General features: G+C 52.2%; 2 protein-coding genes across 6 annotated transcripts; one reads left to right on the top strand and one right to left on the bottom strand.

Moving 5' to 3' along the window:
* The first annotated feature begins 11719 nt into the window (after nucleotides 1–11719).
* Nucleotides 11720–19594, top strand: SELENOM (selenoprotein M). Its single transcript, XM_053279130.1, has 5 exons — nucleotides 11720–12046; nucleotides 14093–14128; nucleotides 16916–16950; nucleotides 17652–17730; nucleotides 18220–19594. The coding sequence occupies exons 1-5, from the start codon at nucleotides 11930–11932 to the stop codon at nucleotides 18415–18417; spliced, it is 465 nt and encodes a 154-aa protein (XP_053135105.1). The 5' UTR covers nucleotides 11720–11929; the 3' UTR covers nucleotides 18418–19594.
* Nucleotides 19595–20828: 1234 nt separating this feature from the next.
* Nucleotides 20829–107303, bottom strand: SMTN (smoothelin). Of its 5 annotated transcripts, XM_053280150.1 has the most exons (23): nucleotides 107045–107292; nucleotides 105446–105925; nucleotides 98554–98735; nucleotides 74281–74441; nucleotides 71683–71782; nucleotides 68786–68864; nucleotides 67601–67704; nucleotides 64247–64331; nucleotides 62575–62930; nucleotides 62290–62344; nucleotides 58157–58252; nucleotides 54818–55423; nucleotides 51446–51540; nucleotides 37792–37950; nucleotides 36911–36986; nucleotides 36013–36165; nucleotides 34719–34781; nucleotides 33459–33522; nucleotides 32680–32850; nucleotides 31372–31495; nucleotides 31123–31274; nucleotides 28019–28178; nucleotides 23042–23180 (listed from the first exon to the last, which is right to left on the bottom strand). In XM_053280150.1, the coding sequence occupies exons 3-22, from the start codon at nucleotides 98602–98604 to the stop codon at nucleotides 28034–28036; spliced, it is 2895 nt and encodes a 964-aa protein (XP_053136125.1). In that variant the 5' UTR covers nucleotides 98605–98735; nucleotides 105446–105925; nucleotides 107045–107292; the 3' UTR covers nucleotides 23042–23180; nucleotides 28019–28033. The 5 variants fall into 5 exon arrangements, with proteins under 5 accessions (XP_053136123.1, XP_053136121.1, XP_053136126.1 ...); XM_053280148.1 differs by lacking the exon at nucleotides 28019–28178 and having other exon boundaries at nucleotides 20829–23180; nucleotides 58157–58249; nucleotides 107045–107303; XM_053280146.1 differs by lacking the exon at nucleotides 28019–28178 and having other exon boundaries at nucleotides 20829–23180; nucleotides 107045–107300.
* Nucleotides 107304–118487: the final 11184 nt, after the last annotated feature.

Here is a 118487-nt window from a genome sequence, read left to right as displayed (position 1 = left end):
ATGGAAAGCAAGGATGAAGAGGGAGGGAATATACACAATTATTTCAATTACAGCAGCCATGGACATGGTGCAGTACAAAGAATGAGAAGATGGGTCTCTGCCTCGAGGGGTTTACAGTAGATCCGGATCTGGTGTGACGGTAGCAAAGGATGCCACCAAGCAAGTATAACTGCCCACACAAAATGAGTAACAATTAACATTTTAAAATAAATAAATACTAAGGGATGAAATGGTGGTCTCACAACAGATGTGTGTGTACTTGGACAATTAGTGCCAGTTAGGAACTTACTCCCAGGAAAATGGGCAATTCCTCCAGACTGGAGGAAAGAGGAACAATTCAGTGAGATTTTCAGGAAGTGCTTTATTCAGCAGCAGAGTCCAGAGAACAAGGGACACTTGATTTCTTTGTAGCCAAGCTCCATGGTAGTTTCGAGAGAAGTATGTGGTAGGGAAATGAAGCCGAAATTCAGGAAACCAGAAGCAAGCTAGATATTGACACAGGGAGGGAAGTGAAGCCAGGTGGAGAATCTATTCTATATTCTGAAGAGTTTGTGCAAAATGAAGTCATGTTTCCTGTTCATCTATGGATAACAATGTTTTGCATACACAGTCCCGCCCCTGAAATTAGATGAATGCACTACTTTTTATGCTGGGGGAAAAGGTTTGATTTATTTTAGCAGAGATGCTGGGTATAATGATCGTATTTTAATTGTTATTGTTCTCAACAGATTTGTAACGCTCAGTAATCGGCTCAATAATTCACCGACAACATCATGCCCAAGAGAAGCCAGACATCTTTCTCTGATTCCCATTCATTATGTATGATCATTATTCAAGAAAAAGAATCATGTTTGAAGTTGAAATCCTACAAATTGAAAGCTGTTCTTTGACTTCCCTTTTGCAAATACATCAATTTTTAAAAATCGATGACATATATTGCATTTCTTGAACTTTCCTCGAAGTGTAATCTAATAGATTTTTACCCCCTGCTAACAGTCAAAGAGGCACCCTTGCTTTGATTCTTTTGTTTGTTTGTTTGTTTGTTTGTTTGTTTGTTTATAATATTTCTATACTGCCCATAACTTGCATCTCTGGGCGGTTTACATATGCCTGCTGCAGATTATAATGGCTTGATATTCTGAAAAATGGGGGGGAAGGGAAATCTGCAGGAATCGCTTCAGTCAGAGATGTCAACATAGGAACATAGGACCTTCTACTGAATCAGACCCTCGGTCCATCTAGCTCAGTATTGTCCACACAGACTGGCAGCAGCTTCTCCAAGGTTGCAGGCAGGAGTCTCTCTCTCAGCCCTGTCTTGGAGCTGCTGCCAGGGAAGGAACTTGGAACCTTCTGCTCTTCCCAGAGCGGCTCCATCCCCTAATAAGGGGAATCTCTTCCAGTGCTCACACATGGAGTCTCCCATTCAAATGCAAACCAGAGCAGACCCTGCTTAGCAAAAGGGGACCCTGTAACTACTCCTGGCCTATGGAATGCGCTCCCAGCAGATATCCGCAGTTTGGGCTTGGCCTTTAAGAGAGCCCTAAAAACTTATTAGTTTGGCCAGGCCTTCCCAGGTTTTTAACTGTGTTTTTAAAAAGTATTTTAATTGGTTTAAAATGGTTTTGAATGTTTTTGAAATTGTTTTTTCTATTGTTTTGAGCACTGTGTTTTAAATGGTGTGTGTTTTTATGTCTTTTTAAATTTGTTGTGCACTGCCCAGAGCCTTTGGATGGGGTGGTTTATAAATTAATTAATTAATTAATTAATTAATTAAAATAAAATAAAATAAAATAAAATAAAAATAAATGTGTGCTTATTACCACAGGACCAGCTCTCCTCCCTTCAACTCCCTCTGTGTTTAATAATGCAACTGAACAGACTTACTTCTTTGTGTGCTCTAAGGTTTGCAACCTTTAGGGGGAAAATATCTAGACTAGAGATGTTACTGCTTTGAGTCATTCTGTCTCCCATATCCATGTTCTAAATAATAATCATACTACTAGCAAAGTTTCCACTGGGCATACTCAGGCATGGCTAGAATTTCCTGCCCTCTGGTGGAGCCTTGGTAGTAGTGCAGCCAGATGGCTGATCCCAGAGACAGCAACCGAAGAAAACGGATTATAGGATAACATTGAAGCCTGTTCTACCTACATACGTCACCGAAGGAGGTGGCTGGATCCTGAGGTTGTTGAGTCGAATGGGTCACTTCAGGCAGGGGGATGTCCTTTTCTTTAATGTACCCCCCCACACACACACACACACATTAAAAGGAGGAGAGCCAGTCTTGGGGTAGTAAGCATGGATTTGCTAAGCAGGCTCTGCCTTGGTTTGCATTTGGATGGGAGATATGCGAGTGCTGTAAGATATTCCCCTTAGGGCAGAGATGTCGAACTGTGGCCCTTCTGCAGATGTTGGCCTACAACTCCCATCATCCCTGGTTATTGGCCACTGTGGCTGGGGATTATGGGAGTTGTAGTCCAAAAACAGCTGGAGGGCCACAGTTTGACATCTCTGCCTTAGGGGATGGGGCCATAGCAATAGAGCATCTACATGCTTGCATGCAGAAGGTTCCAGGTCCAATCCTTGGCAAGCATATCTGGGTCAAGCTGGGAGAGACTCCTGCCTAAGACCCTGGAGAGTATTATTTATTTCTTTATTATTTTAATTCATTTAACCCATATGTATACCGCCTGAATGTAAAAGTTATTGTAAAACCTAATGAAAATTTAAAATGCAAAAAAAGAAGATAAAAAGGAAATGAATGTAATTGAATGTAAAAGTTATTGTAAAATCTAATGAAAATTTAAAATGCAAAAAAAGAAGATAAAAAGGAAATGAATGTAATTGAATGTAAAAGTTATTGTAAAACCTAATGAAAATTTAAAATGCAAAAAAAGAAGATAAAAAAGGAAATGAATGTAATTGAATGTAAAAGTTATTGTAAAATCTAATGAAAATTTAAAATGCAAAAAAAAAAGAGAAGATTTTAAAAAAAACCATATATATACCGCCCAAAACGCAAGTTCTCTGGGCGGTTTACCACAAAACGATAAAAACAACAGATCAAGAGATTAAAACGTGACAACCATTAAAATTTAAGACGTGAAAACAATTTTTAAAACACCATTAAAACAATATCGAAATAAAAGCCTGGGTGAACAAATGCATCGTGACTGGCTTTTTAAAAGTTGTCCGAGATGGGGAGGCTCTTCTTTCAGCAAGAAGGGCGTTCCAAAGCCTCGGGACGGCAGCAGAGAAGGCCCGTCCCCGAGTAGCCACCAGACGAGCCAGTGGCAACTGCAGACGGACCTCTCCTGATGATCTCAATGGGCGGTGGAGTTCATAGCGAAGAAGGAAGGCGTTCTCTTAAACAGAGAAGGCATGTGCAGAAAGCTTTTCATTCACATCTGGGTGTGGGGTGGAGAGCAAACTCTTTAAAAGGAAGGAGGCATTTAATACTGACAGCTCTGGGGCAGGCAGGGGGCAGTGGAAGAATGACGGAAGGTCGGGTAAGACCTGCCTTCCTGCCTTCCAAGCGCCCCACTGAAACCGTGAACGATTCGGCCGAGGCAGCTCGAAGCGTTTCGTCGCTTCGAAGTCGAGCCAAGAATCGCTTTGTGCACATCCCTGCTGGCGGGCCCCTGCCAGTCCGTGTAGACAATACTGTGTCAGATACACCAAGGGTCTGACTCAGTATAAGGCAGCTTCCTGTGTTCCCATCTATGGGGCCAGGTTTGGCCATCAGAAGAAGTCTGCAGCCCTTCTTTCCTCTTCCTGAAGGCTTGCGTCTCATTAATGACAGGGGCCCAATCCCTTTCCCAAGACTCTTGGAAACTTTTCGGAGGGTCTTCATACAACTAAAAGGGATACCACTAGCCTGACTTTCACAATCCCCCCCCCCACACACACACACCTGCCGCACCGACACAAACGAAACGACCAAAAACAGCTACCTGCCACTTTTACCTAATTAGTGGTTTCTTTTCTGCACTGACACGCACAGTACTTTCCCACCCCCACGCCCACCCCCTTCCAGGCTTTGATCACTGTTCTGGAACAGCCTGGATTTGTTATTATTAGGCCGTAGGTATCTATCGTTGAAGGAAGGCTCCATTCCTATTCCTTCTCTCGGCAATTTGGCCCTGCGGTTTGCTGGTTTTCATGTTGGTATTGTTGAAATTGCACTAGAACATAGGGAGCTGCCTTCTACTGAGTCAGACCCTTGGTCCATCGTGCTCAGTATGGTCTTCACAGACTGGCAGCGGCTTCTCCAAGGTTGCAGGAAGGAGTCTCTCCCAGCCGTTCCTCGAGATGCTGCCAGGGAGGGAACCTGGGACCTTCTGTATGCAAGTCCCTACGGTGGACTAGCGTCAGGGCATTGGTGGCTTCCAATTCCCAATGGCCCTGGAATGCATTGGATTTCCAAATAGCCATGCTGCAAAGCAGATGAGCTCTCTGCTTTTGGGGAGTGCTTTCTTGGTTCTAGAAGGGAGGTCTGAGCTTTCCCCCAAAACTTTTTGGGCGTGCCTTGTGGTCCCTCCCAGGGCCTCCCCTCGCCAGGAATTGTCCCCTTTGCTAAGCGGGCTCTGCTCTGGTTTGCATTTGAATGGGAGACTACATGTGTCAACACTGTAAGATGTTCCTTGTAGGGGACGGGGCCACTCTGGGAAAAGCACCTATATGCTTGCACGCAGAAGGTTCCAAGTTCCCTCCCTGGCAGCATCTCCAGATAGGGCTGAGAGAGACTCCTGCCTGCAACCTTGGAGAAGTTGCTGCCAGTCTGTGCAGACAATACTGAGTGAGATGGACCAATGGTCTGACTCAGTATACGGCAGCTTCCTATGTCCCTATCCTATGTAGCAGTCAGCAGTACATTAATAGACAGGCATCTCCTCCCTGAATTTGAATTGTTCTCTTTTAAATCTATCCTCCTGGCCATCTCCGGGAGCACCACATCCCATGAACTGATTTGGCTGAAGAAGGACCTGTCTTTGTTCCATCCTGAATTTACCGCCCTGCCTGAACCTACTTAAACTTTTCTCCTAAATTAACTGTCCATCAGTTTCATTGGATGGCCCCAAGTTCCTAGTAGCAGTCCCCATCTGCTTTCTCCCCATAAGCAGGCTTGTAGCCAGCCTCAAAGTCTTGGTGGAGAATTTCAAAAGTCGGGTGGTGGGGGGTGTTATATGGTCTTTGAAAAACAATTTGCAGCCAGGGGCAATTTTTTTTGGGGGGGGGGTCAATTATAGCTCATTACACCCTGTAGTTATGACCCTGCCCCCATAAGTAAACAGAGGAAGTTGTCTTTTACTGAATCAGGCCCTTGGTCCATCCAGCTCAATACTGTCTGCTCTGACCGGCAGCAGCAACCCTCCAAGGTTTCAGGCAGGAGTCTTTCCTAACCCCACCTGGAGATGCTGAGGATTGAACAGGACCTTCTGCATGAAAGTGGGTGTTCACTAAGCTACCATCCCTCTCCACTAACGGAACTGCCTTTTACACTCAATTCATCCTGCTCAGTGTTTCTAACACTGACTGGCAGCAGCAATTCAGGGACTTTTACGCACAGCAGGTTTTAAGGTGAGGCTTTCCTGCAACCTCAAAGTTTCCCCCCCCAAACGCCACCAATAGTGAATTTTTTTTAATCCCAGATTAAATCGGGCGACACTCTTAACGCGCAGTGAAAATCCCAAATTGTGTGTGAACTGCTCCCCGAAAACTCGCAGGGACTTCGGGGTAAATCTAGCCAATATGTGAACGCACCCACTCCATTCTGGAGGAAATGCGAATTAAAGGGCTTCAAAAGCCCCGTGTGAATTCATTCATTCATTCATTCATTCAATTTTTATACCGCCCTTCCAAAATGGCTCAGGGCAGTTTACATTAAAACAAAACAATTATAATCAACGTAACAGTTAAAAACAGAGATTATAAAAACCCCATAAAACAATAACAGTTAAGCATTCAAAACAGTTTAAAAACCAGTTTACAACATGAAAACTGTTTGCAACCATTTAAAAACCCTGGAAGGCCAGGCCAAACAGAGAGGTCTTAAGGGCTCTCCTGAAGAACAGTAATGATCTCGAATTACGGATTTCTGCCGGGAGTGCCTTCCACAGCCCAGGAGCAGCTACAGAGAAGGCCCCGCCTCTGAGACGCCACCGGACGAACTGGTGGTAACTGGAGACGGACCTCCTCAGATGACCTTAACGTGCGGTGGGGATCGTGCAGAAGAAGGCGCTCTCTGAAGTAACCTGGACCTAAGCCAGGTTATTTAACTGCCAGGGAGTGAACTGTGGACTTGCCCCAAATAATCTGTTGAATTTGCAAATCTCTTAGTATGGTGTCGTGGTTAGTGTGTTGGACTAGTTCAAATCCTCATTCAGCCATGAAACTCCCTGGGTGACTCTCTGGGCCAGTCCTGTATCCCTCAGCCTAACTTACCTCGCAGAGTTGTTGTCGACCCCGACTCGAGGGCACACCTTTAATTTACCCCAAGACCAGCTCTCCTCCATAATATGGGTCTGCACTGGAGTTGAGCACACAATGAGATCAGGTGCTGGGGATGCAGGAAGCCTGCTTCTACCAAATCAGAGAGCTGGTCCATCTAGCTGAGCATCGTCTTCCCAGACTGGCAGCGGCATCATTCTCCATGCAGAAAAAGCTCCTGCTGTTTGCTCCCAGCATTCCCTCCAGATTCCCAGCATGGTGCAGGAGTGAGCCGTGACTCCAAGGGAGAGCGCCCCCTATTGAGACACCCTCGCAGCACACCCATCTCAGCACACCACTCTGCACAGCCTCCGGGTGGCCATTCTCCCTGACTCACGACTCCCTTCTGGCTTTTACATTCACCCACATGTGTCATGACTCACCCATTCTCTGCTTCAACAAGCCAGGAGTCCTCGCGCGTTTATTCTTATCCGCGTTGTTATTATTAGAAGTTTGGCATTCTTCCTCGGAGAAGGCCAACCAAGCAAGCCTTCATTCTTGGTAGAGAAACGCAGGCACAAGCTTGCCAACTGCTGGTGGCAAACATATTGGTGGTTGGGGCGAGGCCATGAGGGAAACTGAGGCAGGCAGCGAGTGGGACGAATCGGGAGGGTTTGGGGGCTGAGCCAGGGTCGGATGGGAGGTCAGGTGGTGGAACTTGGGCCAGCCAAAGGTAGCACAAGGAAGGCATCTGGATAAGAAAGGGCAAAGCCGGGACAGATCCTTGCAACTCAGAGAGAAGATGGAACTGCTTGCCACAAGATGTGGCGGTGGTCACTAGCTTAGATGGCCTTAAAAAGGGATGATGATGATGATGATGATGATGATGATGATGATGATGATTTAATTGATTTCTATTTGATTAGACAAATTAATGGAAGAAAAGGTGGTAAGGTAAAATATACCACTGAGTCAGCGTCGACTCCTAGCAACCACAGAGCCCTGTGGTTGTCTTTGGTAAAATACAGGAGGGGTTGACCATTGCCTCCTCCTGTGCAGTATGAGATGATGCCTTTCAGCATCTTCCTATATTGCTGCTGCCCGATAGAGGGATCTGGAAAATAGACCAGTGGCGATTCGAACCGGCAACCTCTGGCTTGCTAGGCAAGTCATTTCCCCACTGGTGGCTGTGAGGTGGCTGTGAGGAGGTGGTATGCACATTAATTAGATAAATTGATCAATAGCCCCTAGTCACGATGGCGATATAGAACTTCCATGTGCAGAGGCAGAATGACTCTCAATACAGTCGTCCCTTGCCAACTGCGAGGGTCCCTTCTGGCAAAACCCCGCAGTCTGCAAATTCGCGGTTGGCAAGGCATTAAAGTCTACGGGAAACGGGTTCGGGGAACCGTGACAGCAAAAATGCCCCCAAATAAAGGAAAATGATTTTAAAAATTAAAAAAAAAAAACCCGCAATCCCACCCACCCCCATCCAAGAGCCACCAGAAGAATGAGCAGGTTGAACCTCTGGAATTTGTTTGACACCCCCCCCACCAAAGGCACTTTAAATCATGAGGAGTGGGCAAGGGTCAACAAGAGGAATGAGTGGATTGAACCTCTGAACTCCCCCAAATCACACACAAAAACCACCCTTCACCAACCACAGATACTTGGGTTGTGGTTGGCATGACCAGATACAATTCCCCAGTCATGGCTGGGGAAACTGCGGTTTCGAAACTGCGGTTGAGGAAACCGCGGTTGGCGAAGGAGAGGAGAGGAGAGCTGGTCTTGTGGTCGCAAGCATGACTTGTCCCCATAGCTAAGCAGGGTCTGCCCTGGTTGCATCTGAATGGGAGACTTGATGTGTGAGCACTGCAAGAGAATCCCCTCAGGGGATGGAGCCGCTCTGGGAAGAGCAGAAGGTTCCCAGTTCCCTCCCTGGCAGCATCTCCAAGACAGGGCTGAGAGAGATTCCTTCCTGCAACCTTGGAGAAGCCGCTGCCAGTCTGTGAAGACAATACTGAGCTAGATGGACCAAGGGTCGGACTCAGTATATGGCAGTTTCCTATGTTCTTGTGTGTTCATAGATGATGACAAAATGTGTTATTGCCTAGCCTTCTACACAATTTCTACTTTGGGGCCAAAGACCAGGGCCTCCCCCCCCACATCCTCTTTAGTCTGTCCCGGGTGGTGTGGTCACTAGGCAGAGCATGATGATGCTTAATTGGGGGGGGGGGGAGCGGGCACTCCAAAGTCCCTTAGATCCAGTCTCCCAAATTACCTAGGTGCACCTCTGAACGGAGCCTCCATATACAGATGCCACGATGGGGCCAGTGTTCCCTGGAAGAGGGATCCCCAGATGTTGTAGACTACAACTCTCAGCATCCCCAGCTGTAATGGCCTTGGGTGGGGGATTATGGGAGTTGTAGTCAACACCATCTGGGAATCCCTCTTACAGAGAACACGGGCAAAGGGCAGATTGTGACTCCAGCTCAGGTGTTTTAATGACAGGTAAGAGGCCAGCTTCTGCCTCTTGGACAGGTAACGGACCAGCACTCCCTCTTCTACCAAGAAGATAAGGATTGAAGAATAGAACAATATCGGACCTCTGAAAAGTATAAGCATGCGTATGTATTCAGTACTTGGTTTGGGCCCCTTTTGCAGCAATTACTGCCTCAGAGCGGCGTGGCATGGATGCTATCAGCCTGTGGCACTGATGAGGTGTTATGGAAGACCAGGATGCTTCATTAGCGGCCTTCAGCTCTTCTGCATTGTTTGGTCTCGTGTCTCTCATCCTTCTCTCGGCAATGCCCCATAGATTCTCTATGGGGTCAGGTCAGGCGAGTTTGCTGGCCAATCAAGCACAGTACACTGTATACTTTTCAGAGGTCCGATATTGTTCTATTCTACAATCCTTGTCTTCTTGGTTCCATGTAATATTCTAATTTTCTGGGATTGTGGATTTGGGGTTTTCATGAGCTGTACGCCACGATCATCACAATTATAACAAATTAAGGCTTGACTTATCTCGCTTTGCATGTAATGCGTCTGTCTCATATATCAGTTTCACCTTTTAATTTGCATTACTGAAATTAATGGACTTTTGCACGATATTATAATTTTCCGAGTTTCACCTGTATTCTAAACACAACGTGAGAAGCACCTGCATGGCTTTTGAAGTCAATATTATGGAAAGAACAACTCCTGGGAGGAACCAGTTCCCGCTCCAGCAGCCAGTGGAGAATAACTACCCCCTTAGGCTGTTTACCTGTAGCAATTGCTGCACCAGTAAGGTCCGGGATTCGATCCATCAGGGACCTGCTGCTTTGGAGAGGACCCCTGGCAAAAGGAAACAACAAGGTGTCATTATGTGCACAGGTGTGTCCTGTTAGCACAACCAGCTGTGCCTGGCGTTTCCCCAAAGGCAGGGTGAGGGTCTACCTGGGGGAGAGCATCAGAAGAGGGAAATCCCAGAGCGGGTTGCTTTTTAGCCTGGGGCAACAAACACACCCAAGAATCATCGGGCACTTCAGGCTTTCAGATTTAGTGTGGCAGGAAAATAGAAATCGGGGGGGGGGGGAATTCTGGGCTGGCCTAGACGTTGGATGCGGGACGGCCCACCTCCTTGCATTTTAGCTGTTGGTTTCTGACCGGTATTTTCATGCAGTTTTCCCACCAAAGGCCTCCAAGGGAAATTGAAAACATGAGGCTTTCGATTCTGAAATCCATCAGTCTGTGTATTTCTCTACTCCCGCCATAGCCCTAAGAAAAGATATTTTGATTCAAACATTAGCAGAATGCAACAACAACAACAACATATTTATATACAACAAAAAAGTTTCCAAAGCGGTTTACATAGAGAAATAAATAAACAAGAAGGCTCCCTGGACACCAGCAACAGTCACTGGAGGGATGCTGTGCTGGGGACGGAGAGGGCCAGTTGCTCCCCCCCTGCTCAATAAAGAGAATCGCCACGTTAAAAAGGTGCCTCTTTGCCCAGTTAGCATTGTGCAGGTCAGGAAGAATGCCGCCCAGCAAAACTTCCCAAAAAAGTATATATATGCTCTAAGTCAGGGAGATTCCCAGCCTGTGGAACTCCAGATGTTGGGGGATGTCCCCCAAGCTGGGGATGATGGGAGTTGTAGTCCCATCTTCTTATGTTCTTATTTGGAATTTTTTTGCCATGGGATGTGGTGATGGCCACTAGCCACAAGGGGCTTAGACAAATTCATGGTCTATCAATGGCTATTAGCCTGATGACTATAGGACACCTCCAGCCTCAGAGGCAAGTTGCCTTTAAATACCAGTTGCAGGGGAGCAACAGCAAGAGAGAGGGCATGCCCTCACCTCTTGCCTGTGGGCTTCTCGGGGGGCATCTGGTGGACCACTATGTGAAACAGGATGCTATACTAGATGGGCCTTGGGCCTGATCCAGCAGGGCTGTGCTGATGTTCTAGTTCATCAACATCACCAGCTGGTTTGATTGATTAAGTGCCGTCAGGTTTGTGTCGACTCTTAGCGACCACATAGATAGATTCCAGGATGATCTATCTTCAGCTTGGCCTTTAAGAACATAGGAAGCTGCCGTATACTGAGTCAGACCCTTGGTCCATCTAGCTCAGTATTGTCTACACAGACTGGCAGCGGCTTCTCCAAAGTTACAGGCAGGAGTCTCTCTCAGCCCTATCTTGGAGATGCTGCCAGGGAGGGGACTTGGAACCTCAGATGCTCTTTTAGGTTTCTCAGTGGTGCCTTCATTGCTGTTGTGATCGAGTCCATCCAAGTTGCTACTGGTCCTCTTCTTCTCTTTCCTTCCACTTTTCCCTGCATGACGGACTTCTCAAGGGAGCTGGACCTTCTTTGCATAATGTATCCAAAGTATGATAGTTTGAACCTGGTCATTTGCGCCTCGAGTGAAAAGTATGGATAGGTTTGCAAACCCCCAAATGCAAATTTTTAACAGTTTGATGGTTTTTAATAGTTTTGACGTTGTTTTAAACTTTGAATTCTCGTCATGTTTGAACCTTTTCATTTGCTGTTCTTATTGTGTTGTCGTAAACCGCCCAGAGACTTGCGCTTGGGGCGGTATATAAATATGTTAAGTAAGTAAGTAAATCGCCCCAGATGTTGTCGCCTGGCCTCCGAAGGAAGGTGCCCCCGCCCCTTCTGCAAACACTCCAGAGGACGGAGGGTGGAGCTGGGGGGGGGTCCCTCAGGAGCTGGGGGCCGGGTTCTTTGAACCCATCCGCTCAGTTTACAGCACCCCCCTCCTCCTCGCCCCGCCCCGCAACTGCCTCGGAGGATTCCGCCCGGTCCGCCCCGTCGGGGGAAGAGAGGGAGGGCTGCGGGCTGGGCGAGGCGGCGCCGTCTCGGCTTCCTCGGAGCTCCGCCTGCCCTGACGTGGCAGCAGCGGCGGCTCCAGAGAGCAGAAGCGCCCCGCCGTCGGTCTTCAGCCCAGCCGCCCCCCACTGCAGAAGCTGCCGGCCTGGGCCGTGCCTCGATGATGTTGCTGCTGCTGCTGCTGCTGCTGCCGTTGCTGTCCGGCTGGGCGCCGCCGCTGCGCGCCTTCGAGCTAGACCGGAGCCGCCTGGAGGGGCTGGCGCGGGGCAAAGTGGAGGTGAGGCCAGCGCGAGCGCCCTCGAGCATGTGCAGAGTGCAAGGGCCAGGGGAGGGGGAACGCCTTGTGTTGCTCTGTGGGGGGGGCAGGTTTAGATGTGCCTTGTAGACGTGGTGGTAGCCACGAGCTGAGGCAGTGTTTAAAAAGAATTGGACCAAAGCTGAGGTCCAGTGGGTCCGTCAGGCGTGACGAATTCTGATGGCAAAATGGGGACTCCGTGTACAGAAGCAGTCTATCGGAAGATGACATTCGGTGGGAGGAAGAACCACTCCCGAAAGCTGTTGCTTCCGAGCTCTGCTGGTGGAGCTTCTAGAATAGGGTAGACAACCTTGGCATCTCAGCTGTTGTTGAACTACAATACCCATCATCCACTGCCATAATAAAGTGTGGCTGGGGCTCATGGGAGTTGTAGTTCAACGACAGCTAGCGTGCTAAGGTGGCCCACCCCTGTTCTAGAACAGTAAAACTAGCCAAGCTGAGATTCTCCAGGGTGTTTCCCACACAGCAGGCTTTACTGTGAGTTTGAAGTTGCCCGCCCCCCAAAAAAAACATATACAAAAAGTGGGTTTTTACACCCTGGATATAATCAGGCGGCACTCTAACGCATAATGAAAAACCCGAATCGTGCGAGTAGTGTTCCCCGAGAGTTCGCAGGGACTTCGGGGTAAATCTGGCCGATATGTGAACACACTGCTCCATTCTGGAGGAGATGCGAGCTAAAAGTCCTGTGTGGAAAACGCCCTCGTCAGCCTGATGGGAGTTGTGATCCAGCATCTGACGGGCCTCAGCGTGGCCAGCCCAGTTCTAGAAGTATCTGGTAGGCAGTTACTGGAAACAAAAAGCGGATCTCGATCGGCTTTTGGACTAATTGAACTGCTTTGAGAATCTTTTAAATTGAAAGTCAGTTCTCTCACCAAGACTTCCTTATTACGCAAAGATAAAATAACATCCGCCAGATGTCACAAGTTAACGAAGCCGGTTTCAATGTCAATACACCATCCTCAGTTGTATTGACATTGGCAAATTTTGTTTTAACTTGTAACGTCGGGTGGATGTTATTTTATCTTTGTATCATAAAGAAGTCTTGGTGGAAGAATTGCTTAGAGTTAATATGTGCACAGCATTGCCAACTTATCAAATGCAAAGGTCATTTTGCATAGGTTACACTTACAGAAATGTTATTTCCAGAAGTTCAATATGCCATAGAATTGTTGTATTAATGTGCTTATGTATGTATGAAATAACAACCGACTAGGAGCTGTGTTCCGTCACTGACCGGGCAAAATCATTTTGTGTAGATGATGCTTATAGGAAAGTTCCAGAAATGCAATATGTGTCATAGATTTTTTTAAAAATCAGTGTTCTTGCAAAAGGGAAGTCAAAGAATAGTTTTAAATTTGTAGGATCTCGACTCCAAACGTTACTCATTTTATTGAATAATTATACCCATGTACAATTATTCAGCTCCTTGGAGGAAGAGTGGGATATAAGGATATAAATGTTAGATGTAGATGTGAATCTGAGAGGCCTTCTGCTTCTCAGGGACGTGATGGCACTTGTGAATTTTTGATCTGATTACTGAGTCTTAAATCTGTTGCACAGTCACCATTAAAATATGATAATTATTTTCAGCATCTCTGCTTTTTTTAAAAAAATTAAAAATTCAATCTTTCACCCAGCATATTCTGGGATAAAACCCAAGCGCATTCAGCTCATTTCAGTGGCAGGATTGTGTATGCAACATTTAGTATCCGTAGGCCACCGGGAAGTAGGATATTCAGAATTTCCTCCAAAGAGACTTTGCCTGGTCAGAGACGGGCCTCACCTCCTAATATGCAATATTTCGGACTGTCTCAAACACAACGCAAATGGTTATAAAGCCGTTTCCCGGCCTGCAGGTAGCACCCAGTGTGTTTCGGGCAGGTTCCCCACGGCTGGGACATTGAGAGAGAGGTTCTGTCAGGATACCCACTGAGACACTTTTGCATTGCCTGGTCTGGATCTTGTGCATGGGACTCCCTGATTCTGTTCTCTGCTCTCTTCTAGTCCTGCGGAGGATGACGGCTGAACCGTCTGAAAGAGGTACGCGTTGCTTGGACTCTGGTGTCTCTCTCTCTTCCACAAACTGCAATTGCCAGGGAGAGGGAGATGGGGAGGGGTGATAGCTTCACAAGCTGAGGGTCATAAGAACCTAAGAACAGCCCAGTAGGATCAGGCCCAAGAAGGCCCATCTAGTCCAGCATCCTGTCTCAAACAGTGGCCGACCAGATGTCTCTGGGAAGCCCCACAGGCAAGAGGTGAGGGCAGGCCCTCTCTCCTGCAGTTACTCCCCTGCAACTGGGATTGAGAGGAATCTTTATTTTATCTTATATTTATTTTATTTTTGCATTTCTATCCTGCTCTTCCTCCGAGGAGCCCAGAGCTGTGTACAGGGTTGTGTTTATCCTCACAACGACCCTGTGAGGTAGGTTAGGCCGAGAGAGACGTGACTGGCCCAGAGTCACCCCGTGAGTTTCATGGCTGGATGGGGATTTGAACTCGGGTCTTCCCGGTCCTAGTCCAGCACTCTAACCACTATGCTATCCTGGCTTCCTATGTCCCTAGAGTAGACAATATTGAGATGTGTGCAGGGCTCAGGAAATCCACTAGTCTACTAGTCCGTGATGAGTGAAAAATGATGCCCAACGAGTAGTGTATCAACCTAGCCCAAGGAACCATTTGAAGAGTAAAATATTTTGTGTGACCGGTGAACTGAGCCATTGTTCCTTGAACCCTGGGCATGTGGGCTCAGCAGCATCCAGTTCAAATCTTGCCGCCACCAGCAGTTTGCTAGGAGGCATTCTGAATCGCCCCACCATTTCCCCATCTCCGCTAACCATATGGAGACCCGTGTCCCATGTATTCTCTCAAACAGGGATTCCCAGAGGTTGCTGACTCAAGTTCTATCGTGCCCAGCTGCAGTGGCCTTTGGCTGAGGACGATGGGAGTTGTAGTCAACCATATCTGGGAATCCCTGTTACAAGGAACAGTGATGGGGAGGATATTTATTTTTATATGGTTGCGGCTAAAATAGTGTAGATGGCCCTCCAGCAAGTTTTCCAGGCCGGTTTCCAAAAACCAAATCCTGGGACAATCGAAAAGGCAGCAGCCAAAGTAAGTAATAAAACGGCTGCTAATCAAAAACAAGTATGGCCATTTCGAAGGTCCTGGGAGCATCACAAGACCTTGACTGGGAGATGAAAAGACATCGGGGTGGGCACCAGGTGCACCTAACTAGGGCAAATGTCCAGTAGGGGCTACCTCTCAGGGTCGTTGAGGCAATTACCAAGATAAAGTAAAAGGTAAAGGTGTGCCGGCGAGTCGGTGTCGACTCGTGGTGAGTCGATGTCGAATCGTGGTGCCCACAGAGCCCTGTGGTTATCTTTGGTAGAATACAGGAGGGGTTTTCCATTTCCTCCTCCTGCCCAGTATGAGATGATGCCTTTCAGCATCTTCCTCTATCGCTGCTGCCCGATAGAGGGGTTCCCCATAGTCTGGGAAACATACCAACAAGATACTCTGTGCACTCGGGAATTGCTAAATATTGTTAATTCGGAGTTGGCATGGCCTAGCCTCATTCCTTCACGCTCGAGAACCTAGAACAGATGGCGAGGGCGGAGAGCAACGCTCCTTTTTTGCGCATAGGACTTAATTTGAACCAGAGGCCCAGAATCTCCAGCCTCAAATCCTGGTAGAGTTCTCAGCATTTGTTATCCTTATGTCTCTGTCCTGCCTTTATGAATACCCTTCTCCCAAGAGAGGAACAACTAAGAACAGAATCATGCCATTCATCTCGGCAATGTGTTGTGATTATGAAATGCCTCTTTTAAAGCCCCCTAATGGCACAGTGGGGAAGAAACTTGCCTAGAGAGCCAGAGGTTGCTGGTTTGAATCCCCGCTTGTATGTTTCCCAGACTATGGGAAACACTTATATTGGGCAGCAGCCATATAGGAAGATGCTGAAAGGCATCATATCATATTGTGCGGGAGGAGGCCATGGTCAACCCCTCCTGTATTCTACCAAAGTCAACCACAGGGCTCTGTGGTCTCCAGGCGTCGACACCGACTCGGAGATTTACCTTTATCTTTAGTTCTTTATACATGCACATGGTATTTTACAGGGTTAACACAAGGGCCTTGATCTGGTGGGCCACAGTGGGAAACAAGAGGCTGGACCAGAGAGGCCTTGGGTCCTAATCGGCAGCTGCTTGCAAACTCTTGCGAGAGCTGCCAAACATGGGATTAGCGACGGATACGCCTAGGAGAAATAAATCTATAGATATGCATGCAACTAACCCATAACTGTTTTAATATCATCTCACAATCGGCACAAATATATAAAAAGGTATATCACAACCTATTCATGAACTCTTCTTGCCACACCTCCTGGTTAAAATATCAATCTTTCCATCCTGGCAACTGATCCACAAGGCTTAAATGCGATATAGTCTCAACTGTAGTAAATCACAGCAGTGAAACTAGAGAGGTCCTTAAAGTGACATACATACCAGTTAAAGAACATGTAGCAATTCTGGGATAACTGGTTGACCATTGCCATTACTTGACATTAATATGCATGTGACTGCATATGTGATTGTATTAAAACTTTTATGGATTAGGTGTGTGTGTGTGTGTGTGTGTGTGTGTGTGTGTGTGTGTGTGTGTGTGTGTGTGTTGCAGTCTAGACTGTAAGCTGCTCGGGGCAGAGAACTTTCCTCTTTTTGCTTACAAACTCTCCAAGTCTGCTGCTGGTATCATAATAAGCCAAACTAAACCACGGAGGCTCCAGGTGCTACATCTAATCTTTGCCTCTTGTTCCTTTTCTTGCAGGTGAAGGCCTTTATCACGGTGGATCTCCCTCTATAGTATCCTTCTTCTCATATTTCATGCTTGCCACCTAATGGCACAGCAGGGAAATGAATTGACTAGCAAGCCAGAGGTTGCCAGTTCGAATCCCCGCTGGTATGTTTCCCAGACTATGGGAAACCCCTCTATCGGGCAGAAGCGATGTAGGAAGATGCAGAAAGGCACAATCTCATACTGCGCAGGAGGAGGCAATGGCAACCCCCTCCTGTATTCTACCAAAGACAACCACAGGGCTCTGTGGGCACCACGAGTCGACACCAACTCGACGGCACAACTTAAATGGTTCTGGATTTTGCCCTAAAAGAAGGCTGCACAACAGCTCCTATGGGCAGCGGTGGTTGGGGATGCTGGGAGTTGTAGTCCCCAAAGGGCTGGAGGGCCAAAGTGGTACAGTCCTGCCCTAGAAGCTCTGACTTGAGAAATCACGTATCAGCTTTAGGATAGATTTGTGACATCTTACAGATCAGGGCTCCCTCAACACCCACCACAGGGGCTGTAGCTCTGCATGCAGAATGTCCCAGGTTCAATGTTAGGATCTCCAGGTAGGGCTGGGAAAGACCCTTGCCTGAAGTCTTGGGAGCACAGCTGCCGATCAGTGCAGGCAATCCTGAGCTTGACAAACCAAAGGTCTGACTCAGTTGACAGCAACTTCACATGTATTTTTGTCCTCCCGGCCAGCCTCCTTAACAATCTTTCTTAGCCACAACCTCGAAATGAAACACCTCCCTGGAGCTGACCCTGAACTTGTGTTGCTGAATTACAAGTATGAAGAGCTGCAGGTGAGACTCAACTCTGGGGTGGGAGCTGGGGCATCTGAAACCTCAAGGTCGATAATGTATCATGGGGATTTCTAGTTTCGAGAGATGTCTGGAAAATAACCAGCAAAAGAGACGGGCGAGCCGAGCTTGCAGCAACGACATAGCATTGCCCTCTTTGCTAAGCAGGGTTTGCCTTGGTTTGCATTTGGATGGGAGACTACCCGTGGACGCCGTCTGCGGCAAGATATTCCCCTTCGGGGATGGGCTCATCACACAGTGACCGAGCATCCACTTGCAGGCAGAAGGTCCCAGGTTCAATCCCTGGCAGCATCTCCAGGTCGGGCTGGGAAAGTCGCCTGCCTGGAACCTTGGAGAGGTTGCTGCCAATCAGTGTTGGCGATACTAAGTTAGATGAACCGCTGGCCTGGCTGTAGAAGGCAGCTTCATGTCAGCCTGGTCATACATGAGAGCCGGAGGTCACTCTTTGTTGTGTCTGGGTTTGTTTTGTAGAGGATTCCACTGAGCGACATGACCCGGGACGAGATCAATCAGCTGCTGCGGGACCTGGGATTCTACCAGAAGGAGAAGCCCGATTCACCAGTGCCTGAGGAGTTCCAGCACGCCCCCGCCCAGCCCTCTCCGGGCTCCGAAGAAGCCAAGAGAGACCAGGAGGCAGAGACCAAGGGGGCTGCGGGGAGTGAACTGTAGCTCTGTGGCCCCCTAAAACTCTCCGGAGGAAGAGTGTGTTGGAGCATGTGCAGAGTGCAGCAGGATCTGGTGGGTTATATGCAGGCGGATGCCCCAAGAGCGCAGAATAGCCAAAGAGCATGGCATTCGCTGCAGCATCCATCGCACTTTTATTCTTTATTTTTAGAAGTACGTTGCAGACCGCCATGCTAGCAAAAGGGTACGTGAAAGTCTGTGGCTGATACTTGTTGAAAAAGGAAGTCGGCTGGGGAAGGAGAGCCGGTCTTGTGGCAGCGAGCACGAATTGTCCCCTTTGCTAAGCAGGGCCCACATTGGTTTGAATTTGGATGGGTGACGACATGTGAGCACTGTCTGCTGTAAGATGGTCTGTAAGCTCCGTGGAAGAGCATCTAGGCTCATTCTCTGGCATCTCCCAAGTAGGGCTGGGAGAGACTCCTGCCTGTAACCTTGGAGAAGCTGCTGCCAGTCAGTGTAGACAATACTGAGCTAAATGGACCAAGGGTCTGACTCAGCAAGGCAGAGCCTGATGTTCCTAATGAGAATGGTAGCCGGCGAAGCTCTTTCAACCCTCACATTACCAGGACAAGCAGAGGATGCAAAACCATGCATGCCAATTCAGAAAAATCATGCATGCTGTAGACAGGCTGTGAAATCCAGCTCCTCCCCTTCCAGAATTGTAGATTTTTTAAAAGTAACAAGAATACACAGCCCCCCCCCCAATTGTGCAGATTGTCCATCTGGAAACAGCTCCCTCTCTCTCTCTCTCTGGGCTTGGGGTGGGTAGCCCCACTCCCCCTAGATCCCAGCCAGTCCTAGACCAGCAAAGCCCCAGACTCTCCTTCTCTCCTCCTCTGGCCAACGAAGCATCACGAGATCCGTTTTGCAGCTCGGCGGGGAAAACCTCCCGGCAGCCACTCCGGTTTTCTTGGGTTCAAAGCACCCGAGGCGTAGCACCCTTCCAGTCTGTGCCTGTGGGTTGTCCCGATTTTTCTCCCACAGCTGGGCCCGACCTGCATGGGACAGAATGAAGCCCTCTGCCGAAAGCGCTTGCTGCCGAGGGTGGATGGTCAGTGTCCCGTCAGGCTCGGGTGCAAGGCATGCTGGGAGAAACGTCCAGGTCCCCCAAGCCTCATCGGGTGTGTGTGTGTGAAAACAGTAAAGGCTCTTTTAATCCCTGTGCCTGTGTGTGTGTCATCTTTCTATGATGCCAAGAGGCCGGCCTCACTACGGAGCAGGGCTGCACAATTGGACTACAATGCCCAGCATCCCCCTCCACAATGGCTTTTTAATACTCCACAGAAAGGAGAGCCACCTAATGGCACAGCGGGAAATGAGTTGACTAGCAAGCCAGACACTGACAGTTCGAATCCCCGCTGATACCTATATTGGGCAGCAGTGATCTAGGAAGATGCTGAAAGGCATCATCATCTCATACTGCGCAGGAGGAGGCAATGGTCAACCCCTCCTGTATTCTGCCAGAGACAATCACAGGGTTCTGTGTTTGCCAGGCGTCAGCACTGACTTGACAGCACACTTTTACCTTTTTTTAATAAAAGGGACCACTCTGTACATGTAGAAAAACAGTACAGAAGGGTTCAGCCCAATGTCTTACTTGATACGCAGTTTGTCTACATGCAGGCCTACACCACTATGGCCCTCCAGTTGTTGTTTTTTTTACTACTATATCATCCCCAGCATGGGCCAAAAGTCAGGGATTATGAGCAGGGGTGGAGAAGCGTTGGCTCTGTTTATCAGCAAGAAAAAATATTTGACTCATCAGACTATATTGGTACATTGTTTATCAGGACTTTTTTTTTCACTCGTCGGACATCATTTTTCACTCGTCACAGACTAGCAGACTAGTGGATTTCTGCAGCCCTGATTATGAGAGTTGCAGTCCCAACACCTGCAGGAGGGCCGAGGTTGTCGTCTCAACTCCCACCTGTAGTGATGCCATAAGCACAGCCCTACTGGATCAGGCCCAAGACCTATCTAGTCCAGCATCCTGTTTCCCACAGTGGCCCACCAGAGGCCTCTGGAGACCCCACAAGCAGGAGGTGAAGGCATGCCCCCTCTCCTGCTGTTGCTCCCGCCACTGGTATTTAGCGGCATCTTGTGTCCCATCAGGCTTGGGAGCATGACATGTCATCCAGGAACCATTTTATCTGGCTGCGCTATTTTTATCCTGCCCAGGGTGCCATCTGTGTCTTTTTTCCCCACCTCACAACAACCCTGTGAGGTTGTCTAGGCACAGAGAGCGAGAGATTGATTACTCCAAGGCCACCCAGTTAGAGATTTGAACTCAGGTCTCCAGTGGCCTGACACTCTAACCACTATGCTACGCTGGCTTTAGGAGCTGACTGTTGATGGATGCAAAGGAAAGATCTCTCCCGGAGAAGGCAGAAACAAGCGACAGAAAACTGTCCAAACTTTATTGTCTCAGTGCGGATACAGACATTCTTGTGCTGGTGTACGGATGGTTACAATCTGGTGTTTGGCTGGGTGGTGCACCCCAGGGCTGACAGCAGTGCAGGAGAAGGAACCCCCCCCTCCTGTTCCCCCAAGAGTCCAGTTGCTGCCAGCCAGAGCTGGCTTCTCCACCTATCCCGTATCTTCACCTCTGGAGGGTTGGCGTGACGGTCCAGCGAGTGCCCGGCGAGCAAAGAACCGAGGAAGACAGAAATGCTGTAGGATCCCCAGCGAAGACAGATGTACTCTAGGGGGTCTGGGGTGGAAGGATGGCGCTAGTGCGGATTCTGCAGAGAACTCACAGGAACAACATGCAGTGACAAGCCCTCCGCAGCCAAGCAAAGGGGGTACATGGCCCATCCTTTCTTCTCAACCCTTCTGGTCTTGAAAAACCAGAACCAAAATTGTTCCATACTCGCTAAAGGCTGTGCACTTGACTAGGAAGCGAGCCCATTTGAACCGAAACACAACCCTCATATCTCCTGCCCATCCTCAGCTGTTTTTGGACTGCAGTGCCCCTCGACTATTGGCCAGTGTGGCAGGGGATGATGGGAGTTGTAATCCAAGAGCACTCGAGGGATACAGTTCTGCAGCCCTGGCCAAGGGAGAAGTCTCAAAGACCTGCCCGCTACTCCCAGATGTCATCCTTTGATTACTAGTGTTTCTGCAAACAGGAGAGCTGGTCTGGCGGTAGCAAGCCGGAATGGGCCCCTCTGCTAAGCAGGGTCTTCTTTGGTGTGCATCTGGATGGGTGACTACCCATGAGCCCTGCAAGACATTCCCCTTAGGGAAGAGCATCTGCTTTGCATGCTGAAGGTCCCAGGTTCACAGGCTGGCAGCATCTCCAGGTCGGGTCGGGAAAGACCCCCGAGCCTGAAACCTTAGCAGCAGCCTATGTTCCTAGCACACCTGAGATCATGTCTATGAAGGGCTTTGAGAATGCAAGGAAATGTAATTCTCGAAATATAATCCTCACCGCTCCCACACTCCTGAAATTAATTTAGCGCCAAACAGGGTGGGGTGTGCGGTGACAAAAAGGGGGTTCCACACCACGTTCTCTAGGTGTATGGGCAATTTCGCTCCCCTTTAGGAGGGGTGGGTGGGCTCCAGCCACATTCGAAACCCTCACCAATGGATTGGTGAGTGAAGAGTGCCTTTGAGCGTGTGCAGAGTGGCCTCTCCCTTGCACTGGGGCCATGACCGGAGGATTCCGGCCAGATGGGAAGTGGGAGGGACAGGACTCCTGATCTGAGTTAAGGTGCGGCAACTACGGCATCGATGCCGGGGGTGGGTGGGCAAACCTGGCCCTCCAGCCGTTGCTGAACTACAACTCCCATCAGGAACAACTCCCAATAAAATGGCGGCTGGGAATGGTGGGAGCTGTCATTCGACAACCCCCGGAGGGCCAAATTTGCAAGGGCAATTTGCAAAACGGGCCTCCCCTTTTCGACACGAACGGAGCAGACCTGGAAAGACAACTCCGGCCAGGGGTCCTCCCCTCTTTCCCCCAATGTTGCTGGACTACAACATGCTTCACACACCCCAGGCCACGGCAACAGGGGGTGATGGGAGCTGTAGTCCGGCGCCATGTAGCGAACCAAAGGCTGGGGACGCTTGCACGAGACCAGCGACCCGAGTGGTCAGCCTTGCCCAAAGCTTCACACAGGCCCAATAAACAAGGAGTCGGCGGGCCTCGCTGAGGGGTGGTGGAGGGCCGCCGCTGACCCCCCCGGCCTTGCAAGGAAGAACTCTGCCAAAAGCCAAAAGCACAAAGCCAGACAGTCCGCCGTAGCACCCGCAGGGGGTCTTCCGTGGGGGGCGTCGTGCAGGCTGCCGAAAAAGATACTTTGACAAAGGAATAACTTATTACAGGAAACCACAACAACGATCACATCAAAAGCCTGTGCGGGGGGCGCCTCCTCCGTTGAGCTGACTTGGATTGCCGAGTGCTCAGCCCGCTGTGGGGGGGAGCTGTGCTCCTGGTCCCCACCCCACATCGTTGTAGGAACAAGAGGTGCAGGCGGGTCCTTTCTCCCTTGCCTGCAGCCCCACACGGGGCCGAGAGAGGCGGGATGTTTGCAGGGGGCGGTGAGGGAGGGGTTTCTCCCCGGAGACGCGCCGGCGGGGGGGGCGGGGTGGGGGGCTAGAAATGCTGCTGCCGCATCCGGAGCTCGTGGCGCCGCAGGTGGTTGTAGAGAGACTGCACGTAGGTGAAGACGCACTTGGCGTCGGGACGCTTCCCCATGATCATCATGTCCTCCACGTCCACCAAGGGCATGCAGTCTACGAGCACCCTGGAAAAGAAGGGGAGAGTCAGGAGTCAGGGAGGAGAAGGAAGGGGGCAGGGGACGGCGGGCAGGGGACGGCGGGGAGGAGACGGCGGGAAGGAGACGGCCCTCTTGCCCGGGTTCTGTTTCTTCAGGAGAACTTCATTGCATTTGAATATGCCGCTGCAAGGAACCAAACCATGGGCTTGCGATTGGGGCAGGATACAAATATGTTAAATAATTATCATAGAAATAAATAACAACTCTCAGACAGCCCCGAGTCTGTACTTTTGCCGTAATCTTGCAGCTGGCTCGGGGCAGTGTTCCCTGTGGTGGGGAGTCCCAGATGCCGTTGACTACAACTCCCATCATCCCCAGTCAAACCCCCAGCATCCCCTTTGCATCGGGGGTTGGTAGGCATTGTAGTCTTTTGGGTCATGTTTTGTCTCTCTTTTATGTCGTCGTATGTCATGCTATTTATTATTTTACTTAACATATTTATATACCGCCCAAAACGCAAGTCTCCGGGCAGTTTACAATAAAAACGACAAATAAAAAAGGTTAACACATTACAATTTAAAATTTAAAACCTTAAAACTATTAAAAGCCACCAAACTATTAAAACCAGTGCTCACAACCATGAAAGTATTACTTTCACTGTATGTAGCAGGGATTCCCTGATGATGTTGACTACAACCCCCATCATCCCCAGTGCCACTGCAGCTAGGGATGATGGGAGTTGTAGTGGACAACCCCAAGGAATCCCTCTTGGGCAGGGGTTCTAGTCTGCATCTTCTCCAGGTGGGTCCCGTCCGGGTGACGGGTGGGCAGGGGCTTGGATGAACCCCGACCCAGTTTCGGGCCCCCCTACAGATCTTGCTTGAGTAAGCCACAGTTCTGCCTATCGTACATGCGCCAAGCAGGGTGGCCAGTACCATCAGCGAGGAGAAAAGCTCAGCGTGATTTCTGTGTCTGCCCCCCCTAGAGAGGGAAAAGAAGGAGGTCGCACTGCAAGACACTTTTCTTTGCCCTAACCACCGAGCCGGCCGCAACCACATTTGCAATGGTGCTTTAGAAGCTCTGAAAAGTTTTAAAGACATGAAAACTACTGTACAGACGAATTGATGTTGTTAGAGGCAGAGAACTCAAACTTGGCAGGAACATCTTCCAAAGATTACTCCAGGGAGAGAGTCCAACAGTTGGTTAGGAACATAGCGAGCTGCCATCTACTGAGTCAGACCCTTGGTCTATCTAGCTCAGTATTGTCTACCCAGACTGGCAGCAGCTTCTCCAAGGTTGCAGGCAGGGATCTCTCTCTCAGCCCTATCTTGGAGATGCCGCCAGGGAGGGAACTTGGAACCTCGATGCTCTTCCCAGAGCGGCTTCATCCCCTGAGATGAATATCTCGCAGTGCTCACACATCAAGTCTCCCATTCACATGCAACCAGGGCAGACCCTGCTTAGCTAAGGGGACAAGTCATGCTGACTACCACAAGACCAGCTCTCTTCCATTGTTGCCCTAACCCTGACCCGAGCCCTTTCTTTCCTCTGTGCAAAAATGACTGCAATTTCCCCCGAGCCAGCTGGAGGTAAGGATAAAAGGGGGGGGGGCGAGGACACAGAGAAAGCTGTCAGTGCAGTAATGCCATCACCTCTTTTTCCATCTCGGGGGCGGGGCTGCCAAAAATCCGCATGAGCTCTCATCCCCTGAGATGGTAAAGGTAAAGTTGTGCCCTCGAATCGGTTTTGACTCGTGGCGACCACAGAAAAGCCCTGTGGTTGTCTTTGGTAGAATACAGGAGGGGTTGGCCATTGCCTCTCCCCTCACAGGATGAGATGATGCCTTTCAGCATCTTCCTAGATCGCAGCTGCACGAAACAGGTGTTTCTCATAGTCTGGGAAGCATACCAGTGGGGATTCGAACCGGCCACCTCTGGCTTGCTAGTCGAGCCATTTCCCCGCTGAGAGGTGGCTCACATCCTGAGATGGTACTGAAGACCTAAATTTGTGCACAGGAGTGCTGTAAGGAAAGCCGGCTTAGGGACTGCAAAGCCCTCTGTGGAGGGACCAAAAATGTGCAGGCGATACACTGGAAGAGCAGTGCCGCCGTCTGCCACTAGGGGCTGCTGCGGTGCTTGCGAAGAAGGGGCTCTGCCCTCTGCTCCACCCCAATGCTTCTGCAACTGGCCAGTGGCCAGTTCCTGGGGCCCAAGGGAGGGCTGTGGCAACCACCCAACGGCCTGCAGTGGCCACTGTGGACTTCTGGGCAAGGCTCGCCTCTTGCAATTATCAGGCTGGGCCTTTCCACTTCAGCTGGGGGAACGGAGCCCTCTCCAACGACGCTTCGCTAGATAGCAAGACCATTTGCAGAGAGCAGAGATCAGGCAGCCACCAGCAGGGGGAATTCCCCGGGGGGGGGGTGTGTGTCCAGCAGGCAGGCAGGAGCCCAGGGCTAAGAGCACATCAAAGGGTCCCGGGTTCAGGCTGCACCATCTTCAGGAAGGGCTGGGAAACAGCTGTCTGGTATCCCGAAAAGCTGCTGCCAGCCTGGGTTTCTGCAGGACATTTGGGGGGGGGGAGAGCCAGCAATCCAATACCACCCCACCCTGGGAGTATGCCCCATTGAATCCAATGGGAACCAGCTCAATCCGGAGGGGGGTGGTCTGCCCCGCTCCGGACACCCACGGCTGCCACTCAGCGTAGTGAGCGAGATGGACCAACGACCTGGACTCAGTAGTCCCCCAACATCGGTGGTCCTACATCTTTGCGAGGCCTGTTGCGGCAGGGGATGCTAGGGCTTCTAATCTAGCCACATCTGGGGACCCCGCCCTACAGCAAAGCCCCCCCAAGTCTCCCTTCACCCCCGCGCCCTTGACCAATCAGGATCCAGACCCCGTCAACCCAAGCAGGCTTCGCCTCGTTTCCCAGCCCCGTCCCACCCCCCATCCCATGAGCGTCGGGCAAAGTCTGTGCAGAGAGGGGGCCAAGAGGTCACAGGCAGGCTGGACGGACTCCCCCTTTGCAGGGAGCCGGGGGGGGGGTGGAAAAACCTGGGCGAGCCCCAGGAGCCAAGCGCTCGGTCCTTATAAAGCCATTGTTTAGCCCGCTCAGCAGGGCTGCGTACCCAGCGTCCCAGGAGGACGAGGCCCCGGGGAGGCAGCGCGGCTCTTCAGACACGCCGGGACATTAACAAGCGCAGCCTGAGTCACGTTTTCCAGGCCCTCGGCTCCTCCGGGACTTATATGGCCAGAGCACATCAACAGAAAAATGTGGAGAAGGGAGAAGACGGCAAGGGGCCCTCCGTCACCTGGGCCGGCTGCCTCTTTCTCCAGCGCCGCCCGATGAACGAGAGGACGCTGCGGATGCGGGCCTTTGCCGGCACTGGTCGCCAGCCGCGACCCCCAGATCGCTTTCGTGAAAAACGGCTCCTCTCCCCCTCCGGGAGCCTGCCAGGCCAGCCCACTTGGAAGCCCCACAAACGGGGAGGGGGCATTGCGACAGTCTTCCGAGGGCACAAAATGGGGTGAAATCTTGGTGGGGAGGCTTGGCTTACGGGTGACAGTTTCTCCTGATGCCGCTGTACGACACTGTCCCTCCAGCTGATTTTTGGACGACAACTCCCATCATCCACAGCAGCCAAAAGTCAGGGATGATGGGAGCTGTAGTCCGGCATCTGCCGGAGGGCCGATCCCCCTCCCCACCCCCTTGCATCTTGGGAGTGACAATATGTCAGTCTCCAAGGGGGCATCCGAGGAGCAAGAAACGGCCTCCTCCTCTGGACCCCCACCCCTGAAAGATCAGTGGGGGCATATCAGAAAGGAGGAGGTCTCTGGTCCCACAACCTCCCCCACATTCAAGTTGGGAAACGATCAAGTGGGAGCATCTGCCTCCACCCGAGCAAATGTGGCATTTCGGTTTGAGAAACTAAGAGAGCGCCTGCAAACAGGGTTTCTCAAACGTGAGTTCCCAGGTGATGCTGGATTGCAAATCCCTGCAAAATTGGTCCCCACCTCCCCCAATCTACATATCAAACCAACATCAAACCAAGATGCCAAATTGAAACAGAGTTTACCGTTGTGGACCCAAGTAATAGAAACAAGAGGACCTGTATTGGGGATGTATATACACTTTGTGCTCATCAAACAAGATCTATTAGTGGATTTGGTTTGCTCACAGTCATCTATATTATATTTTGTCGCTTTTGTGCCTGTTCTGTTAAAGATTCGCTGAACTGTATACAACGACGGATATTTGTATAAGGCGGATATTTATATCCCGTTTTTCAACAAAAGTTTCCAAAGTGGTTTACATGGATATAAATAAACAAATGAAACGGCTCCCTGTCCCCAAAGGGATCACCTAAAAAAGAAACGTAAGACAGACCCAAGCAACAGCCACTGGAGGGGTGCTGTGCTGGAGACGGATAGGGCCAGTTGCTCTCCCCGGCTCAATAAGGAGAATCACCACTTTTAAGAGGTGCCTCTTTGCTCAGTTTAACACTAGATCTAATCAGCATCTAATTTGTTTGATGTGGACTACAGCTCCAATCATCCTCTCCAGCCACTGTGCCTGGGGGGTAATGGGAGTTGTAGTCCAACACCATCTGGAGAGTTAAGCTTGAGAGACACTGCCTAAAAACCTGTGGCAACGGGATGCAGGTGTACTCAGCAACCGTTGCAAGAGGCCAGAGCAGGGCTGAACCTTGAGAGACTAGAACGCCTCCAGGCAGCTCTCGGGGGAAATCGGAGATGCCGTGGACCCACAGACAAGCTGCGACGGGCCCGTGGGCCTGAAAACCAGAGCACGAATCACATGAGGACACACACACAGATATAAAAAGGAAACAAGAAGGAGAGGATTCTCACCGTAGCTCCGTCAAGTTAGGACTTTTTGGTCTTAACCAGACCCTTTTGGACCAGGCATCGATAAAATTCCTGGATGTATGTGTACACACATTTCCAATCCGGCTCCCTCATCCGGACCATGTCCTCTACGTCCAGCAACTGTGGGCACTCCGCGTGCTTCCTGAGGGGAGGGGGGGTCGTGGGGGAAGCCAGTGATCACAGCCCAGACAGTACGGGGGGGGGTCACAGGGGCGGGGAGGGAGAGAGAAAGAGACAGACAGAGAGAGACGGAAGGAAAAAACAAAAAAGAGATCACATAAATCCAATTCACGTTCCCTGTGCGAGACCCCAACGCATGCTCGGGGGTGTGTGTGTGTGTGCCAGTCACGGGCTCTCCGGCGTGCAATGCAAACGGGGGAGGTGGGGGGGTGGGGGTCGCCATATGTGCTGGGGGCTCATTCCTGACACAATGCGACTGGCAGGTGGGTGGCAGGGGAGAGAAGCCGGGGCGCGAGAAACCGAGGTCGGACAGCAAGGACAGACAGACGGACGGACAGGAAAGGAGAAGGGCAGGGCGGGCTTGGGTGGCGGGGTGTTCCCGCGGCAATTCCAGGGCAGAGAGGCCCCGCTATATGCCTGCATATAGAGCTGAGCCTCGGGGCTCAGGATCGGGTGCCCCCAAGCTTGGAATTGCACCACGGCACAGCCAGGGAAGCGCAAGGAGACACAGGAGGGAGGCGTCAAAAGCAGCGCAGGAGGGCACCTGGAGTCCGGGCCGCGGAAGGAGGGAGGGTCGGTCGCTCGCATGGTCCGTGCACCGGCTCCCCCGGGAAAGGAAGAGGCAAGCTAAGAGGCAGGCGGGAGTCGCCGCACGTGGCCGGCGGGCTAGAGAAACGGCACGCTCTTCCCCGGCCTGCTTGCCGCAGCCAGCCTCTTGCCTGACCCTCGCAGCGGGCACACGCGGTGGGGGGCTCTATCTGGCGTAGAGGAGAGACAAGCCACCCCGTCAGCCTGGGATGCGCCGGAGAAGCAGCAGGCAGCCAATGGCACTCTCGCAATGAGTTTGAGAGGGGTATTCCCCAAGGAAGAGACAGATCCCGAGGGCAGGGGGTTTCCCGCCTGCGGTCCTCCCGATGTCGCGGAACTACAACTCCCATCATCCCCAGCCACTATTGTGGAAGGGGGCGATGGGTGTCGTAGTTCAGCAGCATCCGGAGGACCACAGGTGGGGGACCCCGTCCCTAGATGGCTCACCGGCTCTGCGTCTCCCGGCAGCAGGACCCCGACAGATCTGGGAAAGAGGGGTACGGCACACACCCAATGCCCGGTCGTCTGCCGTCAGGGGAGAGTGCAGGGCTGGGCAGGCGGCAGAGTCCCATTTGTATGGGCACGAGGAGCTCACGGGGACGGAGGTCTCTCTTGGGGTTGCCAGGTCCCCCGGAATTTAGGGGAGCCCCTGGATTTTGGCTCCTCCACCCGGCCGCTAAATTCTACCCGGATTTACCCGGATTTCAAATGCGCTGCCCGGATTGCCCCGATTTTACTCTGGGTCCGATCACATGGGAGGGCAGAGAAGGAGGGGAAAGTGTACCAATCTGCTAAAGAAAGCCATTAAATGCAGATTAGTTGCTGCATATTTTGCATAATATGCAAATTAGGCCACCCAGATTTCGGGAGCTTGGATATGGCAACTCTAGTCTCTGTAAAGCCCATTTCGGTGTCCTCCGCGCACATTCCTCCCGGCACCCTAAAGCTGGAAGTCAGGAAGGGCCATCTGGACCCACCCCAGGTACTCTGCGCTTGCAGGATTGGACCCGTCAGTGTTATGTGGGTAAGCCAGGCCGGCTTTCCTGGGGGCAGGCGTCTACGGGACCATCTGAGGAGTGCCAAATCGGACAGGGCCACGGATCTGGGGGGCGGGGGAGAGCCGCCCACCGCTGCCCAAGAAGGGTGCATTGCCCGTCTCCGGCAAGGAGGGGATGGCGGGGCCCAGAGCCAAGGGGAGGAAGGAAGCATCCGAGGAGAGGAAAAGAGAGAGACAGATTCAACTCCCAGCCCTTCTGCTGGGTCTGCTCCTGGCACGGCACTTTCAGCCCAAGAAGCCACAGCAGTGCTTAGGCCCCAGGGCAGATGCAGCCCCTCTCTGCCCCCAAGCAGGACGAGCCCCCAGCCACCCACCCCCACCCGTGCTTGCAGAGTGCTGCAGCCGCTCAGATCGCCATGGAGGAAGCCTGGGCTGCACAACCGGCTGCTCCTGGACTACAACTCCCATCATCTCCAGTGGCCAAGAGTCAGGGATGATGGGAGCTGTAGTCCAACGTCTTCCGGAGGGCTGAGGTTGTGCAGGAGGTGGTAAAACAGTTGCTCCCTCCCCTTCCTCCTCTCCCGCCGGAAGGCTCTCTATGGGGCAAGAACGGCCACAGACCTAGAAATGTCTCTTTATGTCTCCGAACTCTCCTGGGGCAAATCCTGGCCCCCCCAGAAGGATGGCTGCTTAGAAGAACAATCACAGAATCCTTCCTCAGGGCTGTGTGCCAGCCGTGAGGGATGATGGGAGATGTAGGCAGACATCAGCAGGAGCTGGGCCAAAGTTGTGCAGCCCCGACTGAGAGCAAGGGCGCTTGACTCTGGACCCCTGCTGGATACAACACCCATCAACCCCCACTACACACCACTGTGGTGGTGGTGGATGCTGGGAGTTGTAGTCCAAGAACCGGCGGAGAAGGGGGGACAAGGTTAAGAACCCTTCCTCTAGAGATTCTACAACTCCCATCAACCCCAGCTACATGCCACTGTGGCAGTGGGTGATGGGAGTTGCAGTCCAACAAGAGGCCGAGAAGGAGGTCAAGGTTAAGAAGCCCTGCTCTAGAGATCCTACAACTCCCACCAACCCCTCGCCACTACAACTCCCATCAACCCCCGCTACACGCCACCATCTTGGCCGTGGATGATGGGAGTTGTAGTCCAACAGCATAGGTGGAGCAGGGGGTCAAGGTTAAGAGCTCCTGCTCCAGAGGTCTCCCTCCCTTTGATTTTCCGGTTAACTCCTTGCCACCGCCTGGCTAGGCACGGAGGGTGTCCGGAATCCAAGGGAGTCCTTCGACCGGGCGATTCAGGGTACGTACTCGGCCGCCGAGAAGGCCATCTCAAAGTTGCGCCGCCGGTCCTGCGGCGAGAGCTGCGCGTAGTCAAAGGCCTCGGGGAAGAAGTTGTGGACGAGGGCGCAGAAGGCCATGCCGTCGCTCCAGCTGGAGGAGAAGTTCTGGATGTCGACGTGCTGCCAGGCAGAGCCAGAGGAGAAAGCTGTCAGCCTGGAGAGAGGAGACCGGCGGTTTCGGGGGGGGGGGGGGGCGCGGGGTGTTTCACGCGCTCACCTCATATCCCCGGGTCTTGGCGCGGCACCAGTCCAAGAGCATCTGCTTGATGCTGCTGGCGTTGGGGACCCCAAAGCTGGAGGAGCGCTGGACGGCCACGCGGGACAGCGCCGGGTTTGCTGGGCTGCAGAGAGGACAGGCAGCTCCGTCAGGGGCCCGCTGAGGAGGCTGTTTCCAATTCAGGGGCCCGCCAAGGGAATCGGCCAGGCCCCTGGCAGCCCTCGGAACCTTTTATTCAGTTAATATTAATTAATAATAGTACTAAACGATAATAACAGTGATAATGGAGACGTGGGTTTGGGGCAGTATAGAAATATGTAAAATAAAATAAATAAAATAAGTGTGCTATTTTTTAAAAGAAAACATAAGAGCCCTGCTGGATCAGGCCCAAGGAGGCCGATCTAGTCCAGCATCCTGTTTCACACAGTGGCCCACCAGATACCACTGGAAGCCCACAGGCAAGAGGTGAGGACATGCAGCCCTCTCTCCTGCTGTTGCTCCCCTGCAACTGCGATTGAGAGGCATCCTGCCTCTGAGGCTGGAGATGGCCCACAGCCACCAGACTAGTAGCCACTGAGAGAGGCTGTCCTCCATGAATCTGTTTAAGCTCCTTTTAAAGCCATCCAAGCTGGCGGCCGTCACCACATCCCTTGGCAGATAATTCCATAAGTTAATGATGCACTACATGAAAAAGTCCTTTCTTTGGTGGGTCCTAAATTTCCCAGCCATCCGTTTAAGGGGTTACCCCTTGCTCTAGTTCTGCGAGAGAGGGAAAAGAATCTCTCCCTGTCCACTCTTTCCACCCCATGCATGATTTCATAGACCTCTCTCATGTCTCCCCGCAGTCGTCTTTTTTCTAAACTAAAGAGCCCCAGATGCTGCAGCCTTGCCTCATAAGGAAGGTGCTCCAGGCCCCTGATCATCTGGGTTGCCCTTTTCTGCACCTTTGCCAGTTCTATAATAGGCAAAATGTGTTTACCCATATTTTCATTCTGGAAGGAAATAAATACACATATTGTTTTTCCACTTGCAAGAAAAAGAAAGACAAAGAGTTCAGCATCCTGGGTGAGTAAGTAAAGCCGCTGTCAAAGGGTGATACCCAACAAAACCCAAACTTGAAGGGTTCTCAGATGACGGTCCCAAGATGCTGTTGGACTACAACTCCCATAATCCCCACAAGGCAGCTGGGGATGATAGGAGTTGTAGTCCAACACCATCTGGGGGCCCCAATTTGAGAACTCCTGACCCATTACCACCCCAGTCCTTTCCTGGGGCTGTGTTGAGCGCCCCCCGCATCCGGCCCCTCACCTCCCGCTCTCCTTCTCCAGCTTCTCAATCATGGCCTTGCGGGCCTGCGATGCCGACGTCTTGGGCAGGCTCTGGGCCTTCATCAGCTCCTTCTTCTTCTCCGCCTGGCGCCTCTCCAGGGCAGCCAAATTGCTGGCGCGCCCAGCACTCTCGTCCTCCCGCTCAAAGATGCTGCGTTGTGGGGGGAACAAAACAACGTGAGGAAGGGAAGTCTGAAAAACGGAGGCAGAAGGCAGTGCAGACCCTGGCCAAAAGGACAACCGGGCCTCCAATAAGGATCCAAGAGGTGTTCCATCCTCACACCTCCACTCCGGGATACATCCCACACAGAAATGGTATGAACACACACAGCTGCTTGCAGCTGAGTCAGACCACTGGTCCATCACGCTCAGCATTGCCAGCACAGACTGGCAGCAGCTCTTCCGTGTCCCACAGAAGGGTCTTTCCCAACCCTGCCTGGAGGTCCCGCCTGGGACCTTCTGCCTGCAAAGCAGGTTCTCTGCCACTGAGCGACGGCCCTTCATATATACAAAAATACCCAAATCACACTTGGAAAAAGAAAATTCTCCACTGGGGAGGAACCACCAAGAGCCAGAGGCCGCCTGACCATGACGTGGTGGGTCTCAGGGGCCATTAAGGGTGAGGGCAGAGTGGGAGATAAAGAGACTCACCCACTGAGGGGAGCGGGGAAATTGGCCAGGACGTTCACTGGCCCAAGAGCCCTCGATTGCAACGGAAGAGAGGGGCTCAAAAGCATGGGAGCGGGAGCAAGCACGCACCTGCCCACTTTCTTGGAAGACGATGAGCTGAAGGACGACTTGGTCTGGACAAAGGTGTTGCCATCTGCAAGGAGAGAGAGCAAAAAGCGGGGAGTGGTTGGTTTGGGAGAGACGGGGGGGACCTCAGTCACCAGGGAGATGGCAAAACCTGCCTGCGATTTATTGCACCCCTCGGGCCAGAATGCAGAAGTCAGCATGAGGAGCTGACGTGGGAAGGATCACCAGGAGGCGACGGGTGATCCTTGGCTGGAGGGAGACTTCATGGGTGCCCTCTAACCCAAAAATCCTAAAAGGCAAATGGCTGACAGCAAACTCGGCAGCAGTCACCCAATCCTTAGACAGAGGAATGTAGGAAGCTGCCATATACTGAGTCAGACCACTGGTCTGTCTAGCTCACTACTGTCTACCCAGACTGGCAACAACTTCTCCAAGGATGCAGGCAGGAGTCTCTCTTAGCTCCATCTGGAGATGCTGCCAGGGAGGGAACTGGGAACCTAGATGCTCTTCCCAGAGCGGCTCCATCCCTTAAGACGAATAGCTTACAGTGCTCAAACATCTAGTCTCCCATTCAAATGCAAACCAGGATGGACCTTGCTTAGCAAGGGGGACAATTCACACTAGCTTCCACAAGACCAGCTCTCCTGCTCTATTCTCCAAGCTCCACATCTGAATTTTCTGCTTTCATTTAGAAGGGAAAACTCAGTCCTCGGCTAATGTACACGTGGAAATATAAGGCATCCGGTGCAGATAGTCCTCTGCCCAGTTTCTCAGGAAAGACACAAGTTTATCTGTCTTCCAACACTCTGGCTGACGGGTGCAAAAGGGCTTGGGACCAGGGCCGATAAAACGGTGAAATGCAATACATCAGGGGTTTTCAAGCTTGGGTCTCCAGATGTGTTGGACTACAACTGCCATCATCCCCTGCCACAATGGCTGAAGGCTGGGGATTATGAGAGTTGTAGTCCAACAACATCTGGGGACCCAAGCTTGAGAACCCCTACAATGCACACCCAAGAAACATGGTGCCTGATGTTTAATGCCTTGCTCATTTGTTCACCCTTTTTTTTTTAATTTAGCAAATTTGCATACTGACCCAGACTCACGTCTTTGCCCCCATTTAGTCACGGGCAATCTGAATATGCCCTCCCCCACCTACCAGAGCACCCTTAGTCTTGTCTCAAACACACACACACACACACACACACACACACACACACACACACACCATGACGACACGGGAAAGGGACAATAGGCCCTTACTTTCCGATCTCTTCATGAAGCTCGACTCAACAGTCGTTGTCCGGGAAGTTTTGCTGCCGTCATCTGGAACAGATGAAATGGTTTTAAAGCATTTTCAATCGGTTTTTTATGGCTCTGGACTGTTTTCAAATTGTTTTTATATTGTTTTAAGCAGTGTGTTTTAAATGGTGTTTTGTGCTGATGTTTGTTTTTAAAATTTGTTGTGTGCACCGCCCAGAGACTTTGGATGGGGCGGTCTAGAAATGTAATAAATAAATAACAAATAGACAGAAGAAGGGCAGAGGGTGGAGAAGGCAGGGAGAGAGATTTGGGGAGGCCCTTGTGAGGAGGACCAAAAAATGAAATAAAAATCCAGCCCACATTAGCTAATACCAGAAAGAAGCATGCTTAGAAGAAAATCTGCCCCAAGCAAGCTTGCCTGGAAGTATCCAGCATCTCTGGGTAAAGAGCCAGGTAGTGATGAAGAGAAGAGAAAGAGCGACACCATGCTTAACAGCTGACGGCAAGTTGGAATGGAAGTGGCCACTGGTAGCCCGGATCCCAAGAAAAGGTGGCAACGTGGATAAAAGTAAGCAGTCAACAAGCAGGAGAGAGAGATTGGGGGGGGGAGCGAAAGGAGCCCACTTGCAGCCCCCAAGGAAGCATCCAGAGCATCAAGATCAGGACACAGAGGTGGCAGAAAGAAAAGAGCAGCTGAAGGAAAACTGGACAGATTTCCGGTGCCGTGGAAGGAAAAGTTGAGCCCACCATCTCGTACAGGGGGTTGGGGATCACCTCATCCTGATTCACAGAGAATGCAGCATCCTATGGGTCCTCCAGATCGGGCCCCCAGACAGTGTTGGACTACAAACCCCATCACCCCCCACCACAAGGCGGTGGACGATGGGAGTTGTAGTCCAGGACTCCAGTTAGAGAACCTTTGCCTTAAGGCCCGCGGGGAGGAAGAAGCTGGAAAATACGTCCCGGTGAGGCGAGAAGGCCTAGCTGAAGGAGGAGAGGGAACTCCTGGAGTACAGAAAAGAATGGGCAAGGTGATTCCCGATGCAATGAGGTGTGAGAAGAAGAAGAAGAAGAAGAAGAAGAAGAAGAAGAAGAAGAAGAAGAAGAAGAAGAAGAAGAAGAAGAAGAAGTCTTTCCAGGGCAGGAAAGGGGGCGTCTTCCCACAAGCCGAGAAGCAGAGTGAGAGCCATGACCCAGCAGAGGTTGTCTGCCCCCAGAAACCATGCAATCAGTGGGGGGCAGAGAGGCTGAGAGAGGTGTGGCCCCCAAAGCAGCCCCAGGTCCAGCTCCTTACTGGACTGAACAAGACGCTGGGTCTTGGTGATGCTGCTGACAGCCGAGCCGTCAGCCGAGGAGGCGCTCTGCCGGGCGGTGGTCTCCATGGTCCGGCTGGCCCCCTTGGGCTTCGCCTCTTGCAGCCGCTGGTCTCGCTCCTTATCCCGCCGTTCTGAAAAGGGCACATGCCGCCGGGGGTCAGAGCAAGGAGGGGGGACGCGGGCGTGGCCTGGGACCTCGGGCACCCCCGCTTCCGCCCGGCCTGCGATGGAGGCGGAGCCAACCTGCCAGGGGCGTGGCATGAACGGAGACGCTCCGAGAAGCCTGAAAAGGGCCCGACAGAACTGGAGGAAAGATTACAACTGGAGTCTTTGCTGTTTTTCAAGCGGGGGCCACTTGGGCAAAAAAAAAAAAACACCTTCCATGGGTCAGCCCACGAAACTGATAGGCAGGAAGTTGAGAACCGACAAAAGGAAGGACCTTTTCACACGGTGCATGATTAAACTATGGAATTCTCCGCCACAGGACGCAGTGACGGCCATCAGCTTAGATGGCTTTAAGCGGAGCTTAGAGAAATTCACGGAGGACAGGGCGATCCATGGCTACTAGTCCTGATGGTTATAGGTTGCCTCCAGGCTCAGAGGCAAGATGCCGCTGAATCCCAGTTCCAGGGGAGCACATGCCCTCCCCTCTTGCCTGTGGGGCTTCCCCGAGGCATCTGGTGGGCCACTGTGCGAAACAGGATGCTGGACGAGAGGGGCTTCCCTGGGCCTGATCCAGCAGGGCTGTTCTTATGTCGTCCGTTTCCTTATCTCAGAATGTGGTATCTTTAAGAACCCAATTCTACCCCCTGCCCCCCCGATCAAGGGTCACGCCCTCCCCGACCACGCCCTGCCCTCCTCTCCCCAGGCGCGTACCTCGCTTCCGCTGGCGCAGTTCCCGCATGGCTGCCCGGATCAACCGCCGTTCCTCAAAGTCCGTCGTCTGGTCCAACTGCAGAGGGAGAGGTCTTGGGCGTTAGGAGGTGACCCCACCGGGCCCACACTTTTTCTCTCGCCACAAGAACTCTCCGCCACACACAAAGCAATCTCGGTCTCTTCCAAAGACAGAGAGCGGCTCCCCTGAACAGAATTCATTGAAACGTCTGCAAGGGGGGCAGGCCCCACCAGTGACAGAGCAAAACAAAGCCCCCACAGGATTGGATCCCGTCCAACCCCTCCGTGCTGGCGGGACCCCAATTTTCAAATGCTTGCTTGCTTGTTTGTTTAAAAGATTTATATCCCACCATTCTTCAAAACAGGGATTTATGGAGGCTCGCAGCAAAATCAATAAACTGACACAATTAAAAAAGCACAAATGATAAAAACACAGCCTAAAAGGAAACAGTTAAAAGAGAAATGGGCAAAAAGTCAAGGCCTGATGGAACTGAAAAGGAAAAAGGCTTTCAACTTTCGTTTAAAACGAAACCAGGGCTTTGATTCACAGAGCTGGGGGCCACCACGGAGGAGGCTCACCCATTCATCCCCGCATTGCAGTGGACCAGGGCGGCTCAACTTCGGCCCTCCTGCAGATATTAGCCTATAACTCCCATCATCCCTGGCCATGGGCCGCTGTGGCTGGGGTTATGGGAGTTGTAGTCCAAAAACAGCTGGAGGGCCGACGTTGGGCAGCCCTATATAGTGGACACACCCAGCCCTCTGACCCCCACCCCTTCTGCCGGGCAACAAAGCACGTGCTGGGACCATTACCCGTTCGGCACGTGTCTCCGTGCACGGAAGGCGCCCCCGCGGCCACCTACCATCTTGTCCAGCACCTCCTCTTCCTCCACTTTGCTCAGCTCCTCCGCGCTCAGCCGGCCTCGCTGCTGCAATTCCTGGGTCAGGAGCTTCTCCTTCTCTGTGCCGTTGGACAGCTCCGGCTCTTCCACCCGAGGCTGGGCTGGCAGCTCCGTGTCCATCTGAAACGAGACGGGAGTCAGACGGGAGTCGGGGCCAGCCAGTTCTGCGGTCCTCAGCCGTCTGCGGGAGCCCGCAGGGTTCTTTCCGCAGCCAGAGGTAGTGGCACAGGCAGATCTAGCCTTAGGCAGGAGAGCTGGAGGATTTGGGGGTGCCATGAGTCTCATTCACACATTTGGATCAACACTCGTCCAATGAGGGTACACAGGCACGGTCCTTCGTACATTATGCTGAACACAACAGGTACGCCTCCTCTCGGTGCCTGGCATTTCAGGGGGCCTGCAACCAGGTTCACGCTTACAGTGAAGACACATACAGCCATCCACATAAGCACCTGTACAGGTGGACAGAAATCTGTTCACTTGTACAACAGAATGTCTGGACAGAGCCCAGCTCCTCTTGTTTTTCCTTCACCACGAGAGGTCCTATTTGGATTGTCAGGCTACGACAACAAATATTTATATGCCGCTTTTCATCAAAAGTTTCCAAAGCGGTTTACATAAAGAAATTAATGGGTCCCTCTCCCCAAAGGGCTCACAATCTAAAAAAGAAACGTAAGATAGACACCAACAACAGGCACTGGAGGGATGCTGTGCTGGGGACGGATAGGGCCAGTTGCTCTCCCCCTGCTCAATAAAGAGAATCACCACGTTAAAAAGGGGCCTCTTTGCCCAGTTAGCAGGGGATAACTGGGGGTTGACTTTGACCTAGCGCCCAAATGTGTGGGGGCCATTTGGGGGCCGCTTCCTTTAGCTCAGGGCTGGCCTTTCCCCCAGTATGAATCTTACTGCACAACTCCTCTGGGAGCATAGGATTTACCTATGCCAGAGGCCCCCAACTAGCAGTACTCCAGATGTTGCTGTACTACAACTCCCATCATCCCCAGTAGCTGGGGACGATGGGAGTTGTAGTTCAGCAACATCTGGAGCACTAGGCGTTGCCCCTTTCAAGCACATTCATGCTGTTTGCTATTTTTATGGTCTTCCTTGTAATGGAGGCTTTTCCGTCCCAGGTGGCCATGTCAACTGAAATGCAAGTAAAACGTCTTCATACCCAAGAGGGCTAGAAACTTGACTTAAAAAAAAAAAAATGACAAGAAAGCTGAGACTTTCCGGGATTTAAATTGTGTGCTGGGTATCATGTCCTGCACACGATGCTTCCCTAGCGGCAGACTGCAACATGCAAATATCCTGACAAACTGTGTCAGGGGATTTCAAGAGGGGGATTAAAGGGGCTTATTTAAAAGCGGCTTGCCCAGAAGGGTCAGGGCGGACGTGGCAGCTCTGGGGAGGGCCCTGGGGCAGGACGGTGCCAGGTCCCTGTCAGCACGACCCCCACGCAATGCAAAGCAGGATCCTAGCTGGCCTAAAAAAAACTCCACAAAGGTGCGGGTTGTTTCGGGGTGGTAAGGTGAAGCGGGTAGGAAAGGGCACCCACCATCTTTCCCAAGTAAATAGGAGCTGAAAGATGCCGCTTGCCCTGGGAAGGCGGATTAGACAGACGGCCGTTGCGTTCGTCATCAGACCAAAGCAAAACAAGAAGAGAAGGCAATAAAAACCATACCCACACGCCCAAGAGAGACATAAAATCATGGCCGTAGGAGCGTATTAGGTGTCCCAAGCCAGGGATGGTCCTATGAACTTGAGCAGCTGCCTGGTCCTGTGTCAGACCCCGGCCCATCTAGTTCAGGACTGCCTACTCGGGCCGGCAGCAGCACCCCAGTGTTTCAAGCAGGAGACTTTCCCAGCCTTTCTGGAGATGCTGCCAGGGACTGAACACCACTGAGCTTTGGATGATTCTGACACACAGATGGCGCCACTTTCTACAGTCAAGCCAGTGGTCCAGCTAGCTCCATGTTGCCAACACTCTAAGGTTCCAGGCAGGAGTCTTTCCCAGCCCTACCTGTGACTGGACCTGGGGCCTTCTATGTGCAAAGCAGACGCTCTACCACTGAGCTCCGTATGTTCTTGATATGAAGCTGCCAAACTGAGTCCGACCACTGATGCACCAAGCTCAAGATTGTATGCACTGGCTGGCAGCAGCTTCCCTGGTTTCTGGTTTGGGCTCCACCGGGAAATGCCAGTGGTTCTCCTCCCACCTTGCTTCCACACAACTGGAAATTGGGAGCACACCCAGTTCCCAAACTCGGGAAGAACAGTTTTTGATTGTGTGAATGATCTCCCTAATACAGAGAACCCTGGTAAGGAGGGAAGGGGGCGGAAATGAAGTTGGGCCAAAGCAGTCAATCCTGAAGATTGTGCCTAAAGAATTACCTGCCTTCAGAGGAGGCTATGTGTCACACCTCTGCACGAGTCCATGCTTGGAGCCTGCCTTCTTCCAACTGGATCACAGATTCATGCAGAGTTGGCCATTGTGACGGCGGCTGATGGGAGTTGTGGTCCGCCAACATTGGAGGACCCGCGCTTAGGAACCCTTGCTCTGGGGCACCAATCCCCAGCTGGTGGGTTGTGACCCTCAACTGGGTCACACTGTACCCTATGGTGCATCCCTTTGCAACAGGACTACCGTTTCCTTTCGGATGAATTCTGCAAGCTGGAATTCTGAAATTACTTTATATCTATATATACATATCTATCTATATATATAATTCTCTAAGATGGACCTGTTGCTAATCTCATGCGTGGCAACTCTCATGAGAGTTTGCGAGCGAGCTGTCGGGAGAGGCAGAGGAAAGTGGCAGCGAACAGAAGGGGGAAAGAAAACAGTGGCATGGGGAGAAAACAGTGGCAGCCAAGGGGGAAGAAAATGGCGATGGCGGGGAGGAGAAAGCGGCGGCGGTGAGTGGGGGAGAGAAAACGGCAGCAGCGGGGAGATAATGGCGGAGGCAGTGGGGGAAGAAAATGGCGGCAGCGGGAAAGAAATTGGTGGCGGCGGGGTTGAGAAAGGGGGAAGAGCTGAGAGGGAGGGGGAAAGAGGAGGAAGAACTAGAGGTGCAGATGCTCTGCACCCCGGCCAGCTAGTTGACATGAATTCCTGTACATGAAGGAGGGACCCTGAATCCTTTCCCCTGCCCAAAGCACAGCAAACTTGGGGGAAGCAGATTTCTCTCTCTCTCTCTCTCTCTCTCTCTCACTCACTCCCGTCCTCCACAAATAAGCCCGAGGATTCTCCCGCTGTTCACTGGAGACCCTCTAGACACAGACTGACAGCCCAGTTCTGGCCACATACAGTGGAAAACTCAAAGCGGCTTCCCCGAGGCTGGTAGGGGGTTAAAGACTGGCCTGGAAAGGGGTGAAGTCCAGGGTGGCAGTCGGCCAGCAGCAGTACAGCATGCATGCAGGGGGCAACAGGAAAGGTTTGATTTATGTCCCTTCCCTGGGACAGTTCCTGGAACAGACTGCCCCTGTTGATCCTGCCGCCTAGGGCTGGCCTGTCCACGAGGCAGACCCAGGCAGTCGCCTAGGGCCCCAATTCTTTTGTGTGTGGGGGGGGGGTACATAAAGAGGGCCAGAATACAACCCCGGCAATTATTCTCTCTCTCCCTTCTTTGTAAAATGCGTACTGTTTTATTGTAAATGTTTGCTGGTCAAGGTCCGAATAAACTTCTCTCTCTCTCCCTCTCCCTGAAGTATGGCCCAGAAATGTAAGAATGTACAATGGAATCCTGCACCCTGCTCACAGGAACATAAGAAGCTGCTATATACCGAGTCGGACTACTGGTCAATTTAGCTTAGTATTGCCTACACAGGCTGGCAGCGGCTTCTCCGGGGCCCCCCCAAAGACACAGCCTCCTTTGCTCAGCAGCCCCCTGAGAAACGGCTCGTCTGCGAAGCAAAGCTCCCTCCCTTGATGATGAATCGCCTGCCTCGGCGCTCATTTCCCCAAAGAAAGGGGCTCGGGCTGGATTCCCAAAGGAACAGCTGCATCTTTCCCTCTCGGCCGGGTTAGAGATTTGCCCCCAGGAGAGACTGGGAAGGGGGGACTCTCTCCCACCGGATCCTCAAACCAGCGCGGGCCCGTCACCTGCTGGTCATCCGCCCGCGTTGCTCATTCGAGCTCACAAAGGAGCAGCCTGCACGGCCACGTTAATGCTGGGGCTCTGCACTTCTGGGCTGGGGGGGCGCCGAAATCTAACGCCCCCTAGAGTGCCAAATCCCCTAGGCCTGGCCCTCCTGCTCCTATTTAACACTCCCTTGTCAGAGCCCCAAAGCACCCTGAAAATCCAACCCAGGGTGCCGTTGCCATGCAGGCGTGCAAATCCTCGGATGTCTCCCTCTCTCAGCTCAGCTGCTGGGCGAGGAGGGGGCCTCCCCAACAAATCGGGCTGGGAGGGGACGCTCTTGCCCGTTGCAGGCGCCGGGCTCGGGGCCAGGAGAGAGGACCCTGGGCTGTGCTCCTGGTGGCGGCCTCCCAGCCGGGAGGAAGATCCCGGAGGAGGAGCCTGGCTGGCACAGGTGAGGGCACACCTGTTGCCCTGGCAGGCGGTTCTAATCCCCACACAGAGAAGCAGCTAATCCCCGGGTGGGCGCAGCACAACGCAGCCCGAAGCGGCCGGCCCTGCTCCCAGCCCCTTCCCGTTTGGACGCTGGTGTGCAGAATTTAGTTTCTCGTCAAGGAAGCAATCCAGTGTTTCTCTTTTCAACCAAGAGGCACCAGTGCCCTTGCTGCCTCCCTTGCAAGGATGCCTTGTTGCTGAGCATGTGCAGAGTGCCTCTGACAGTAAGCAGCCGTGGCTTGTCGCCACACGCTGACGATCAGGGCTGCCCCACTTGGGGCCTCCACGCTATTGTGGGACTACAACCTCCATCATTCCCGGCTACAGTGACCAAGAGTCAGGGATGATGGGAGATGTCAGCCAACATCTGCCGGAGGGCCCGAGTGGGGCTGCCCTGATCGTCAGCATGGGGTGACAGGCTGCGGTGGCGTCCCATCAGAGGCACTCTGCAAATGCTCAGAGGTCCCTTCCTTCCTTCTATAACCTCATGTCAATATCTGTGCCTCGGCAGAAGGGGCCAGGGAAGCAACGGTAGTTGGCAGTGGGGCGGATGCAGGAATTGAAAACTACAACCAAAAAAATCGGGGACACACAGACACAGACACACCCGCAACTCACACTACTTTCTTGACCTGCAAACCCATCCCAAATGCTGCATCTTGCTTTGCCTTGTTTCTTCCTCAGTTTGGTTGGGGGTGTGTTTTTTTGCCAATGGTATGGATTTTGTTTTGTTTTTGGCAACAACACAGGTGAGAGAGGAAGGGAAACACACAGGCACAGAGTCAGTGGCCGGTTACAGGCAGGAAATAATCTTGGGGGCGGCTGGCCAAACGAACACACAATGGGGCTCTGTGGAGCACTGAAACCAGGCATCCACAAATCCACTTGCCTGCTCGCCAGTGGCAAGTGCCCGCCGCCCTCTGGCGAGCAAGACGCCCAGCACCACCCACATCTGCTCCCCAGAGGTTATCTTTCCACTGCCGTTTTTGAGAAGGCAAGAAGCGGCAGGAATCCTTCCTGAGTAGGCGGAGAGGGCTCTGCCTGTTTCTTACCGCCCTCCTCTCCCAGTGCAAATGACAGAAGACCCACTTCTCTCCTCTGCCTGTGGGCCAGAAAAGGATCCGAGGGGAAAGGGGAGATTGGTGGCAGCCACAAATCATGGCCGGCTAGCGAGTGGCACCTAAATTTGGTGATCCTTGCCTGAAACCCCGGCCAGAGTACCTTTAAAGTTCTGCCTAGCCTCACTCCCAACGCACAGAGGACCAGAATAACGTTGCGCACTGAGTGAAACCAGCCACTGTTTCTCAGAGCATCATACTTCAGATCAGGAACCCCATTCTCAGTGACACGGTATTAGGCCGGGCCGGGCCAGGCCATGAGTATTACACAAAAGCACACATCACATAGAGCATGCAGTTCCGGGTGAGAATTCAACATCCCAACAAGCTCAGGGTTCACCAAGCTTCTAGTCCTTATGGGGAAGGCTCATGGGTAGAGCATGTGGTAGGCAACACTGAGCTAGACAGACCAAGGGTTGGACTCAGCAAAAAGCAGCTTCCAGGGCTCCAAAGTGTGGGGAGAATGCTGGCGGAAGTGCGAACGCTACAAGGGGGTTCAAGGGACTTCCAGGCGTCAGAGAGCAGAGCACTCTAAAGCCGCTCCTGAACTCTAGACAAGCAGCACAATAAAGATGCAAGACAAGCAAATATATGCAGATCTGCGTCATTTATACAGCTCTTTGAAACGTCTACAGGAATCAGGTTCCTCCTCCTCCGTGACTCATGCGGCTCCCTTTGCTCCTCCTTCCCTCTGTCCAGATTGTAAGCTCCTCGGGGCAGACTCCGTCTCTTCCCGCGATGCCACCAGGCAGAATTTGGCTGTCCTTGGCGCAGAATGGGGAGGGCTCTGGTGCCAAATTCAGGGTTTTTTTTCCCCTAAGCGCAGACATCACAGGGGCAGGCATCCAGTTCCTCTCCTCGCCCCCTATGCCCAACTGGCACTGGCTAGCCACGCAGACCCCCTTCTGCAGCGGAAGAGGAAGGGGGCCGTGCCCGCCGTTGCTAGTCAAGAGGCAGCCAGATGAGGCACGGGCCGCGGGCATCCTGCCCCGCGCGCCACACTCCCTAGCCCTTCCCTGCCAGAACTGCGGGACTCACAGAGCTGCCACTCCGGGAGAGGTGAACTTCCGAGTGCCTCCGGGTGCTGGAGAAGGTGGGCGGGTGGGCCATGGGTTCCCCGGGCTCCTCGGTGCCCGCAAAGTGGGCGCAGGGGTCCTCCGACTCCAGCAAGAGGGTGCTGGGGTCCTTCTTCTCGCCCAGGCCGAGGTGGAGCCATTCCACCTGCCGGCTGAGCCGCGCCTGCTCGGCCCGCAGGGCGGCGTTCTGCTCCCGCAGCTCGCCGAGGGCGTCGGCCAGCGGGCGGACCAGGCGGAGGGCCTCCTCCACCCGCTGCTCCACGGCCAGGCGCCAGGCCTGCAGCTCCTGGCGGATCTCCCGCAGCGGCAGCGGCTCCTCCAAAAAAGCCAACGCCTGCGCGTCGTCCAGGTTCGGGGTGGGGACCCCCGGCATGGCGCCGAAGCGAGGGAGGCCGAAGCGGCGGTCTGAAACGCGAACCGGACTCTCCCGAGAGGGAGGACACATACGAAAAGGGAGCCCACCCCTTTCTCTGCTGCCTCCTGGGCACGAAAGCGCCTTTATAGCGGTGGCAAGAGACCCCCAGCGGAGGAGAGGGGTGGAGTCTTTGTTTTGCCACTCGGTTATTTTTGTCACAGAGGAGGCGGCGAGCAAAAGGCTTTAGATCGGCACTCGGTCCCGGTGACAGACAACAACAAAGTGATGGAGCAGGGCCAGGTGGATGGGCTGGAGTGGGGAGGGGGGTGGAGGATGCTGGCCCGGCCTAGGGGGCTGCCCTCTGTCAGCATTGGTGCCGTGGCCAGGGGGAAAGGCGCCCCCTGGGGGCTACGCAGAGCCTCAGCCCTTTGGAAAGGCTGTGGACATCGTGGCAGGAATCCAGATTAAGTTACTCAATAGTATTGCTCAGGAAGCTGTTGTCGACCGAGTCAGACCCTCGCTCCAGGTTGCTCAGTACTGCATCCACTGATTGGCAGCAGCTCAGAGTTTCGGGCAAGAGTCTCTCCCAGTACATAGACAGGAGGGGATTTCATGAGTGGGAACTACAAGGAGGCAAACTGAGGTGAGACATGAGGAGGAATTTCCTGATCGAGGGCTCTTTGACGGTGGAACAGTCTGCCTCGAGCAGAGGTGGGTTCAGCTTCCCTGGAGATCTCCAAGCAGAGGCCGGACAGCCATCTCTCAGGGAGGCCCTAATAGTCTGCTGCACTGAGCGGGGGGTGGGGGGGTGGACTAGATGACCTCTGAGGTACCTCCCAATTCTATAACTCTAAGGGGCTCCCCGGCCAGCAGTCCTAAGCAGCCACACACCTTCCAAGGAGGCCTATGCAAAGCTGCGCCAAGCCCAAAAGACCAAGGCTGTAAATTTTGGGCAGGGGAGGGGGCCAGTTGCAGCCACCTAGAAGAACTTGGCCCAGGGCTGGAGTTGGCTTGGCAGGTCACAAGAAGCACCAGCTTGCTCTCAACCCAGGTACTGAGCTCTACCCTCCCGGGCCTGGCCCAGCGGGACTCCGGATGGAGAGGCAGGTGAGCCACTGTTCTGTCTCCGGGCACACGGCCCAAAGAGGGGGTCCCCCAATGTGGACACCTGCCAGGCTCTCAGACTTCCCTTTGATAGGCATTGTTCACGCACATGCACTCATGTGCAATGACCTGACGGGTGGGGGAGAATGGGGAGGAGGAGAGGAAGGAGAGGGTGTAAAGTTTGGGGGGAAGGTACGCTGTAGAGTCAGGGGGCAAGACGCAGGGGCCTCAGGGGCCCAGGGAAGAGCCTGCTCACTGAGCCAGGAGGCCCTTCTGAAAGCGGCCAGTCTCTCCTGTTTAGCAAGGGGAGAGCAACTGGCCCAATCTGGCCCCAGCACAGCATCCCTCCAGGGGCTGTTGCTGGTGTCAAAGTTTCTTTTTAGATTGTGAGCCCTTTGGGGACCAGGAGCTGTCTTGTTTATTATTTATTTTTCTGAGTCAACGACTTTGAAAATATTTGCTGAAAAGTGAAAAGAAGAGGAGGAGGAGGAGGAGGAGGAGGAGGAGGAGGAGGAAGAAAAAGAAGAGGGAGGGGAAGGAAGGAAGGAAGGAGGGAGGCAGCAGCAGCAACTGTGTAGGCCGTAGAATCTGCCCCACTCAAAGCTTGGCTCTACTTGGGCTTCAGAGATTTCACCGAGCACTTTCCTCATTTGCTGCAGCTCCTGTCTAGAGCCAGAAGGACTAGCAACTTGAAAAGTCAAGGATCATAGAAAGCCAAATTCTACACCCCTCGTTCTGGTCCCAAGTGGCAGAAATGTGGCATGTAGAGCTACTCTGCAGGAGACCCCTACCTTCACCAGTGCAGGGAGAAGGCTGCTTCTCGGAGACACCTGGTGTCCTTGGGACCACTTCAAGGGACACCACCAGGGCCTCCCAACACAGCCAAGAGCTGCTTCACACCCGGCCACAAAGACAGGGCAGTCAATCTCTGTCTGGACCTTATTGCCAGAGAGAGAGAGAGTGGAGGTGAGGGACAGCCTGGTCAAATGCGTGCAGGTGGAAAAGAAACGCCCGGCCCAGAGACCAGCAGCCTGTGCAGAACGGGACAGAGTCCTTCTTCCTGACACGCTAAGTTTCCAGCGTGCTGGGCCATTTTTTGCTATTGCTAGCAACTTGATGTGTGAGCACTGCAACATCTTCCCCTCAGGAGATGAAGCCGCTCTGGGAAGAGCAGAAGGTTCCCAGTTCCCTCCCTGGCGGCATCTCCAACGAGATAGGGCTGGGAGAGAGACTCCTGCCTGCAACCTGGGAGAAGCCGCTGCCAGTCTGTGAAGACAATACTGAGCTAGATAGACCAATGGTCTGACTCAGTAGATGGCAGTTTCCTAGGTGAGCGGGGAAGCCTTTCGAGAGCGCAGGGCTCGCTATTCAAAACATACTCCCACGCTCCTGAACCCTCGCAGGCGCAGCGGGACAGCAGGAGGGGGCAGGGCTGGGACACACACACACCCCGCAGCTGGTACCCAGGGGTTTGGGGCTTGGTTGGGCAGGAAAGGGGCCCCAGCGGAGATCCCTCCCCACGGCGCTCACCTGAGAAGCCATCTGCAGGCCGAGCTCCAGCGGAGGGCAGCCGTCCCCTGCGGAGAGGCTTGAATAATGCATGGCTGAGAGAGAGAGAGAGAGATCGCATTCCCTCTCCCGGCTGCATCTCCTTCTCCTGGGGTGCCACCCCCCCCGCAGCCTCCTGGCCCACAGTCCCCCGATCCACAAGCCTCTTTCTGCTCCTCACCCCACTGCCCCCCACTGCTGGCACAACCCCCCCAGCGCCCCTCACCTCAGATTCTGGCCAGGCCCTCACCTGCGAGAGACAGCAGGGCTGCCCGAGACCTGATCCCCACCAGCTGGGCGTCCACACCGGGCAGGGCTGGGCAGCATGGTTCCTCCGGGCGCCCACCCGGCCCGCTGAGCCGCAGGTTAATGCCTTAACGAGAGCTGACGGGTGGCAGGAGCACCAGACGAGGCATTAGCCTAATTAGCCCTGGCAGGAGGTCCCTGAATCCTCCGCACCGGGCAGGGAGCCGACGTGCAGGACACGGGCAAGGCAGGTGGAGAGGCCATGCCGGCAGGTTAGGGGGAAGCCCCTGACAGCAGCACTCCTGCCTCACGCTCAGTAATACTTCCAGAGCCAATTTTCCCCGCTCATAAGGCCTAGCAGCTTGGTTTTAGATGGTGAGCCCTTTGGGGACAGGGCGCCATTTTGTTTGTTTGTTTATATCAACGTAAACCACACTGGGGACTTTTGTCGAAAAGCGGTATCTAAATATTTGTCGTATTTGCATTCCCGGAAGACAAACACCAAGACTTGGTCTTTGGTTCTACATTTATCGTCTGCGCTTCCTCTGGAGAGAGCCCAGGGCAGCGTACATGCTTAGGTTTATCCCCCACAACAACCCTGCGAGGTAGGTTAGGCAGAAAGAGAAGTGACTGGCCCAGAGTCATCCAGGGAGTTTCATGGCTGAATGGGGATTTGAACTCTGGTCTCCCGGGTCCTAGTCAGTGTCCCCTCTAACAGATCCCCAGATGTTGGGGACTACAACTCCCAGCATCCCCCGCTGCAATGGCTTTTGCTTGGGGATTCTGGGAGTTGCAATCCACAACATCTGGGAATCCCTGTTAGAGGGGACACTGGTCCTAGTCCAACACTCCAACCGCCACACCCACAGGGAACTCAATTCAGCGCCTCATTCCACATTGTCTTGGTGACTCAAGTTGTTGGACTACAATGCCCATCATTCCTGACCATTGGCCACTGTGGGTGGGGATGATGAGAACTGCAGTTCAACAACTGCTGGAGGGCCGAAACTGTGCAGTCCTGGCCCAAAGCAAGGAATTTATTTGACCATTCATTTATTCATTCACTCACCCATCTCCTGCTATGAACAAAGAATCACCTTTTTAAAGTGGTGATTCTCTTTATTGAGCAGGGGGAGAGCAACTGGCCCTCTCCATCCCCAGCACAGCATCCCTCCAGTGGCTGTGGCTGGGGTCTGCCTTATGTTTCTTTTTTAGATGGTGAACCCTTGGGGGACAGGGAGCCATTTTTATGCATTTATTTTTATATCCATGTAAACCGCTTTGGGAACTTGTGTTGAAAAGTCGTATATAAATATCCGTCGTATCGTACTCATATCGGGGAAATCCATCGTATTGTACTCGTATCGGGGAAATCCGTCGTATCGTACTCGTATCGGGGAAATCCGTCGTATCATACTCGTAAGTATTGGTATGCCGTTTATAATTTTTGAACCCTGCATTTCTAAGAACATAGCTGTCCTATAGCGAGTCAGACCACTGGTCCATCTAGCTGGGACTGGCAGCTGCTTTCCAAGGTTTTAGGCAGAAGTCACTGTCCCGGCCCTCCCTGGAGAGGCTCCCAAGGGTTGAATCTGGGACCTTCTGCATGCAAAGCCGATGCTCGACCGCTGAGATACGGCCCCATCCGAGCCGAGAAATGGGCAGGAATGGAAACATGCCATGGCATGACGAATGAAGGGAGGCCCTATGAAGGCCCCGGAGTGTAAACTGTGATGGGATCTGCTGTCTAAATTATCTCAGCCCCACCTGGGAGCTGTCACTGCTCTGGCTACGGAAGGTTGCTGGGAGGAGGTACAATGGGATTCCTTCCGAGGAGGGCAGGTGGGTGGTGGGCACGGTTCCCTCTAAGGAGTGCGAAAGTGCATGTGCTCACAAGTTTTCTGATGTCCGCTCAGTTCGTTTCAGATCTCGCTCAGGTTGAATTAGGAAGGCCCCACTCTGAATGCAGGTGCACACAGACTGCCTTGATGCTGCCGCCCAGAACAAAACTCATTCCGCACACCGATGAGAAAAATTAGAGGGACCACGAGTGGCGGGGAGGCACAGGCCAGCTATTGCAAGCAAGAGGTTCTGCATTTCTGAATTTCCTAAAGCGGAAAGCTCTCCAGCCACATAGGAAGGAGAGGAACATTAGGAACAGAGGAAGCTGCCATCTATTGAGTCAGACCTTTGGTCCATATAGCTCAGGATTGTCTACCCAGAATGGCAGCGGCTTCTCCAAGGTTACAGGCAGGGGTCTCTCTGAGCCCACTCTTGGAGATGCTGCCAGGGAGGGAACCCAGGACCTAGATGCTCTTCCCAGAGCGGCTCCAACCTTTAAGGGGAAGATCTTACAGTGCTCACACTTCTAGTTCCCTATCCATATGCAACCTTGTCAGACCCTGCTTAGTGAAGGGGACAAGTTCTGCTTGCTACCACAAGACCAGCTCTCCTCTCATGCATGTGCAAACACCCCACCCCACCCATTGTAACACTCATCTCTGCCCTGGGCATGCTCAGAGATATTGGAGAGAAAGAAATCTGGAATCCAGTTTAGGAAAAGACAGAGAGGGGGCAGGAATATACTCTTGATCCATCAACACACACACACACACACACACACACACACAGCACCACCACCACCACCACCAAGGACCAAAGAGAGCAAGGTGGCGGTTTACGAGAACAGAAATGTTGGGGGCGTTTGTCCATTTCGATACTAATCACTTAGATTCACCAATTACTAACATGTATTTTTTTACATTTAATTCTAGAAGAATTAATTCTAGTAGAGCCAGCATGGTGTAGTGGCTAGAGTGCTGGACTAGGACCGGGGAGACCCGAGTTCAAATCCCCATTCAGCCATGAGACTTGCTGGGTGACTCTGGGCCAGTCACTTCTCCCTCAGCCTAACCTACTTCACAGGGTTGTTGTGAAAGAGAAACCTAAGTATGTAGGCTCTGGGCTCCTTGGAGGAAGAGCGGGATATGAAATGTAAAATAATAATAATAAAAATAATAGTAGACACGGTTGTTCCGGCTGTATCATAACAACAACCCAGCGAGGTTGGGCTTAGAGCACGCGACTCATCCAAGGGCAACCAGTGAGCTTCCTGGCCAAGTAGGGATTTGCATCTGCAGCCCTTCAGACACTCTAACCATTCCAGCACCCCACCTCCAGTCTGTTTAGCATGCTTTTGATGTCACAGGTGTCCATACTATAATCCAGAACATCATCAGGAACGACATGTTCACTGGGGTGGACTGGGGGTTCTGTTGGGCAGGGAGCTGTATATTTCCCAAACAACCCACTTACCTCCACCTTTCTGCCTTCCATCTCCCCTTCCATCTCCCCTCCTTGCAAGGTATCCCATCAAGAACCCAACTGCACAAAAGCAGGGCCCTTCGGTCTCGCCGTGTGCAAATGAAACATTTGGGTGTGTGTCCCCCGCACACACACACACACTTGCAATAGCAAGCATCCCACTCGGTTCCACCACTTCAGGGTCCCAAACGTAGGGCCAGCCTGCCCTACAACCCCGCCCCCACCGCATCCACCAGAGCAGGCAAAGGAGAAAGAGAATTGGACACTCACCGCGTTAAGGCTGCTGGCATGGCTGGCACTGCCCACGTTGCTGGTGCTGCTGGTGGTGATTCGGATGGGGGCGCTCCTCAACCCCAGGGTGAGCTCTGTGAAAGTGGGCAAGGAAGAAGTGAGAGGAGAGTCTGGATCACTGAAAAGGGGAAGCTCGGGGGTTCTGTAGTTTTGCAGGCAAATCCGTTTGTTTGTTTACATTTATATCCCACTCTTCCTCCGAGGGAGATAAATACTCACAAATCCTTATGTTAGCAGTCTACAAACCTTTTTACTGGCCTGCCTCCTCGAGAGCATCAAACACCTCCCAAAAGCTTCCCTGTCTGGTCGCCTGGAAGCAACGACAAATCGCCCCGGGCGACCAGGCAGTGGCTAGTTGCAAGTCCATGATGAATATTCTAGGGCGGTTTTCACAATGATCAACTAAGGTAGGAGAAGCCTCTGACCCTAATTCGGGAGCTGGGCGCACTCCTGACCGGGCATCGTGGGAATTCTACAAGCAAGGCAGCAGTGGGAGGAAACAGATCGGTTGCGATCCGGGTATGGAGGCGGGTGGCAGCCGCGAGCCCAAAACTTGCACACAGCTCCAGAGCGAGGATGGAGGGGAAACACTGCCTGCTTTCCCGCCTCCATCCCCAGCTCACAGACAAGCATTTTCCACCACCCCGCTACCCAGCGCGTTGAATTTTCATGGTGGCCAATCGGAAGAAAGCAAGGCTCCTGCACTAGGGTAGGAAGCTTCTCGTACCCTGGTAATCATCGAGAAAACTGTCCGGATTTCTATCATCTCGAGCCCTTGTGATGCCATATCCTATTCACAAATTACGTTCAGCGCTGACAGAATCTGCATATTATCTATCGATCGTATTTCTAGACCGCCCAGAGACTTGCGTTTTGGGCGGTATACAAATGTGTTTAATTAATTAATTACTTAATTAATTAATTAAATATACCGTCTGATATAGAAATCTCCAGGCAGTGTAAAGTAAAAAAATAATATAAACACAATATAAAACAGTTACAATTCATAAAACAGATAAAAAATCCCAATGAGTAATATTAAAATTAAAATTTCAGTTAAAAGCCTGGGAAAAGAGGTACGTCTTGAGGGTCCTCAAAGCAAACAGAGAAAGAGATGCTCTCATTTCAGCAGGGAGCGCGTTCCAAAGCCCTGGGGCAGCCACAGAGAAGGCCCTGTCCCGAGTCGTCACCAAACAAGTTGGCGGCAACCGTAACGGGATCTCTCCAGATGATCTTAATAGGTGACAGGATTCACGCCGGAGAAGGTGCTCTCTTAAGTACCCTGGACCCAAGCCATCGAGGGCTTTATAGGTAATAACCAGCACTTTGTATTTCGTTCGGAAACATATCGGCAGCCAGTGCAGTTCTTTCAAAATCGGCGTTATATGGTCCCTTTGGGTAAACCCAGAGACCAATCTGGCTGCCGCATTCTGTACCATATAGTGTACACATGTACAGATCTGTACGCAGGCAGAGTTATTCACACACTATGTTGAATACAGGCACAGGAATGCACTTCTTAGCGGCTCCAGAAGGCCTGGACCCAGGTTCACCTTTAAATGAACCCAGGTGCAGCCATTCACACAAACACAGGTACGAGGGTGCAGACATCCGTACACTTGTACAACATAACGTCTGAACGGGGTTTGGATGAGGAACAGTATCAGACCTAAGCCGTGCTAACTGAGCAGAGAGACACCTTTTAAAGTGGAGATTCTCTTCCATTTAGCAGGGGGAGAGCAACTGGCCCTATCCAGCCCCAACACAGCATCGCTCCAGTGGCTGTTGCTGGTATCTGCCTTAGGTTTCTTTTCAGATTGTGAGCCTTTTGGGGACAGGGGACCATCTTATTTATGTCTTTATTTTTCTTTGTAAACTGCTTTGTGAACTTTGGTTGAGGAGCAGAAGGAGGAGGATGAACGTGTCTTTTCAAATGCAAACAGTACCATCAAAATTGGCCACCATAAAACTCCTAGAATCAGCCGATCCTGCGTGGGGGAGTCAGTACCCTATTGGCGAACCGGCGTCCAACTCCCAAATAGGGCACTGCTCCCAACGCCCAACTCCCTCGAGAGCTGGACCTGTTCTAAAGAGTCAGGGTTTCAGGGCCCCCAGCAGGAAGCGGGGGGGGAAACAACTCCTCAGACTTTCCACTCAGTCCTTGAGAAGATGAATGCCAACCCAGGACAGAAGTTTACGTTGCCCGAAATAGGAACATTTGCACAAATCTGGGACCACACGCAGCAGTGACAGCGTCACCCAGCTGTGCTGCTCGCGGTCCACGTTTTATCTTGCCATCGCCCGAAACCAGCAGGGGGTGGGAGGAAGAAGGCAGATCAGGATCTGCTGGAAGACGGCTGAAGGATTCGCAACAGAGCTGAAAGGGACCCTATCCTTAAGGGCATCAAAAGGATGTTCCGACCCCACTTCTAAATCAGACGGCCGGGAGAAAGCATGGGGGGAACCCAGAAGCGGAGCTGTGCGGGAACTGACTGGGAGGTCAGGGCTGGGGCTGAAAACAGGTCCCACAATCCACTATTTTGCCCTGGCGGACCTAGAGTAAAAAACTAAGTAGATGCCACAAGCCTGGATCGGCCCATTTGGCCTTAGGATCCCAGACATTTTCATTGCTCGGTGGAGAAACCTCTCTCCCCCACCCGCCCGCTCCCCAGGTGAGGGGGCATTTTAAGTTCTCCATGCCACGGCAGCAGATTCTGAAAAGCAATCCTGGAAGAAAGGTGCTTGGCGGCGGCAGGGGGGGGGTGTTGCTCACAACTCCCCATGGTTAGTCACCTTGAATTTCTGCTTAGGTTACATTTCAGCCACTCGCCACTGTTTTATGGGCAAAGGCAGAAATTCAACAGGTAAAGCTGTAGCAACTAAGTGATGGGGGGGTGGCCTCTTGTGCAGAACTTTGGTCCACAGAAAGACGAACATTCCAGAGGCGCGCGCGCACACACACACACACACACACACACACACACACACGCTTTCCTTCTCTGCGAAATTTCGCTCACTGAATTTCTTCCCATACCTTGAAAATCCCCAGAGATGTTTCTTCCACGGGAACAGCTTTGCCTTGAAAACTACTTAACAGAACCCAGCTCTGCCCACAGGGTATCTTCCGCCGCAAAGAGGGGAAGAGAAATTTCTGCCTACCCCTTTCTTCCCCATAGCTAGGAGCCAGAATGGACACCAGCATCTCAAGGAGATGATGGCAGAAATGACCAAGAGGGGCTTCCAACGGACCGTCCAACCCCCTGTCCACCCCCCCCCCATGTAGACAGACAGACATTCTGAAGTCCCAAGTCCCAATCCGCACTAACCCCCAGGGGCCACCGTGCCACTCACCTGCCCGCTGGCTGCCTGGCATCCCGACAATGTGGCTTCGGACAGGGGGGCCGCGGCCATCCTTGATCTCAATGGTGAAGAGGGTCTTCATGGCGTCGCTGGGGTCGGCACCGTGATTGCGTGCCTGGGGTGGCCGAGGGCTGCTGGAGGGTTTCTCTGAGCCGGCCGCGCTCCCGTTGGTGTTTTCAACGGCCGGCCGGGTCGGCATCGCCTTGCCGCCCTGCCATTGGCTGCCCTTGCTCCGCCCACCGGGACCGCCTGCCTCTTTAGGGCAGGCTGGACCCGGAGCCAGAGGCCGGAGCAGCTCTGCCTTTGCCGGAGAGGCTGTGGGATTTGTGGCCGGCTCCCCGCCGGCGCCGCTGTTCTCTGCCCGCTGGGGGCCATCCTGGGGGGCACGGCCGACGGCCCCGCCGCGGGCTCCAGCAGGTGAGTCTGCCACACGTTGGGGGTGCAGGAGCTGCTGTTGCTGCTGGAGGATCCGGGAGCCTCTGTGTGCGCTCTCCCCTTTCGGGGGACCGGCGGTTTGGGAGGGGGGATCCGCGTTGAACTTGCGCGCACGCTCCCACACGGAGCCGGACCGCTGGGATTGCTGCTCCCGCCGGGCGTCTAGAGAGAAAGCGCGCACGAGAAAAGAGACTCGTTTCTTGGCCGGGGAACAAAGACCAATTCTAGCACAGCTGGGAATCTGGCCAAGTCTCTGGAAAGGAAGCAAGCTCCCCCCCCCCTTTAAAGCAAGACCAACCCACTCAGCTCCTTCCCTTCCTACAAAGGGCCAAGTTCTTCCCTCCGCAGCTGAGCTGCCCTGGGAAGGGAAGAGAGGTCCAGATTTCAAAGCAGGGGGTTGCATCCCATGGCCACCTGCCTGGTAACCCCAAACAGGCGAGCCCCTCCTGAAGATTTAGGAGAGGAGAGCTGGTCTTGCCGTAGCAAGCATGACTTGTCCCCTCAGCTAAGCAGGGTCCACCTTGGTTGCATTTGGATGGGAGACTACATGTGTGAGCACTGCAAGATATTCATCCCTTTAGGGGATGGGGGGTTGCTCTGGGAAGAACATCTAGGTTCCAAGTTCCCTCCCCGGCATCTCTGAGATAGGACTGAGAGAGACTCCTGCCTGCAATCTTGGAGAAGCCGCTGCCAGTCTGTGTAGACAATACTGAGCTAGATGGGCCAATGCTCTGACTCAGTATATGGCAGCTTCCTCTGTTCCTGTGAGTGGCAGTCCAACATCATCTGGCAAGCGTGATGGGACCTGTAGTCCAGCCACACCTGGAGACCCAAGTTTGAGAACTCCTGCTTTATCCAGACACAGGGCTGTCATTGGACTACAACTCCCAACATCCCCAGCCACAGAGGCCAATAACCAGGGATTACGGGAGGACCAAAGTTGTGCCGCCATGCCCCAGGGCCGAAATGGCACCTGTCGCACCCCTCCAAGCAGTGCCCGCCCCCCAGCAACAAATGCCACCCCCACCCCCATCTGGCAGATGGGCACGCTCAGAGGCACTAAGCGAAAATGAAGACAAAGGTTCTGCGGAGTGGTGTCTCTGGTGCTCGGACATCACTGCCTGGCTAGATATTAGAGCCGCTGCGGAGCCAGAGAAAAGGGGAGAGAGGACCTAGCTGTTTGGCCTGGCCTTCCAGGGTTTTTAAATGACTGGAAAACTGTTTTGAATTGTTTTAAATTGCTGCCCTGGTTTTCCAGGGGTTTTTGGCTGTTTGAATTGTTTAATTGGTTTCATTCTGTTTTTATACTTTGATTTTAACTGTTAGCTTGTTTTAATTGTTTTTACCGTGTTGTAAGACGCCCTGAGCCATTGTGGAAGGGAGGGCGGTATATAAATAGATGAGGGAGGAGGAGAGGGAGGGAGGGGGAAGAGCAACGAGGGAGGAGAGAGGGGACAAGAGAGGGAGGGTACGAGGGAGGGGATGGGGGTGAGAGAGAGAGAAGAGAGAGGGAGGGAGAGATGAGGGAGGGAGGAGAGAGAGAGGAGGAGGGAGGGAGGGAGGGGACAGGGGGAGAGGGAGAGAGAGAAGGGAGTGGGAGAGAGAGGAGGGAGGGAGAGAGGGAGAAAGAGAGAGAGGAGGGAGGGGACGAGGGGAGAGAGAGATGAGGGAGGGAGGGAGAGGAGGAGGGAGGGGACAGGGAGGGAGAGACAAGGGAGGGGGAGAGAGCAGGAGGAAGGGAGAGAAGAAGGAAGGGAGAGAGGAGGTAGGGGACGAGGGGAGAGAGAGACGAGGGAGGGAGAAAGGAGGAGGGAGGGGACAAGGGGAGAGGGAGGGAGAGAGGAGGAGGAAGGGAGAGAGGAGGGAGAGAGAGAGAAGGGAGGGGACGAGGGGAGAGAGAGACGAGGGAGGGAGGGAGGGAGGGAGGGAGGAGGGGACAGGGGGAGAGGGAGGGGGAGAGAGGAGGAAGGGAGAGAGGAGGAGAGGACAAGGGGAGAGAGAGATGAGGGAGGGAGGGAGAGGAGGAGGGAGGGGACAGGGAGGGAGAGACAAGGGAGGGGGAGAGAGCAGGAGGAAGGGAGAGAAGAAGGGAGAGAGGAGGTAGGGGACGAGGGGAGAGAGAGACGAGGGAGGGAGAAAGGAGGAGGGAGGGGACAAGGGGAGAGGGAGGGAGAGAGGAGGAGGAAGGGAGAGAGGAGGGAGAGAGAGAGAAGGGAGGGGACGAGGGGAGAGAGAGACGAGGGAGGGAGGGAGGGAGGGAGGGAGGGAGAGGAGGGAGGAGGGGACAGGGGAGAGGGAGGGGGAGAGAGGAGGAAGGGAGAGAGGAGGAGGGGACAAGGGGAGAGAGAGATGAGGAAGGGACGGAGAGAGAGAGAGAGGAGGAGGGAGGGGACAGGGGAGAGGGAGGGAGAGACAAGGGAGGGGGAGAGTGCAGGAGGAAGGGAGAGAGGGAGAAAGAGAGAGAAGAGAAAGGGGATGAGGGGGGAGAGAGACGAGGGAGGGACGGAGGGGACAGGGGGAGAAGAAGGGAGAGAGAGGAGGAGGAAAGGAGAGAGGGAGAAAGAGAGAGAGATGAGGGAGGGGACGAGGGGAGAGAGAGACAAGGGAGGGAGAGAGAGAGAGGAGAGAGAGAGAGGAGGAGGGAGGGGACAGAGGAAGAGGGAGGGAGAGACAAGGGAGGGGGAGAGAGGAGGGAGGGGACAAGGGGAGAGAGAGATGAGGGAGGTGAGAGGGAGAGAGAGAGGATGAGGGAAGTAGAGAGGCAACGGGGGAGAGAGAGGACTATGAAGGGAGGGAGGACAGGAGGAGGGAGAGAGAACGAGAAAGAAAGAGGACAAGAGGGAGAGAGAGTGCCTAATGCCGTCAAGAGTCAACAGCTGGGTCTGGGCGGGTTACCTGTGCCGGCAGCTGGGCGTGGTGTGGCTTGCGCCGTTTCGCAGCAGTGGGCGTCTAGTGGGGTGGAGGTCTTGGGGGCCTCACATGATGCGGCTGCTAAGTAGGGCATCCGGAAAGGATTGAAGCAGAGTGTCAAGGGAAGAAAAAGGGGAATTAGAGTCAGGTGAGACCAAGAGGCTCTCAAACTCCCCCCTTGGCCAACAGAACTGAGACCTCAACAGCCCCCCACTGCTCCAAGCCCCCTTCAGCATTTCCCAATTTTATATTTAAATACGTATATGCCCCTTTCCCCATCGGTTACAGCAGGCCTGCTCAACTTCAGCCTGCCTGCAGATGCTGGCCTAAAGGGAAAGTGTGCCGTCGAGTCGGTGTCGACTCCTGGCACCCACAGAGCCCTGTGGTTGTCTTTGGTAGAATACAGGAGCGGTTGACCACTGCCTCCTCCCGCGCAGGATGAGAGGATGCCTTTCAGCATCTTCCTACTCCCATAATCCCCACCGCCCATTGAGGTCGTCTGGAGAGGTCCGTCTCCAGTTGCCGCCAGCTCGGCTGGTGGCCACATGGGGACGGGCCTTTTCGGCTGCTGCCCCGAGACTGTGGAATGCTCTCCCGACTGGAATACGATCCTCCCCATCTCTGGCCATTTTTTAAAAGCACTTGGAAACCCACCTGCTCAGCCAAGCTTTTTCCGCTTTTTAAATTTTCAAGTTTTAATCTGTTTTTTTATTTTAAGATTGCCTAAATTGTTTTAAGATCTTTGTGTATGTTTTAACTTATTTTATGTTATTGTTAACCGCACGAAGACGAAGGTTTGGGGCGGTATACAAATCTGACCGATATATAAATAAATAATCCCTGGCTATTGGCTACTTTGGCCGAGGATTATGGGAATTGTAGTCCAAAAACACCTGGGGGGGGGCCTAGGTTGAGCAGACCTGGGTTACAGAATAAGGCTACTGGCAAACAATATATTGCAAAATAAGGAGGAGGACTGGTCTTGTGGTAGTGAGCATCAATTGTCCCATTTGCTAAGCAGGGTCTGCCCTGGTATGCATTTAGATGGGAGACAACATGTGAACGCTTAGGATAATCCCCCTAGGGGGTGGGAAAATAGCTCAGTGGACGTGTATCGGCATCCTTGCACGATACCAGATTCACTCTGTGGCATCTCTGGGTAGGGCTGGGAAAGACTCCTGCCTGCAACCTTGGGAAACTGCTGCCAGTCAGTGTAGACAATGCTGAGCGAGATGGATTCAAGGGTCTGATGCCGTGTTAAGCCAGCTCTCTAGGTTCCTATCTAAAATTAGAACAGAAAAACAGGCACTAAACTAGCTCAGCTGTTGTGGAACCACGACTGCCATCATCCCCAGCCACTGTGGTGGCAGGGGATGATGGGAGTTGCAGTTCAACTACCGTCAGAGAGCCAAGGTTCCCAACCACTGAAGTGGAAGTCGCACCCAGGACTGGCCCTAAACTGGACTAGGATCTCCCTTGTCCGACAAGGAAAGAAACAGAAAAACTCTGCCAAGGAGCCAAGAGGCCCGATCTTCACACCCTCCACCTCACCTGCAGAATACAGAGCTCAGGAAGAATTCTGCGCGTCAAAACTTCCCAGCGCCCTAAAAGTCAGGGGGTCCCAATAGGGGCAGCTGTGGCTGAACCACACCTCCCAACATGGACGGGAATTCATTCATTCGGTTTCTATACCGCCCTTCCAAAAATGGCTCAGGGCGGTTTACACAGAGAAATAATAAATAAATAAGATGGACCCCTGTCCCCAAAGGGCTCACAATCTAAGCAGTTGTAGTTCAGCAACATCTGGAGGGCCAGAGATGGGGGACCCCTTCTCTAAGTCGATGCCCCCGTATCCCAGTTGCAGGGGAGCAACAGCAGGAGAGAAGGCACACCTTCATTTCTTGCCCGTGGGGCTTCTCAGAGGCATCCGGTGGGCCACTGGGGGGTACAGGATGCTGGACTAGATGGGCCTCCTTGGGCCTGATCCAGCAGGGCTGTTTCTTAAGGTGAACTTCCCAGCCAGGGATGGGCAGCTGTGAGAACTGCAACTGCCGAACTCTGAGACCATCGGGAAGGATGCGGAAAGACAGCCTTGAGGTTCCCGCAACGTCCCTTCCCAAATCACCGGAGTTCTCTCCTTGAGAAAGAAGGAAGGGTCGCCCGGGGTGGAGGGAGATACAATAAGAGACGGGGGGGGGATCACAGCTGCAAAAAGGTGCTACCGACAGAGGCACCTCGGCCAGCCCAGGGAGGGGGGAAGCGAGCCGGAGCTGAGCACCAGCAAAGCAGGGAGGAGAGGGGCCCAGCCAAGGACAGAGCGAGCGCCTCTCCTGACCTTATTGGGAGAAAGAATGCAAAAGGCCCAGCTCGGGGGAGCGGAGATTCCCTTTCATGGCCCTGCAGGCAGAGGCCGTGGAGAAGGGCTTGCAGGGGGGTGAGGGGGCAGAGGAGGTCCCCACAGCAGCAGCCTCTCCGGCCCCCAAAGCCGAGGCTCCAGGAGGACTGCAGAACAGCAAAGCACTTCCCCCCAATCCAGGCCTGCCTTGGTGCACCCGGGCATTGGACTCCACCAGGGATGGGGCTGTTGCTCCGTGGAAGAGCATCTGCTTTGCATGCAGGAGGTCCCCGGTTCGGTGCACGGACCAGTTCGGGGGTCATTTTCCATACCGGTTCGGCGGCAGCGGTGGTTACCTTTAAGGAGCAGGGAGGGTGCTCTTACACACACACACACACACATTTCCCCTGTTCGCGCTGTGCTCAAAATCACTGGCACAGGCTGGCAGCATGCTTTCTTGCCGCATCGGACCGGAAGTGGCCGGTGTGCATGCACACGTCGTGCACAAGCCCTCCGCCACCGCCGAATCGGCCATCTGCTGGTTCGTGCATATCGCTACTGGCCGCAGCTCCAGGTGGGGCTGGGAGAGACCCCTGCCTCCCTAATTACATTAGCTACTTTACAAACACTTAATAGGGAAGGAGGGCCGGTCTTGTGGCAGCAAGCATGAATTGTCCTCTTTGCTAAGCAGGGGTCGCTCTGGTTTGCATTTGGATGGGTGACTACATGTGAGCGCTGTAAGATCTCCCCGCTTAGTAGATGAGGCCGCATCTGCTTTGCACGCAGAAGGTCCCAGGTTCAATCCCTGGCAGCCTCTCCAGGTCAGGCTGGGAGAGACACCTCCCTGCAACATTGGAGAAGCCGCTGCCAGTCTGGGTAGACAACGTTCTTGCTACCCTTTTGCTCCCCTCAGACTAGTTCGAGAGACACTCCTGATATCCACGCCTAGAGACCCCATCGTTCTGGGATTCCCACTGTTGAGCTTGGCACAGGACAGGACAGTTCTTTAAAAGGCAACTCCGCGGAGGTGAAGGCGAAGGGTGGGAGGCTATAGCTGCCGCCTCCCTAGTCAGAAAAGCCACCTAATGGCGCAGCGGGGAAGTAACTTGCCTAGGGAGCAAGAGGTTGCTGGTTCGAATCACCGCTGGTGTGCTTCCCAGACTATGGGACACACGTTTCGGGCAGCAGCAACAGAGGAAGGTGCTGAAAGGCACAATCTCATACTGCACGGGAGGAGGCAATGGTCAACCCCTCCTGTATTCTACCAAAAGACATCCACAGGGCTCTGTGGTCACCACAAGTCGACACCAACTTGACGGCACAACTTTACTTTACTTACCTAGTAAGACCCTTGGTCCGTCTAGCTCAGTAGGAACAAAGGAAGTTGCCATATACTGAGTCAGACCATTGGTCTATCTAGCTCAGTATTGTCTACACAGACTGGCAGCGGCTTCTCCAAGGTTGCAGGCAGGAGTCTCTCTCGGACCTGTCTTGGAGAAGCCGCCAGGGAGGGAACTTGGAATCTTCTGCTCTTCCCAGAGCGGCTCCATCCCCTAAGAGGAATCTCTTCCAGTGCTCACATGTGCACTGCATTTATATCACATGCGCGCTAGTATTTATATAGCTCACGCAGCAAAGCTTCAGCAAAACCTATGCAAGCATAAATTCTGCAAAAAGAGTCAACCATCCCTAACAGCAGCAACAATGATGTGGCCACACTCCCCTTTCTTCCCCCACCACTGCAGCTCAACCGGGAAGAGGAAGGCACATTTCACACCCTTACCATCACCTTCGTTATCCACTGAGTGTGCTTCCTTCTCTGGAGCTCGGAGGACATCCTGGGGGAAAAGAAGAGAGAAAGCAAGATGGGGGCCGATTCCATATGCTCAGCAACTGCCGGTCTAGTCCCCCAGCTGCCCCCAAACACCACCACGGCACTGTCTGGATGCCGTCCCTCTTTCTCACGTGCCCAGCCTGCGTGGGAGAGCTCAAAATCTGTGGCCCTTCCAAACAGGAAATGACACGGACATCCTGCCTAGGACCTGGGCTAGAGGACGTGCCCAAATACCTCGCTGCTCTCGTGCTCGTCATTCAATAGCCTCGGGTGGGCGTCTTCGGCCTGGCAGACGCCTCTTCCGGCACTGGGAGTCTCAGCCTGCTCTTGCATGGTCTCCCTGGGGGGTGCCCCTTCTTTGGGGGCCCTCAGCGGCTCACTGCCTTCCCCTTCCAAAGTGCCACTGGGGCTCTCCTCCGCGGAAGGGGGCTGGGGCTCCGTATCGGAATCACTGTCATGGGAGCTCGCTTTGGGGCTCTCAGTGCTCGTTTCTCGATCCGGCACCGTCTCTGGAATCGAGGACGAAGACGATTCGGAAGAGGGCTGGTTAGCAACAGGGTCCAGGAGGAGAAACGTCCCTGGCGAGGAGTCTGAAAGAAGCAAAAAGGTCACAGATCATTTCTAGGGTGGCGGAATGACGAAAAGACACAACCGTGAACCAGAAGGTTCCTAGCTCAGTTTTTGGCTTCTGCTAGTGGTGTGGGCAGACAAGTCACTAGTCCTCAGTCTCAACACTCCCAGACTACCTTACAGGGTTATGGTGAAGGTTCCAGAGATAATGTTTCTGAAGCAGTCTGAGTGCTCCAAACTAGAAGTAGCTAACCCAGGAGTTCTCAAACTTGGGTCCCAGATGTTTGTTTGTTTGTTTGTTTGTTTGTTTACTCACTCATTCGATTTTTATACCACCTTTCCAAAATGGCTTAGGTCTGTTTACAATTAAAATGTTGTTGTTACTTAAGATTACAGGAGCTGAAGTTCCACAACATCTGGGGACCCAAGTTTGATGGGATGCCCAAAAACAGTCCAATAACCGCTGGAGAGCCTAATGTTGACCACCCCTGTTCTAAAGCCCCACTGAAATGCTGTCTTGCATTAACAACTACTGATGACGATGATGATGATGATATTGGTGCAGTACCAAAAGAACTTGAACACCATCTCGACACCTTGGGCATCAATAAAATCACAACACATCAACTACAGAAGGCCACATGACTTGAGACACCACAAATGTGTTGTGGCCACATGACTTGAGACTACTACAATATCTTTAATTTTTCTTTAGTTATCCTAGAAGACCCTTGGTACGGGCCCAATAATTGAAGTACTAAATCTGGTCAATAACATCTGGTAGACTGTGTGTAAATAGCACCATCATCATCATAAATCATTATAAATTCAACCAAAATTCTCAAAGCGGTTTACATAGAAAAATAAATAATATATAAATAAGATGGTCTCCTGTCCCCAAAGGGATCACAATCTAAAAAGAAACAGAGGGTTGATACCAGCAACAGCCACTGGATGGATGCTGTGCTGGGGCTGGATAGGGCCAGTTGCTCTCCCCCTGCTAAATATAAGGCAATCACCACTTTAAAAGGTGTCTCTTTGCTCAGTTTATTAATCAATCAATCAATTAATTAAATTAATAGCAGAACTAAATTCTTGCAGCTGAATAGGATCCCAGTCCTCCACACCATCTGCTTCATCCTCTTCCCACACACAAAGCTTCCCTTCTTCTCCACACAGACACACACACACAAAAGCTGCCTCAACTCCCTTGCTCCCGAGGTGACACCCCTTGCCTGTCCTCCTCTCCCCTCCCCACTCCTCTGCTGCCAGCTCTCCTGCCAGAAAGGGGTGTGTCGGGCAAAGCCATGGAAATCAGGATTTTGCAAAGACTCACCCGGGACCTCCGTCGGCTTGGTCTCTCGGTGCTGTTCACTTCGCAGCTCCCGGATCTGGGCCCTAATCAGCTCCCGCTCCTGCGCCTGGGGAGAGACAAGGCAGTCAGGCTGCAGGCTTCTGGAGAGCAGCCTCACCTGGCCGCACCTGTGGCCATGAGCATAAGCACACACAGAAGACGCCGGGCAGCTGACGGCCGCTTAGCGCCGGCTGCTCATTCCGTAACGCACCTTGGCGGCCTTGGCGGAGAACCAAAGTCATTAAAGAGCGGTTTAAAAGGGCGGAGTCGCCCACTCCTTCGAGGTGTGCAGGCTGGCGAATGGGGGCGGTCCGAACCTGCACGAGCAATCACGAAGCACCGAAACAAGAGGTGCTTCAATTGGGCTGGATTTTTAAAACCCAGATGGTTCTCTTTCAGGTTAAGAGCAGGGTCCGCCTGCATGTGTCAGGATGCGTCCCAAATTGCCACATCCCCTCCAGGGTGTAGCATCTCGTAGAACGGAAAAGAGCGAGAGAGAGAAAGCGAGAGAGAGACAAAGGTTTGACACAAGCCAGCCAGTGGAGGGCAGCATTGATCTTAAGCATGCATGCGCACAAACACACAGACACACAAACACGCCTCCTGGCGCTCTTGTCAGGGCTGTCCAGGTACGTTTCGCGGTCCAGCTCTGCAAACCAAGGCACACTTAGACTTTGAAACAAGGGCTGTCCGACCACACACATACACACCCTGGACAATTTTGCAGAAAGACCCTTTTGTGTGTCCGTATGCAAGGTGGGAGCTGTTGCTAGGCAGCGAGATGCAGCCCTCCCGACCACTTCCAGGTTGACAGGGGTTGCTAGGCAACCACCGGCACACGGGTTCTGTCCTCTTTTCCAGGTCCCAGATGCTACGAAGTGTGGGGAGATTTGGGTGGGCAGGGGGAGGAGAGAGACTCTGAGAGGTCTTTCTAAGGTGGGAAGCAGGGTTGCGCCACTAAAGCCGAGGTCCCGCTGATGTGCTATACAGACTGCAGACAGGCACTCACAGAACGGAGAGTTCCTTCATTTAACCCACCCGCCGCAGGGATGGGCACGAATCGTGATTCGACACGCGATTCGGAGCACAGCCCCTGCACCTTTAACACGGAGGAGAGCAGGGGCATACCTGCTCCTCTGCCGCCCAAGCATGCGCGGCAGCATTTGCATGGTCACAGCATGCTCGCTGACCATGCAAAGGGCTGCCATGCATGCGCAGAGACCATGTGCGTGCTGCCATATGCGCCTGTTCTCCGGTGTTAAAGGCGCAGGGGATGCGTTTCGAATCACGAGACGAATCGCGATTCGTGCAAATCCCTAACCCGTCGCAGAGGGCTTGAACCTGGCCCCGAGCCCCTCTGTGCGCCCTGGCTTGGCCACAAGTCATGCTGGCAGCATTTCCGGAGGGTTTTATGGAGAGCCAGCGTGGTGTCGTGGTTAGAGTGCTGGACTAGGACCAGGAAGACCCGAGTTCAAATCCCCATTCAGCCATGAAACTAGCTGGGTGACTCTGGGCCAGTCACTTCTCTCTCAGCCTAGCCTACTTCACAGGGTTGTTGTGAGGAGAAACTCAAGTATGTAGTACACCGCTCTGGGCTCCTTGGAGGAAGAGCGAGATATAAATGTAAAAATAATAATAATAATAACTTCCCCATGTCCCTCTCGGGGAAAACTCTTGCTCTCAAAGAGCCATATTCACTAGACCAGGAGTGGCCATCCCGAGGGTCTCTAGCTGTTTGGGTACTTAACATTGTTTTAATGGCTTTAATGCTGTTTTAAAATATTGTTTTAGAAATTGTAAATTGTTGTGACGTTTTAAACTTTTTGTTTTTGTTTTAACTAACGTTTCACTGATGTTTGTTTTTGTTTTAACTAACGCTTCACTTGCTGTTTTTATTTTGTTGTAAACCGCCCAAAGACGTAAGTTTCGGGCAGTATAAAAATATGTTAAATTATTAATTAAATAAAATCCTCCCCAGCTAAAACAGCTGTGGATAATAGGAGTTGTAGCCCAGCAGCCGGAGAGACTCGGGTAGGGCTACACCTACACAAGAACCTTTCCTCTTTCCTAGTGGTGCCTAAGAACGGCCTGCAAGCAGCACGCCATCTCACGCGCACAGGATCCAGGGAGGCTCACCGGGCGAGTTAAAGAAACTCAGAGGGGGCCTTTTGATCAACAGCTTTTGATCAGGGGTGGCTACATCAAACCTCCATGGTCAGAGGCAGTCTACCTCTGAGGAGCCGCTGCCAGCCATGCCTCACTTCCGGGCTCCCCCAGCTGGGAAACACGATAGTGCACTAGAAAGACCCTTGCCCTGGGTGGTTCCTATATCCTTCCTTCTCCGAGCCGGTGTTTTAAAAGGCAGGTGCTGATCGCTCGAGACGTGGGCAGCTCACCACCTCTTGCCAGGATGTCTCCTTGGTCGTGCAAGTAGATTAGGAAGCTGCCTTCGACGGAGTCAGACCCTTTTGCCCATCTGGCTCAGGACTGTCCACACTGACTGGCAGCAGCTCTCGAAGGTTTCAGACAGGAGCCTCTCCCAGCCTCAGTGGCTCTCCACTACATGACATCCGTTTTAAAAATATCTGTTTATAAAAACTTCAGCGGCGGGCAAATTATTTATTATTATTTATTATTATTATTAATTATTATTTCTTTATTTGATTTGTATACCGCCCTTCCAAAAGGGCTCAGGGCTCAGGGCTCAGTTTCCAATTAGCCACCACCCTGCCGCCAGGAATCTGTGACTTTGATTTAGAGTTAATTGTCTAAACCACCTTTCATGCGTTGATCCCGAGGCAGTTTATAAGGCTAAAATACCATAAAAGCAGATGAAAACTGCCAGCAGTACCAACCGTGAAATACAGAGACAGAGCAGCAAAAGAACAGAGCCCCGCACGCCTGAACAAAGAGAGAACCCGTTCCCTTCTTAAGAGCAGCAAGGGAAGCCAGGGAACAAATACCCACTCGGAGAGCATTCCAAAGCCTGGGGGCAATCCCCAAGAAGGCCCTGTCCCATGTACATGACAATGGAGCTTCCCTCAGTGTCAGGACACGGAGCACTGTCCCCTCTGGTGACCACGTCAGAGAGGCAGGAATATTCAAGGGATGCTCTTCCACTGAGCTCAGCCCCATCCCCAAGACACCTCTGCACAGCTGGAACTTTCTAGAAGCCACACAGAGACAGGGGTCCCTCGGAGAGGGAGCTTGTATCGGAGGTGCTTGTATCAGAGCTTGTATCGGAGGTGCTTGTATCAGAGCTTGTATCGGAGGTGCTTGTATCGGAGGTGCTTGTATCGGGAGCTTGTATCAGTGGGGATCAGGAGAGGGCCTCACCTCAGAGATGCCTCCATCTGAGGAGTTTTCCTCCTCCTGCTTCTTGGAGTCAAGGATCTCCTTGTCTCTGCGGCTGTAGTAAGCCTTTCCGGCCAAGGCTGCAGCTTTAAAGGAGGGAAGACACAGATTGTGAGGGGGGGGGGCACGATCCAGCCTCAGGAACCCCAGTGCTCTGCTGGACCCATCCCTGTCCTTCGATCCTGAAACTCCGGCCAACCCATTTAATCAGATTACCCCGAGTACGTTGGGAGGGGAAGAAAAACACTGCAACGTTATAGGCTCAGCGTTACAGAGCCTCCAGGTTCAGAAGCAGTTTATCCCTGAATTGCTGGTGAGGCTAATTTGCCTATATACCCTGCTTGTGGGCTTCCTAGAGGAAGCTGGTAGGCCACTGTGGGAATCAAAATGTGGGACTTTACAGACCTTAGATCTAATCCAGGGATTACCAAAGATAGGTCTCCCAACGTTGTTGGACTATAAATCCCATCTTCCCCAAAGGCCATTGCAGCTGGGGATGATGGGAGTTGTAGTCCAACAATATTTAGGGACACCTGGTTGGGAACATTTGTTCTTAGCCCAATGGAACTTCCATGCTCAGTGGCAGTCAACCTCTGAATACTGGTTACTGCAGAACATACAACAGTGGAGAGTTACTGTCTCCATGCCCAGCTTCTGCATGGCCACTGTGGGAAGCGGGAGGCTGAGTCTGACACGCCTTTGCTTTGATCCCAGCAGATGCTCCTCTGCTGATGTTGTCAGAAACATAGGAAGCTGCTTCCTACTGAGTCAGACCATTGGTCCATCTAGCTCAGGACCATCCGCACTGACTAGCAGCGGCTTCTCCAAGGTTGCAGGCCGGAGTCTCTCCCAGCCCTACCTGTAGATGCTGCCAGGGATTGAACCAGGGACCTTCTCCAGATGGTTCACCACCGAGCTAACCGCCCCATTCGCTAAGGGGGAAGATCTCAGAGCACTCCCATGGGGTCTCCCATCCAAATGACAACCAGGGCAGACCCTACGTAGCAAAGGGGACACTCCACGCCCCCTACCACCAGACCCTCTCTCACCTTAGGTGTCAAGGACAACGTAATGAACGGGGGTCTCAGAAATCCACCCTCTGTCTCCTTTCAGCAACACGTGGAGACACACACACCTGCACCCTCCCCGCTCCACAAGGCACCATACCTTCAATTTCCTCCGCCCGCAACTTGCGGATGGCGGCACGGATCAGCTTGCGCTCTTCGTACTTGCTGGCTCCTCGTAGCTGAAAGCAAACGGAGAAGTTAGCCGTTTTATGCTCCCCCCGCCTTCCACGGACACCCCTGTGCCCCCTGACCCCCCCCCCCCCGTCACCACATGGCTTCTCCATCGCAACCCTGCCCACCAAGCCCGCGTTTCATTTCCATTGCAGAAAACTGTGCCTTGAAAAAAGGTGAGCCCCTGTCCGGACACAGAGGCCTGGATAGGATGCTCTTCATTTATTTCCATGGGACGGCCTGTTGGGTTTTAAGGATCCTTGAGGACCTGCTCCCGTCCAGACAGCCGCTTGATCACCACAGAGAGCTGGTGTAGCAGAGTGGTTAAAAGTCTCAGATGTGTGAACCCAGAGGACCCAGGTTCGAATCCCACCTTAGCCACAGTAAAGCAAGCCCTCTGCAAATCGGGGATGAAAACCCAGACCGACTGCAAAGCAGTAACTCTTGAATTACTGCGGTGGGAAGGAAGCCAATGCAGCCTCCAGAAAAACATCCTCTTTTTCTTCTCTTTCTCTTTGTGTCCCCGAACGTTGATTAGTGCCAAATTGTTCCCTGTTGTCTGGCTTATGAGTCTAAATAATGATATGTGCAATTCACGGTTCTATATGCACTTTCCTGCCAACAAAGACCCCCTGGAAGTCAATCACAATGTTATTTGTTTTCTTTGCTGGCTTAAATGGATGGCTTCATAATTTGCACATACTTTTGTTGCACTCTAAAAGAAACAGAACATAGGGAGATGCCTTCTACTGAGTCAGACCGCTGGTCCATCTAGCTCAGTATTGTCTACACTGACTGGCAGCGGCTTCTCCAAGGCTGCAGGCAGGAGTCTCTCCCAGCCCTACCTGGAGATGCCGTCAGGGATGGAACCTGGGAACATCTGCATCTCCCAAGGTTTGAAATCCCTTCAGTAGGGTGCAGAACCCAGAGGTCCCTGCACCTTCTATACCTTGTCGTTCGTTTTTGAGATTTTTGCAAAAAAAGAAAGAAAGAAAGAATTCCATAAATGTAACATTTGTCAAAGCAAAATGAAGATGCTCTCCCACAGAGCTAGGATCCCATATGTAAGCAAACACACTGAATACTGGGCCTACCTTACAGGAGTGTCACAAGAATGGCTGAAACGTGCTCTGAACACCTGAAACCTGCTCTGAAAATGCTATGTGTGTTTTTAAAAAACTGGCTCATTTTGCCTTGAGATATGGCCAGCAAAAAGCACTGATGAGTTCATGATGAAGTGAGAGATAAAAGGGGATATAATGAGAGGAATTAATTCTCTCCCCCTCCCGCCACTCACCAGCTGGCAGGGGTTTCTGTTTTGGTCCCCAGAGGTAGTTGGACTACAACCCCCATCAGCCTTCGACCACTGTGGATGGGATGATGGGTGCTGTTGATCAACAACATCTCCCAAGGTTTATCATCCCTGCGGTAGGGTGTAGAATCCAGAAGCCCCTGCACCCTCTATACCTTCTCATTCATTTTTGAGATTTTTGCAGAAAATAACAAATTCCACAAATATAACATTTTTCAAAGCAAATTACCTGCACATGGTTACCAGCCTGCCTGGATCTAAGACCAGGATGCAAGGAAACCAGACAGGTTGCCACTTGGGACCTCAGGTAATAGTGATAACGTAGGAACATAGGAAACTGCCATATACTGAGTCAGACCATTGGTCCATCTAGCTCAGTATTGTCTTCACAGACTGGCAGCGGCTTCTCCAAGCTTGCAGGCAGGAGTCTCTCTCGGCCCTATCTTGGAGATGCCGCCAGGGAGGGAACTTGGAACCTTCTGCTCTTCCCAGAGCGGCTTCATCCCCTGAGGGGAAGATCTTCCAGTGCTCACATTTCTAGTCTCCCTTTCATATGCAACCAGGGTGGACCCTGCTTAGCTATGGGGACAAGTCATGCTGGCTACCACCAGACCAGCTCTCCTCTCACGTGCCTGGGCCTTTCCAGGTATTCCAAGTAGAGTCACCCCTCGGTTTTAAGTAGCCGCGACTGGGAAATTGTGGCAGGTCTCGCCAACTGCAACCTGAGTATCCGCGGTTTGGTGAGGTTTCGGGGGAATTGGGGGGAGGGGTTCTTTTGCAATTTCAAGGGGTCAAGGGATGATTTCTTCTACTTTTAACTGTATTTTTCGGACTTTTCCCAACCGCGATTCCCCTAACCTCGTTTCCAATGTACTTCTATTGCTCTCCAACCGCAAATTCGCCAACCGCAAGGTTCTCCCGGAATGCAACCCTCGCGTGGACAAGGGATGACTGCACTGCACTTCATATTGCCTATCCGGACATAATCGTCACAACACGTGAGCATCATTCTCCCCATGACACACCAGGTGAGTGCATGTCAGAGGCAGTGGCATGGCCCCCATCAGACAAGGTGGGTCAAATGTCCTTGGGCCGCTAAAGTTGGGGGGGGGCACCACGGTACCCCTTGCCCCTCCTGCCCCCAGCAGGTCAACCAAGCGCTCGCCAGCTAGAAGCATGAGACATAGCATCTCACCCGCTCCTTCCTAGCCGGCACGCAAAGGAGCAGGAAAGGGGTCACCTGGCCCCTGTTCCGGGTGCTGGCCACCCCCCCTGCATCTGACATGAGATGTAGGGAGCGTGGCCAGCACATGCACGGTGGTGAAAAGAGGGGCTACCCGCTGGAACCGGACAAGCTTCCTACACCCCTAGTCAGAGGCAAGATGGGAACTGGGGAGTTCCCAAACCGTACCCCTAACTGAACCGTAGTCCAGAATCTTAGCCGCTCTGTTACACAAGCTTCCGACAATGGCAACGGTGGAGACATCCAGAAGTGGGGTTTTCCCCCAACTCACCAAAGCCGTCAGCTCTTCCACGTCCTGGATGCTCTCAAGCTTCCCGGAGAGGACGTCCAGAGATTTCTGCTGCTTCTGCTCCTCTTCCAGCCGCTGGGACCTGATGGGAGTCAGGGCCAGGGAAAGGTTAGGCGGGGAGGTGGACCAGCGCCTCCGGACCACCCTTTGACTTAGGCTTGGAGAGGCCTGTCAGCATCTTAGGCCCTGCTCGTGGCCCCTAACAGAGATCCAGCTGGCAGGGACTAGAGACAGGGCCTTTTCGGCTGTGGCCCCTCGACTTTGGAATGCCCTCCCCAAAGAGCTTCACCACGATCCCTCCTTGGTGTTTTTAAAAAACAACTAAACACATATTTTTAAAGCGGCTTTTTAATGTTTTATCTGCTCTGTGTGTGTGTGTGTGTGTGTGTGTGTGTGTGTGTAGATAGATAGATAGATAGATAGATAGATAGTTGGTTCTTTATAGTTCTCTTTATTAATAACTTTTAATTAGAAACTTTAAAAAAAATTGTAAATTTAAATGAGGTTTTAGCCTGGTCTTTTGTTTAACTGTATTAATCTTTTATTTTGCACTGTATCTATTTTATTAAGGTAGTGAGCCGCCCCGAGCAATAGTGTACTGGAGGGGTATAAATATTTCAAATAAATAAATAAATAAATAAATAAATAAATAAATATTGGCCGTTGTGGCAGGGGATGATGGGAGTTATAGTCAGCTAGAGTTGTGCAGCCCTTGCTGGACATTTCCCAGTTAAAACAACAAGACCTGCTGTCCAACCTGAACGCAAGCGTTTAGTGGCCAATCTGATAGTTGCAGAGAGACCATGGGTAGCCAGATATCGGAAGCAAGATCAGCTACGAATGAAAAGAAATCTGGGCGCAGGGAAATCAGGCTATCAAGGCAAATATAGAAACTGACTTGTTCTAAACATCTCTGCGATGGAAAAATCAGCTCAAGCAAAATCCTAGAGAGACAAGGAGGACCGTTCATTCGCTTTTGAAACTGAACTGTGACATCTGAGATGTTCAGTGGAAAACATTGGCACCACTCTAAGAAAAAATGACGGAAGGATTTCTTGAAAGGCACTATAATTGGCCTTATTATACGCTCATGATTATGTAAGTCTTTAGACTCGGCTTTACTATGGGTCAGTTTCACTGTTCCCTCTAAGGCACATGCGCTCACAAGTTTTCTGAAGTCCGCTCAGTTAATTTTAGATCCTGCTCAGGTTGAATTAGGAAGGAGCCACTCTGAATGAATGTTACACGCTACCCAGAATAAAACTCATTTCACAAAGAGATGAAAAACCTTAGAGGGACCACAGGTCAGACTGGATGATCCTTTTGTTACCCAAATGATTAAAAGGGAGATGTGCCAAGAGAGAGCTCGTCCTGACTTTCTCTCACCATGATCCTTTATGGGGGGGGGTGTCGAATTAACCTGCCCCCCACGCAATAAAGGATCGTGCCAGGAGGATGCCAGGATGCCAGCTCTTTTGCACGCACTCTTTTAAATTGCATGCGCCAATAAAGGAACACACCAGGCGGGCAGACAGGGTGCCCTTGAAAGACGTCAGGATAAGGACCCTCTCGGCACATCGGTCTTTAAACTGAGCACACTGGGAAAGCATCATCAGGGTGGTCGCTTTACTGTCGTGGCCTCATTCAAGAGTCACAAAATTAAATGTGGGTACACTGGGGTGGGTATTTTGGAGGCAGGAGTGTAAAAAAACTGGGGCTGCCTTTGTATAGTGTTCAGAAACTCGAAGAAGATCAGATGCAGCAGCCAGATTGGTCTCCGGGGACCGTATGATGCCTGTTTTAAAGCAGTGGCATTGGCGGCCGATATGTTTCTGGGCAAAATACAAAGTGCTGTTGATTATCTTAACGGCTGGCCACCACTAGGGGTGTGGACGGAACCAACTGGCCCGGTTCGGTTCGAATCCGAACCAGACCCGAACCGGACTGGGCCACGTATTCCTCCCCCGCAAAACATTTTTGTATCACTTATGTCCTCCAGGGGACTTACTCTATGTGGTGGGGAGGGGGGGGGTCCGCGGGGCTTCTCCCTCCACCTGCTGACCTCCTTGCCACCCTGACCAGCCGTTCGGCTGGCTCTTCAGCCTGTTCGGACCTCCCCGCTCCGGCGTGGCGGACCATTGCGCACTGCCCGTTCAGCTGGATCTTCAGCCTGAAAGGCCAGTTCGGGGGGCAAGGAGGCCGGTGGGGGAAGGGGGGACCCCCGTGGACACCCCCACCACCACCTGGAGGAAGTCCCCCAGAAAGGGTGATTTTTTAAAAAACCGCGAACCCCCACTGGGGTTCGGTCCGAAGTCGGACTGAACAGGGGATGGTTTGGTTCGACCCCGAATGGTCGAACCAAACCGGTTCGACATCGAACCTGTTTGCACACCACTAGCCACCGCCACCCTTCCCCAGAACAGAGCAACACTACGTCAAGACGCAGCATTGCTTGGAGGACGTTCTTGGGGTCAGGATGGCAACTATCAGGATGTGCCCCACTGTAAATGGCACGCCAGTGGGTCCCCCCCCCGCCACCCCAGGTGCCCCCCCCGCCCCCAAAGCCAGGAGGAGACTCACCGCAGCCAGTTCTCCTTGTTCTCCTGCCTCTCTGCGCTGCGCTCCGTCCGGAAGCGTTTGGACGCCAGCGCCTCTTCGTCGCGCTCCAGCTCCTGCCGCCGCAGCTCCCGGATGGCGGAGCGGATCTGCCGGCGCTCGGCCAGGTCCAGCGTGGCGTCGAGCTGCAGGGTGGGGAGACGGAGCAAAGGGGAGGTCACCGGGACGCCGAAAGCACGTGAGTTATGCCACTCCTGCCTCGGGGAGCTGCCGACCACCCGAAAATGCCAAGCTGGGCACACAATGGAGACAGTGTCCTGTCTCTGCCCCCCACCCACCCACTCCCCCCTGGCAGGCGGCCCAATGACTCACACTCTCTCTCACACACGCACAACTGCCACTAAGGCTTTGCCCAGGCCCACGAGACCCCCGTCTCAGACACAGCACGGCAAGGCAGCCAGCGCAAGCCACCGACTGTTTAAAGGGGGGGGCGGCAAACAGAAGGCGGAAAGGCACAGACGGCTCTCACAGCGGTCAAGAAAGAGCCGGCCTGTCTCATTCTCCTGCCCCAACCACACGCTGGAGAAGGCGACGCACAGGTTCATCACTGCAATGTAGGAAGCTGCCATATATTGAGTCAGGCCATTGGTTCCTCTAGCTCAGTATTGACTACCCAGACTGGCAGCGGCTTCTCCAAGGTCGCAGGCAGGGGTTTCTCCCAGCACTACCTGGAGATGCAGCTAGGGATTGACCCTGGGGCCTTTTGCATGCCAGTGATACTATGGCTGCATCTGCAAAGGGGGACGATCTTACAGCTGACCGCGCACCAATATAGTCACCCATCCAAAAGCAAACCAAGGCAACCCCTACTTAGCAAACGGGGCCATTCATGCTCACTACCATATGACCAGCTCTCCTCGGCACCAGCCATCACGGTTACAGCACACAATCACCAAGGAGGAGGGGGTGAGTGACGCACTCAAGCAGGACTTCCAACCCGCTTTGGGCGCCGTACGTGTGAAAGTGCTTCTTCTGCTTCTGAATGCCCAAATAGGGCTTTCGCACTGTGCTTTCAAGGTCCTGAGCACCTTGTGGTAACAAGCATGAATTGTCTCCTTTGCTAAGCAGGGTCTGCCCTGGTTTGCATTTGAATGGGAGACTACAAGTGTGAGCATGGCAAAAGATTCCCCCTTGGGGCCACCCTGGGAAGAGCCCCTGCCTACCTACATGCAGAAGGTCCCAAGTTCCCTCCCTGGCAGCATCTCCAAGATAGGCTGAGAGAGACTCCTGCCTACAGCCTTGGAGAAGCTGCTGCCAGTCTGGGTAGACAATACTGAGCTAGATGCACTGATGGCTTGACTCAGTAGAAGGCAGCTTCCTATGTTCCAGATGGGACAAAGGGCAGTCTCCACAGCACTGTATTTGTGGATGCTTGCACAAGGTGTTCTGGATAAATGGAACCTCCATATTTAGATGCAGTATACCACCAAATACCAGATGCTGCAGACAAAGAACAGGAGCAAAGGCCATCCAATCATGCTGTGCTTCTTGAACCACGGCTACTGAGAGTTTCTCAGGCTCTGCAAACGCCGGAGTTAGTAGACCAGGGCTGCTCAACTTCGGCCTTCCTGCAAATGTTGGCCTACAGCTCCTATCATCCCTGGCAATTGGCCACTGTGGCTGGGGATTGTGGGAGTTGTAGTCCAAAAAAGCCAAGAAATTACCCCAAGATTGGTCAACAAGAGCTAGGAGTCTCTCTACCTAACCACAGGCTCTGTTAGGGGTCAGCAATATATTAACAGACAAGACAGTCCACAGGGGGAAATGTGTAGAGACGAAAAGTAAGCGGGTGGGGGGGGAGAAAACCTGGACAACTGCACAAGGCAGTCTTACTTTCAACGGTCCGCCAGCGTTCCTTTCCCTATGATCTATTGGCCATTTATCTTGACGCATTTTTGAGACTAAGCTCCAAGTCTCAGTTAATGGATGGATCTGTCCGTAGTACAGTGGAAGTAATTTATGGACCTCTAAATCTCTCTTGAGCCTGAGCCATCTGTTATGGAGGGGATGGAGACAGTTCTAGGCTGGAGAGATCCTTTTGGGGAAGGAACGAGGCGCTAAACACGTCTATTTACTATCGGCAAAGGCCTTCTCTGCGTGAGCAGGAACAGAGCTTGAAGAAGCAGCTCCCGGTTTCTATGCCGAGGGCTCCAACTGATTACTCCAGTTAAATGGACTAACTCTGGGCCAGTCACTTCTCTCCAGCTAAATGCAAGGGGGGAAAGGATCAGGCATTCTCCCAGCCTAACCTACCTCGCAGGTGCGTTGTGAAGATAAAACATAACCATGTACACCAGAGATTCTCAACGTGGGGTGCCCAGATGTTCTTGGACTTCAACTCCCATAATCCCCAGCCCCAGTGGCCTTTGGTTGGGGATGATGGAAACTGAAGTCCAATAACATCTGGGGACCCAACGTTGAGAATCCCTGATGTACACCACTCTGGGCTCCCTGGAGGAATACAAACACAGCGGATATCTATATACCGCTTTTCAAAAAAAGTTCCCATTTATTTACGCAGATAGATAGAGAGAGAGATAGATAGATATAAATAAGAAAGAAAGAAAGAAAGAAAGAAAGAAAGATAGATAGATAGATAGATAGATAGATAGATAGATAGATAGATAGATATAAATATGAAAGATAGAAAGATAGATAGAAAGTCAGAAAGAAATAGAGCTCCCTGTCCCCAAAGGGCTCACAATCGGGAAAAGACACATAAAATTGACACCAGCCACTGCAGGGATGCTGTGCTGGGGACGGATAGGGCCAGTTGCTCTCCCCCTGCTCAAAGACAATCACCTCTTTTTAAAAGGCAGCCTCTTTGCTCAGATAGCAATGGGGGGGGGAGCAAGGGATATAAATATAGTGGACAGGCAGCTCTTCTAAAATGCCCTGGGAGGTGTCCAACCATTTCTGAAGGATGAGAATCCGACCGGAGGTCAACAGGCTGCATTCCCTGCTCGGAACCCGACCGTTTGCTAACCCAGCCCTGGACCAGCATCCGCCTGGAGGCTGCGCTTGCCAGCTGCCAGGCATCGGGACTGTAGCCGCCACTCATCTCCTGCCAGGAATTCTCCGCTTGGAGGTGGACAGAGCAATCTTTGGGAGGGGAACAACTGTGCAGGCCAAGCCACGCTGAATCACACCCTTCCTAACAGGTTGGCCATTCCAGACCAGCTGTGCCACAACAGGCACAGACCTCCCTGTCTCCGCCTCAGCACCAGAACCCTCGTCCCGGACTGCACGGCTCCAGCCCTCCTGCAGATGCTGGACTACAACTCCCATAACTCCTGATGACTGGGCACTGGGGATGCTAGGAGTTGTCGTTCAGTTCTGCAGCCTTGCCCAAATCCAAAAGACAGCATAATGAGGCAGTGAAGGGCAGGGTGGGAAAAGAGAGAGGAGAGCTGGTCTCATGGTAGCAAGCATGAAGTGTCCCTTTTGCTAAGCAGAGTCTGCCCGGCTTCTCATTTGAATGGGAGACGGCGTGTGTGAGCACTGTAAGATAGCTGCTCTTTGCCAATGATACTGCCCTCTGGTAAAGCAAAGTTGTGCCTTCAAGTTGGTGTCGACTCCTGGCGCCCACAGAAAAGCCCTGTGGTTGTCTTTGGTAGAATACAGGAGGGGTTGACCATTGCCTCCTCCCACACAGGATGAGAGGATGCCTTTCAGCCTCTTCCTCTATCGCTGCTGCCTGATAGAGGTGTTTCGCAGAGTCTGGGAAACTTACCAGCGGGGATTTGAACCGGCAACCTCTTGCTCCCTAGGCAAGTTACTTCCCAGCTTCGAGGCTGCTTGGTTTGTGAATGCTTGGGTGACAGAAAGCTACCTTGCAGGGTTGTTGTTGGGGGGACACACAATATATTGCAACAGCCTTTATAGGCTGCAAGACATGATTAAGGGACAGGAAATTACACTTCTGCATACTCCACCCAGCAGAGATAACAGCCCTGCTATTGTTTTACCGGGCCACATATCCTGGGATGAAAAGGCACACCAGCCAAGACCTTGACACTCTCTATTGATTCAGCTCTCCCTTCAATTCATCGCTTCAGCCCAGGACTGAAGATTTCCCAGGGACTCGCAACTTTCTGATGGAATCGGGAGCATTTTTCAGCTCTTCGGAGGTCAGGCTCTTATCTGTCTGATTTTGGCCCATCAGCGCTTGAAAAGGAGTTTGTAGAAATCCACCGAAGAGGCCATATCTACTGGTAGCTACTGGTTGTACCAGCTGCATAGACCCTCCATGATTAGGGGCAGTCTACACCTAATGGCACAGTGGGGAAGTAACTTGCCTAGGGAGCAAGAGATTGCCGGTTCGAATCCCCACTGGTATGTTTCTCAGACCGGAAGCAGCGATATAGGAAGATGCTGAAAGGCATCATCACACACTGCGCGGGAGACGGCAATGGTCAACCCCTCCTGTATCCTACCAGAGACAACCACAGGGCTCTGTGGGCACCAGAAGTTGACACCGACTCAACGGCACACTTTACCTTTAAAGGTAAAGTGTGCCATCAAGTCGGTGTCGACTCGTGGCGGCCACAGAAAAGCCCTGTGGTTGTCTTTGGTAAAATACAGGAGGGGTTGACCATTGCCTCCTCCCACGCAGTTTGAGATGATGCCCAATGCCAAGAATATTTATATACTGCTCTTCAAACAAAGTTCACAAAGCGGTTTACAAAGAAAAATACATGAATAAAACAGTTCCCTGTCCCCAAAGGGCTCACAATCTAAAAAGAAACATAAGGCAGATACCAGCAAAAGCCACCGGAGGGATGCTGTGCTTGGGACGGAGAGGGCCAGTTGCTCTCCCCCTGCTAAACAGAAGAGAATCGCCACTTTAAAAGGTGCCTCTTTGCTCAGTTAGCAGGGGTCGGAGCAGGGTTCTGTCTCAGCATAAAGCAGCTTCCTATGTTCTTATCTGGGCGGCTATGGTGGAAAAACAGGATGCTGGAAAAGATAGGCCTTTGATCTCTTTCAACATAGGAAGCTGCTTTCTACTGAGTCAGACCTTTGGTCCATCTAGCTCAGTATCGACTACACAGACTGGCAGCGGCTTCTCCAAGGTTGCAGGAAGGATTCTCTCTCAGCCCTATCTTGGAGATGCTGCCAGGGAGGGAACTTGGAACCTTCTGCTCTTCCCAGAGCAGCCCCACATCCCCTAGGGGGAAATCTCTTGCAGTGCTCATGTGAAGTCTCCCATCCAAATTCAAGCCAAGGTTAGGGCTGCCATATTTATTTATTTATTTAATGGATTTTCATACCCATTTTATACCCATATTCCCCGGAATTTAGGGTAGCCCCTGGATTTTGGCTCTTCCACCCGGCCACTAAATTCCACCCGGATTGACACCGATTTCAAATGCGCTGCCTGGATTTTACTCTGGATCCGATCACACGGGAGGGCAGAGAAGGAGGGGGAAGGATACAAATCTGTCCAATAAATAAATCAATCAAATGCAAATTAGTAGCCGCATAATTTGCAAATTAGACCACCCGGATTTGGGACTCTTGAATGTGGCAACCCTCGCCAAGGTGGACCCTGTTTAGCAGAGGGAACTACTCACGCTTTCTACCGATAGTCCAGCTCTCTTCCCCTAAACTCTACAGAGCCCCAGAGAGAGTGGCTTGCTTACGGAGTAGCTAGCAAGTGGGTCGCTAAGTGGAGCCTTGAACTGGCCACTTCGAAGGGCTTCCATCAGTCTCTTAAGCACGGCCAGGCCACGTTTGGGCAGGGGAGCATCTCTTGCTACCCCAGAAGAGGACACTAGCCATCCAGATGAGCCGCAAACTTTTCCCTGGCATCCTCCAAGGAGAACCTTGTAGGATCCCCTCTTCCTTCCCAGCAGGCAAGCCGATCCCATTTCCCGGACAAGGGGATGGGTGGGGTGGGGTGGGGAAGGGGTTCGCGCTTCCCAGCATTCAACACAGACAGTGGCATTTCCCGGCTCCTTTTGTGTGGGCCAGGAAAGGCTTTTTCAGTGCAGGCTGCTGGTCGCTTTTGAGAGCCGATTCCTTGGGCGAGTCGAGAGATCACACGAAGCCGGTGGCGGGGGGGGGGGGGGGACCCTGCATCAAAGAGAGCAGAGGATGCGCCTCTCCTGGCGCCCTGGACTTCTGGAGAGCTGGTCTTGTGCCAGCAAGCACGGATTGGTCCCCTTTGCTAAGCAGGGTCCACCCTGGTTTGCATTTGAGTGGGTGATGGCATGCGTGAGCGGACGTATCTCACCCTTTCCTTGTGCCAATTTGTCCTTCACACTTTGGCCTGATCCCCCATGACTTTGTCATGCATGTCAGCCATGGACTGGTCCCCTTTGCTAAGCAGGGTCCACCCTGGTTTGCATTTGAATGGGTGATGACATGCGTGAGCGGACGTATCTCACCCTTTCCTTGTGCCAATTTGTCCTTCACCCTTTGGCCTGTTCCCCCATGACTCTGTCATGCATGTCAGCCATGGACTGGTCCCCTTTGCTAAGCAGGGCCCACCCTGGTTTGCATTTGAATGGGAGACTTCATTTGTTTGTTTGTTTATATTTAGCAAATTTATTGACCGCCTTCCTTAGACTCGAAGCAGTTTACAAAATTAAAAGAATGAAGACAAGAAAAGAAGGGGGGGAGGGGGAAGAAAGAAGGGGGGGGAATCCATACACACACATTAAAAATTAAAAGCCTGGCAAAATAGATCGGTTTTCAGGAACTTCTTAAAGGACAGAAGAGAGGGGGCATTACGAATCTCAGAGTGTTCCGTAAGGAGGGGGCTGACACAGAGAAGGCCCTCCCATGAGCCTGGGTCCCACGTATCTCCCCTAGGCCCAGAATTCTGAGAAGGCCCACCTGAGACGACCTCACAGGGTGGGTCCAAGTTGGACAGAAGAGGCGGACCTGAAGGTACACAGGCGCCAAACCCTGAAGGGTTTTATAGGTGGTAACCAGGGCCTTGAATTGGACCCGGAAGCGAACTGGCAGCCCAATGCAGTGACCTCCGCAAAGGTGAAACAAGTGCTGAGCCCCTGCCTGCTTGCCTGCAGAAGGTTCCAAGATCTGGCTGGGGGAGACTCCTGCCTGTAACCTGGGAGAAGCTGCTACCAGTCTGGGTCAGCAATATTGAACTGGATGGGCCAACGGTCTAAACATAGCTTTGAATATAACATGTGCTTAAGGCAACATGCAGACTAAATCAGAGAACAGCTTTCAAGAGAGATGAACGTGGGCTGGGGAAGCGCTGCCCGATTCTGCAGACGCCGACATATTCGCTCCCTTTGAATTGCTCCGACACCTGGTCCAGCAAGTTCCTTATGCACTCTGAGATCCGGCAAAACCTGTTCATCAGGGTAAGGTGGGAGGAATGGGCACCTCCATAAGCAACGGCAATGCTTCTATCATACCCTCCTGGGGAGGCGGGGAGAACCTCCCACGTCTCCCTGTCCCCAGCCAAATTCGTTGAAAGGGATTCCAACGAGCCACCTATTTTTGAGGTCAAAAAGGAGGGTAAAACCAGCAACTCCATCAAATGCAGGTTGCCAAGGGGCTTCCAGTGAGTCGTGAAGAGGCTGGAGAGGCATAGCGTACAATTTCCAGGCAGGTCTATGACTGTAGTAAAGATTGAATAGCAGCCACCTAATGGCACAGCGGGGAAATGACTTAGGAACATAGGAACATCGGAAGCTGCCATATACTGAGTCAGACCCTTGGTCTATCTAGCTCAGTATTGTCTTCACAGACTGGCAGCGGCTTCTCCCAGGTTGCAGGCAGGAGTCTCTCTCCGACCTATCTTGGAGAAGCCAGAGAGGGAACCTGAAACCTTCTGCTCTTCCCAGAGCGGCTCCATCCACCTGAGGGGAATATCTTGCAGTGCTCTCACATCAAGTCTCCCATTCATATGCAACCAGGGCAGATCCTGCTTAGCTAAGGGGACAAGTCATGCTTGCTGCCACAAGACCAGCTCTCCTCTCTTGGCTTGACTAGCAAGCCAGAGGTGCGCCCATGAGTCGGTGTCGACTCGTGGCGCCCACAGAGGCCTGTGGTTGTCTTTGGCAGGATACAGGAGGGGTTGACCATTGCCATCTCCCACACAGTATGAGATGATGCCTTTTAGCATCTTGCTATATCATTGCTGCCTGATATAGGCGTTTCCCATAGTCTGGGAAACATAACAGCAGGGATTTGAACCGGCAACCTCTGGCTTGATAAAAAGCCAAGAAGCTCTGGGACTGTAGGAGCTCTGTGCTGCCATGAAGTGCTCTGAGGCAGCAGCCAAAGGGGTAGACCATCCAGTTGGGTGCTGGGCACGAGCAAGAGGTCATCACCCGCCAGATTTTAATTGCTGCCGCACAGAACCTGGCAACACTGTACGTGGCGGCAGGGTTGCAATCAGATAGCAGTAAAGAGGTGTAAAAAATATGTATTGATTATTCCTCTGTGTAAACCGCTTTGGAAACTTTTGTTGAAAAGTGGTAGATAAATATTTGTTGTTGTTAAAACTGGTCTGTACGATCAAGATACTTCTGTAATAATGGTAGACTGAAGATGGCACGGATGCCCCGCTGATACAAACACAGAAGGAAGGCGTGCCCTGTTGTTTCTACTTGCCCTGAGGCAAACCCTGCTTAGCAAATGGAACATAGGAAGCTGCCATATACTGAGTCAGACCCTTAGTCCATCTAGCTCAGTATTGTCCACCCAGACTGGCAGCGGCTTCTCCAAGGCTGCAGGCAGGAGTCTCTCTCAGCCCAATCTTGGAGATGCTGCCAGGGAGGGAACTGGGAACCTCGATGCTCTTCCCAGAGCGGCTCCACCCCCTAAGGGGTTTCTCTTCCACTGCTCACCCTTCTAGTCTCCCATTCATCTGCAACCAGGGCGGACCCTGCTTAGCGAAGGGGACGAGTCATGCTTGCTACCACAAGACCACCTCTCCTCCCCTCCAGCTCCATATCCCCCACTAGCACCCCGCCACTGGTTCAACAGGCCAGGGGCCCTAGCCAGCCCTCCCCGATGCCCATGTTGGAGCGCAGCCTTTGTCCTGTATTGAAGGTAGAGTTGCCATGCCCGCCGGAACTGAAGCAGCTCACACCGATTTCAGCTTACTCATTCACTCAAGCTAAGCTCTAGCCCTTGCAGAGGGGGAGTTAGGGAGCAAAAGGTGCAGTCAGATGGAATTATTATTTATTATTTTCCAGCCCATTTATATAATATGCAAATTATTTTCCAGCCCATTTACATAATATGCAAATCAAGTACCCGGATTTGGAAAGCCAGAATAGGGCCACCCTAATTGGAGGACACTATTTATAGAGGAAGCAGCTGTCCACCCACTGCTGAGTTCAGCTGCCCCATTCGGCCTCTGCCCCTGGCATGGCTTCCTTCCGGGCAGGAAACTCAGTGGTAGGAGAAGGCAGCGTCCTCCAAGGAGGCATTTCCATTCGGCACTGTTCAGAGTCAGGAAGACCAGACCGCAGACACTTATCGGGGTGCAATGAAACCAACCAGTATATGCAGAAAGACAAATAAGATATATATTGTATCTCTTTATTTAGCAGGAGGAGAGCAACCGGCCCTTTCCACCCCCAGCACAGCATCCTTCCAGTGGCTGTTGCTGGTGTCCGTCTTATGTTTCTTTTTGAGATTGTGAGCCCTTTGGGGACCATCTTTTATTTTTACCTAATGGGGCAGCGGGGAAATGACTCGACTAGCAAGCAAGAGGTTGCTGGTTTGAATCCCCGCTGATGTGTTTCCCAGACTATGGGAAACACCGCTATCGGGCAGCAGCGATAGAGGAAGATGCTGAAAGGCATCCTCTCATACTGCGCGGGAGATGGCAATGGTAAGCCCCTCCTGTATTCTACCAAAGACAACCACAGGGCTCTGTGGTCACCATGAGTCGACACAAACCGGACAGCACACTTTACCTTTAAACTGCTTCGGGGACTTTTGTTGAAAAGGAGTACATAAATATTCGCTGCATTCATATTTCACAATTTATGATCAGTTGATAAATTATATGTGAAAACGACAAATATTTATATATCCGCATAGTCCTATCAAAATTAAATTATCCCAAGTATTTTAACCAAGAATAAGATTCAATTCAGCCTAAATTCAATACTACACTAAGTGTATTAAATGAATTTGAATCTTATTAGTTGGTGTTAAAGATTTTGGGATATTTGCATTGTAACAGGACTTATACATTTATAATGTATGTTCAACTGTACATTATATTAAATGATAGAGTGGTTATTTATACTTTGTTGGGTTTCCCGCATACCCTGGAGGCAGGCGGCCGGATCAGCTAAAGAGCACAGCGGAGGTCTGAGTCCAGCCTGTCTCCATCACTCCTTCATTGCAAAGGACACCAATAGACTAGAACCGGGTGTGGGGTCTGGAGACCACCAAGCTCTATGAGGGACGGTTGAAAGAGCTGGGTCTGTTTAGTCTGCAGGGCTGCCAAGTGGAAGGAGAATGCATGTTCTCTGGGACGTAGATCAGGCTAGTAGCAGCTGATCGCCCTGTCCTCCATGAAGGTGTCTAAGCCCGGCTTAAAGCCATCCAAGCTGGTGGCCGTCGCTACATCCTGTGGCAGAGAATTCCGTAGGTTAATTCTGCACAGTGTGGGGGAAGTCCTTCCTTTTGTCGGCCCTCAATTTCCTGCCCATCGATTCCATGGAAAGACCCCTGGTTCTAGTGTTGTGTGAGAGCGGGGGAAGATATCTATATCCATGCTGTCCACATGTAGTAATGGGCTCTCCTCTACGGGTGTTCAAGCGGAGACTGGACAAGCATCTGTCAGGGACACTCAATCAGATCAATAATTCAAACACCACGTCCCTGAGGCAGAAGTTCTCTCTCAGATTCAAATTTAGTATGTATGGTAATTATTCAATAAAATCAAGTTTGAAGTTTAATCCTATGAATTTAAAAAAAACCTATTTAGTACCCTTTTGCAAGCATAATAAAACATTCACTTACAGATATGCAATACATTTAATGTTTATATATTTTGATTGAAGAGTTTATTTGTGGATTTGTTTGTGCAAAACAGTCACACTTTTCAGTTATCTACAGATACCAACTTTTGCATTAGCAGTTCTACCACTTAAAGGAGCTGAATCCACTACTTTTTATACCAGAATATGCTGGGGGAAAGCTGTAAATAACTGGGTTTTTTTAAAAAAAAAGACAAAATGACTTCACTCAGTCAATGAAAGGCCTCACCTCCCAGTTCATTTTATTTGTACACCGCACCATCTGTTAGCTCTGGGTGGTTTACAACCAACGATCAAGAACTAAAACAATATAGAACAAGCCAGTTTTAAGGGTTCTCCTGAAGGCCAGTAATGTTATCAAGCCCTGGATTTCTACAGGGAGCACATTCAGAAGCCGAGGAGCGGTAGCGGCAGGAAAAGCCCACTCTCGAATCGGCACCAGACGATTCGAGATTGGGCCTTCGAGTCGGGACCAGACGATTCGAGATTGGGCCTTCGAGTCGGGACCAGACGATTCGAGATTGGGCCTTCGAGTCGGGACCAGACGATTCGAGATTGGGCCTTCGAGTCGGGACCAGACGATTCGAGATTGGGCCTTCGAGTCGGGACCAGACGATTCGAGATTGGGCCTTCGAGTCGGGACCAGACAGGGCAGCTGGAGGCAAACCTCCCCAGATGCCCTCAACATGTGGCAGGGATAGTGAACAAGATGCTCCCTTCAGGGCTGCTTGGGCCTCCAGATCTTGCCAGACTACAACTCCCATCATCCCTTTGTGGCGGGGATGATGGGAGTTGTGATCCAAGGACAGTTGAGGGTGCCAAAGTGGAGTAGCCCTGTCATATGTATTTCAACCACCTGTGGGCACCACATGGGCACTCAACCCTGGGAACACAGAGACCCCGCTCTTCCCTTGTGCCGGAGAAGTGAAGTCGGTTAGCTGTGCTGCCGGAGAGAAAAAAGGGGCAAAAAGCTGGAGACAGACGGGCAGCCCGGCTCGGTTTCCAGGGGTCTGAGGCAGGCGGGGAGGAAGGGAAAGGCCTGGAAAGGCTTCTCTCCGTAGGGCAGCAGCTGTGACTGGGGGGAGAGGGAAAGGGAGGTCACCACAGCCCACGTCAGCAAGCGAGGGAGTGAGGCGGCGAGACGGACAGCAAAACAAGCAGGCCGGCCCCGCTCCGCGGCCGGCAAAGAGGGGAGCCAGATGTGCTGGAAGCCGCAAGGCGCTTCCACGGCGGTGAGACAGGACTGGATGTCCCCGCCTGCCCTGGGAAGAACTGGACGTGCCGCAGCCTCTGCTCGCCCGTGCCCGCCAGGCAGGAAATTAACGGTTGCGAGCAAACGCCTGGCCCGCGGGAACATACCGGGCAGCCTCATAAACAGGGAACCAGCTAGACAGGACGAGGCGCTGGAGGCTCCTTTCCTGGCCAACCCAGGCGAGGGGAAGTCAGAGGGGGCCACATCTTAGCAACAGAGGAAGCTGCCTTCTGCCGAGTCAGACCACTGGTCCATCGGACTCAGTATTGTCTTCAGCGACTGGCAGCGGCTTCTCCAAGGTTGCAGGCAGGAGCGTGTCTCTCAGCCATATCTTGCGAGATGCTGCCAGGGAGGGAACTTGGAGCCTTCTGCATGCAAACATGCAGGCACTCATCCCAGAGTGGCCACATCCCCTAAAGGGAATATCTTACAGTGCTCACACATGGAATCTCCCATTCAAATGCAAACCAGGGTGAGCCCCGCTTAGCAAAGGGGGGAAAGTCATGCTTGCTACCACAAGGCCAACTCTCCTCCCACAGACCAGCAAACAAACAAAGATGGAAGGGGCCATACTTTTCGGCTAGAGCTCAAACTTGTGTCCCCAGAGCATGTTGGACTACAAACCCCATCACCCCCTGCCACAGAGCATCGTGGCAGGGAGCGATAGGATTTGAACCCAGGAGTTCTCAACCCTGGGTGGTCAATTGCTGGACTGCAACTCCTATCCCCTCCCTCAGCACAATGCTCTTTGCCCGCTGAAGCAGGGGGTGATGGGAGTTGTGATCTATCATCATCCAGGGACCCCCTACATTTAAATATTTTCTCAGATATAAACCCACCCTCCACCGCCACCACCCCACAAAGCTCTCTGTAGCTTTTTGTAGTTTTCTCTCTCACGTTGGGGAAAAGATTCCCAAAGGGAGTAAGCGTATTTTAAGTGGAATGGGGGAGAAGATTGCCAAGACCCATGCGGGAGAAGAGGCTAGCCTCCACAAGCACCTCTCCTCCCAGTGGCTGGGAAATAAATTTTATTTATTTGTTTTAAAAAGAAAAGAAAAGTTGGGCAAGCCGGCCATGGACCTGTGTTGACCCTTTGGCCCCGATTCAAGAGCATCTTTTAACGAAGTTTCTAATGTGAATCGGTTTTAATTCTCGTTTTACTTACATCGGAAACTGCCCAGGGAGGCATGTTTGGGGCAGCATACAAATATACGAAACAAAACACACGAGCAAGTCTCCAGCACAACAGCAAGGAATTAGAGGGAGGTTGCAGAAGAGCCCTTCAAAAGGTCCGCAGCAAGTGAGACCAACCTCCGGCAACCAGACAACGCCCACTCCGGATTCAAGGTGAGTCAGGACAGACAGGGCGGCATTCAAAGCAGCCAATCCGGGGTGGGCTGGTACGGGGCCAGCACCCTTGCTCCATGCCAGAAGCATGGGGGGGGGATCTTGGTGCACCCTGCCTGCCAGCCAGGTGAACAGGTGAGCCCCCCCCCTGCAGGAGGGAGACCTCAGGCAGAAAGCAAAGCACCCCAAGCCCCTCCTGCTGGGAGAAATCCTGGGGGGGGGTCAACTCCACATTCCTCTCTCCCCTCCACCGCCCAAATCCCTCCAGACCCAGCCCGAAGAATTGCGCTGCTAGGGAAAAAATTTTTAAAAGACAGAAGTTGGAGGAAACATCTTTGGAGATGGGGGGGGGGCAAATGGGGCAGAGGAATGCCAACACAAGGGGGCAAGAAGAGGGAGCAGGGAGGGGGGAAAGGGAGCAGGGGGGGAGCATTAGGGGGTGGAGCAGGAAGAGTGGGAGAGGAGGAAAAGGAACCAAGGAGGGAAGGAGAGGGCGATTTCTCCTTATATGGGCTAATCCCCTCTTAGCCTGAGCTGGTGGGAGTAGCCGAGGTGGCGCTCGGGTCTCTGCAAGTCAGAGCAAAAGGAACTTCAAGGAAACTCGCCCCATGGCTGCCCCCAAATGCACTCATGTCCAGTCTCCATCGGTTAGGTTTCTCTCGCTCTCATCTGACCTCCAAGGAGTTGGAGGCAGCTGCAGGGCAGACCCCAGACCCCCCACCCCAAAACCATCCTGTGTGGACCACAACCACCCAGGGTCACCCCAATGCTCCTCATGAACATAGGAAGCGGCCTTCGGCCCAGCCAGACCACCGGTCCACCCAGCTCAGTATCATCTGGAAACATGTTCAGCTGCTGCCAGTCAGTGTAGATTCTACATTGACTGGCAGCAGCTCCACAAGTTTCCGGGCAAGGGTCTTTTCCACCCCTGCCTGGGACCTTCTGCATGCAAGCCTGCAGATGCTCCTCCGTTGAGTTATGGCCCCACCCCCTAGCACTCACATGCAGCCACCCATCCAAATAAAAACCAAGGCAGACCCTGTTTAACAAAGGGGACGATCCATGCTTGCTACCACAACACCAGCTCTCTTCAGGAGGAAGGATTTGAACCCAAGCCTCCCAGCTTCTACCCCAACACTCTACCACAGGGTTGCACAACTTCAGCCCTCCTGCTGTTGTCCAACTACAACTCCCATCATCCCCCCCACTACTGGCCACGGTGGGTGAGGATTATGAGAGTCGTAGTCCCAAAACAGCTGGAGGGCCACCAACGTTGTACAGCCCTGCTCTAGCCCATGAGTGGCCAATTGGAGATTCTTCAATCGTGACAGGACTACAGCTCCCATCACCCCGTTGCAGAGGGTGATGGGAGTTGTAGTCCAACAGGTGGAGAGCCTCGGGTCAGTCACCTCTGCTCTAACTGCTCCACCTGAAGCCAAGAAAGAGAGGGAGGGGAAACTCTGGACTTTTCCACACCTGCCATCAGTTCAAGAGAAGTTTTATTACTTCGTATAGGGGTTCTCAGCCTTTGGTCCCATGATCCCCGTCATGGGAATTCCCAGATGCTGTTGACTACAACTCCCATCATCCGCAGCCAAAAGCCAATGCAGCAGAGGGTGCTGGGAGTTGTAGTCAACATCTGGGAATGTCACTGGGAACACTGCTTGGGTCCCCAGATGTTGGACTACAACTTCCATCCATTGTCCCCTCTAACAGGGATTCCCAGATGTTGTGGACTACAACTCCCATCATCCCCAAGCCAAAGCCTTTGCAGCTGGGGATTCTGGGAGTTGGAGTCCACAGCCCCTGGGAATCCCTGTTAGAGGGAACACTGCTTCCATCACCTCCAGCAACAGTCTGCAGCAGGGGGTCCTGGGAGTTGTAGCCCAACCTCTGGAGACCCCCCGAGTTTGAGAATCCCTGCTCAAATATAATGATTTATTCACATGATAGAGGTGCAGAGAATCCCGTAGCAAAATATCCCAGTCCTGAGACGCTGAACATTTTAAATTTCAATGGGGGTCGGGGGAACCATTTCAGATTTCAGCAGAGGGCGTTTCCATCTTCGGGCAAGCTTCAAAGGCTTCTGCTGGGATATTTTCAGAACTAAATTACAACACACATCAGCCTGACCAAGTCCACAGAAGACGTGAGCCCACAAATGATTTGTGCTTGCCCATGTTAGTTATTTGTGGCCCAAGACCACCAAGTTTTGTTGCGGTTTTTTGTGGGGGGTTTTTAAACAGCTGCTCCGCTGGGCCTCCCAAAGGCAATTCTTCGTCGGCAGCCCCACACACTTAACTCTTTAAGTCCCACTGAATTCAGTGGGGCTCACTTCTGAGGAAACACTGGTTCACCCTGCACCCCACTAGCCCACAGCAGGTAATCTCTGAGCCGATTTTAAGAGCATTTGCCACTTCATTCTCACGCCTCGAAGGAGGCTCCAAGGCCATTGCGCCCTCACAACAACCCCGCAAGGCGGGTTAGACTGAAAGTTAGCAGCGGGCCACCCCAGACCATCCAATACGCTTCAGAACCAGACAGAGATTCGACTCCAAATTTCTCCCATGTCCAGACCCAATGCTCTAAGCCAGCACACCACAATGACCCTTCCTCCAGCCATGGTGGTCGAGGATGATGGGAATTGTAGTCCAACACCACAAGGCTATAGAAAATTCCCGGAAGACGAATACAGCTTTAAAAGCACAGCTTTAAAGGCGGTGGCCCAGTTGTCTAGGAAAACTCCAGACACCTCTGAGCGCGCACACACACACACACACACACACACACTTCCACTCCGCACGGCCTTCTGGCCTTCTCATCTTCCACGAGCAATTTCTCCAGCCACAAGGGACGGATGGCAAATTCTTCCCAGGCCAACTCAGCCTCCTGGCCAGTTTAACCCCACAAAGCCAGCTGGTATGTCGAATCCCAGTTAGCCCAAGTTGGCTTCAGTTTTGCTCCATAAATGTTGGTCTAAAACCGTTGTGGTGAACCGTGATGAGAGTTCCCTTAAAAATGCTGCACGGGAAAGCTTTGCAACAACAACAAAAAAGGTTCCCGGAACGTTTGCCAATGCCCTAAATTGACTGAGGACGCGTTTTGCATTCTTGACTCGTATTTAATCAACAAAAGCCATGTTGTGTATAAACCTTCCAATAGCAAGGAATACTTTCCCCCCCGAAATAAAGTTCCATTAGTGTGGTTTAAAGGTCATTTAAAACAAATCCAAAGCTGTACTTGGAAACCATTTTATTGGAATGTTTTAACACACGGCCCCACAATAGCACACACTTTATATTTCGAAGGGGGGGAAATGGACATTTTTGCCAACACGACTTTTGAGCATGCCCAGAGAGCTCTGCATTTATAGCAGACAACTGACCAAGTTACCAGGCTGTGTGTCCCACACACTGGGAGTGGAGAGAGGACGAGTGAGATTCTCTTTATCCCTTTTGCAAGTAAAGTACTCAAGAGAAACAGAGCTGCATGGTGGGACAAATAGAAATGTTATTAAATAATAACTACCACCAGCCAGCAAAGCCCTCAGGCACCAGATTTATTTTATGGCAGAAACAAGGAGAAAAGGTAAAGTTGTGCCATTGAGACGGTGTCGACTCCTGGCGCCCACAGAGCCCTGCGCTTGTCTTTGGTAGAATACAGGAGGGGTTGACCATTGCCTCTCCCCGCGCAGTATGAGATCATGCCTTTCAGCATCTTCCTATATCGCTGCTGCCCAATATAGGAGTTTCCCATACTCTGGGAAACAGACCAGCGGGGATTCGAACCCACAGCCTCCTGCTCTCTAGGCAGGCTGCTTCCCCACGGTGCCATTAGGGGGCAGAAAACAAGACCATAAATTGGATAGGACGATTTCCTCACCGACCTCATTCAGAAGCTGGGGACTGCATGCTGCCCAAGCCACCCGGGGCATGACAGACGGCCCAGCTGCCTGCCTCCAACCTTGTTTCTATAGGAACAACCGAAGCTGCCATCTACTGAGTCAGACCCTTGGTCTATCTAGCTCAGTATTGTCTTCACAGACTGGCAGCGTCTTCTCCGAGGTTGCCGGCAGGACTTTCTCTCAGCCTATCCTGGAGATGCTGCCTGCCTGAGCCTTCCCTGCTACGCACAGACAAAGAAAAGATTGTTGTCCTGGAGCCAGGTGGAGTCACGGCCTATCATGCCCTCCTGTAAAGATGCCAAGCGATACTGTGTCCAGCTGCCAGAAAAGGCACCTTTAGCAGGTGGCCAGCACCAGCTCCCTCGGAGGCCTCTGCCCAGCTTCCATCTGTCCCTAACATCTTTCAGCCCTCACCAGCAACCCGTATGTCACCTTTCAGCAGCTCAGCAAGGACAGCCCCCCAGCAGCCTCTTAGGCCTGTGCAGCATTCAGCTTACTAAGCTAGACCCGGCCCAGCAGTCGGGCAGTGCATCCTGTCGAGGAGCTGGTCAACCCACATCCCCAAACTCCAGTAGGCCCAGGCAGGCAGCATCAATCGTGAGTTCTCTGAGCTCTCAGTGGGGCATGGCTTGAGGTGCCATTTGGCTCGGTGGGCCAGAGGTTTGTAAGCCACTAACAGAGCAGCAACAGCCATCAATACGACACAGCACTTGGAGACCGAGTTACCGACTCGGTCTAGCGATGCGGGCAGAATCGCTGCCCAAAGCCTCAGGTCCTTCGGTCCGACACCCTCTCGTGAAGCCAGAGTAAGATGCCCACAGACAAAAGGGAGGAGAGCTGGTCTTGCAGTAGTGAGCATGGATTGTCCCCTTTGCTAAGCAGGGTCTACCCTGGTTTGCATTTGGATGGGAGACTACATGCCTGAGAACGGCAAGAGGATAGGGGATAGGGCTGTTTCTCAGTGGAAGAGCATCGGCACGTTTGCATGCAGAAGGTGCCAAATTCCCGCCCTGGCAGCTCCAAGACAGGGCTGAGAGAGACTCCTGCCAGTCAGTGTAGACCAGGCCTGTTCCACTTTGGGGGGCCCAGCAGTCCTAAGAGTGTAGCTCCAGCCTCTGAGAGATACCTCCCCACCTCTAACCCCACAGAGTAGTGGGGACATGAAGGGATCAGCTCAGGATTTGTCACATGGGTGACAGACACAGACACAGACACAGACCAATTCTATTGTCAAAGCAACTCTACCAAAAACCCAGCAGCTGATTAGGGCTTGAGACTTGTAGCCGAACTCCAGAGAGTACAGGAGTGATAAATATCCGTATAAGTCACCGAAAAGAGTGAACCACAATGAATTGGGTGGTTCTAGGCTACACTTCCCAATTGCATGCCAGAGAAGGCGGGATGATGAAGTCATAGGAACACAGGACACTCAAAGCTGAGTCAGACCATTCGTCCATCCAGCTCAGTACAGTGCACACACTGACTGGCAGTGGCTCTCCAGGGCTGCAGGCAGGATTCTTCTCCAGCCCTACCGAGGAATGGCAGGGACAAAACCCGAGGCCTTCTATGGAGTCAAGCCCTTGGTCCACCGAGCTCAGGACTGTCTACCCAGACTGGCAGCGGCTCCTCCAAGGTTGCAGGCAGGAGTCTCTCCCAGCCCTACTCGGAGATGCCAGAGATCGAACTCGGGACATTCTACGCGCCAAGTAGAGGCTCTACCCCTAAGCTGCAGCCCCATCCCAAAGTCCACAGGGACATAGCAAAACAAAGCACGGCACTAGCAGCAGGCTAGCAGTGGGACAGGAATCCCACCACTCACGGATGATCTAGCTCGGGGATCCTCAACGTCAGGTCCCCAGATGTTACTGGACTTCAGTTCTCATAATCCCCAGCCCCAGTGGCCTTCAGTCGGGGATTATGGGAGCTGAAGTACAACAACATCTGGGGACCCAACGCTGAGGCTCCCTGGTTCTAGCTCAACAAACCCTCCCTTGTCAAAAAGGGCTACTACCCTGGCTTTTTCCACGGAAGGACCAGTTCTGGAGGAAGTCAGGCCATGAGAAAGACTTCAGAGGTCAGTACGCGGCCTGTGCATCACACACAGTCAACCCCCCGGACTCAGGGACTTGGAGTTGTTTCCTTAAGACCAGCGCCTGCTCGATGCCTTCACTTCACATATGACACTGTTTGCTGTGCGACATGCAGGGTGACGGATTGTTCTTCTCCCTTTGAAGCCTTGGTGCAAAATAGAGTCGTGCTTCTCGGTGACCTTCCCAGATGCTGGATTTTGCACACACAATCCTGCCTCTGACGTTAGCCAAATGCACTACATTTCACACCAGGAAATGCTGGATAGAAGGTTTAAATTTCTTTTTTTAAGTAGCAGAAATGCTGGATAAAATGGTTATATTTTAGATTGCGAGCTCTTTGGGGACAGGGAGCCATTTTATTGTATTTATTTATATCTTTGTAAACCACTTTGGGGACTTTTCTTGACTATATAAATATTGGCCATATTCGTATATTTGAACTGATCCTGGTCTTAGATTTTTAACACTCAATAATCAGATCAATAATTCCACAAATGACATCACGCCCCAGAGAAGCAGAAGGCAGTGTGGTGTAGTGCTTAGAGCTAACCCCTGCTAACTTGGCAAAGAGGCACTTTTTAACATGGTGATTCTCTTTACTTAGCAGGGGGAGAGTAACTGGCCCTCTCCATCCCCAGCACAGAACTTCCAGTGACTGTTGCTGGTGTCTGTCGTAGGTTTCTTTTCGATTGTGAGCTCTATGGGGACAGGGAGCCATCTTATTTATTTATTATTTCTCTCTATAAACTGCCCTGAGCCATTTTTGGAAGGGTGGTATAGAAATCAAATCCAATCAATCAATCAATCTAAGAGTGTTGGACTAGGAGCGGGGAGACCCGAGTTCAAATCCCCATTCAACCATGAAACTCAGTGGGTGATTCTGGGCCAGTCATGTATCTCTCAGCCTAACCTACCTCACAGGGTTGTTGTGAGGATAAACATAAGCATGTACATCACTCTGGGCTCCTTGTAGGAAGAGCAGAATAGGAATGTTTTAAAAAGCAGGATCCTTCTCAGACTCAAGTTTACTACGATTCAAATTTACCATGTATGGTAATCCTTCCATAAAATGAAAATCCTACAGATTTCAGACCATTCCTTGAGTTTCCTTTTGCAAGCACATTCATGCAAAATCTTATCAGTGTACTTTACACAAACAACGGGCCACACCTCCTAGTCCAGGATATTCATTTGCTGCTTTTCAACAAAAAAGAGTTCTCACTGCAGTTTACACAGAAAAGGGAATCGGACAGGGCACGTCTGTTTGCACGAGTGGCGCCTGGAGAAAACAGCTGAATTAGGAGCATACTCCATCCCCGGCTTGAGGAAAGCCAATGCTCTCCCAGCACGGCTTGTGGGAAGGCAAAGAGTCCATTCCAACCTGGCATATGATGCACATCAAGGTTTTTAGAAGGCACCCGGAACTTACCTGGGGCCAGAGCAGGTCTTGATTTTGGTCCTGTGCAGAGGGATAAAGCAAGCTAACACATTTTACTCTGTGTGTGTGTGTGTGTCTTGCCAGGGCGGGTTTTCCCTGTGCAGCCATCACACCAATCAGCCTTCCTGCTGCTACAGAAAGAAAAAACCTGTCTGACTCCTGTGCAAACAAACAGAAGATAGCAGGCCCACATGTTAAAGTTAAAGGGGCCATGTGCCTCTTTTGACAGCCATCTCCTTCCGGCAACCTTGGAGAAGCCGCTGCCAGTCTGTGAAGACAATACTGAGCCAGATAGACCAATGGTCTGACTCAATATGTGGCAGCTTCCTACCTTCCCATGTAAGAGAGACATCAGAGCAAAAGAGTCCCACGGAACAGGGGCTGGGGTGTCCCGCAAGAGAAAAAAGAGATCACAACCCCTGCCACAGAAGAACACACCACAAATACACAAAACACACTACATAGAATGGAGCTGTGCTCACGACCCTGAACAGGGTCTGAGGAGCGGCCAGCCAACCCACATTATGTTGCCAGCATTTTATCGAGGGCAGACAAAAAATCACCCTACCCAGCTCCCACCCAATCACTCTCCGCTACTCCTCCCTTGATCAACATAGGAAGCTGCCACATACTGAGTCAGACCATTGGTCCATCTAGCTCAGTATTGCCTACACAGACTGGCAGCAGTTCCTCCAAGGTTGCAGGCAGGAATCTCTCTCAGCCATATCTTGGGGATGCCAGGGAGGGAATCAAGGCCATGCAAGCATATAGGTGCTCTTCCCAGAGCAGCCCTATCCCCTAAGGGGAATATCTTACCATGCTGACACATGTAGTCTCCCATTCAAGTACAAACCAGGGCAGACCCTGCTTAGCAAAGGGGACAAGTCATGCTTGCTACCCCAAGACCACACCTTAAGTGGCGCAGCGGGGAAATGCTTGACTAACAAGCAGAAGGTTGCCGGTTCAAATCCCCGCTGGTACTATATCGGGCAACGGCGATATAGAAAGATGCTGAAAGGCATCATCTCATACTGTGTGGGAGGAAGCAATGGCAAACCCCTCCTGTATTCTACCAAAAACCACCACAAGGTGTCAGGAGTTGAAATTGACTAGACGGCACACTTTACCTTTCCCCAAGAGCCGCTCTCCTCCCTAGTCAGCTGCCATATACTGAGTCAGACCTTTGGTCCATCTCACTCAGCATTGTCTTCACAGACTGGCAGCGGCTTCTCCAAGGTGGCAGGCAGGAATCTCTCTTAGCCCTTTCTTGGAGATGCTGCCAGGGAGGGAACTGGGAACCTTCTGCATGCAAGCCTGCAGATGCCCTTCCACTGATCTATGGCCCCATCCCCTAAGGGGGATATTTTACAGTGCTCGCACATTGCCTCGTAAGGAAGGTGCTCCAGACGGGGGGGGGGGGGAGAACGAGACTACGCATGTGCCGAGCCCACCGCGGCCGTTTCCACCTCTTTCTCCAGGTTTAAATGATGCACGTCCCTTCCAGGCAAGGCGGGGAAAGGCGGCCACACCCCGACCCTGGCTGTTCCCCAAGCAGCAGAAAACGCGGAGGGTTTGGGAAGCCACACAAAGGGCCCTTGTGCCGAGTCTCCACGGGCCGGCCGCTCTGGGGCAGAGGAGCAGGTGATCGGCGGCTCTTTCCCAAAGCGCCGGCCCTTTCTTGGCTTGGCAGAGCTTCGCAGCCTCCTGAAGAATCCCAGGATTCACAACCAGGCGGCTTCCATAGGAGCAAGGCGGGCGCATGCCCACGAGCCACCCAAGGTCGGAGCAGCCACGGAGCAGCAGGCACGGCCGCACAATTTCGGCCCTCCTGCAAACGCTGGACTACAACACAATGTGTGACGAGCCCAAGGTTGCATCCGTCCTCGCTGCCCTGCCGGCCCCAAATCCCCTTCCCGTTTCGTAGCTGGAGTTGGGGTCTCATCCCAGGTGTGTGGTTTTCAGGTTTTCTTGACATGTATTTCCTGCCCCTCTGCCAAGGAGCCCAGAGTGGTGTGCATGGTTATCCTAACAACCCGGCGAGGTAGGTTAGGCCGGGAGAGAGAAGCGGCCGGCCCAGAGTCACCCAGCGAGTTTCATGGCTGAACGGGGATTTGAACTCGGAACTCCCAACAGTGACCATTACACCACGCTGCCTCTCTGGTGCTGAAAGGAGCCTACCAATGCCTGCACGTGCATACGGATCTGAATATGAAAACGACGGATATTTATATACAGCTTTTCAACAAAAGTTCTCAAAGCGGGTCACAAAGACAGAAAGACGGCGCCCTGTCCCCAAAGGGCTCACAATCTAGAAAAGAATCATAAGACAGACACCAGCAACAGCCACTGGAGGGACGCTGGGCTGGGGATGGAGAGGGCATGTTTTTGAACTGAAGACGACATACATATTCATTCTACAAGATGACCAGAGTAGGGATGTGCACGGAAGTGGTTCCCTGCCCTCCTGGGAGGGCAGCGGGGTGGGGGTGGGGGGTCCTTTAAGGGCTGGGGGGGGAAGCGGCAGGGCAGAGACGGGCAGGTAAGAGGCACCCTTAGCAGAGCAGGTAAGACCTGCGGGGTTCCTTAAAAAGCTACCACTCTCCCCCCCCCCGCCCCTGCCCACACACACACCCCACGGCTGCACAAAACGCTTCGTGCACATCCCAAGTTGGGGATCCCTCCTCTAGAGACGTGCTCTATAACCACTATGCTCCACTTCCCTGCTCACTGCAGCCTCTTTCCAGAAAGACACAACCCGCGTCCCCTCTAACAAGGATCCCCAGATGTTGTTGACTGCAACTCCCAGAATCCCCAGCTGCAACGGCTTTGGCTTGGGGATGATGGGTGTTGTCGGGAACAACATCTGGGAACATCTCCCCGTTAGAGGGAACACTGGACACAAGCTGAGCTAAGGAGTCCCTGCCCCAAGGAGTCCACACTCTAAATGTTGACGGAACAGGAGACAGAAAGAGGGGGGGCGGGGAGGTCTTTGAAAACCTGGAGCAGAATTCTGCAGGGTGAAGCCTAGCTATGCCAGCGACTTAATTCGAAAGCATTTCAGTTCTGTCTATTACAAGCCAAGACGCTGGATGAGAAATACGCCGGGCAGACCTCAACCTTCCATCACAGGCAGGCAGCATGAGCCCAGAAGTGCTGCCTCCCACTGTGGCAATCCGCACAGAAGTCCGCACGGCCGCAATGCCACCGACGAGACTTACCAGTTTCCGGAGCGTCCCCTCGTCCATGCTCAGAAGTGCCTCCGCAGACATCCTGGCTGCCCTCGGTCACCGTTTCGCCTCCCTTCCACCAGAAAGACGCTCCCGAAGTCTCCAACGCTGCTGCGCACGGACACTCACGAGGCTGGCTACTGGAACAGCCCGGCTGGCTCACACGAGGACCTCTGCAAGAGAAGAAGCCACAGGCATGCCAGCGAGGAACTGGGAAGGCTCCTTTAGGGGCTGCTAATCCGATTTCTGCGCACTGAGCTCTCCCTGGCGCCAGCTCACTCCCTTCCAGAAAACTCATGCGCTGAAGCATTCCGGGGGGCGCCTCTTATTTGTTCCACTTTTCAGACCCCTTTGGAGGCAAGGAGCCTCGCGAACAGGGCCAGGGGTCCCCAAGTCGCCGGGAAGGAAGCTCTCTCTCCAGCCCGAAACACGACCAACCACAAGGAGCCAGGAAGGCGACCGGCCTCACGTTGCCGTTCCGAAAGCCCTGGCTCAGGAATCAACCTCTCTCAAGTCAATGGAATTTACTCCCGAGCAAACGCAATCAGATAAGGACAGGCTTAATTGCAACCGATTCATGGCAGGATGCACACACAGGATGGTGTCATCACCACCACCACCACGCCAGACCCGGTCGGAGACAAAAACGGATGCAAGTATCTATCGAAGGGTCGAGGAGAGGGTGGACTCTGACCAAGGCAAGAGGACTTCAAAGCCCTGCTCAGCCACTATACTCACTCGGATGAGCCGCCTCTCTCCTTGCTTAGCCTACCTCACAGGGCTGTTGTAAGGATAACGTGGGTTCACCACCACACACACCACCACCGTCGGCTGAAAAACCCAGAGGTCAAGCCTGAATCCCCAAGTGTTGTTGAACCACCAGCCATCTACAGATCTGCTTGCCAGTGGCTAGTGCCCGCAGCCCTCTGGCATGCAGGACATCCAGCACCACACAGATCTCCTCCCCAGAGGTCCGACTTCCACAGCCATTTTTGAGAAGGCGAGAAAAAGCAAGAGAACTTCCTTCTGTTTCTTACCACCTCCAAATCCCAGTGCTAATGACAGAAAAATTCATTTCCTTACTACATTGCGATCCTCCAAAGGAGTCTAGAGTGGCATGCATGGTTATATTAATTCTCACAACAACCCTGTGAGGTAGGTTGGGCCGAGAAAGAAAATGACTCGCCCAAAGTCACCCAGTGAGTGTCATGGCTGAGCGCGGATTTGAACTCAGGTCTCCACAGACCTAGTCCAGCACGCTAACCACTGCACCACACCAGCTCACTTCACTTCCTTCTCTCCCAAGCCTAAATCCTAAATGTATTGGACTACAACTCTCATCATGCTGCCAGCCTTTGTGCCTGGGATGATGGAAGCTGTAGTCCAACAATATCTGGGGACCCAAATTTGAAGACCCCTCAAAAAAACCAGCATGAGTCATTAAATGTTGCATATAAGAGTAATAATAAAAAGGAGGGAGCACACCCCATAACCGCTACCACCACAAAACATTTTCCAGACGATGAAGCACAATTCTGTAGTGCCTGGATTGGATTCCAGCCTTGTGTTCCAATATCAGACGGGATCATCACACCGCAGAAAAGCAGGTGGTCTCCAGATCTCACCATACACCCTACATTTTATTCTCCCAACCTTTCACCCTCTGACAACACACTCCCCAGACCCCACAGTGGCACCTAATTCTTCTGAGATCCTCAAACAAGAAATGAGGGACATGGGCTGTAAAGTTGTGTACACACACCACTCTAATCACAAGCAAGGACTGACCAGAGGGAGGGGGGGGGCTCTTTAAAGTAAAGTGTGCCGGTTCTTTACTTAGCTAGAAAGCTTTCTTAAAGTTAAATTTCTTAATCCGGATTAAGAAGGGTCCCGCACTCACGCACACTTAGATCACCGAAATGCAACTTTTCACAGCGCACCCAGTTAGGACAAGGTATGTTTGTCCAGTTTTGCTGCACAGTTCCTCAATCAAGACGGGATCCTCTGTAATCCGGATTGCTCTCCCCCAGTTCTAGCCCAGAATCCAGATTAGCCAGAGCATCGAGTACACGTTGGCCAACTCCTGCCCCTCCTCTGGGCTGCTCAGCAGGCGAACACACCCGACCCTTCCCAACCCGGACTGGCCCTTCACCATCAACTTAATCCGGATTAACCACCAGCTTCCTTCCACCAATCCGGAACAGTGCACCCACCTGTCCAGAGCCTGGCAGAGCCATCCAGGGATCCTGCCCCGTTACACTCCGGGGTCTTGATCCGAATCCACAGGTCTCGATCCAAACCCGCTCCCTTCGCTTCCCGCAGCTGCTCTGAGCCAGCCAACAGCGCCGCTCTACCAAATCCCAGCCCTTCCCGCCCCATGTCCCCACCCACTTTCCTCGGAGCAGCCAATCGCCACTCGAGTATATCACCGACCCACCCATAACCGCTCTTAGCCCTCTGCTATTGGCTCATTTCAATTATCGGGCGGGGTCTCTGTTTGGAAGCCGCCGCCTCGCGCAAGGCATGCTGGGAAATGTAGTTCTGCAGAGCTAGCTAATATTCACGCTGAGACGGCTTTGCATTTGTTTTCAATAAAAGAAGTCGATTAGAAGTGATTTTTTTTAAACAAGAACACTTATTTGAATACCGAATTGCAAATGATCAAATGCAGTGTTTTCTCTAATAGCGATTCCCAAATGTTGTTGACTACAACTCCCAGAATCCCCAGCTGCAATGGCTTTTGCTTGGGGATGATGGGAGTTGTAGTCAACAACATCTGGGGACCCCCTACCTGTTCCCAACCTGGAGTTTCTAGATCAGGACTGGACAACTTTGGCCCTCCTGCAGATGCTGAACTACAGCTCCCATCATCCCGGACTATAGGCCACTGTGGCGGGAGATGATAGGAATTACATTCCAAGAACAGCTGAAGGGTCCAAGTTGTGCAGCCCGGCTCTAGATGTCATTGGACTACAACTCCCATTACCCCCAGACTTTGGCCACTGTGGCTAAGGATGATGGGAGTTGTAGTCCGATGACTACTTATTTCAACAAGGAGCGCTCTTATTTCAACAAGGAGTGCGTTCCGAAGCTTCGGGGCAGCAACAGAGAAGAGCTGTCCCTAAGTAGCCACCAAACAAGCCAGTGGCAACTGTAGACGAACCTCTCCAGACGATCTCAACAGGCGGTGGGGCTCATGGTGAAGAAGACGTTCTCTTAAATGCCCAGGGTCTAAGCTCTTTAGGGCTTTATAGGTCATAACCAGCAACTTGCATTTTGCCCGGAAACTTATCGGCAGCCAGTGTAGCTCTTTCAATATAGGGGTGATATGGTTTGACCTTACCTAGTTCCCTGGATGCTTGCAATAGCAGGGACCCACTCCCTCCTTTTGCCCGGGATGAAAGTTAATTCCTATGCCTACTTAACAGTAACCTTTTCTTTTTCCTGCCTTCAATGCTCAGTCAAGATCATCTGATGTGCATTCAGCCCACAAAACCCAGTAGGTGTGCTGAGATCCAAGAGCCTATACAAATTATATAGGAATATAGCAAGCTGCCACTTGAGTCAGACCCTTGGTCCATCTAGCTCATTATTGTCTACACAGACAGGCAGCTGCTTCTCCAAGGTTGCAGGCAGAAACCTCTCTCAGATTCAGCATTCTCTGAGCTAAATCCAAAATCTGGATCCATAATGAGCCCTTTGTGTCTCTAGGATCTTCTTAACACATGCAGCTGCTTCCTACAGAGTCAGGCCTTTGGTCCACCTCGTTCAACATTCCCTACACTGGTTGGCAGCAGCTCTCCAGCCGGCCTTCCAGAGAACAGCCATGTGATCCTAACTTTGGAGACAGGGACACACCAACCTGGAGTTTCACAGATAGCCGAATCTCAGAGTTTGAATGAGGATTATGAGCAGTTCTCCCATAAACACGCAGATGTCTTTGTTTCCCATATGCATACCAGGAGCTTAGTTGTCCTAACTGCTATTTACACGGCATCCAGCACATTTCAAATTCTGTTTTGCACTCAGAGTTAAGAAAACCTGAGCGGGAGGTGGGATGCATTTTGTACAGCTGCTATTCACTTCAGCTCCCGGAACAGACGCAGGCGTCGTGGAACTTGGACACTACTGGCAGACTGTTGGTCTGTCTAGCTGGAAAGCAGGAGGAGAGCTGGTCTTGTGGTGGCAAGCATGACTTGTCCCCTTAGCTAAGCAGGGTCCACCCTGGTTGCATATGAATGGGAGACTAGAAGTGTGAGCACGGGAAGATCTCCTCCTCAGGGGATGGGGCCGCTCTGGGAAGAGCATCTCGGTTCCAAGTTCCCTCCCTGGCGGCATCTCCAAGACAGGGCTGAGAGAGACTCCTGCCTGCAGCCTTGGAGAAGCCACTGCCAGTCTGGGTAGACAATACTGAGCTAGATGGACCAAGGGTGTGACTCAGTATATGGCAGCTTCCTGTGTTCCTGTGTTGACAAAAGGCTCAAAAGATTCCTTGGACCCAGACATGTGGATCTGCCATTCTTCGTCTCACCTGCCATCTGCTTATCTCCGTGCAAATATCAAGGCCTGCCATTGTTTCTCAGCAAGGGCCCCCACCTGCTCTGGGTGTTTGTGTCTCTCTCTCTCTTATTCCCTCTGCGGGGGCCTGAAAGAGACTCAGCGGGAGAGAGTGAGCCATTGTGGAATGATCAGATAAGGGGGCAGGTCAACTCCCTCCGCAGGAACTGTGCTCGGACCAGATAGTGCTGGGAGGATGGGCTGCAACTCAGAAAGCAGGCAACGGTCAGTGTCCAGCCCATTAGGACACAGAAGGGACTGGCTGTCCAGGCTCGACCCAGGTCAACAAAAGCTGTTTCAACACAGAGGTGAAGACGGGTTCGGCCTGTCCACTAGGCTGACCTAGGCAGTTGCCTAGGGCGCCGGTTCTTGGGGGTGGCACATAAACAGTGCCTGAATATAGAACTGCCCATTCTTTTCTCTCCCCCTCTTGTATTGCACCCCTGAACTACTTCACCCACAGCGAAAGAGACCTGCCTAGTCATGAGGGTGACACAGAGCCTCCATGTTCAGAAGCAGCAGAGTTCCGACCTCACCCACCTACTCCTGGGTCCCGGGTGGCTCTGCCATGACACTGCTGCCTGCAGCCAGCCCTGGGGTCCCCAGCTAAAGAAGCTGGGCCAAGAAAAGCGATCACCTCATGCCAGTTTTGTTATCAGGTGGGGCCTTTCTGTGTGGGTCTTTGCTAGGGGCCTGGCTCCATATCTGCACGTGCTAATCTCTGTTATCCTGGCCTCTGTTCATGCATAACCTCTGTTTTCCATCAGGCAATCTGGACAGCACGTATAGGGAGTTCCCTGGTGGTCTCCCGTCAAGACACTGGCCTGACCCAGACCTGCTTTCCTTCAGCAAGGGAGATGTATCCACATGTGCCCTCAGACCATGCACCCCAGGACATAGGGACATAGGAAGCTGCCATATACTGGTAAGACCATTGGTCTATCTAGATCAGTATTGTTTTCACACACAGACTGGCAGCGGCTTCTCCAAGGTTGCAGGCAGGGATCTCTCTCAGCCCGATCTTGGAGATGCTGCCAGGGAGGGAACTTGGAACCTTCTGCTCTTCCCAGAAAGGCTCCATCCCCTGAGGGGAAGATCTTCCAGTGCCCACACATCAAGTCTCCCATTCAGATGCAACCAGGGTGGACCCTGCTTAGCTAAAGGGACAGGTCATGCTCACTACCGCAAGACCAGCTCTCCTCTTAGAGGGATCAGTGTTCCCTCTAAGAATTTCTCCCTGCGGAGAAATTGCAATGCGCTGGCATTTGATAACATCTGCCAAATAAATTGGGAAATAAATAAATATCAGGCAACTTACTTGCTCCTTCCCACCTCGCTGCTCAGAAGCTCATGCTCCACACAGAGCTTTCTCCTTATGCAGATGATCTTATGCTTGCCCAGGTGTCTGGGGGCTGTCAGGGTCTGGATGAGCCAAAATAGGCTCAGACTAAATCCCTCCAAGACTGAGTTGCTTTTGCTGACTTCTCGACCTGGCCAGTTGCCGAGTCTGAGTCTCTCCCTGGACGGGGCTGCGCTGCCCCTGAAGGAGGTGGTCCTCAACTTGGGGGTCCTTTGGGACTCGCGGCTCCTGCTCGAACAGCAGGTGGAGGCCGTGGCCAGAGGTGCCTTTGCTCAGCTTCAGCTGGTCCGCCAGTTGCGGCCCTATCTCAACCGGCAGGCCCTGGCAACAGTCACTCATGCCCTCATCATCACTCATCTGGATTACTGCCATGCGCTCTACCTGGGGTTGCCTTTGAAGACGACCCGGAAGCTTCAGTTGGTCCAGAATGTGGCGGCCCGACTGCTTATGGGCACTAGGAGAGATGATGGTGTGACACCTCTCCTGCTTTCACTGCACTGGTTACCTATTTGCTTCCGGGTCCAATTCAAAGTGCTGCTTCTCACCTTTGAAATCCTTCAAGGCTTAGCACCTGTTTACTTTCAGGACCACCTCTCCTGGCCAGTCCCGTCCCATCCTGTGAGATCTTCTCAGGTTGCCCTTCTTTCGGTCCCTGGTCCATAGTACCAGGACCCGTAGAAGGGCTTTCTCTGTTGCCGCCCCTTCACTTTGGAGTTCTCTCCCCCTGCACCCCCGATTTAGTCTGCCTGTTCCTGTTCAGCCTTTAAGATCTTATTGAAGATGTTTCTTTTCCGCCAGAGATTGGCCCTTTATATATATCTCTCTCTCTCTCTTTAAATCTCGGATGTTCTTGCCTTGTATACTGTCCTGAGTCTGTGGACTGGTTGGTATATTGAATCTTTAGATTAGATAGATAGATAGATAGATAGATAGATAGATAGATAGATAGAGATATCTCATGCCTACCCCAGGTCACTCTGTTAGGAGTCTTCTTCCTCTGTCCAGGAACTGCTGCTGCTGCTGGTCATGCATTCTTTTGTGTGATTCATCTGCCGTCCTCTCCGTTCTCGGTCTAGCCATGAGGACATTGTGTATGTTCAATGCCTTTCTTCACTGGCCAGCGTTTCGTTTCCTCCAGACAATGGGGCAAGCGGTGGGTTTTTCCTTCCCTGTTCAGTGCTGAGGATGAGGCTTCGGTCTCCTTTATGAATGGGTTGTATTTTCAAAATAGACAACCATGCCGCAGTGACCGGACGGCCCTTTATTCATGTCAGAGCTCCAACATTTCATTCCCCACAGCCTTAAACTGGGGAGGAGAATCCTGGGAATAGTCGCTTTCTGAGTCTGTTCGATATCGACAATATGTTTGTTTCAAACCAGTTTGTAACAGCTGAGGATTCACTGTTCTTCTCGGGGCCCTCCACTCTTGCAGCGATGCCGGTTAAACTGGTTTAAAAGTAATATGCATTTCTGTAAAGCCTGTGGCCCAAATCCCTAGTCCATATTCTCCCTTGTAACTAAAATCAAAGTCAATTTCTTCCCGGGGAAATGGGTTGCCCCCTGGCAAAAAGTGAAAAGCGGTGGCCACAAGGGGCCTCCTCCAGGGGTCCCTTCAGGGATTCCCAGATGTTGTGGACTACAACTCCCAGAATCCACAACCAAAGGCCACTGCAGCTGGGGGTGCTGGGAGTTGTAGTCCACAACATCTGGGAATCCCTGTCAGAGGGCAGGGGCATAGCAAGGTTGGAGTGGGCCCAGAGATGAGATTTTAAAATGGCCCCCCCCCCCCACTCAAAGTCCAGGGCCTCCGCACACCCCAGGCCCCCAAGGATTTAAGTCTGATATTTCAAAATAAGTATGCTGCCTAGAAATACATTTCACTGAATACACACACGCACACGTCACATATATAGTGATATACATTGAGTACCATACATTTGTATTACTTTTAATGCCTAGAACACACTAGAAAGATGAATTATTAAAATGGGCCCCTCGCTGCAGATTAGCAAAGGAGACTTTCAACCATGCAGGGTGAGCCTGTGTCTGTTTTCTCAGAATTCTGAACAAATTCAGTTGATTCCAGGAGGTTTTTCACAGGAGGCTTTAAAGCCCTTTAACACACATCTCCTCCTCTGGAATGATGGAGGTGCTGCATTCACATGCTGGCCAGATTTACCCTGAAGTCCCTGCAAATTATTGGGGAGCAGTTCACATGCAAGAAAAATAAAATAAAATAAAAGCACCACACATGCTTCTCACTCAGACCTTCTGGGTTGCAAAACAACTTGAACATAAGTGTATTTATAAATGAATGAATGAATGAATAAAATAAATATAATACTGTTTCTTCCAGAAGTTTTTGTAATTTTCTGCCATGAAACAAGCCACTTACAGGACTTTTTAGATAGTTTTTTTTAAGCCAGCAAATTTTCCAAGCTGTTTAAAAATAAATATTTCTCAGTCCCTCCCCCCCCCATATCAAAGCACTATGGCAAACAGATCCCTATATATCCGGGGCAGGGGCGGGGGGAAGGTAACCACAAAAAGGAGTTCACACTCTACCTGGCAAATGCTGGGCTGGGCAGGGCAGCAGGGGGGTCTTCTGCTGCAGAGAACAGTGGTGGCCACTCTGGCTGCCTCCTCCTTCCTGGCTGGCTGGGGCCCTACTCGAGTTCAGGCTTCACTGCGGCCTACACAGAGGCCTCCCTGGAAGCCCCATTGCCCACCCACCGATCAGCTGAGAGAAAAGGGAGAAAAGGAGCTCTTGGCAGCTGGGCTGCTGCTTCCATTGCCGGCCAGGAGGACAAGCAGGAGAGACGGCGAAGAGGGCAAGTGGCTGAGGGGCCTTGGGGCTGGGCAGGGGGCAATGGGGAGTCATGTGAGGTGCCCCTGGGGGGGCCCTCCAGGCAGTGGGGCCCCCAGGCAACTGTCTCCCCTTGCCCTATTGTTGTTACGTGCCTGGTCAGAGGGAACAATGACCTTCTCTGTGGGTTTTCTGCCCCATCACGCCTCCCCCATGGGCGTAGCATCTATTGGATGCAGGGGGACAAATGTCCCTGGGCCTGGAGGATCAAGGGGCCCAGAAGGGCCCGCCAGCCCACCGCCACAGGTAAATAGGGGGAGAAGCACAGTGGGGAGGGGTTTGGATAAAGGGGGTGTGGCTTTGATGCTGGGGCCCCTAAAGTGAGCCCCCCAAATAACGTTGTCCCCGGGGCCAGCGGGAGCCTCCCTGTGCCACTGCCTCCCACCAGCCTAGATTCAAGTCCGCTCCAGGATCTCTGGGGCTTGCCAGGGAAAGAGGTCGAAAGCCACGAGACGAACAAAACGGAGGCCCGAAGGTCCTGAGCCCAAGGGATGTCTGATGCCCCAAATAAGGTCCAGGATTCCACTTTTAGTGCAAGTAAACACAGACAGGGCTGGGAGAATGGCGGGTGGCCAGGCCATTTCTGCCCCTGCTCGCCAGCTTTACTCTCCGCTGGGATGTCCCGCTCACCCTTGCCAGGGAGCCATGCCCAGGGCCGGCCCGTGGACTGTTGTTGTCGTTAGCGTCAGCTGTGCAGGCTGGAACTCTTTCACAAGCTCCAATGACCGGCCCCCACACTGGTTTAAGGGCACCATTGGAGAGAGTCCTCCGTCTGTGTCAAAAGCTGCCACATGAGATCCCAAAGGATCAACAGAGTCACAATTCCTCTGTCAATACCTAATTGGAGATCATCCATGAGGCTGACCAGGGCAGTCTCCACCCCATAGCCCTCCCAAAAGCCAGTTTGAAATGGGTCTAGATCAGGGCTGCTCAACTTCGGCCCTCCTGCAGATGTTGGCCTACAATTCCCATAATCCCAGGCTATTGGCCACTGTGGCTGGGGATTATGGGAGTTGTAGTTCAAAAACAGCTGGGGGGCCTAAGTTGAGCAGTCCTGGTCTAGATCATTAGTTTCCTCCAGGACTGTCGGGAGCGGAGAGGCCACCACCCTCCCGGTGACCTTGCCCAACCACGGGAGATTGGAGACTGGCCTATAGTTGCCTAACTCGGAGAGGTCCAATGTAGGTTTAATCAAGTAAGGTCTAATGATGGTGTCCTTAAGACAAGGAGGCACCCTGCCCTCCCTCAGAAAAGCATTTATGGTATTTACCAGTCCATCTCTGAAAATGTGACTACCCGATTAAATAAGCCAAGTTGGGCAAGGGTCAAGAGAGCCGGCCACAGGATGCACAGTCAAAAACGGTGTGTCTGCATCCTCAGGAGCCACAAACTGAAAGCGATCCCATCTGACCACGTAAGAGGAGTGGCTGGATACCTCTGTAACAGACTCTGCCCTAATCATAGAATCCAATTCAGCCCAAATAAGAGAGATTTTGCCCACACACCAAAAAAAAAACCCCATGAACCAGCGATGGTTCTAAATTTGGATTCAGCCCGAGCTAGACAACCCCTCTGGATGTGAACTTGCAGATGCAATGCGGGCAGAAAAGAATTGCTTCTTTGCCGTGCCTATTGCCAGAGAATAGATCTTCAGATATGCTGTATGTTGTAAACTGTTGGATTCGAGTCGAGTCTTTCTCCATTGATTGATTGATTGTGTATACCGCCTATTGCTGACGTCTCTAGGCAGTTTACAGCATAAAACTCCAGTTGTCTACGTCATTTATTTATTACCAACTATACATAGGCTAAGAAAACAATAAACAGACAAACAGTCTCTTATGCAGAGAGAGGGAGAACCTCTAAAGTTCAGGATATTAGGTGAGGGGAGGCAAACACAGTGACCCCACCCCCAAGCAAGTTCACAGTCACGTTCAAATATATGCAAGCACGCCCCCCCTCCACCCCAGAATGGAGACAATGACCATGGTAAAACGCCAACAAACCCTAATTCCGATCCTGGTTGGTAAATGCTTCTTTCAGACTCCACCATGCTTAGGAAAAAAGGAAGCTGCCATATACTGAGTCAGACTCTTGGTCCCTCTAGCTCAGTATTGTCTGCACAGACCGGCAGCGGCTTCTCCCAGGTTGCAGGCAGGAGTCTCTCTTGGCCTTATCTTGGAGATGCTGCCTGGGAGGGAACTCGGAACCTTCTGCATGCAAACATGCAGGCGCTCATCCCAGAGTGGCCACATCCCCTAAGGGGAATATCTTACAGTGCTCACACATGGAGTCTCCCATTCAAATGCCAACCAGGGTGGACCCTGCTTAGCAAAGGGCACAATTCATGCTCACTACCACAAGACCACTTCTCCTCCTCCTTGCTTCTGCAGCATGAAGCCTGCTGCAGGCGAGAAAGAGTGCGGGTGACCCATTCCAGGAAGATTCGTCTTCCTTCTCTCTCCAACCGCTGCAGAGCAGGGAAGACCCCCTCCACCTTGTGGCCTGCGACTGCATCCTTCTTCTGACCCCAGGCATGACCTCCTCGCTTTCCCGTGGTTTTCCACCCTTCTCTCCCACGTGCGCGGGCCTAGCACTACAGTCTGCTGGTCCCCTTTGGCGTGGGCTTGGCGAGGGGGCAGAGCGGAGGGAGGCCTGTTTGTTGAAAAAAGGAAAGTTGTTTCCACTGGAAGGAAAAACAAACAGAGAGCGCATCATGGAAACCTCAGGCTCTCTTGGGCTTAGCCCAGCATCAACCCCCAAATTTGGGTGTAAACCTGACCTTACAATGCCCTCTACACTGCTGGGCCCCTTAACTCTTTCAGCGCTTGTTAGGGGGTGCTGCTGGAACCAACCTCAGGGCCCAGAGGATTTCCCATGGGGATCTGGTGGGGGGCAAGGGAGTTTTGGGGACACCCATGGAACCATTCCCTTCATGTCTGAGCACCCACGAGAATGAGAGAAGTTCTGCTAAGCAGGGGGGGGTGTCTCAAAAGCAACAGAAGGGGCAAACCTCAAAGGCACACCATCCAGCACTGCACAGTACATTTTTCCCCCTAGCCGGCTGGCAACCTAGAATGACAATGGGGGACATCAGAGGGTTGCCAGTTTTGAATCTCTCCCTGCTCCTCTGCCTTTAACGACCGCTCGCTCGGCAGGAATCAACAGGTGGCAAAGGCGAGCCACGAGAAGCTGGATCTGGTCAAGCGAAGGGACATTTTCCTCCAGGTCAGCTGGCAACCTTTGAGAGAGACTTGCACCATTGCTGTACCAAGGTTTCCTCTCCCCAACAGTCGCCCATCAAACATTGCTGAAGCTTCTCCTCCATCTTCCCTGTTCTCTGTTAACTTCGCCCTTCGTCACCTAATCCTGGACCATTTTCTAAACCAAGACTTGTCCTACCATCCAACAGGCGAAAACGAGCCTCGCCAGCACGTGATATGGCAGAGACGGCACTCGGCACGGTGCCTTGGGTGTGGATATATGTGCCTTTACATCAGTCTCATCTCGATTCTATTATTAATTTTTACATCCTGCTCCTCCTCAGAGGAGCCCAAAGCAGTCTACATGGTTATAGTTATCCTCACAACAACCCTGTGAGGTAGGTCAGGCTGAGAGTGACGTGACTGGCCCAGAGTTACCCACAGGAATTTGAACTCAGGACTCCCCAGTCCTAGTCCAGCACTCTAATCGCTACGCCTTGGGAGGGGGGAGAGAGAGGGAGAGAGGGAGAAATCAAGTCTAATTCTGGGCAGTACATAGAAACATAGGAAGCTGCCTTCTACAGAGCCAGACCCTTGATCCATCTAGCTCAGTATTGTCTACCCAGACTGGCAGCGGCTTCCCCAAGATTACAGGCAGGAGTCTTTCTCAGCCCTATCTTGGAGATACTGCCAGGGTGGGAACTTTGAACCTTCTGTATGCAGATGCTCTTCCTAGAGCGGCCCCATCCCCTAATGGGAATATCTTACAATACTCACACATGTTGTCTCCCATTCAAATGCAAACCAGTGTGCCCTGCTTAGCAAAGGGAACAATTCATGCTTGCTACCACAAGGCCAGCTCTTCTCCTAACACCAAAGACAGTCAAGCCCTCTCCTCTCTATCCTCCTTGCTGGGTTTCTTTCCTCTCCCCCTTCTCCAGTACCCCATGTCTGTGGCTCATATGCCCCCAGCTCAACTGACCACAACAGTTTCCTTTTCTTAGAAATGAGAATGTTTGATGAGATCGATCTGCTTGAGGGGCAGCTCCAACCCAGAGATTTAACTTTCAGAAATCAAGAAGAGGGAGACATCTTTTCCAGTGCTGTAGCACGCATGTGCGGAAAATGTGCACAGGTGCGCATGTGCAATGAGAAGGAAATGTTAATTTTTTTAAAAAAATCTGTATCTCTGTCCCTGGTAAACCGTATTCCCCTCATTGTTCTTATTCACACCAGTTTTTTAAAAAAATCACATTTTTCACATGTGACTAATTGCCGTCTATAAATCAGGCTGTGTAACCTTAGCATCTCCAATCTCGCTGTTCCTCCCTTCGCGTGGCATCGCTCACATGGAGCGCCAGGCCTCTCCCACCCACGGCATTCCCCCCGGCTCCTTTGGCTTGCAGATCCTACCCAAAAAAAGCAATCTTTTCCCCATTGGCAAGAAGTGTGATTTCTCAGCAGGCAGGCAAGTCCTCCGGCCTATTGCTCACGGCTCTGTTATCCTTTGGACACTCCAAGAGGCAGCTCTGTTAATCTTTCTTTCGCGGGTCAGGAGCACGCCTCCCTTCGCCAACGCCCGTGCTAAATGGGATTAAAGTGCCTGATGTTTCCGTGAACCCAGGCACACTTTGGCTAAAATTAGGTTTTGGAAGGAAAAGCCTGTAACACTAGAAAATGGTTGAGCGCTTGCTGTTTCTGAAGGGTGACGGGCAGGGAGGGGGAAAAACACTAAGCGGCAAGAGATTTATGAGGCTTTGGGTGCCAGCGGAGACCTTTCCGTACTTTGGCTCAGGAGAGAAAGCGAGGAAAAGCCCCAGGTCTAGGGGAGCGAATGTTCTGGGCCTGGGCTGTTATTAGATGACATCACTCCATAAAAAAGCCACAGTAGCCCTGTCAGCGGGAAATAAAACCCAACGGTCGGATTGTCTGTCCAAAAACAGCATACCTGCCCTCCGAGGAGAGGAGAGGAGAGGAGGAGTCTTTATCTCCGGCTGGTGCTAACCTAAACGAGGGGTTCTCAACTGTGGGTCTCCTAATAATAATAATAATAATAATAATAATAATAATAATAATAATAATAATAATTCAATTTCTATACCGCCCTTCCAAAAATGGCTCAGGGTGGTTTACAAAGAGAAATAACGAATAAGATGGCTCCCTGTCCCCAAAGGGCTCACATTCTAAAAAGAAACATAAGAGAGACACCAGCAACAGCCACTGGAGGGATGCTGTGCTGGGGGTGGATAGGGCCAGTTACTCTCCCCCTGCTAAATAAAGAGAATCACCACGGTAAAAGGTGCCTCTTTGCCCAGTTCGCAGGGGCAATGTGGTTGGATTACAATGCGGTTGGATTACAATGCCCATCATCCCCTGCTGCTGTTGCCTTTGGCCGTGATTGGAGTCGGAGTCCCACAGCCGCAGTTGGGAATCCCTGAGCTAAACTGCAGTTCCCAGAGTGAGAGCTTCTATCAAACAGTCAATAAGCATCATAAAGATACTGCGTTATCACCTGGATGTTTATTTATAGATAGAGGTTCTGTGCCTTTAATAGCAGCCTAAACAGACAGAAAGCAACACAGGTGAGTCTCTTTTCGGCCTCCATTTCTGCAGTATGGAGGAAACAAATCAGAACATAAGAACAGCCCTGCTGGATCAGGCCCAAGGAGGCCCATCTAGTCCAGCATCCTGTTTCACCCAGTGGCCCACCAGAGGCCCCCAAGAAGCCCACCGGCAAGAGGTCTGTGCATGCCCTCTCTCCTGCTGCTGCTCCCCTGCAACTGGTATATGATAGCATAGGTAACACTTTGACTTCAGCAGTGGGGAAGGGCTATCACTCAGTGGCAGAGCCTCTGCAAATGCAAACCAGGGCAGACCCTGCTTAGCAAAGGAGACAATCCATGCTTGCTACCACAAGACCAAGCCAGAGGTCGCCGGTTCGAATCCCCGTTGGTATGTTTCCCAGACTATGGGAAACACCTCTATCGGGCAGCAGCGATATAGGAAGATGCTGAAAGGCATCATCATCTCATACTGCGCGGGAGGAGGCCATGGTCAACCCCTCCTGTATTCTACCAAAGAAAACCACAGGGCTCTGTGGTCGCCACGAGTCGACACCGACTCGACGGCACACTTTACCATGCTTTATCACAAGATCGGTTGCCACAACCTAATGGGTATACTCGTGGGTCAAATGGGCCGTAACCCAAAGTTTGGCTTTTAAAAAGCCAAACCTGCCAACCTCAGCACTCTTCCCAGGCTTGGGTCTTCCTTAGGCTTGGGACGATGGGAGCTGCAGTCCAACAGTATCTGGAGATGGAGGCTTCAGGATCCCGGGTTTAATCTAGTCAAGTGTCGGCCTTTGGACCTTTGCTGAATCATGCCCTGCGAATCGAATCGAATCGAATCAAAACGGGCGCCCTGGCATTACCTTTGCAGCACATTCTCCTTCCTCCTCTCTGGCTCAGGATACAAAGGATCATATTGTTATGTCCTTTGTATCTTTATTCACTCAGAAAACTGACACACACACACACACACACACACATTTCACGGGCCTGACTCATGACCTACTTCGGGCTCAGGCTTTCAGCTGCCTGTGTGATGCATTCCTCACTGGAGCTGGCATACCTCCACCTGTGCAATGCCAGCCCATGAGGGATCTCGCTCTCGGGCTCCGCTTGCCAGGTGGGCTTGCAGGATGGGTGGTTTTGTTCCGGGACTGGACCGAGGGTTTTTGGCACCTCCGGCGAAGTTTGGTTTTGCCCCCTTCTGCACAAGAAGTGCAGAGCCCAACTTTCACCGGAGCCTTGTAGGCTGTTCATTTGTGAGGTCAAATGACCAGCCCAAGTAAATGACTAGCAAACGGCTAGCCCACACTGGTTGGAGGATCTTGTGGGAGAGAGGAGGAGAGCTGGTCTTGTGGTAGCCAGCATGACTTGTCCCCTTAGCTAAGCAGGGTCCGCCCTGGTTGCATATGAATGGGAAGCTAGAAGTGTGAGCACTGGAAGAGAGATTCCCCTCAGGGGATGGAGCCGCTCTGGGAAGAGCATCTAGGTTTCAAGTTCCCTCCCTGGTAGCATCTCCAAGACAGCGCTGAGAGAAACTCCTGCCTGCAACCTTGGAGAAGCAGCTGCCAGCCAGTGTAGGCAATACTGAGCTAGATGGACCATGGGTCTGACTCAGTATACAGCAGGTTCTTATGTTCCTATCTTCATGTTTTGCAGAGGAGAGCTGGTCTTGTGGTAGCAAGCATGACTTGTCCCCTTAGCTAAGCAGGGTCCAACCTGGTTGTATATGAATGGGAGACTAGAAGTGTGAGCACTGGAAGAGATTCCCCTCAGGGGGTGGAGCTGCTCTGGGAAGAGCAGAAGGTTCCAAGTTCCCTCCCTGGCAGCATCTCCAAGATAGGGCTGAGAGAGACTCCTGCCTGCAACCTTGGAGAAGCCGCTGCCAGTCTGTGAAGACAACACTGCGCTAGATAGACCAATGGCCTGACTCAGTATATGGCAGCTTCCCATGTTCCTAATCTCATGTGTCTTCTCTAAATAGCTGCAACAACTAAACTCTGCCAACTGCTCTGTAATTGGAGTGGGTCGCTTCTTTAGTGCTCTGCTAATTAATTGGGGTGGGGTGGGGGGGTAAGAATTACAACCCCCCAACAAGGCATTGGTGAAAGCACCTCTGCCCATGCCCAGAGGCACTCCAGCACCCCAAAGAGCTACTGCCAGCCAGAGCAGACACTCCTGAGCTAGACGGACCAAGAGTCGGACTCCGGACAAGGCAGCTGTTGATGCTCAGGGAGCGGCCCCCTCCCGCCGGGGCTGTGGTGCCACTCAAAGGAAGTTTGGCTCTTATCCGCCTTTCCAGGTCCTCCCTGGTTTCCTGTGTGCCTCTGTGCTGCCTCTTTCGCAAAGGGCCCTATCCTGCTGTGAGGATGAGGTCACCACAGCAGCAATACTCCAAGGCGGCTGCCGCTGGCTCACATCCGGCCTCTTCGCGTCCTGAGTCACGCAGGCCTCCACACGTCACTGCTGCCTGTCCCTACCCGCCTGCAGCCCTCCAGCCTTCTCCAAACTCTCCAGAGTGACAACTCGGCTTGGCTGTGTTGCCTGTGCAGGTTCTCTGGCATATTACCCTCCAAACCTGAATGTGCAGCACAGAAAGCTGCTGCTGTCAAAGAAAACGAGACAGGAGATGGATTGCCATAAATGCCATGTTTATTGCCCGACACCCCTGCGAACTGGGCAAAGAGGCACCTTTTCAAAGTGGTGATTCTCTTGTACTTAGCAGGGGGGGAGCAACTGGCCCTCTCCATCCCCCGCACAGCATCCCTACAGTGGCTGTGGCTGGGGTGTATCTTAGGTTTCTTTGTTTTGGATTGCGAGCCCTTTGCGAGACAGGGAGCTCTTGTATTTGTTTGTTTATAGCGATGTAAACCACTTTGGGGACTTCTGTTGGGAAAAGGAAAGGAAAGATTGTGCTGTGGAGTCTTAGGACAGTATCTTCAAATCTGCGCCTTCTCCATTGTTTCCTTTGCTTTTCCTTTCACTTTTAATTTATACAGTATCCCACATTTCCACAAGGAAAACTTTGCCCAAAGCAGCTCAGAGGACCCCCAAAAGGTCCTAACAAACTGAAAGGCCCAAACATAATATCAGTGTCTTGATCAAGATGAACACATTTCCTCTAGATAAACATAACATTGCATTCAAGAATCATAATTCCAGCAGTGCATTCAACATTTTAATAGCATCTGATTACAATAAACATCGATCAATATATTGCCCAGTGCAAATTCTACCCCCACAAACCCTTTTCCCCATGTAGATTTCTAAAGCCAAGCCTTACAAAAATAAGGGTGAGCAAAAATAAAAATAATGGACTCTGGGTCATCTAGGAAAGACCATATTACTCCCATATTGAAGGAGTTACACTGGCTGCCGATATGTTTCCGGGCAAAATACAAGTTGTTGGTTCTAACCTATAAAGCCCTAAACAGCTTGGGCCCTGGGTATTGAAGAGAACATCGTCTTCGTCATGAGCCCCACCGCCCACTGAGATCATCAGGAGAGGTCCGTCTGCAGTTGCCACCGGCTTGTCTGGAGGCTACTCAGGGACGGGCCTTCTCCGTTGCTGCCCCGAGGCTTTGGAATGCGCTCCCTAGTGAAATAAGAGCCTCCCCATCTCTGACAGCTTTTATAAAGTCCTTAAATATGCATCTGTTCACCCAGGCTTTTAATTGATATTGTTTTGATGATTTTTAATGTTTTAGAATATTGTTGTGTTTTTGTTTTTTTTTAATGTTGTGTTTTTAAATTTCTTGTTTCTGTTTTTAACTAATGCTTTACTTTTGTTTTTATCTTTGGTCGTAAACTGCCCAGAGATGTAAGTTTTGGGTGGTATAGAAATATGTTAAATAAATAAATTGAATTGAATTGAATTGAATTGAATTTCCTCTAAGAAGAAAGCTAGGGAGGACAATTTGGAGCAGAGAAATGGCTCCATCCAGCCATTCCTGCCTTCCACATTGCCTTCTCCAACAGCTGAAAGCAGCTCTAAATGTCTTCTTTACACATGTATGCATGCAGTGGGTGATTGTGCCCCTGATCACCAACAGAAAGGAAACTCAGGATTGGGGCTCAGACAGGATATGGTTGTTTACATGGAGAAGGAGTCCTGGGTGCCAAGTTCTCCTTGGGACAGTTGTACATTGAGGTGCTCAGCTCCTCTAGCCTACCGACTGGCATCTCCACATTCTTAGAGCAGAACAAACAGATGAGGCACATCCTGTCTGGCACCGCGTGTGCCTTGACTAACAGGGGAAAGTGTTAAAGGATCGGGACCAGTGTTCCCTGTAAGAGAGATTCCCAGATGTTGTTGACTACAACTCCCAGAATCCCCAGCCAAAGGCCATTGCAGCTGGGAATGCTGGGAGTTGTAGTCGACAGCGTCTGGGAACCCCTCTTACGGGGAACACTGATCAGGACTGGCAAAAGAGAAGCTGCTGAGCAGACGGCAACTTCCACCCTGGCCGGCCCAGTGGGTGAAAGTAATGGGGGACTGGAGGAGAAGTGGGGGAGGAAATGTGGTGAGTGGTGAGAGCAGCCACGGCAGGCAGGAAGGAAGGCTGCACTCTCCTGGGGCCAGCCTGGGGATAAGGATGGGAGAAGGTTGGCTGCTTCCCGCCACCACCACTGGTGTGTTTCTCCCCCCACCCCACTGCCCACCACACTTCGCCAAGTGCCATGCCAAAGAAGAGTTTCTTCGCTGAGTTTGTCCTCCACCCCCTGCCCTGGCTGGAGTGGGCAGGCTCCAGATAGAGTAAGTGGAGGCGAGGGAGGAAGAGGGGAGAGTAGCAGGACTGTTCTTGCAAAATGCAGCATGTGCAGGTCAGTGGGAAGTATCTTATTCAGAATTTATTCCCCCCCAAAAACCAAAGACAAAAAGTTTCCAGCTTTCCCTGAGCATGTTCTGGTGTGGAAAAGAGTGCATTCAGCTAATTTAAGTGGCAGGACTGCCCATGCAAAATGTGGTATGTGCACGTCAGTGGGGGGGGGGATCTTATTCAGAACGCCTTCTAAAAATTGCATCTAAGCTTGTGGTGGCGGGTGGGGGTGTTGTGCAAACGGCCTTTAAGTCCAGGCTCCAAAATGACCGAGGGGCACCTCGGCCAGCTCCACAGGTGGTATCTCTATCTCTGGAGCTTGCTCAGGCCTGGTGTCAGGGGCTGGGGCTGGGGCTGGGACTGGTGGACCAGAATCTTCCGAGGAGATTCTGAGTCACAAGTTGGGACTGGGAACTTCTCTGCCAGTGAATGTCCCAGAAGTGTTTGTCTGACCCCTGGTGGAAGCCGAGCCTTGGAGTAGTGGATCTTTTGCTGCAACCCACTGAGGCCATTCTCAGGAAACTCCCCCCACCCCGCCGCCCCCAAGCCTTT

Source organism: Hemicordylus capensis, chromosome 15 (genome assembly GCF_027244095.1).
Source record: "Hemicordylus capensis ecotype Gifberg chromosome 15, rHemCap1.1.pri, whole genome shotgun sequence".
Taxonomy (NCBI): Eukaryota; Metazoa; Chordata; class Lepidosauria; order Squamata; family Cordylidae; genus Hemicordylus; species Hemicordylus capensis.
This window is presented reverse-complemented; position numbering and strand designations above follow the sequence as displayed.

Coding starts and splice junctions, on each gene's coding strand:
- SMTN (XM_053280146.1), bottom strand. CDS start 98,604: ATGTCTGCGGAGGCACTTCTGAGCATGGACGAGGGGACGCTCCGGAAA. Junction 37,951..51,445: donor ATGCCAGCAGCCTTAACGCG/GTGAGTGTCCAA, acceptor GTCTCGTTTCAG/ATGGACACGGAGCTGCCAGC. Junction 32,851..33,458: donor TCTTCCAAGAAAGTGGGCAG/GTGCGTGCTTGC, acceptor CCCACAACGCAG/CATCTTTGAGCGGGAGGACG.